The 144,179-nt window shown below is 42.1% G+C and overlaps 1 protein-coding gene across 1 annotated transcript; it reads left to right on the forward strand.

Annotated features, from left to right (window-relative positions):
• The first annotated feature begins 286 nt into the window (after nt 1–286).
• KCNK9 (potassium two pore domain channel subfamily K member 9) lies at nt 287–82,480 on the forward strand. The gene is made up of 2 exons (XM_054167384.1): nt 287–869; nt 81,639–82,480. The coding sequence occupies exons 1-2, from the start codon at nt 287–289 to the stop codon at nt 82,478–82,480; spliced, it is 1,425 nt and encodes a 474-aa protein (XP_054023359.1).
• Nucleotides 82,481–144,179: the final 61,699 nt, after the last annotated feature.

Raw genomic sequence — 144,179 nt, forward strand, 5'->3', positions numbered from 1 at the left:
TCCCCGCGGATGGACGCGCTGTCGCGACCCGGCCCGCCCCGGCCCCGCCGCGCCGCCTGAAGAAACTTGGGACGGCGGTGTTCTCCGCCTCCCCGCCGCGCCCCGACTGGGCTGCGGGGTACCCTTCCCCGTGCCGCCGTACCAACTTCTCGCAGGCACCCGCCCGCCTCAGGACTCCGTCCCGGGGCCGCCGGCCCCTCGGCGGGGCGCCGCCCAGTGCCCCCTTCACCCGGCGGGTACCCCCGGCCCCTGGCCTCGGTGCTGGGGACGAGAGGGGGTGCCCTGGATGGCCCTGCGCACTGGGACGGCTTGGTTTGGGCAGGTCCTGCGCAGAGTTTCCCGGCTCCAAGGCACCTGGTCTCGGCGCTCCAGCAGCCTCCTGTGTCTCTCCTCCTCCCAGGAGCCCGAGCAGGCGGGCGGAGAGCGGCCGCCGCCGCAGCACAAGCTGCCCCGGAGCAGCGGTGGCGGCGGCGGGAGCCGCCAGCCCTCCCGGCAGCTGCCCCTTTGCTGCGTCTGCTGCGGCCTGTCGGATCCCCGGGCGGCCAGGGGGGGACATGGTCCCCTCACTCGTCCCTTGCTGGCGGCCATGAAGAGGCAGAACGTGCGGACCCTGTCCCTCATCATTTGCACGTTCACCTACCTGCTGGTCGGGGCTGCCGTCTTTGATGCCCTAGAGTCCGACAACGAGATGCGAGAGGAGGAGAAACTCAAAGCCGAGGAGATCCGGCTCAAGGGAAAGTACAACATCACCAGTGAGGACTACCGGCAGCTGGAGTTGGTGATCATGCAGTCCGAGCCTCACCGGGCTGGCGTCCAGTGGAAATTTGCCGGTTCCTTCTACTTTGCCATCACAGTCATCACGACTATCGGTGAGTGTCTCGCCTTGAGGAGGCCCTCGGGGGCATGAACTCCCCCTGGTTGAGAAAAAGGGAGAGGGGCAGGGGACCGATGGCATGCGAGGGGTTAAATGCTGGATGAGTTTTTTAGCTTCTCTCCCGTGTTACGCAATTCATTGCTTTTCATGGGCACTTGTTGGACTTGTCGGTGCCCTGCACCCCTTCCCCTGGCGATGGAGCTTGTATACCCTGTGTGAGACTAGAGAGGAGTGGGGATGATCAGGTGGGGAGATTGGTGCTGACCAGGTCGCTACCATCCAGCCGTGGCTTGGGTGGCTAGGAGGAGGAAAGAGACACAGGGACATTCTTCTGGGGTTTCCCTCAGGAAGGAGGAGGCCCTGTTGCTACACTCCTCCTTGCGCCTTTGCTTGAGAGACCCAGGGAAAACTTAGGCAAAAGGTGGTTGCATGAGGGTGAAAAAAATGAAGGCATGGGAACTGGATCAGCTGGGAGAGCCCTTGATGTAGCCAAGCATAGCCCTGCTTTTGCAAACTTTTAGTGTCAGCATGGGCTGTGGTATGGGTCCACACAGCTGTGGTCCCACTGCTGGGCTTCTCTTTGGCATTCCCTGTGTGTTCCTGAAGTTTTATTGCAGCTGGAGTGTCTGATGTGCCAGCAGGTCACAGTCTGTGTCTCCTCTTTGTGGGCACATGGCCCGACTGGCAGAACGATGCCTGCTGTCATGTCCATGCTGCCCAGCTTCCCAGACATGCCATTGCCCAGGATGGTTGAGGGACAGTCAGTGGACACAGCCACAGGCTGTCATTTTGTACTTCTCTGCTTCCCTCAGCTAAAGCGGAGTGCTGAGTGTAAAGTTTGCTTCTCTCTGTAAAAATAAATACCATGGTAAGTGGAGGCTGCGGAGTGCACACAGAACTGTGCTACAACTCTGGCTTTGGCTTGATGAGCATATTTGTTCTTCCTGGTTTTGTGTTCATTAAGGTGGATTTACTGAGGCAACTGATAATAGTCTTCTAGATGTTCCCCCCTAACATATGGGGAGATCTGAAAATACCTCTCCAGCTCAGAGGCTGTTTGATAGTGAGCAGGACATGAAAGACTGGTTCACTTAGCACAAAAGGACTTGATCTTTTTACTTGTTGCAACAAATTTGCACACTGGAACCTAAAGATGATGACAGTTTTCAGCAGATTGTGCTGTCTGCTGCTCTCTGAGCAGTGTCTACTCAGTTTGGGTTTGTACTTTACGTGAGGTACTAAAACATTTCCTTTGAAAGACAGTCTGAGAGTAGAAAACCGGTTTGCCCTTGCAAAGATAACATTTTTAAGGGGTCCTTTTCTCTTCTTAGATATATTTATATGAAATACATATATTACTAGGCCAAAGAATATAAAGTAGCATGTAACTTTGGCTGTTGACTTGGATTTTCTATTGTTCATTACTGTTTCAGAACTCTCCTTCCTCCTTTGGTCACTGATTCTTTCTCAATCTGTCTCTTGTCCCTTATTGTGCTCAGTGAATATTGGACTGCTGTGCCCCTCTGGATTACAGCAGGCTTCCATGCATACACTGGTGCTCTCACAGTGCCCCATCCTCCTGCCTGAGAGGTGGTTGCAGTACTTTCTGTGTTCTTAAGCTCAGTTGGTGACAGGTAGAAAGGGCTGGGTTTAGAGTATTTTGCTGTTTTTATTGTATTTTACCTGGGAACAAGCACAGCTTGCTTGGGAAGCTTTATCATTTTCTCCTGCAAAGATCTGGGATTTGTTTGGAAGCTTGCAGCACCTCAGTGTACAGAGGAGAGTGTTCATTGCTGTAGACAGATTCTTTGGCATGTCAGAATTGTTTAAAGTGTGTATAGCAACGGGAAACCACTGGGAGGAAGAATGATCATAAAGAATGGTGCAGAAAGACAGTAATTCTGTATTGATTGTTCTTTTGGGGAACTCTGCTCTGGGAGGATATGTGATCCATCTTCAAAAGTTTAGTAATAGTTACTATCTGTATCTTGCCTAGCACACTTCTATTTTGTGTATCTTAACTACTAAAGTAGCTCTGAGCTGTTATCTGATCTACTGGTAGTCTCTAGAAGTGAGTGTGGAAGGCTTTACTTTAATTTCTTATTGATGCTAAAATAATTTGGTTCATAGAGGGAAAGAAATTGCTTTTTAAGTTCTCAGGAAAAGAAGATAAGATTTCTTCTTTGTGTTTCGTGCACATCTGACCGTGTATACGCTCTCACAAACATTTCCTTCAGCCCCTGAAACTGGACACACTTCAAGAAGCATATGGAGTGGGGTACACAGTAGTGAACGTGCTTTAAGTCAGTAGATGCCAATACAAAAGTGCATCAAACTAACCAGCACAGGATAGTTTTTAAAAGAGGGTGAATTGTCTAGTCTAGAGGTGCATCTGTCTCCACAAAACTTCTCTCCAGAGAACTGCGATAGTTATCGGTGGACCACCAAGTCCAGCAATATGTGTGCAAGAGCAGACCAATTCCTGTCGAACTTAATTGTTCTCCTCGATACTGCTGTGCTAGCAACATGTTTGAGGCCATTACCTCTCCACGGGCTTGATTTAAGCTCCCGGGGCTTTAATTCAATCGCAGCCGTGCGTCGCTGGCCATGAACGCGCCGGCGGGCGGGAGCCCCGTGTTCGAGCCGGGTCCTCGGGGTCGGGAAGCGCGCGGCAGGCGGGGCCGGGCCGGGCCGGGCCTTGGTGCTGAAGGGACAGCTCCAGCCGGCGCCGCCGCGACCGTGGCCTCCTTGCCCGGGTAGTAATCACAAAGCCGTTAGGTTTGGAGAAGACCTCTAGAGTCATTAAGTCCAACCTTGTGGCTTTCCGGGAAAACACAGCATGAAAGACTTGTTGGGTTGGGAGGATGAGGGACTAGAATCCTCCTGTGCGAGGTGACAGTGCTGAGCTTTGGTCAACTCTCCCTTTTCTCCTAATTACAGAATAACAGAATCACAGTATGTTAGGGGTTGGAAGGGACCTCTAGAGATAATCTAGCCAAGCCTCCTGCCAAACCTAGGGCAGGCTGTACAGGAACACATCCAGGTGGGTTTTGAATGTCTTCAGAGAAGAAGACTCTACAGCCTCTCTGGGCACCCAGTTGCAGTGCACCATCACCCTCACCATAAATAATTGTCTCCTTGTGTTAAGGTGGCACCTCCTGTGTTCTAGCTTGTACTCATTTTCCCTTGTCCTATCACTGTACACCACTGAAAAGAGACTATCACCTTCATCTGGACACCCACCCTTCAAATATTTACAGATGTTGATAAGATCCCCACTCAGCCTTCTCAAGACTAAACAGTCCCAGGTCTCTTAGTCTTTCTTCATAGGAGGGGTGTTCAATTTATGACATTTGGCTTTTATTTAGAAGGTGGTAGGGGGTTGTTGCTCACTTGTCAGTCTGAGTCCTGAACAAAGAAGTGAATGGTGAGCACTTAAATGGAAATAGGTTTTTATCACATGGGACACAACATTATTTCTGCTCCCCATGTGCACTTTTTTTTTTTTTTTTTTAAACCCAAGAACAAGAAATCAACTACAAGTACTACGGCATTCAGTGAGTCTGCTCTTAAAATCCACTAGCAAAAGAATACCCAGCTTTCATAAAGTTTTGGTCATGTTTGAATTCTATGAAAGTTTTTAAGCTTTCACAAAGAAGTAATAAGCTGTTCTTGGTCCTCACCAGTTGCTTAGTTTATTTCAGGATTATTCTCACTTCAGATCTAGCTAGTATAATTACTTACACATTTCCAGTTATACAGCCACAGTGATAACAGAGAGTGATATAATCAAGTTCTCATACAGGTACTTGTCTGAGATACACTGTAGAATATGCCACAGAGTTCACCAAAAGGCTGGATATGATGAATGAAAGAACTTTTCAAAATAAAAGCTAATTCTTAGGATTCCTACTAAGTTTTAATGGCCTTTTCTACAGGTTTAGAAGAGCGAGCAAACTGCTTCTATATAAGTAGGTGTCAACGCTGTCAAAATGTGTAATTGGTGCAGATATCGCTCCATCATTTAGGCCTTAAAGGGTGATAGTTATACTTGATTTAACACCACCAAGCTCTAGTAAACACTGAATATTTCTGGAGGCTTGTGCAGAATGTAAAGAACTGAAAGCTGTTTATGTCACCCTAAAATGAACTGAAACAACAAACAGATTGAGGATTTTTTAAAATTTATTTATTTTCCCTGAGAAGTGACTGCAAGGGGAGCAAAATTAAGACAGTGTGTACTGTGATTTGCTAGTCACTTTTCCCAGCTTTTAGGCCTTGGTTTTCAGTTACAAACCTACTGCAATCAGTATCCTGATGTTCGTAGTCAGAATGTTTTTTAAGAGTGTGGAGCAATACCTGTAATGGTGAATGGAACATCCACCTATCCTGATTCTTTTGGCAGCTGTTTAGCTACTGAGTAGCTAAACACTTGGGAACTGTCTACATCCAGATGAGGAGATTGCATACTTCTGGCAGATGGTGGCCTGACAGGGAGTTTGAATCTGCATTAATGAACTAAGCAAACACACGTTTAAATCCACTCCAGGGTAGTAGTTAAGTCTCCATATCTTTTTTCTGCATCACTTTACTCTTCTGTGAAGTGGGTATAAAAACACTAGTAGTGTTGTACTGTCTCTAATTTGGCTTAGAAGACGACGTAAATGTATTAATGTGTGAATTATTTTGTCAGTATTGCTCTGATGTTTTGAGTACTCTTGGGTTTTGGCGGATAGTAGCATTTAAAGTTGGCCTATTGAAAAGCTTTGAGTAGGGATTCATGGTGGATGAACAATTTTCAATGGAAAGAAAGAAAAGAAAGGAACAAAACATGAAATGAAAAGGGAAAGGTAGAGAATAAAGACACCAATACTTTGGTCAGTTAAGTTTTGCATTCATGACTTGCCAGGACCATGAAGGTCGTATCTCATATGAAAAACCAAAGAAGCACAGGAGTACATTAAAGCTACACTATTATTATCAAACCCAGATGAAAGTAGAAAGCAAAATTTTCTGGTGATGAATGTTTGTAGATGTACTGAAGTAATTAATCAATTCATTCACACTATCTGAAGCTCTGCTGGAGAATACTGGATGATCAGGACTTGAATATCTGTTGATCCTATCTCCCAGGTAAGGAGGACATCAGCTTCAACAAGCCACATGAAGATGAACTGGGTGTAGGATTTTGTTCCCCTGCATAACTAAAATATTCTGTGGGCTCTTTTCATACTATATTCTTTGTCTCATGGAGATTAAAACAAACCCCAAACCATGAAGTATCCAGAATAGTGTCCTGCTAACACTGAGAGGATTTTGTGGGTGCTTTACTATGTGTTTGTAGAAACAGCCTTTATGATCTTGAAAACTGGTTTTGCAGTGATAACCTCACATTCTTGCCAGAGGCACATTAGCAAAGGCTTTTTAAAAATCACTGATAAGCAGGGCAAAAATACAGCTCAGACTGATGCTGAACTGCAACTTCCTACTGTACATCTTGCTGGCAGTGCAAATGCAATATCCAATAAGAGTCTGAAAAGATTTTTGGAGAAGCCTTGGGAAACCTCTAGGCACTCTTCTGAGTTATGGTGTCAGCAGATTTATTTAATGTAACCAGGCTTGAGAAATTGGTATCTTGTAGTGTCTTAGGATTTGGTGCTCTTTCATTCCCTCCTAACTATTCATAATTCTTTTAACTGAACCAAGTGAGAATTAGGTTAGGCATGGTTGCGTGCTGGAAGAGGTTGCCTAAGGAGGCTGTGTAATCTCCATTATTGGAGTATTTTAAAAGGAGTTTAGACAAAAATGTCAGCAATGTATGAGTTACAGTTGCTTTTGCCTTTGTGGAGGCACTTCATCTCATGAAGTCTTTATCAGTTCTATGTTCTATGATGTTCCAAATCTTCCTTCTTTCCTGTCTTGAATTCTAATAGTTCCTGTAGTAACTTGTTTTCCTTAAGAAAGAAAACCAAAGATCTTTGAAATTCCATTTTCTCTGCTATATGGTCTTTGATTATTTTCCTACACAGTAAATCCATTTGTGTACCTTTGCAAGCGTCAGCATAGAAATACCTATGTTTACTCACTGATGAGGCTACAAATTAGAGATGTTGGGAATGAAGTTAGGTGAAGAAGAAAATGATGCTGCTGATACAAGGATGGCAAGCAGAAATTTACAGGGCAGAACTGGGAGAGAGAGGAGTTGTTCTATACTAAGAGTAAGGGAAGAAGTTTAGCTGTTAGCTATGGGCTTATGCCTGCTTCAACTCAAAACAAGTAAAATCCCTTTGCTTTCTCTGGGAACAGGATCTAAATATGGAGAGCTTGCCTTTTGGACACTTTGGGATTTGGGACAGATGTTGCTGGTCTGGCATAAAGCAAGGACCAAAATACTGTGCTCTCCCCTTCAAGGCAGTCTTGAGCTGAGGTGCTTATTTCATTCAGTGCTGGAGCATATTCTTTCACAGATGCTGAAGGCCATACTCATGGCTTTGAGCTGGAGTTACACAGCACTTTATATTCAGAATGCTGTACTGACATTAGGTGATTCATCTTCACAACACCTCTGTGTAAAAATTATCTTCAATTTAGAGACAAGAGAGTAAAATGACTTTCTGAAGATTCAGATTGGAAACTGTTTGAAATTGCCAACCAGCTTGCTTTTGCCTTTCAGACTACATGACATTAGTTCAGAGCCAGATTAAACAATGAAGATGAACCAAAGGCAAAGATCCACAATGAATTCATGTGGTATTAGCAAACTCTGTAGCTTAGCTTTTCTGACATCAAATAATAGCGGAAACTGGAGCTTTGTCACACGATGGAGCATATGTGGTTTTGGGTAATTACCTCTGTTATTGCTGCATCTTCTGTCAAAGACCCTTTAGGTTTCTGTGGATTTTACTGAAGATCCTTGACTGCATCCGGATAAAGGGTGCATGAAGTAACCCTTTTCTTGTAACAGGTGCTAGGAAGGACACTTGCTGGTGATGCAGAACTGATCAGTAAGGGTCACTGCTGCTTCTGAGTTGAATGAAGAGGTTATGGTGGACTTGCAGCAGATGTTGGCTGTGTGTAGCAGTTCTATTTGTCTCTTTTTGGCTTATGGGTATTTTCGAGTGAAGTCCATGGACTACTTCCGAAATTTCACGTATATAGAATGCTGTGATGCAAATGATTTTGTATTCATTAGTTTCTCTGGATTATGGTCCATAGAATCTACTGACTTCAAGTTAAAATGTATGGATAAAATCCTTCCCCCAGGTTACCTATACCCTACCAGATGTCTATGACTTCATTAGCCTCAACTAATCAAAGATATTGTCAGTAGTTCACCTATGTCACTTCCTTTGATTAAAGTGAGAGGGTCTATGGATTAGTAAATGGTAGGCTAAAAAAGACCCCAGAAATTAAGATTTGATCCAAAGTCTGACATAAATACTGGACAGAATATTTCTAGTAAGGGTAGTTTTGGATCAGACCATTATTTGACATGAATTCTACAATGCAAAGAGCTATATTCTATAGCAGACCACCTCCTGCAAAATAGCTGTAATAGCAGTTTTCAGATTTTTTTTTTTTTTTTTAATAATGAAGCAAGCAGAGTTTGTGGAATGAAAGATATGTTGACTTTGGCATTTATACTGATTTTTTTTTTTTTAATTGAAAATGAAAAGCTCAACTACATGCTTACTGAATTCCTTAAACTTGGAGCAAGAGAAATCTCAGGGAGGAATGCTGCTTCTTTTTATTCTATTTATTTGTTTTGGTGGTGTTGTTTTCTAAAATTTTGTCTTCTTTCATTGCTGCCAGACAGTTAACAGTCTCTTCTGATCTAGCCTCTTCTGATTCAACCTCTTCTGATCCACCGAGATGCCTTTTTTTCTCAAGTGTAATGAACACGTCTTTTTGTTGTTTCAAGGGAAAAATCTCCTAAATTTCTTATTATTGTTTTTCTTTTTTGTGGAGTTAAGGGACCTTTTTAAAAAAAAATCTATCCAATTGCCACAAGAGGCTTATGGAGTCAACAGTTGGTTAAAGGGTTCATTATCCTTTTTGACTGCTTTTATTATGGAGATGATTAGGGCATGTCAGTGAAAGACATATTTCTATTAAGCACTCATGTATTTGTTACTTATTAGCATGATTAGCAGGAAATAGACTATATGACAATTCCCTGCACCAGCAAGAAAGAACTTAAGAGAAAAGCATGCATGTAGTGGGGTTAAAAGGTGTCTGATGGGAAGCTGATTGTCTCCTTTCTCTCCCATCACAGAAGAGGATAGCTCCCTTTGCTAGCTGTGTGAGCCTTCTCAGAAAGGGAAATTTCACAGAGCTTTAGGGCACAGATTGATGAATGAAACTGCAGCAGCCCTCTCTAATTGTATAGTGCAGGAGATTAGCTGTGAGGAAATGTTCGTAGACTCCTAATTTAGGGATATTCTTGACATACTGAAGGGAAGGTAGAAATAAAAGAGATCTACTCCCAAGGTAGTTGGCACTGTCAGCAATTTCTGATGTGTGCTACCATTAACTCATTACAGAGGTGTTTTGGGTGCAAAAGGAATATTTTATTTCTTTCATGCCTTTTTTTTTTTAAAGTCCTCTAGAAAGGATGTCCTCCTCCCATGTTTAAATCATCACAGACCATTGCTATGGGAACTGTATCAGAAATTAACTGTTGTAACAAACCTGTGACCATCTAGAGTTCTGAGTTGTCACTTTTCTGTATTTCATACCCATCTGGAACTTAACAGAACCGGACACGTTTGAAGAAGGTGTTAATATCCTTGTTTCAAAGGTCTAGGCCTCCATTACTTGAATGAATGTATAGTTACTGTTTGCTGTTAGTAGTTTGGACTGTATGGTGAAACTTAGTGAAAATAGTGTTATTGGCAGCAGTCATTCTTAAAAATCTGCTTTTTTGGAACTTAGGTTAACTTTTTTCTGGAAACTAAGATCCTGCAATGAAATGAACTCCAGCAGGAGGAAGGATGAGGAGACCTGACTGTAGGCTCTGCGTGTAGGCTGTGTCATGTAAGATACTGCATCTGAAGTGTTTTAAAACCTTGTGAAATAAAGATGATTGAACTCAACATTACAGTCTTGCATCAGAGAAACACGTCATACTTGCAAGGATGACTTAAAGTCTCAGTGCACCTCAGTCCACCTTCTGACCTTTCAGAATTTTTTGGGGTTCCAGAGTTTCAGAAGATTTCCTTACCAGGTAAAGTCTTATTTTCTGTGAGGACTAGAATAAATAGGATGTCTTTTCAACAATATTCAGGATCATTCATACTCTAGAAAGCTAGGTTGCCCTAGACTGGCAAGAAGGTAAAAAGCATATTTTGGGATGTAGAAGTCTGAGGACCAGCATTTGGGGAGTGAGAGTCATTTGAAGGGGATCTACCTACCATCAATCTGCCACATCCTTAATAAAAGTCCCTGATTTACTATTTGTTTGTTCTTGGACACTAAATATGAGTTAACATCTGCAGTCTTTTTTTTCATTATTACTTAAATGTGTTAGAAATGAGACAAAGTGTTTTCTATGCAACCAGTAGTTAAAACAGCAACACTGGATCTATGTCATTAAAAGCACCTGGAAATCCTAGTGATTTGACCTGGATTCTTAGTTGATGTTTCAACCGATAGATTAAGAATCTTCTCAAACTCTCTCCTTCAAAGTTTCTCCCCTCCTTTGCTGTGTCAGGTGAGAATGAACATCCTGAGAAGAGGAAGGAGATGAGATAGCTGTTCAGTCTGTATTGATGCTCTATCAGCTTTTACATTCTCTTCTGGTATTTTTATCTGACACACAAATGATCATCCAGTCTTTTGGCAGCAAAGACTGAAGCTTATGATTTGCTCTTAAAACACATTCTGCCTGGTAGTAAAAGGCCTGTTATTTAAAGGGCACTTTTCAAAACAATTAGGACTTTATTAGCAATATGTTTACCTTAATGAGTGCACTTTGCCAGTCAGAGGAAACAGCATAAGCTGATACCTACTGGCATAGGCCAACAGAGGCAAATCAGCAGTGTTAAAAGCCAGTTCATTTATGTACTGAACGTCTAAAAAACTTATTTTAATGCTTGAGAAGCACCAGGTATGATTCAGAATTACTTTGGTTTTGTTTTCTTCACAAATATCCCTCCACAGTTATTTTTTTCTTTTAAAACATTTGTACCATTTGTCATAGCTTAATCTGTATGGGTTGCATGCAGTTTGACTTGTTGAACTGGCAACAAAGATATTTTTTCATAAAATCTCAGTCTTACTTCATTGCTGTTGTTGTGTGATGTTTAAAGGTCTACAAATGATTTTCCTTCTCAAGAAGGGCTACAGTAAAGGCTGGTGGTACTGAAGATGTGGATGCATGAGATACTTGGCTTTGAGTATATAGAGATAGGTACCACAAAAGAAGTTGCTGGCTCTTGAGCATATATGTACCTGATTTGGATTATCAGTTGAAAGCTGACTGCAGATTGAGTGATGAGCAGTTAAAAAATATTTCTGTGATCTCTTTGAAAAGAATCCAGCCTGGGGAGGTTTTCGGATCTGATCAAAACCAGGTCTGTTCCTGAAGAACTTGAGTGTGGTATGGTGAATAAGAAAATCTGTTAAACAACAGCAAGCAAGCATTAGAGTGGCCACAGAGAAAAAAAATCTTTTAGCAATGATACTAATGCAACACTGAAATACATTGCCTGGGGAGGGTGTGGGCTCTTCTTTACTAGATCTTGAAGAACAGGGTAGACAAGCATCTGTCAGAATGACCTATGCATGCCATCCTGCCTTGCGGCAAGGTATGGCCTAGCCTTCTCTTGCCTTATTTTTAATGGTTCTGTACACACACAAGCTGTTTGAAGTTTGTCTTGGATCTTGCTTGGGATCTGTGTAAGTTTATCTTGTCTTTTTTTGCTGAAGGTTCTTACTTCCCTGAGGGATCATCAGTGCATCCTACAATTTTGTCTTCAGCTGAATATGTGGATAAGAATCAAACCTCCTCTCTAAGCAGCAACTGTTCACTGTCAACAGTGGCACCAGTTTTTTATGACTGCTGTTTGAACAGTTCTACCAGTGGCTGTTGCAGGGAAAAACAAACATGCTGCGTATCTTTAAAAAAGGGACAGGAGAGAACATGGGGAGTTAATGCTCAGTCAACCTAAATTTGATACTCAGAAAGATATTTGACCAAGCTGTTCACCAATTGGCGTGAAAGTACCTAGGGGATAACAAGGGACAGGCTGGAACAAACACAATTTTTTCCTGAGTAACTTATGTTGGACTTCTCTGGGGTTTTGCCTTTTTTTCTTTTTTTCCCCAATAGCTAGCTTATAGTGGGGGGGCAGTAGATCATGACATTTATTGTATGTGTGGCAATTGTAATGGCACTGAGTTCTCATAATTACAGTAGAAAAACACAGACTGGGTTGACTTGCCACAGGTGGGTGCAAGGTCTGGACATGCACACACTGTGAACTAGAGGTTATACTGTGGCTGGACTTACCACAGGTGTGAAAAGCACGTACACTGTGCAGGTGGTTGTAAACGGGGCAGACAACATAAACCCAGTTGCTCCCAGCTAAATCTACCACCAGATAATTTCACAGTAGGATTAAAAAAGGGCAAAATGTTGTTCATTACTTTCTGTCAAATTGGATGCACATAACATGTACAGTCATACAGGAATCTGTCTTCTGGTAGGTACTATTCAATTTCCCCATTAATAGCTTAGCTGATAGAACAGAGAGTACATATATTAATTGTGAGAGAGGTGGCTAGCACCTTAGATGGCAGGAACAGAACGCAGTGATTTTGATAAATTTGATAAATAGTCTGAAATCAATGTGATGAAATTCAATAAAGACAAGTGGAAAGTATTGCATGGCAGAAGGAAACGTCAAATTCACACATAGAAAAATGATATCAACTGAGTAGATGGAAGTACTGTAACACCATGCTGATAAAATGGATTGCAGTCTAAATATGAGCCTGTGGTGTGAGATGTTCAAAACAGGCAAGTGTTGGATGTAAGTCACAGAAAGTAGCTGTTCTGTTTTGTTGGTATTGGTAAGCTTGAAAACTGTGTGCAATTTTAGGTGCAGAGTCTTTTGAGAAAGAAAGAGAAAAATCAAATTGTCAAGAGAAAAACTTGTTCTGTATTCATCATGAAGTGGACAGAGATTGTTTAGTTTGGACAAGAAATATGTGAAGTGAGGAATAATAACAATCTTCAAATACATGAAAGATTGCTATAAAGAGGACAGTGATAAGTTTTTTTCTACATATATACCCAAGGTTTACTCTTCAAGAGGGCAGATGTAGATTCATTGTCAGCTGTGAAAACAGCTGTGATAGGATCTGTATGAAACCTCCAAAGTGGCAGTAGTAAGATATTTATCTGAATGAGCTGTTAAACAGTTGCCCATCACACATGGGCTTGGTATACTTCAGCCTTCCTCAGACCTACCTCAGACCTGCTGGTGTCCCTCCAAGCCATGTGTTCCTAGGAGTGGGTGGCTGATAGCTGCTATAGGGGAGTTGATTGATGAGTTGAGTAACCCCTAAGTGCCAGACTGAGGATCTAAGCATCCTGAAACAGGTCAGATAATTTACTGAGGTTTCTTCCAGCCTTCAGCTTCTGGGATTAGACAGTCTATGGATATTTCTGAGTACGGTGCTAAATGTACAGCAGCACTTGCTATCTGACAGTGGACTTCATTATGGTCAAGGCTGAACTTGCCTCCAAAGCAGATGTTCTGCTAGAACAGGAATCCACATGCATCTTGCAGCCTCCACCCCTTTTGGATTTTGGGTTACAAGTTCTGTCATGCTGACACAAAGAGGTTTCTCCTCATTCTCTAAATCCCATGCATACAGACCAGCAATTTCCATAACACAGACAATTATCCGATCTGTTATCTTGGCAGACACCGATGGCTTTCTACTCTGGAAGATAGAAATGTATCCCATAATACACCTGTGCAATATATGGCAATGGTGATTTTGTTGCTAACCCCTGCAGCAATCAGTTTATGCCCTCAAGCATGGGATTTGATTATCCTTGTCATTATCTTAGCTACAAATGTTATTAGCAGCCATAAAATTGTCCATTAAAGTGAGAGGAATTACTTGCCTGCACCAAGGGAAGAACAGATAATTTACTACACAAATTTTAAGTCCAAATGCGCATTTTTTTCCCCCAGAAGAAACCATCAAGCCTTTCTAACACCTCCATGTTTGCATTTCAAAACCTGCTTCCCCCTCCCTGGGTTTCAAGTCTGGGTCTTTTACCATAACAGTGAGACAGATACATGCTGTTCTTGAGATAACGTTAGAGAGCATGACCATTTATTTCTTCATGTTCCATAGCTTGGATTAATTTTCCCCTAATTCCGGAAGTGCAAGTGCCAAAACTTTGGCTGGGTTCTGTAATTTCTAAACTTCAGAGTTGGTCCAGGTCTGCTTCATTTACACAGAAATAATTTTGGATGCCTTGGGTGACTTGGCTCCCATGGACTGACTATACATCAATGGTTGAGTATGAGATCAGGTGTTCTGCTCCTGGCAGGGTCTTTCTTACAGATTTTCTTGATACTGTAAGATGAGGTTTTTATGAGAAGAAGAGATGATGTATTACAGGGGCCCAGAAAAGGTGCTGTGTCTGAGTGGGTGAGATCCAGGGTAGTGTCTGAAAAATTTCTTTGTCTTCCTTGGGACTGGCTGATTCATTCTCTTCCCACCACCCTGTTAATTCCTGTTCATATATCAGTTCACCGTAAAGCTGCTTTTTTTTTCCCCTGTGGTATTGTGTTCCCACCCCGTTCCATAACAGAGAGTGGGAGACACCACCTACATCTTTCCCAACACAAAAATGGTGGATCCTGACAGACTGGGACACATTCTGATCACAGTTGGTCTGTGTAAAACCTGTGGAACTTGGTTGTTTGGGTGTATTTGTTAGCTTTAAACTGAGAGGAACGTGTGCAGAATCTGGTCTGGAGAGCCTGTATTTGAAGGAAGCACCCCCTCCTACTCGCACCACAAATTCACACACATACAGTGTAGCATCAATATTAGCTCCTGTAGCAAATGGAAAATGTGGCAGTAGCCTGAAAGGAACAGAAAATGTTCTCAAACAGGGCTTTAAAAAAGTAAACAAACATCATATAACCAACAAAATCAATACAATTCCACATTAGCCATTACAGATATCTCTGTCGTTCTCTCCATCATACTGTGCACATTTCAGTGCTGTGGAAAATGCATAATCCAGAGGATCTTATTTCAGAACTTGGACAGAAGATCTGACACAGATTCCTATTAAATAGCAGAAGTTGTTTCCCCCTTCCATTGCCCCAAAAAACATTAACTGAACCAAAGAAGTTGCAAAATGGTTATATATTTGTGGGTGTTGTAACCTTGCTAGAAACAACTGCTCAAAAGCAATTTTTTCGAGTCATGTGTGTTGACTTAAAAAATGACTTTGCAAGAACAATTGTTAAATTCAGAATGTTCAGGAAAGGACAGCCTTTCAGCTTTCTGCATCCTAAAAGCTCTATATTCCTCAACTGCTCTTCTGCTTGGAGGAAATCCTAGATGGAGGAATGTCCTTATGCTTTCTAGTTTATGCCTCATGGCCTTCTTCCTTTACTTTTCACATCTTCCAACACAATCAGTAATATCAGAACTACTCTTCAGGCTTCTCTTGAATTTGTTCAAGTCGAGCTGCTCTTGGCTGCTGAAGGAATTCCGTCTTCTCTTCCTTTGGGAACTTGATGTCCCTGTTGATCCAGGAGGCAAAGGACTGTAGACAAAGCAGTTGGTTGGCGATCTTTCCAACCAGAAGACCTGTCTCAGTGGAATCTGTGTTAGGTTTGAAAGGACAAAATGCTTCTGTGACCCAAGGCCATTATGTGGTTGCTAGTGTAATATACATAACACTGGGGGAACATCCTGTGTCTTTTGTATGGTGACTTCCATTCACAGTGTAGAACTCTTTGCCAAAGAGAAGTTGGCAAATTTTCCTGCACAGCAGAGTTGTAGAAACTTTGAGGGAAAGGAAGAAGCTGGAAATGTCCATTAGGACAAAATGGACCATTGCTGGCTTTTTTGGTGGTCTTCAGACTTCTAGTCATCAGAAAAGCTGTCCATAATCAATGACTCTGGCAGAGAGCTGCAAGACCTGTGCTACATTGTGTTTGCTTTTCTATTTGGAAAGGTAGAATTACCTGAAATCTAGCTAGATAGATGTAAATTTATTTTCTTTTGTATGTAAGCTTTTAATGTGACAGACTCCAGTCCTATTAGAAGTGTCCATAGGCTCTCTGGGTGGTCCCCAGCCTTTTGTCTTGCATGGGAGACAGAACATTTTTGTCTCTGGCTTCTCCTTCACATCCCAGCTGCAGTGCCTGATGTTGTAGATCTTGCTGCTCAGAGTGCCTGCAGCATGTATGAGACCTTGGTCCTGGGTTTGTCTCTTTAATGGTATTCTCTGAGCTTGTGTTCAGAGAAAGAGAAAAAGATCAAAGCCTGTGCAAGTGCATTGTGCTTGATTTTGCTTACACCAATATGAATCGATTGACTTCACTGAGTTATGAGGGATTTACAGCTAGGGGAGAACAGATTCTGACCTAATGGCTCCAAAAGAGGCTTTTCTTGGATGAACAATGTAATTAGAGCACTAGAACAGACAGATTTCATGACTCATCTGTGGGTCTGCAGTCTTTTCTGTAGTCCTAGTAGGGTGTTCACTAATGTCACACACTTTAATTTCACCCATGGGCTGATCTAAGATAGGACCAACCTTTGCTTTATTTACTGCAGAGCATCCTAGGAAAGGACTAGCAAGCTCTCAGGGCCACACACTGGGGCAGTGGAAAATTTCCACTTTCTCCCTTTATTGGAGTAGAGCAGAGGATTGAAAGAAAGAAGAGAAAGGAGACAGGGGCCAGTGAGAATGGATTGATGGCTGGATCCACTTACTAATTCCAAGTATGATTCTTAGCACGGGTAAAACGATGGTGCACATGGGCCAATATCAACCTGCTTTATGTATCCAAATGGAAAGCAGTACACAGATTCATAGAATGGTTTGGGTTGTATGGGACTTTGAAGGGTAGGAACACCCTTGACTAGACCAGATTACTCAAGGTCTCATCTAGCCTGGCCTTAAACAGCTCCAGGGAGGGGGCATTCATGACATCCTTGGGCAACCTGTTCCAGTGTCTCTCCACCCTTACTGGAAAGAATTTCTTCCTAATATCCATTGGAAATCTATCCTCCTCAAGCTTCAATCCATTCCCTCTTGTCCTATCACATGTATTTGGAAATCATCAGAGTTCCTTTTCAGAGATGATTTGAGGTGTGGGGATGAAAACTATGTTGTTAGAAGATACTAATTCTCTAATACTGCAGGGCACTGATTTGGGAAACTTGCTGAGAACAGTCCCTGAGTTTGGAGAAGAGGAGGTAATAATAGTAAGATGGACTGAGCATGGATTTGAAGTGACCAGAGGTGAACAGTCACCAGGCTCCATCAGACACAGAGGCCCAATGGAGAGGTAGCAGCACTCAGGTGAAGGTGGTGCAGTCATTGCTCCTGGTTCTCCTTTGGTCCCAGTGCAACAGGAAATGAAGTCAGAGGCCAGCTCTTGGAGTTTGGCTGGTGGTCTTACCCATAGGTAGGATTGTGTCAGGGCTGAGCAGGCAGAAGCCCCTACCTTGTTGCATATGTATTCCCACCTCATCTCTTGTTTCATCTGAGCTTGAGCTGTGAGTCTTCTTCAACCTCCCCAGGCTGTTGCAGTGTCAGGCAACACTGTCTTTGGTTTGGGCATTCAAAGTAACAAGGAGGCAGTGGTTTTAGGAAAAGGTAAGAAGGCAGTGATGCTATGGACTAGAGTTTTGCATGGGATGAGAGAGGTGCAGCAGAGACACCATATCTGGCATCATTGAGGGTTCTTCTGAAAAAAATGAGGGGCCATTGATATGGGGAACCCAATGGAGGTGCCTGCATACATGCAACTCTATCCTTTGTGCTTTTCTGCTATATTCTGAAGCTTTTGAGATCCTGGTGTGGTACTCAGCACAGACTGTAAGGCTCACCTGGGAAGAAGGTGAATTGCTATATACTGAATTGTGTGCCTCACCACTTGGCAGTGACAATAGCACAGCTATATCTGCAATTGGATTTGATGTTGATTTTCTTCTGATCTGTCACTCTGAAACTTGGAGCCAGTTATTATGATTGGTCCTGTCCTTGGATTCAAGCCCTTTTTGCACTGGGCTCTGTACCAGCGTGAAATTTCAGGGTAATTTCAGAAAAGTGTGTAGAAGACCATAGAACTAAAGCTCCATTTTGAAAAGTAGCTTTTGCACTTAGGAGGCAGGTTTCCAAGCCAAGTAGGCTTGTACATGCCAAGTGTGGTTTTGAAAATGGGTTGTTTGAGGTGTGAAGTCATTGAAGAATATGTGAAAAATACACCTTTCAGGACAGTTCGAAAAGAAGGGGTACAAGTGCCTGATAACTTTGAGTTCTCTGGTAATCCACCCCTTCAGCTGCCTGCCACATACACTTCTCTTGGAAGATTTTGCTCTCCTGTTACTTCTGATGGAGTAAGTCACCATGTACACCATGTAAAATAATAATGAAAGTTGCAGTAACTGATGGTCTGCTTGTACATGCAAGTTAAAACTCTTTTCTCTGTATGGTGATTCATGAGGTACCAACTCCTGTTGATATTCACAGGAACTTGAAAAATACCTGTAAAGCACAGGAGTAAGTCACTGCCTTGGAGAAATTTCTGTTGCTTTGAAAAAGACAGAAATCAGTGCAACAAGTAATAGGATGGAAGGGGAAAAAATAATGAAAATAATCACAGTTATGTCCTGGTAAGTGCTCTCAATTAGCAGTGTCACTCACTAGCTGAAGAATTTACCCCAAGAAAGACACTGGCTATGTGGATTCATTCAGGGACATGTTTGGTGTCCAAGATGATCTGAGGACAATGCCTGGAGACAGTTTTTGAAGAAGCCAAAAAATACTAGTCACAGCTGGCACAAATGGCATTGCAGATGGGGAAGTGGGTGATGAGAAATGGGAGGTAGGAAGGATGGATCTGGGCTCTGTGGTCATGAAAACCTTGGAGATGTGGGAAAATAGAGAAGTCAATAGAAAGAGAGAAAGGCAAAGTTCTTGACATGTTGTACTGCTCAGAAAAGAAGTGTTGACCTTGGTTTCCTCTGATGTTTTTTTAAGATAGATGAGGATATCTCACCTGAATGGGGTAGCCTGCAGGTATAGAACATTGAGGCTTATGGGAGTGCTGTTTAGAACAGTTAGGATTTGATTGACCTTTCCTGAGATGCCAGTGGTAATTGAATTTGGCTGAGGACATTCTTACTGCCTTGCATGGTTATGGGGAATTGGATGCAGGATGCACTGTCGTTTCTGAAAGAGTCTCCAGTTACATATTTTATTTTTAAAGCCTCCAGCAATAAGCACTACCATAGGTTCCAAGGCTACCTGCACTGCACAGCTGTCTGTGATAGGGTCTAATAGAACATAGAGGTTCACATAGGTCACAAAGCTGCAATGCAGGCAAGGTTGAAGCATCCCAGCACAGTACTGCTTGAACCTACAGGTTCTGTGAGTTCTCTGCACTAGGTTCAGCATCCTAACATTAGCCTCATTAATACAACTGTTTATAGTGGTCACCAATACTTTTCAGCAAACATTGAGGTTAAAACTCTGATGGGAAGGTTGTAAAACTATTCCCACTGTTCTGATTTGTGAAGGTATTTGGCTGTAGAAACAGTCATAGCTTACCAGGCTTAGATTATGTCCAAGTAGAAATGCTAGACCTGTGGCATTGAAGACAGGTCATTGATCAATAATATGCAATCCCAATTTTCCAAATCCATATTCTTCTTAATGATTTCAGCTGGATTTGCAGACATGTTCTAGCTTTGGGTGTCTTGAAAGGGACCTCTGAGGAGGGAAGCTGGTGTCACAAATGTGTGTCAGGTAACGTGGATGATTCTGTTTTCAGTCTGGGGGCAGGGCCATGTAAGCCTTCCTGGAGCTGTTCTCTAGGTTAAACCACACTCTGGGAGTACTAAATGTTGTTGTTATTACTTCTGTGACAAGAGAGCAGAATTACCTCAGGGAAGAAGGAACTGGCCAAATCCTCTCTGCTGGCTGCATTGCCCCAAAGAAGAATTTTGATTGTGAGCAGCACAACTTGAAGCTGCAGTGATGTTCCGCTGCTGTCATTATAGTGCCGAGGCAGACGTGCTGCTTCTGTGGTTTGTGTATTTTGAGCACGTTTCAGTAGTGCTCTGAGTTCACTTTTTTTTTTTCTCTTCCTCTACAGTGCCAGTCATTGCCTTTTCTTCATTTTAGTGATTAATTGCTCTAAAAACTCCTGCTCCTGGACTGCAGGAGTACAATTTCTGAGCTATATTTCACTTGAACTTGCAGTGCAAGTACAAGGGAACTTGGGGGAGTGCACACACCCACATATTGCTAGGTAGAGATGGTTGCCAAAAGGACACCAAGTAAAAGAACAGTTAGTTCTTAAACAAGGGTATAATCTAATAAGCCAAAAAAGAGAAAATTACATATTGGAATCTTTAGTGCCTTCCCCCTCCCCCTAGTTTAAAAATTTACAGTTAGTACAACCCCTGACTAAAGCAGTGATTCAAATATATATAGACATCTGTGCTTCTAAGAAAAGGAAATGTGTCTGTTTGGGGAGCTATGTGGAATGAGTTGGTGGATCTCAGTCCAACTTCGGGGAGGCAGGTTTTCACATCATTCAAAGCCACCCCCTCTCCCAGCCGCCCTCCAGGGCTTGTGCCAAGTTCTTCATCTCTTCCTTGTATGATCCCACCTGCCTTAGCACCTTCTGCAGAGATAGAATGTTTCGCGTTTTCAATTGTGGTCCTTCTGGGCTGGCACTGAGATGTGCTGCTTGCCTGTCAGCATTGCACATGGAGGGTAGGGTTGGCTATTTTCTTGCTCTCTTGTGTGTGGCTGATCTTTTGTATGTTGTTCCCCCAAACCCCCATGTATTACATCTCTACCTGTCCATGTGACTGGATTTGTTTGGTGTGTGGCATCATGTTTTCTGCGTGCTTTTCAGCAACTAGAACGCATGGTCTTGTTCTAGGACCATGATATATCTCCTGTCTTAGGGTGGACATGCTGACATGCACCTCTCCTGGATTCAGTGTGCCAAATGTATCAGGAGCATGTTGTCTGGGGTGAGGTAGGACAGGCCATCTTTACCCTTTTTATTCCTTCGCTTTGTTTTGTTACAGGCAAAAAGCTTTAGGACTTGCAACAAATTTAGCAGCTAAGAAACAGAAGGTTGTTTTGTGTTGCCTGGAGGTTACAATTTCCTCCTCAGCTCCTAGGTAGAAAATCCATGGCTTGCTGTTGCCCTCCTTCATCTGTTCTTAGCATGTCCATTGCCAGGACGCTCAATCTAGTCTTCTTTATGTGCTGCTTTCCCATACAAAGCTATCACTGTGCCTGGGTATATTTGGCTGTTTAATGATCCTCCCGTGCCCCTTGAAGAGCACAACAGTCCTTTCTGATGAAAGCAGCACTCTGCAGGTTGAGTGCTTTTTTACCTTGACTCAAAAAACTTAAAAGGAAATGTTAATTGCCTTAGTGGTGTTATGGCTAGAGAAAGCACACCGAGCAGACTAGCTCAGAAAGATGAGCCCTGGTGTTGATAAGGGAGAGCACAATCTATGCAAGTCTGTGAAAAGTCAGTAGTGCCCAGGGCAAATTCAAAAGTGAAATGGGAAATATCTCAGTTGTTTGCTTGCTTGTTGCTTTTGTCTGGAGATGACAGAGCTGACTGGCATCTCAGGGCTATGTTAACTTCTGCAGTACTTTGTCACCAGCTCTGGGCTTCTTTAGTGTGCTGCCTGTGCTACTTTTCTCTGTTATGGCAAATAATCTGCTTCAATGGAAATGCAAAGGGGAGAGGGAAAAGAGACTTTTTAGGGAATGCATTAAAGAAATCATAAAGGACATGGACAAGATGCATGCTTCTCTTCTTCTGGACTTGGAGATGCTGTGAATGGAACAGCACAATGAAATTCAATATTCTTTCAAGTGTGGGGGGATTGAGTAGTTCAGGAAAAGTTGGCACAGCTCTCTCTGAGTCTGGGTTAAGAACCAGGGCTTCCAAACATGAGGATGTTCCAGCTCCCATCTGCCATAAAGCCAACATGGCCTTGTAATTGCTGGTGTTTTGAGATGTAAATTATGTGGCTTCATGTCTCCTCTTCGGTTCTCAAGTGGCCTGACCTATCCTCTTCTGATGCCTCTGCTGTTTTGTTTGTTCCATTTAGTGTTTTAGCTCTTCCAGTTAGAACAGTTGCAATTTTGTGTGTGTGCAGAACCACCCCTCTCTTATCACCTCAACACCTAACACACATTAAGCATCCCTAGGATGAAAAGTAAGAGGTTTCTTGAAGCAGGAGGAGGTTGGGAATAAATACTTCCTACCTATAGCATTAAAAATGAGCCATGCTATAGAAAAGGATACAGTAAGACAGAATAGAAGGGAGGGAGACATAATGCTATAGTATGGTGATCAGATGAGAAGGAAGACTTCGACTCTGGTTTTTGTTTCCTGCACTGATTCTGGGTGTTTTATTATTTGAATTACAGTACTTCAACAGTCATGACAGCCACATCTCCCAAGCCGCTGAGACAAGGTTTTGAACTTCACTCCAACACATAAAGCATTGATCTGTCTGTGCTCTGGGTGACCAAGGAACTTAGTGCTACCCTTGATGTGACTGTGTTTGAGTTTCCTACAAGTGAAACGGGTGTAATAGTACTTCCCTCTTCCCCTATATGTGCAATGTACACTGAGAAAGAGCCCTTCCCTTGTCTCTTACTACATTTGTGCAGTGCATAATATATAGATACTTGGCTGGGGTTTCAAAAGCCAACTCACATCCAATGAACTGCTGTGTTATTGCAATTTCTGTATGCATCTCCTATTGTTCTCCAAATTTCTGAATTTTGTTTTATTTCTTTTACAAATTCATGCTCATTCTCCCAAAGAGGTTTTCATGGGCAGAAAGAATTAAGATAGACAGTCTGGTAGAAATCCAGACACCTAAGAAAAAGCAGCAGCCTAAATTACCATCTCACATTATTGCTGTACTGTGTTACTGCCTACACTACAAAGTAGAGCTGATTGGTACGAGGTAGAATTAGAAATGCCCCATTGCATGCTATGTGGTAATGGTGGTCTTCTACATGAGAGCATGGTGGAAGCACTCTTATATCAGAGAAATGCTTACTGTCTTACATGGCCACCAACTGGTGATAAATGGCATTTTTAAACAGTATTACTAACTCATACAACAAAATACCAAAAAAAGATAGTTTATAATCCGTTCATCTTAGTGCTAGCTGGTGGGTCGGGAATAAAACAGCATAAAAAATATCCTGCTTGACAAGTGGGAATGGAAAAAATCTATGGTTTGTAGAGTAGAATATAAATTGGCCTGAGCCAGTCTTGGGAAAAAAGGTAGCCTTATTCTCTGAAGACTTCTACACTGCCAAATCACCCACTACTTGTTTTTTCTTTAAATTCTAGCACTGATAGCCTCACTCCCTTTGCATTACTTTTTCTTCTTTCCTTTCCTTTTTTTTTTTTTTTTTTCTTCTTCTTCTTTTTCTGTATCTCAAGCCTCCTTCCCTTTGCTCTCTGATTTTTGGTACATGTTTTGTGTGATGCTGAAGGATTATACAGCAGGCAACTGCTATGTATCAGAACCATAGTTGCCAAAACTAGGTGCTAGCCTGAGATATTCAAAACATTCCCAGAAAGAACTTGGCTTCAGGCTTCACAGAAAGCTGCAAGTATTTAATCCTAGCACAGGTTAATGTTTTCCCTGACCTGTGCCTTTTTATTCACAAGTAATGAAGACCATGGTTGTGTGGTAACAGTGCTGTAGTGGAATGTGGCTGCTTGGGTTTAATGTCACAGTTGTATGGTGCTTGTGTGGGTTTTCCCTGGTTTTCAAACGGGTCTCTTTTTCTGGGATGGTCCTTCTTTGTACTTGTTGTTGCTCCAAAGAGAGCAAGTATCCAAGAGGTAGATGAACTAGTCTAGTAGTAAACATAGTGACTTGGGTAATATTCATGTTACTGCTTTGCTAATGGCTCATTAAGATGTGTAGAGAAGGGGAAGTCCAAGTGAAGAAAATACTGGTACTGGAAACTTGCTGGGTGGGATGTCAGGATTCAAGTCCTTCCTATGTCACTCACTCTAACGATGGTACTTTCAGCCTGAAACTTCACCCTGCTCCTAAAAAATCCTGAGCTGAATTGATAATTTAAATACAAAATACAGTAAACTTACTGTATATCCAGTACCTGTCCTCATTGCCATGAAGGAATCCAGCTGGGTGTCCTGTGTGTCTCCTAGAGAACAGCCCTCACTCTGGCACTGAAGTTGAGCACAATCACAGTGCAGTCAGTTCTGTTCCTAAAGTGAGTGCCCCTGCAGATGCAATGGGACCTTCAGATGTACATTCTGGGATCTGTATTGGTCATAAAATCTAAGCAGACAAAGAGGAAGAGAGGAGAGGGAATGTCTTGTTTAGTTCAAGTGATGAGGACAGGTCTGTCGTCACAAATTCGCTTGAGATATATGTTGTAGGCAGGAGATTGACTGTTCCTCACACTCTGGAAGAGTAGTTCATGCTGGAAAGCTGCAGAGAGTAATCTAAATATTTGTCACATTGTTCTGGCTGCTTAAGGAAGGCGTCGCTCGGCAACTTCTAAGCCAGGCAGCTGTGAAAGGAGCCTAAGACAACGGTATTATGTTTGAAAGCTGTGCATAAGGTCACAGGGGTTCTGGGCACTGAGGAAGGAAGCTGGCAGGTGAGGCCTGGTGGGCAGATGATGGCTCCCTCAGAACACATCCTGGGCTGTTGAAGTAGGAACTTCATTACAAAAAACTTCAGGGAGCCCAGTATTGTGCTTTGCCACTTTGAAGTCATCTAATACTTTTTCCAATATCCTGTGAGCAGGAATAATGTAACTGTAGTGCTTTTCCTTTTATTCCTGACATGCATCACAAAGACGAAAGCAATGATGTTGTGACTCAGCCAACCTGAATGAGCCTGACAGTTCATCTCTCTGATGAGTTGGGACTGGTTCATGATATGGAGTCATTCACTCTTTGTTGGTTTTCAAGCCTTCAGAAATGTCCCTGGTGAGGTGGGGATGAGGGCACTTAGCAAAAGCCAGTTCTTATCTAATTGACAAAAAAAAGCTGTAAGAAGCTCCTTGTTCCTGGTAGAAATATAACATTGACACAAGGAAGACAGAGTTGGAAAAATGCCTCATTCCAAAGTATGTTTATCCATGGTAAAGTGCTTCTATAAAAGGCATCTTGGGACTCCATATTTATTCCTCTTCAGTGAGTTCTAGACTGGGTTTGCTTGATTTTCAAGTCAAGAGTGTGTCTTTTTTTTTTTTTTTTTTCCCCCACTGCCAATTGCATAAACTCAGCTGGCTTCTGGAAATAAAACAGTGCTTTCTCCCTCATCACAGTCACCTCCACTAATATCCTGCACTTGGCTCATGGGAAACAGCTTTACTGGTGGCACACGAGATGGTTTAGCTACCAGTTTAGATACCCCACTGCAGTGACTCTAACTTCCTAAGAATTGTAAAATGATGGTCTCTCTAAACAAAATCAGAAGACCTAATTTGGGGACATGACACCTTGAGAATGATGGTAACTGTGGACTTACTACTTTGTTTTGTCCTGGTTCCCACACTCGTATTTAAAATTCGCTGTGGTGAAAAGCTGATTCACCTGTGCTTGTTTTGTGGTGGAGAAGAAGAAAAGCCCATATGTATTTCCCACTTGTACGTTGCAGGATCTGTAGGCTGTGTGTCTTGAAGGCTGATTGATGAGTGATTGACAAAGGGGAACATACAAAGGTGATATTAGATTTGCATTTGTATCTTTGGGATTTCGACTAGGTGTCTGGGCAAACTGGGGTCTTCAAACTGTTATGGGAAGGAGAATAATTTCTGTGAGTTGTTTCTTACACAGCTTGAAATCCATTTTGTGCTTCTGAGTGCTCTTACTCCCGATTTTGCTCCCAATTTTGGTTCAAAGTGAGCTCCTTACATAGAACCACAGAATGGTTTAGATTGAAAGAGACCTCTGTTGGTCATCTGCAGGCCTCTCCCCCAGGCAGACCCAGTCCTGAGTTAGTCCAGTGGCAATCCAAGACAGATTTTTAAGCATCTGGAAATTTGCACAGTTTCTTTGCCACTGTTTGGTGTTTGCTGTAAAGATTTTGATCCTAATGCTCAAGTTTCTTTTTCTGCAGTTTGTGACCATTGCCTCTCATGGTGCTGTTCACTTCTGGGTATACAGCTCTCTTCTCTTGACCTGCTAGTGATGCTCTTAATAATACAACCTGGTGGCCCTTGTTGCTGCTCCTGTTCAACTTCTTGCTGGTTAGGACCCTCAGATCTTTTTCTGCAAAGCTGCTCCCTCACCAGCCATGGTGGTTTTCAGGCCTGTCATGACTGTTCCTACTTGCACTTCCAGAGGATCATAGGGGCAAGAGCAAGGGACTGGGAATCCATCTAGAATATTAGCAGAAAGGAATAGAAACCTTCAGCAAGGGGTCTGTCATTCAAAGAACAGAGTAGAGCTGCTTCTTTTTATATCTTGAATGATCTTTTTCCTCCTTAGTATAGAGCTGCTAAAAAAATTGCACGGTATCGGTTGTAACAGTAGTGTTACAATTTGCAAACACACTACATCAAGCAGTTAGTGTGAAGCTGCACTCTGGAGCCTGCAGGTTCCTCCACTGATTTCCACTGAATCCTCGCAGATGTCAGATAGTTCTGAGTATTAAATAAGGTTTCTTTCCTTGGTGAACTGTTCCGCTGATGCACAGGCCCAGAGTTTGGAGTAAGCTCTTATTTTTTAGCCTGCATTTTCTATTTCATAAATTCCTTCAGTTCTTGCTAACTTTACTGCCTCAAGTAAAGTGTTCACAGTGCTCCAAATATTTACAGACTGGTATGAAAGCCTCACCATAGGTTAGATATAGTCAAACCATATAATTATTTGATTGTGTTAATCTCCCTTTGTTAGTCAGTTCTTTCCAACATTGAAATAATTGCTCTTGCCTTTCTTTGGATTTCCTTATCTTGTACAATTAGTTATCCTCCTTTTCTGGGTCAGGGAGTATTGTGGAGAGACAATCACAGACGAACCTTTCGCTACTCAATTTGTCACCAAAACATTCATGTCAATTATATTTTGTTAGTGATTTTAATTTTGCCTTCCCTGATGTGTGAGTGCAAGAGTGGTGCAACTGCATCAGCAAGCAGCATATTGAACTGGGTATGTCTGGAACCAAAAGCATCATCTATAACTTAGGCTGAAGTGGAGGACTAACGTACTGACCAGCTGCCTTCGTATTTCTCCCTGCCATTCAGAAACATGGCTTTTCCCAAGCTTAACTAACATCAAGGACCATAGCAGCTCAAAGCCCAGAATCAGACCAGCAAGGGGGATGGGGACAGGGGGCCACAGATTTACCTTCCCAGTCGAGTGAGAGGATGCTTAATGTATATTCCCTGTGGGTTTTTCTGAGCCAGAGGTGTTCAATGAGCTGTGTTTCATTGAGGCATATGAACAGACTGCTCTAGTCCTCAGTGATAATATTGATAGAGAAAACGGAGATGGGCACCAAATGACCAAGATCGATTTTGAGATGAATTAATTCAGAACTGTTCAAAATGCCTGAGACTCTGAGAGAACACACAGGAGCTGGTGGATAATGTGCCACCAGCTTTGGCATCAACACTGGTAGTTGTGGTGGTGCCTGGGATGCCTTGGCTCTGGGAATCAAGGCCTCACATTTGTGATCCCATACACAGGTAGCAACCCAAAGAGACACTGTTGTTGAGAGCAACATTGCAGGGCCTGATAGGAGTTTTCTCAGCCTTTGTTTTTCTATTTATATTCGAGCTAGCTGACAAAATGCTGTTAAGTCGGTACCGGTGTTTCCAAATTGAATTTCACGGGGAAGAGGATTCTTGTTCCTCAAACGAGAGACAAAGGGGAGAGAAAGCTCTTTCCCCTGCTCTCCTGGTTTCGCAGCACACACCGCGAGATGGAGATTGACTCGGGGGGGGGGGATGAACTGTGGTTCCCGAGCTCCCTCCAGAGGCATATTGGCTTCCCCGCTCCCTGCCTGCCTCCGTAGGGTTTCAAAGGCGCTTTCTCCCCTCCCCGCTTTTTCTTTTATTTCTTTCGGTAAGAATGCTGTAGGTAACAAAAGCATTTCTGCTCTTCAGCACGAGTGTGCCCCCCCTGCCATTTCCTTTCCCCGGGGTTGATTTATTTATTTTTTTTAATAGAAGAAGGCGTCCACCACTGCCTGGAATGCAAAAAATCCCACAACCCCAGGTACTCTGATAAATCAATTTTTAAGCCTGCTGTGGACTCTGGGATAGGGGAAAAAAAAAAAATGCAAAACCAAACCAGGAAAGGAAACCAAATTTTATTGTAAACAATTCTAACGGCTTTATTTTCAGTGTTAGTGGAGATTTCAGCTGGTCAAGAGAGTACAAACACTTCTCATCTAGGCTGGCTGTTCTAGCACAAGCCATCATTGGAGAGGGTATAAAAGGCAGGCAGAAGGGGCAATTGTGTGTAATTGGGTTGTTCCTATTGCACCATTTGGACATCATAATTGAATGTTCCTATTGATTCTGGACTCCTGGCCAAACCAAACTCCCACTTTTTGTTGAGTGTAGTCTCATGTCTCTAGGTAACACTTGTTTCTGGCTGAGATGTTAAGACTTCTGCAGGTTTGAGGGGTGTGCTTGATTAAGCTTTTCTTTTTTTTCAGAATTTGCAGGGGAATTTTAGACTGATTCCTCCTACCATCCCATTCCCCTTCCTTACTTCCCCAAAGAGTGGGTTATGGCGATAAAGAAAAATGACTGCAGTATGGGGACTGTTGTCAATCTAGTGAGTGGGTTCTGTGGAGGGAAGGGATTAAATGTGTGTTTTGTAGGGTGTCTCCAAATTACATGTGTTTCATAAAAGGGATTATAGGAGGAAATGCTAATGATTTATCAGTACGCATCTCCTAGGCCTGTGTTACTGTGTTTAGTTAGCATTATGGTGACATTTGCAGAGCCTCATTAGCCTCTCCAAGATGGAGGAGAGGACAGAAGTCTTTGCCTTGTCAGTAGGGCCTTGGCCAAGTCCTGGTGAGTCAGTGAATGAAAAACAAAGTGCAGATGGGAGGGTATGGAGATGCCAATTTATTTGTAGAGTTCCCATTTCAGAATGTTGGCTTTTGGAGTGTCCTTTGTCAGCTTCTATTTGTTTTGCTTGACGCTGTAGACACGGTCTTTCCCCTGTTCAAATTTATTAAGTTTTCAGGTGGGACGTGCACAGACTGACAGACTCTCTATTGAATTTCTCTTTGGCACCTGGACTGATTTTTACAATGGACTATGTACTTACCAAAGATGATTTTCTGGTATTTCCCTCTTCATTTTATGCAGTCTGACTGTATTTGTCCTGCTTGAGCACAGGCTTGAAGTCACTCACTCAATGTGATTGAAATCACTTAACTGCTTGTAATGGGCAAGAAGTAACATTTGAGGTGGCTTCTTCTTTTCCAGTGAAGAGTTTCTTCACTTAATAGAATATTTTTTATTCCAAATTTGAAGCAGACTGGAAACCAATGTAAGACCATTTGGGAAGTCTGAGGTCAAGCCATGAGCAACCCTCTCAGTGAAAATGTTCTCAGAATACTTACGTGTCCCATGTGGCAAGAACACATTTTGTGGTGGAGACTGCTCCATGCTGCGCATGACACCCAAAGTAAATCTCTAGGATGCTGTCAGAAAGTAAATTTTTAGGCATTATGTTTTTCTAACCAATGGAATTTAGGTAGGAAATTTTTGTCCCTTTATGGACTGAGTGCTAAAGACTAGAGCATGTTCTTTGGCAACTACATTTGATTCAGTTCAGCACCCGTGCAGAGTTGTGCTCTGAGGTCACTGCAGCTACTGGGCAGTAGAATAATTCTGGTGAGCATCAGAGAAACTTGTTACAATAAAACATCTACTGAGCAGACCTGACCTGAAGTTGGCTGGTCTAACATTTCATCTCAACAAACTCTCCCCCTTCGTTGTAATCATGAAGCTCAGTGGGGTTGGAATTGGAGAGCCTTTTTGTTCATCTTTAAAATATAATTTCAAAATTTTTGGTGAATGATAAAAAATTAACAAGCTTCCAGGCAGTGATGAGCACACCAAAAATAAAAGCTAGTGGCTAAGTCCTCTGCATGCCAAGAGTTGTAATGCTGTGTAGATTTAATATCTTCATTGATGATCTGGATGAGGGGATTGAGTCCATCATCAGTAAGTTTGTAGATGGCACCAGGCTGGGGGCAGGTGTTGATCTGTTAGAGGGTAGGAGAGCTCTGCAGAGGGACCTCGACAGGCTGGACAGATGGGCAGAGTCCGAGGGCATGAGATTTAACACATCTAAGCACCAGGTTCTACACATTGGCCGCAACAACCCCATGCAGAGCTACAGGCTGGGGTCAGAGTGGCTGGAGAGCGGCCAGGCAGAAAGGGACCTGGGGGTGCTGGTCGATAGTAGGCTGAACATGAGCCAGCAGTGTGCCCAGGTGGCCAAGAAGGCCAATGGCATCCTGGCCTGTATCAGGAATAGTGTGGCCAGCAGGAGCAGGGAAGTCATTGTGCCCCTGTACACAGCACTTGAGTCCTGTGTCCAGTTCTGGGCCCCTCAGTTTAGGAAAGATGACGGACGTGCTGGAACACGTCCATAGAAGGGCAACAAAGCTGATGAGGGGTTTGAAGCACAAGCCCTTTGAGGAGAGGCTGAGGGAGCTGGGGTTGCTTAGCCTAGAGAAGAGGAGGCTCAGGGGAGACCTTATTGCTATCTACAACTACCTGAAGGGAGGTTGTAGCCAGGTGGGGTTTGGTCTCTTTTCCCAGGTAACCAGCATCAGAACAAGAGGACAATCTCAAGCTGTGCCAGGGGAGGTTCAGGCTGGATGTTAGGAAGAAGTTCTTCATAGAAAGAGTGATTTGCCATTGGAATGGGCTGCCCAGGGAGGTGGTAGAGTCACCATCACTGGAAGTGTTTAGGAAGAGACTGGATGGGGTGCTTGGTGCCATGGTTTAGTTATTAGATGGTGTTGGATGGTAGATTGGACTCAATGATCTCAAAGGTCTTTTCCAACCTGGTTAATTCTATTCTATTCTATTCTATTAAAAGAACAATTAGATACCATGTAAAGTCTTTTCAGTATGTGTAGATCTCATTCATAATAAAGTATCACATTCATAAGATGCTGTTTATTGGCCAATATCTAGTTAAATTTAACCAATTTAGTGACTATGAAGCACCTACAAAATAAAAACCTCCATACCTCATAGAATGTGTCAGTAATTAAATGCAAATCATATTACATTCTAGTTTATAAATGTTGTATAAAATAGGATAAGCAAATACTGCTTTTATACTTTTCATTTTGAAGACTATTAAAAGAAAAAGTATAAGAAAGACAGACATAATACTTCTAACTCAAGGAGGCTGTAGTACCAAAAGGCAGGAGAAGACGTGTGCTGAAGTACTTCTTTTAAGTATTAGTTAAAAATGTGTTCAAGGTGACCAAAGAATTCCACAGGAATTATTCAGAATTAGGTCTCTGTTGAAATTTTGTTAAGGTAATGATTTTTTTTTTAACTTTCCAGACAATGTTTCAATAAAAGAGAGTGAAATTGAAGAACAACAATGACATTCACATTCTGATGGAATTGACTCAAATAATCAATTCCCTTGTCTGAATCATTCAACTTTTTATCAATAGATTAATTTTTCTCTTTTTTTCTGTTGATTTGACTATTCAGGAGTGCCACTGATTTATCATGATTGTAAGAGACCATTTTTAGTACCTTTATCAAAATGATGTTTGGTGGGAAGAGAAAATGTAATAGTGAATCCTAGCAAAGACAAAATTTTTTTGTGGGTTGGTTTTTTTGGTGTCTGTGTTTGTTTTTTCATTTTTTTCTCCTAAAGCAGGTGTAATAAAATGTCAGGTGAAAATGATGAAGTGCTTAAAATTGCAACAGTACTTGCTGTTTGGTCTTTCAATTATTATCTAACTTCAATTGTTATCTAACTTCAATTATTATCTAACTTCCACCCCAAGCCATTGGTACGAAAGTCACACGCATGGGATCTATAATCCTAGAAGTACCTGCACTGGCATAGAATAACAGAATTATAGAATAGAAATTGCAGAGTATGTCAGGTTGGTAGGGACCCATAATGACCATTGAGTCCAACTTCCTGCTCCTCACAGGACTACCTAGGACTAAATCATAGGGCTAAGAGCATTTTCCATGTGCCACTTCAACTCTGACAGGCATAGTGCTGTGACTACTTCTGTGGGGAGCCTATTTCAGTGACTGACCACCCTCTGAATGAACAACCATTTTTTCCTAATGTCCAGTCTGAACTTCCCCTGACATGGTTCATTCCATGTCGTTGTGTCCTGTCATTCATCACTAGAGAGTGTAGATCAACACTTCCCCCTCCAATGCCCTACTTGATGAAGTGAAGCTGAACATGCCAAGTGACCTCAATCACTTCTTGTATGTCTTGCCCTCATAGTCTTTCACCATCTTGGTCACCCTCGTCTGGACATCCTCTGTTAGTTTGATGTCCTTTTGTGGCACCCAGAACCACATGCTTGAGTTGAGGCTGGTACTCGAGGTGGGGCCACACCAGCGCTGCGAAGAGTGGGATAATCACCTTTCTTGACTGGCTCACCCCAGGACACAGTTGGCACTTTTGGCTGCCATGACGCACTGTAGACTTATTTTCAATGCCATCAACCCAAACCTGTAGATTTCTTTCTGTGGGTCTGTGTACAATCATTGCTTCTAACACAAATGTGTGACTAATTCACTGTTACCTTACAGTTTGTGTTTGTTGGTTCTATCTTCCTAGTTCAAGAAGCCTCTGAGGCCTTAGAGCTGCATCCCATGCATCCTCACTTAGGACTATAAAACTAATGAAGTGGCATTGGGACAGGTAGAGATCTTGTGTGCTTCAGGAAATCTGCCCATGGCTATAACAAGAGTATTCTGTACCTGCAGCAAAGATAAACTAGTGCTCTGTTGCGAGTAAAGCTGGAAGGAGAAGGATTCTCCTGGAAACCATGTGAAAAGTCAAAACTGCCAAAACTGATGTTATCCTGGCTTTATCTTTCCATCAAGAGACATTCAAAGAGATGGAGAAACATCCCTGAAAGGTCAGTTGCTGACCTGACCATCTAGTTCAGAGAGTAAATTTGGGGTAGAGGTCCTCTTATTTTTGTTCCTTTTCTCCTTTGTTTTGTTGGATCATTCTGAGCAATTGGTTTAAATTTACTGCCTCAGTTTCCTACACTGGCTAGAAAAATACCCATTGCCAGCCTTTCTGAGTCCTTAGTGAGAATTAACTAGCTAATTCTTATGGGTTGAGTTAGAACCTCCCAACCCCAGGGAGGAAATCCACCACACTCAGAATTTGGAGGTAAAAATGGAATTGTATTTACAAAAATGGAATAAACATGTTCAAAATGCATTTGCATATATACACAGTTTAATAGCTTGCACAAGTTCCCCTTGCACCCCTGTCCCCCTCTTAGGGACAGAGAGCCCCAAGAAAAGCTTGGCCTCCCCCTTCCCCTTGTACCTCTTACAGAAACCAAATAAAAAAGGCCCAGGTTCAGAAGGAAGATAGCACAGTCTAGATCCCACAAATGAAGCAGCAAGATCCAGCAGCCAGGAGCCAAGAAAGCCCAGAACAACTCTGCTTCGAGATACCAGGTTTTCAATACTCCAATGTAATGATTTTTAACCTATCTATTGTTATTCAGGCCAATTGAATTATTATAATATAAACTCTGAGGAGTCTACCCCTCTTGAATGGTCCAAAACCTTGGAAAATTCTGTATACAACTAAATTCTAGTTTCACTGTAACACTAATGTTGGTACAGTTCTGTGGGAGTGACAAAATGCCTTCAAAAGTGCTAATTGTTAACCCAAGTGTTGATATGCTCTTGTGCATAATAATTCCTTCTTTTTTTTTCCTGAAGGAATTGGCTAGTGACAAATTAGCTGATGCTGAGAACAATTCACTTCAAGGTCTTGCTTAGCTGGGTTTATCAGCCATTGAATTATTAGCTCGACACATTGTTGTGTACTACACAGTGAAGCCATCAAATATGCATCAGCAAAACCTCCATTAGCAGGACAGCATAGGTGTAATGCTGTAAGTTGCAGCCAAGCTAGTGTGCAAGAATGCCTCTCCTGTTCAGTGATTGCCAACCATTTCAATTGCATGTTAATGGAGTTTACTCCTTTTAAGCAGTTTTACCACCCTGCCTTCAGCTCTGGTTTCTCTGTTGGTGCTGCATGGCTATAAGCAGTGACAGAAGTTGTTCCAGCTTGAAGGTAGAATGAATTATCTTTTTAAGACAGGGCAGAACTTGGAGGTTGGGGCAGCTCCAAGCACCTCCATCATTTGCATGGGGTAGGAGTAGCAAGCTTGCTCTGTAGTGACTTCCTCTAAAACTTCATTCCTAATTGCAGTTTCCCTCAGCTTTCAGTTTGATGTTTCCTCTGCATACTGCAGTTTAGCTCCCGAGCAGAAAGACCTGTGCAGCTGGGCTTCTCAATACCAGCTTTTTCAGGCCAGGCTTTCTCCATCTCAGTCCTTTGGCTACTAGTACAGAAATGGGATAAAGCCCACTTCTGTTCCTCCTTGGTAATCTGAGACCAGGCATGGTCTCTTCTTTCAAGAACAGTTGCTGAAAAGATTTTAACAAAGCTGTCACAGCTATACTCCATGGGCAAATGGAGCAGTTCAGCTGCTTCAGGTTGTGAAAATTTAATTGAGCTCTGAGGGAAGACATGAAACTGAATTCAATCTTTTTGTGATGAAGATTCAAGTCTGCTATAAAGACACTCTTGTAATGCTTGCCTTGCCTGTGTGCTGGCTGTACTGACCCAGGACCAGCTCTGACCCAGTCCAGGCCAGCGACTGTGCTGAGAACAGGGCTGTTTGCCCTGCTGGAGTTCCCACAAGGAAATAAACTCTTGCATTCTATGTTCAGCATGTGCAAAAGACATTCAGAGCCACTGAGCTGCCATTTTTTAATTGCTGTTACTCTGTAGTTAGAGATGGTGAGATTAACATGCTCTCAGACCAAATGTCATAGCGATATTTTTCCTTATAATCCTGAAAGAAGAAACAGTGTATGTAGGAGAGAGGGGCCACATAGAATGTTTTGAGTTGGAAGGAAACTTTAAAGGTCATCTAGTCCAAACCTTCAGCAATAAGGAAGGACATCTTTAACTAGATCAGGTTGCTCAGAGCCCCATCCAAGCTGACTTTGAATTCTAGGGACTGGGCATCTACCACCTCTCTAGCAAACTGCTCCAGTGCCTCATCACTATCATTGTAAAAATGTTTTTCCTTATATCCAGCTTAACTTCTCCCTCTTTTAGTTTAAAACATCACCTCATGGCCTATTGCACCAGGCCCTGCTAAGAATCCCATCCCCATCTTTCTTATAGGCCCTGTTAAGTACTGAAAAACCTTCCTAGAGCCTTCTTTTCTCCAGACTGAATAACCCAAACTCTCTCAGCCTTTCTTCATAGTAGCCAGGATCTCCTGTTTATCTGTTACATAGAATAGTTAATCTGTTTTCCTTACTAATATAAGGATGACATGTATCCATTTTGGAGCAGACTGTGGAGATTTGTCATAGAACCTCATGGGGTTTACTTCTGAATAAATAAATACTCAAACTTTGGCATGCTTTGAATCCCATGCCAATCTTTCAGCCTTTTTGCTATCAAAGGTGTCTGGTTGGTCCACCCCTGTAAGGATTGTATTTGTATATCCTCAGTGACTAATCTTAATGCTGGTACTTGGAATCAGTTCCCATGCATTTTTGCACAATAAACGCCTCTCAAAATGGTATTTAATAATGCTTTCAGCTCTGTGTTGCAGTCAGGAGTAGGAGTCCATTGCTGGAACATGGATTTGGGGCAGTCTTCTGGAGATGGACTTTGCTGCTCTTCCTGTGACATCTTTAGGGATATATGCTTCCACAGAAGGAGATCTTTATGTAAAGTGTCATCAGCTGACTTAGGTTTGCCTGTGCTTTGTGAACAGGATAATTGAGGTTGTTCTGAAAAATAGTGTGTTTTTACTTAGGATCCAGTTTTCTTGTTTTTTGGGGGGATTGTCTTGATTTGTTTAATTTTACTTTTTAAAATAAGGAAAGAAATACTGGAAATGTCTTAAAAAAACTTCCAACTTTCTTGAGCACTTTGGCAAAACCAAAAGGATCAGATATCTGGGTAAGGATCAGGACTGCAGGATATTGGTGTGAATGAAACTTCTGGGAATTTGTGGGGTGCCACTTTTAGTTACTATAGAGAGAAGTTTTTTTTTTGCATTTACACAATCTTTCTGTGGGTTTAACAGGAATTCACAGAGGTCTCCTAGTATCAGATCTTTGATTAGCAAGTCTCCTGAAGTACTAATCTTTCTATTTCATTTCAGAAATCCTCCCTTGTTGTAACATGTCTGAAAACATTTTCATTCATATGTAACTAACCTGAGACCAACACAAAAGAGTTATTATAGAATTCAGCCTTGAACTACCTGGGTTGCAGGAAAGCACAGGCTGAGGCATGAATTACAGCGGAATAGATAAGAGGTGAGGTAGTATTGTTGGAGCTTTTAGTGTTCCTGGAAAGAGGAAAATATGAAATGGAAGGTGAGTGAAAATTAGAGACCTTTCAGATAAATTAATAAATGAGAGGTGCTGATGAGTGCAAGGTTTGTGAGTAGCTTCCCATCTTTTGTGAAAGAAAGTGAGAATTCTCTCTAAATTGGTGCCAGAAATCATGGAGATGATCTGTTTTGGTTACCAAGTTACTTACCAAGTTGTGGACAGAAAAAAGTGAAAACAAGTCATGGTGGCTATACCAAATTTTACCCAGTGGCTGCTGGATTTCATTGCACAGTTCTGGGTTGTAATTCTTTTGTATTTGTCTGACACAAGAAAATGAAAAGAGTCTAACCCAGACATAGCCTTTTCCATACCAAAGCAAATGTAGTGCAAAAATGAACAAGCTGGTACCAGTGACTGAAGCCCGTGGATATCTCACCCCTTCTGATGCTAAAACAACACTGGGAAGCGATTACCTCTCCAGTAGGAGATCTGGGATCCAGTTGTGCTATAATTCTTCCTAGTGATTTAGGCACTGCATCAAATAACACTGTGTTTGGCTTATTGCTGGAGATAGGCTCTTTGTGACCTTGGGGAGGTTAATCCTCATGTGTACTAGTGTGAAAACAGAATTCAGTCCATATGTTCAGCCTTGCATGTGGCTCTGGGAAGTGCCATGGATGGGTTCAATTTTAGAGTCATATCTCTGTCTCCTTGGGTAGATGGAAGCATGCCAGAACTGGAGACGAAAATGTTAGCTGATATTCATGAAAGCAAGGACATTCATGATTTTTTGTTCTCCCACCTGGAGAATCTGAGGACTTTTCTCTTCCATTCTGTTTTATTTAATGAGCAAAGAGCTTGAAAGATTGATTTTTATTTAAATGTCAGATGACAGAATTATAGCTTTACCAATGCTTTGGGTGCCCTTTTATTTAAAAGAAACATCTGCACAAGAATTGGTACCTGCAACAAAGCCAAGGTCTCAGACAGCAAAGCTAAAGTAGTAAATGCAAAGCAGAAATATGCCTGAATCTGCCTCAGAAGCTTCAACTTCTTTTCAAGCTGCAGGATAGGGGTGACAGATTTTCCTAACCCACCAGGTCAAATACAAAATTGTTCTGCAAAGCCTGTGATCTTTGGGTTGTATCATTGTCCCTGGGAGACGAAGGGATGGGAGAATTCAGGAATAGTTTACTGTGGGAGATGATGGTAGTTTCTCAAGGGTTTGTTGCTCGTTTGGCTCTGCTGGATATTCTGATGCATCTGGTCTCACAAGTCCTGGGTAGTCTCAGGTGTCCTGTGTCCAATTCTGGGCTCCCCAGTACCAGAGACATAATCTTTTCAGTGAACAGGACCAGAGGAGGGCTGCATCTAAGTATCAAGAAACAATATATTTTTTTCCCCTCTGAGGATAACCAAGCACAGAATGAGTTGCCCAGGGAGGTTGGGGGGTCTTCGTCCTTGGAGATACTCAGAAATTGTCCCAACATGGTCTTGAGCAAGACTGTAGGCAGTCCTCCAGGGTGAAGGATAAGAAGACTTCCAGAGGTTCTTTCCAACCTCAACCATTCTGTGATTATTTCTAAAACTAAGGGTTTAATTTACTGAAATCTGTGTCTCATGTTGCCTTGTTCCAGAAGTGTGAGTGGCTGTTGAACTATTCAGACTGTGTGCTACTCAGAAGCCAGGGCCTGACCTTACCTTTCTTGGATTAGTAGACTTCATCAAACCCCAGATCTTAGCTATTCCAGATAGGAAAGAGGGCATGTTTCACGTCTGGCAGCCCTTGCAAGGACAAACCTTGGCCATCATAGAGAAGGAATTACATCCATCTAACCACAACTGTATGACCATACCAATGTCTTTATTTGAGAAGTCTCTAGTAGAGAGTATCTCAGTTCCTAAAGTTCCGCTTGGAAACATAAAGCTAGCCCACATTACAGGACAAGGTTGTGCGGGCTGGTGTTGAGACACAGGTTCCATGAAGTGATGTTTCACTGTGCTTTTCACTGTGCTCTGGTAAATGGTCTTTGATGTAGATGGTTCCCTGTGGCAGAAGAAGCTGGCAGCACCTCAGATCTGGGTAGTGGCAGTGTCCTTATCTGAGGGGTGACACTGCAAACTCTCAATTTCCATCCCAAGTGAACTTTCTGGGAGCTTTGCAGTGTAACTGAAACAGCATCACAATGCATCTGATTCATCTGCTGAAATGCTATGCAACATTCTGATGGACCCATCGGGGGTGAAATAATATCGGCAAGTCCACTAATGTCTCCTGGATAGGTCTGAACTCCTGGCACCATGAAGTTTAGCAGAATAATAGGCAATGAAATTGATGGGAAAGAGGGAAATGGTAAAGACAAAAAATCCTTTCTAGATGAAGAAGTTAATACAGGCCAGGGGCAGTGAAGCATTGCTGCTGGAGGTACAGATAGGCCATGAAAAATTCCAAGTTAACATCTCCAACCCCATGTTATGTGGACCATAGTCCTTCAAGCCTGCCCTACCATTGCCAGGCAGTAGATGGTGAGCCTTTGCAGAAGAGTGAGATCAGGTGCTCATGGTCAGTCTGCTTTTCCTACGGCATTCTTCTAAGATCTGCTAATCTCTGAATCTTGCTCAGTGTCATCCTGAATATGGTTGATGTCTGATCCATTTCCTCTGAAAATGCAGAGCTGAGGCCTCACTGGAGGGTTGACAGGAAGGTGGGGGCTAACTGGTGTCTGTGCTGGACTTGCTGAGCTATGACCTTCACTGGGAACATGGGGAGTACATCTAATCCTTAAAGATCCTAAATATTTCCCATTCCACATCAGTCAGGGGTCTCTTTGGTATTCTCTCTCTTTGTTGATGCTTTTTCTTTACAAAATTACGGAGCTTGCTTTTTTTTATATGGAGGATGGGAAGACTCATCAGCTCTGCTCTGCTCATGCTAACCTGAAGTGTTCTAAAGTTATTCTGTGGATACAGATTTAATGCCTCCTGCTGTGTCTAAGCTCTGGATGATGTGACCTATTGAAGATAAGGAATCTCCCAACTTATCAGTCCCAAAGTGAAGAGACTATTTGGAGGACTCAAAATTAGCACAGCTGTGTCTACCTTCTAGTTCTGATTGTGACTTGCCATGAGGATTGTGTAAGCACTCTTCTCGCCCTCCTAAGCAGTTCACTGTCTCGCTGGTGTCAGAAGGTCTGATTGCCTAGTGTTTATAACATGTTAGAAATCCTTTAGGCTGAGTGCTGTTTCACTCTTCAACGACTCACCATCTTGTGTGAGCTTGTAACCCCAATGACAACAGTAGGTCACTATTATTTTATGTCAAATCTGATTTAAACTTGCACCATTTATCTGTGAGAGAAAAAACCAAATCCAACTGGTGCTTTGGGGTCCATCAGCTGGCAACTTAACCTTTGTCAGCAAGTCTCCAGCTGGTGTGCAAGGCAGTAGGCACTGGAGATTTTGGCCATGCTGCTTGGCAGAAGGGTAAATGGATGCAGAGGATGCAACCCAAGCCAGCTGGGGTCTTATTAGCGGTCTTCAGCCCCGATAGTGGTCAGGCAGTTGTTTGTCTGGTGAAAGATGGAGTATCTACTTGCAGGTTAAATCAAACAGATAGATGTGAGATGTCCAGCTGAAAAATCTCCTAACACATGCTGATTGAATATCTGCTAATAAAAGCACAGATTGCTTGGCTTCCACTGAACTGTGTGATCACAGACCTCAAAGATTTTACTGCTGGAAGTCAGTGGAAAACTCAGGTACATAAAATGGTAATAAATCAGAGCCTGAAAGGTTTTTGGATTTAGTGGTGCAGTAAACAGCACAGAAACAAGGCCAAGTATTTCCCCTTTTTCTGTATCTCTTTCTCTCCCCCTCCAGCTTTTGTGCTTTGCCATGAAGAAGCACAGAGGGAGGCTGCATGGCACCACTTTTCCTAACATGAAGTCTGCAACTGTTGTGACTTTTTTTTCCATGCTGTGGACATAAAATTTATAATGGCAGCAAATCAATGGCAGTAATATGCTCCCCAATTTATTGGTGAATTTATGTACCAAAATGAATGTGAAATATAGCATTCTTTCTCTTGACTTGTAGTTTTGTAGCAGGGCAGCCAGAAACTCTCCTCTTTCCATAGAGGTGAGGACCCCTCCTACTGGCTTCACTCATGTGGGGGTGGTCAGGCTTCTCATAAGGGCTTTGTGGGCTTTCCAGTGATGCATCATTTTCAAATTCATTTCCTGCTTGGGTTAATAAACAGTTGATTAATCTCCTTCATAGTTGCAGGCTAGTTGCAATGACTCTAAATACTGGACCGTCAAGGTGAAAGGGAGGCAATCATGAGCAATAAACAGACTGCAGAGGAGTTTAATTACTTGTTTGCATCAATCTTCACTCCAAAGCTGTATTCATAATGAATTGGAAAGGGTTTGGGTGGCAGGGTGAGAAAAGATGTGTGGGAGGGAATCCCTTTCCTTTTTTGAGTTTTAATTTCTGAGTACCATTGAACTATTCCCACAAGCAAAGCTCTGTGAGCCGGAATATTTCAGAGATAATGTCTCCCCTGTGAGTATATCACAGCAAAGCAACTAAAAGACTATCCTGACACTGGAGTTGCAGGTAGTCCAGCATCCTGTTTGGAGGGGTTTTCCTTATTGGCTTATGCTTTGCCAGTAGAATAATTAGAGGGAGGAAGGGCAACACAGAAATTGAAGGAGGGAGCCAAAATCAACATGACAGTGGAACTAAAGGGGATTGTAATGCTTCAGCATGGTGGTGCAGAAATGGACACATTTCTGTTGTGCCCCACTAAAGCTGACTGGGCACAGATTTTGCTCCAAGGAACTTGGTCCCAGAAGAGAAGCCCAGTTCATGGCACTTGGTTAAATCTAGGTGTCTCGAAAGCACTAAGCAGTTCGGTGTTACATGGGAGATGCATAGCTCTGCTGTTTAGCATTGAAATCAGCTAGAGAAACAGAATAATAACATAATTAGAGTAAGAGGTTTTGGGTTTCATGACTAAGCTCCTGGCTTCACTATGATTTTCTTAGTTCATGCTGTTAGCAAATATGCTGAGAACCCCAAAGGAAAGCATCTTCCAGTCTCCAAAGTCCAGTGGTGACAAATCAATTTATCACTGGTCAATGATTTTCTAGTTTAGTCTGTGGCTTTACTAATAAAGCAGTTACAAAAGATCATAGATGTGGGGAACCAGCTAGGAACCAACCACTAAGAGTGAATAGTCAAAGAAAATTATTTGCAAATGACTTAAGGTTTATTTGCCAAGTGCTTATAGACAATCAATACATTTAAAGTAAATCAAGATGGTTCCCAAACATTCTGCTAACCAAAATGAGTCTTTATTCATCATAAATATTATTTATGATGAATAATTTGACTAGGGAGAACTGGAGAGAAGCCAATGTATCCATCTATTTAATAGGCACTATGGGTGATCCAAAGAATTACAGACTCCTCTGTTAGTTCACTTGCTGAAAGGAGAACAGAAATTACTTTGAAAAACATGCACTAAAACACCAGGGTAAGTATAAACTGAAAGCAGAAAAACTTGTGGTGGGTTGAAATTAGCCCCGGCTAATTTGGAGAATTAACCCCCAAAACAAAATTGCCAAACTAACTCAGTTTGGGATGGAAGCAAATGAAGCTATATTTACAAGCAAATGAAACTCTGTAAATATGAAGTACAATGAATATGTACAAAATATAAAAAATATGTAATATATATATATACAATTTATAAACAACACAGAAACTTCTCAGACCCCCCCGGATGGCTCCAGGGGACCTGTTCACCTCCTCTCCCACTCCCTCCCTCCTTCCCATTACCTCACACAGTAGTCAGAATGGAGATACTCCCGGCAAGACCACAGGAAAGAAAGAGGAAAGTTGCAAGCAGAAGTGACAGAAGAAAAAGAGAGAATGAACTCTTTATGCCTCTGCTCTATATTCCTATCAGCAATCCAATGAATTATATAGACCTCATCATTATTTTCTTTTTACATCCAGCCGTAATTTATTTTACTTCTTTGCAGTCAGGGACTAGGCTAAAGTTCCCCCTTCAAACTGTAACAAACTCCATTGTTTTTTCAGGGTTAAAATAATGCTTTCACTCATATTGTCTCCAGTCAAGGTAGGAATGACTGCTTTTGCTGGCATTTCTGTATCTCCTAAGATCCTGAACAGAGATGGGCACTTTCATTTGGTACAGACAGAGAATAGCAAGTTGCCACCTAATCTTTGCTGATGTTTGAAGACTGCAGCACTTGAATACAAATAATGAGTTATGTCTCTAATGTTAATAACCCAGCAATTTCTCTTGGAAGATTAAGAACAGGGTGGATAAAGGAGCATTGGTAAATACAATTAATGTAGATTTTCAAGGAGTTTTTTTAAAAAGCACCTTACAAGAAGCTATTAATGGGATTTGGTGACTACAGCGGGAGGTGGAAGGCAGAGGCATAGCTTCAGCGATGGTGAAGAGAAGAGCTAAGAGTTCAATTCTCAGTATGAGATGAGGTTAATGACAAGGTCTGCCCAGAATCAGGTTTGTGAACACTAGCAAGAAATAAAAGCAGTTTAATGAATCACAGAATAATAGAATCATAGATTGGCTTGAGTTGGAGGGGACCTTGTGGAACATCTCCCTTATGAGGGAGCTGGGGCTCTTTAGCTGGCCATGTCAGTGATCCACAGATGACAGGTCACCAGGAGATGGGGCATTTTGAAGCTACACCTTTCAGTCCACGTGACTGTGCCTTTGGAAGGTTTCTAATGCAGCTAAAGGAACTAGGCAAGTAGCAGTGATTTTGTACCTGTTACAAAGCATCCTAAAAAACACCTTGGGTGGTGACTTTCATCATACCTATGGCTTTTGAACAACTCTGAAAAACAACTCTAAACTGCAGGAATTTAAGCAAAATCAGAAAGCCATGGAGGTAGTATTGAACCACCTTGCCCTGCACTTCTTAGCTATTTGGGAAAAAGCCATTTTGGCCAACTGAATAAGCCTAGAAGTAAATATGTGAGCATAGTCTGTCTTGGAGGCACTGTGCAGAGTCAGAGAAGGGATGCCAGGAGGCATCTGGTTTGAGATGTCTGCCTTGAAGTGCTTGGGTTCTAAGAGAGAATAGAACTGAGCCTGACCAGAGACATGTGGGCAGTCACACACGTGCAACACGTGCACATGGCCTCCCTGTCAGGCTTACAGTGCTTTTAACTAATATGGATCTTTCCTTCCTGCCCTTCTACTCTTTCATCCTGCCAGTCTAGATGAAAGTAAGCACAGAGCTGTGACAAGGAAAGACCAAGGGAGGACAATTTAATGGGTATCATTTGGGCTTGAAATTCAGAAGGGCAGTCAAGGAAAAACACAGATGCCTGTGGCTCTGCAGACGATATAGTAACTATATATTCAAAATGCCTGTGTGCACTAGTGTCCCAGCTACCCTGATGCACAGGGAGGCACAATTTCATGCAGTTTCCCACTGGTGTGCTCACAGGCACAAGTTCATGAGTGCTGTGGTTGTGACGTCTTGGTGCCATCTTAAGGAAGAATTAATAGTCTGTCACTTTCATTCATACTTTTCTTATAGAATGCTCAGACCACCTGACACAGAAATAAGAAGACGTGGAATGAACAACAGAAAACTTTTATCTGTTTCAGGACTGTTTCACCAGGAATTGAGAACTTGTCTCAATGTGCAGTGCCCAAGTGACAGAACTTCATTGCCAATGATGCAGAGCTTCCTGCTTCTGCCACATGGTTGCACTAATTACCCAGCATGAGCAGCTGATCCTGGGTTTTCCCTCAGTTTTCAAGACTTTCCCACAGACAGCAGTGAGCCCTCTACAAGGAGATGCAGCACTCGTTTTGAACGCTTGCTCTATGTCACTGTTGCATGAAGAGTATGTAGAGAGGGGAAATACGGCCTCATGTTACAGACCCAGAAAAGTGAGGTCGAGCTTCCCTGTATGCCCCTGCTTGAAGGTTAAGCATGTTTCATGAAGGTGTGAAGAGAAAGCCCCTCATCTGAGGAGATGATGATTCACATGGTCAGCATTCAAAATCAAGGGGTGTGTGGGAACTGAACTTTCAGACCAAGAGCTGAACAGGAAACTCACTGACCCCCTATGCTTTTCAGTGCTGGTTGGATGCTGATCTCAGTGCTTGGGTCACTGGTACTGGTAGCCTTTATAAATAAGTTTTAAGGAAGTGGCAGCTATCCTAGCAGTGTCCAGGTAGCCAAGAAGGCCAATGGCATCCTGGCCTGCATCAGAAATAGTGTAGCCAGCAGGAGCAGGGAAGTCATTGTGCCCCTGTACTCAGCACTGGTTAGATCACACCTTGAGTCCTGTGTCCAGTTCTGGGCTCCTCAGTTTAAGAAGGACACAACGAGGCTGGTGAGAGGCCTTGAGCACAAGCCCTATGAGGAGAGGTTGAGGGAGCTGGGGTTATTTAGCCTGGAGAAGAGGAGGCTCAGAGGAGACCTTATTACTCACTACAACTACCTGAAAGGAGGTTGTGGCCAGGTGGGGGTTGGTCTCTTCTCCCAGGCAACCAGTGGCAGAACAAGAGGACACAGTCTTAAGCTGTGCCAGGGAAAGTTTAGGCTCGATTTGAAGAGAAAGTTCTTCACAGAAAGAGTAACTGGCCTTTGGAATGTGCTGTCCAGGGAGGTGGTGGAGTCACCATCCCTGGAGATGTTCAAGAAGGATTGGATGTGGCACTTGGAGCCATGGTTTAGTTGTCATGAGGTGTTAGGTATTAGGTAATAGGTTGGACTTGATGATCTCTGAGGTCTTTTCCAACCTGGTTGATTCTGTGATAACAGTGTTTAAAGGTGAGGAGAAGGTAAGCAGCTTATGGTGAAGTCTCTTGGTGCCATTCACTTTATTTCTTTAACATATTTCTTTACGTATTCTTCTAAAAGCATAGCTGTTGGACAGATGATCTGTGGTATATGTGGCAGCATCAAAAGGGATTGACAAGGGCAGGCAGATACATGTATTTGGGGGCATGGGAATCTTTTAAACTGAATTTACCTCTGGAGATGTTGCCGTGTGACACTGTACCCTTCAGCATCAGTGTATCAGGATCATCATCCTCCTTCCCCCACAGCCTTTGGGGTAACTCAGACAATTTTGTAGGTGCTTGCTGCAGTTAAACACCAGCTGCTCCTTCTTTTCCCATTTTCTACTCAGAGTGTGTAGATCATGTAGTGTGTTCCGTTTGCTGCTACAAAGAGTGTATAGATCATGGGTCAGACCATTCCTGGTCAGTGCCTTGTTCTTCTCTCTGTCCTCTTGATGCTCTGTTCATCTCACCTGGGATTGCATTCCTTTGGGTTCATGTGAGTTCTTTGTCTGGGTCTTCTCTCTCCCTGTTCTTACCCTACCTGTGATGAAGAGGACCTTTAACTATGCAGAGTTAGAAGGATAATTTGACTGAAAATTATCCTTCTCCTGATTTGGATGTCATGCAAAACCTAAAGTGACCTTATAGGATGCAAGAGACAATTACATTCTTTTGTAGGAGTCAAGTAATGCGGGAGGCAAGCATTCCTATCCTGTTCTCTAACATTTGTTATGTACATGCTTTCTTAGAAACTGTTCTGCAAATATTACAGAGAGCTCCAATGTATTAAAATTAGGTTTAGATTAGCACCCTCCCACCTGGAAATTGAAGTGCTTTACTCACCATGAGTTGAGCTCTCCAGAGCTTGAAGACAACCATAAAGCTTCTGTGAACATCCTTAAATAGATGTTCTGCACATAAAAATGCTGCTCTTTTGAAATCAACTACCTAATTTCCAGAGCAAGTGATATGCCCATTGCTGTGTGTAGCTGTCTCCTTCCCTGGGTATGAATTGCCGGATTCTTCTGCTGGAGAGCATGGTCCAGGGCCTGGAGTGGTAGTTTTGGTATTACATACTTCTGTCTGGTTGACTTTTCCTTCTCCATTTAGTTCAAGTTCCAGGTGGGTAAGAAAGAGCAGAAATGACATACTGGGAAAACAAACAAACAAAAAACCCCAAGAGAAACAGTGTGTGGAAGATTTAAACAATATTAATCAGTGGTAGTAATTTGGAGATGTCTGGACAGGATGATGAAGTGGTAACATCACAATGCATCGGTGCTCTTGTAATCATTGGTGCTATCCTACTGACCTCCAACTCACCACAGAGGTATCATCTCCCCAGATGTGGAGTATATCAGTTATTATTAAGGACACTCTGAAATCTCAGCTATGTCTTCATCTGGATGTAGGGCAACATAACTCTATAACCTCAGAACTTTGAGGATTTGTTCCAGCTGAAATTTTAGTTTGTTGTCTGATTTGCGTAAAATGCTCCACACATCGTTTCAGGGTGGTGAGTACAGAGCTCTGCATCCAAGGGAAGTTTTAGAGGGAGCAGAAATAACAAAAAATTTACTCACCACACCTGGCATACTGCCAGGAGGCTGGGATTAAGCTGGTGAATGCTTATAAATAGCATGGCTGGCCCTGGTTGGAGATTTCCCCTTAATTCTTACAGCACAATTCCTCCAAAGCAGCCTGCTGAGCCCGGGAGTTAGTACTGCTTCCAAGGAAGAAAAGCCACCAATGAAGGGACTAGTTGCCTGGTGTCTCCTTCTTGTGCCTGATGTGTTGGGAGGCTAATTGCAGAAAGTTCCCAGCTTTGGGGGGGAAAGTGGAAAAGACAAATGGGGAAAGGATAATTGGATTTTGTTGTCAGCCTGAGGACGTGAATAGTTTTATGTGGAGAGTATTGCAAAATGGAGGTCTAACCCAATGGCCTTTGATATCAATAGGAAGCCTCTAACTGGCTTTGGTTTCTTTTTGTTCCAAGTGAGGGAAAGATCTTGGTAATAGGCTTTAACCAACAGAATGCATACTTATCCTGGGCTCTGGGAGATGCAGTTACCTGTCTAGACACATGGAGAGACAAAATTGTGATGTTTGCCTTTAGGGAAGTGGCTTTAAAAACAAAACAAACCAAAATCAAAGAGTGCATTCAGGGGAATTGGATGGAGGTGTCTGCAAAGGATGAGGTTTAAAGACTTGGTTTTGCCTGTTACAGTCCTGCCCAAACTTGAGTATGTATGTAATGTAATGCAAGGAGCAGAGAAACCAGTCTCAGTTCTGCAAGGAGGCGATGCGTATTGTGAGCCAAAAAGATAAAGGAGACTAAGCAAAAAAAAAACAGTAACTTCTTACTGCAGAGTCAAAAACCTGAGAAGATTTTTAGAGAGAAGGGAACTCAAGTTGGCAGTAAATTGAGGACAGATTGTCTTGGGAATCTTCAGTCTACCTGCCTGGCTGTGCACATATCAGCCATCTTATACATAGGATGTCCTCTAACTGCAGGAGAAAATCAGAATAGTCTGTGACACACACTGGGGCATGTCAAATGTATATATGTCTACCTGGTTACTATGGTAATGGGCATTATAGACATTCATATGCATTCCTTGACAACCTGTAATCCAGAGAGGAGAGAGTGATCTGAGACAGTCTTTGCCAGATAGGTAGCCTCCAAAGAACCTTCCAGTGAGTCCTTACTGGAGACCTTTGATTCATATATTAAATTTATATTCTTTAAGAGAATGAACTCTGGACACCCAGCTTCTGCAGCTAGGGTGGCACATGGCTAGACCTTGTCTCAGAAATGCACAGACACCTGTGTAAATACCCTGGAATTTGCATTTATTGAGGCTCACCATGTATTTAATCATACATCTTCCCTTAAATAGCTAAATACATTGTGTAGGTGATATATTAATATTCTAGAACAGCCAATGAACAGATTCATGGAAGCTCAGTCATGGAAGTTTGAAGGGACCTCTGAAGATCATCTAATGCCTTGCTCAAGCAGGGTCAGTGAGGATAGGGTTGCTGAGGAACACATCCAGCTGAAGATTCTGTCTGAGCAGCCTGTTGCAGTGTTGACCACTCTCATAGTAAATGAGTTCCTTATGTTTAAATGGCATTTTCTATATGTCAATTTGTGCCCATTGTCCTATCAGTGGGCACCACTGAGAGAAGTCTGGCTCCATCTTCTTAACATTCTCCTGTCAGATATTTATACACATGGAAAATATCCCCTGAGCCTTCTCTTCTCCAAGTCAAACAGTCCCAGGTTTTTCAGCCTCTTCTGTGACAGCTGCTTCCATTCCTTAATCCTCTTCATGGCCTTGCTCCAGTATGCCCATGTCTCTCATATTGGAGAGCCCCAGCACTTGGATGCCCTGGCTTCAAGTGTTCTCCTTTGGAGAATATCCACGTTGTTCATCAGAAAGTGATCGAGAGGCAGGATCTGGACCTGTGTGTCCCAACTCTCTATTCTGACAGTGAAGCAGCATTTTCTAGCCTGGCTCAGACATGGTTCCCTTCTCTGCCTTCTCTTCCTTGTAATGAAACCTGCTTGGACTGATTATCAGCAGTGGAGAAGTTGATGAGTCACTGTCTGGTAGAGCAGTGCAATTTTGTGTGGAGCACTGCACTGATCTGCCTACCCATCTCAGGCGAAGATTTATTTATGGTGCTCTCCAAAGTGATACTGTAATATCCTTTTCTAGCCCACATTCCCTCTGGTGCCTGCTCACTATGAGATTTATTGTATTTTTTTCCCCTCAATGTGTTAAATAAGATTATAGGCTATTGAGGTTGAAGGGACCAGGATATTGTTAGGATTTTTATCATCAAATTACTACTTTAAGCAAACTGGAAGTCTCTGATCAATCATGTAGAGCACAATATACTAGTCCTGGCCATGACATCCTCTCCTTTCAAAGCCCCAGAAAGATTCAGTGAGGATGCAGAGGTTACCTGAGGTAAAGGTGGAAAACGTATTGGTGTGAACAGCTGCTCCTGGTGCTGGCTCCTTCACTCTCAGGGAGAGTTCAGAGGCAATAGATTTGTCTCAGTGAAACATTTCTCCTGCTTGGTAAGTCGTGCTTCACTAATGCACTCATCTACCAGGAGGCTATTTTCAGTTTATGCCCATTCTAAAAATGAGAGCACATCTCTCTACTCCTCCCCAGCTTCTTTGCACTGCCCTGGGCATCTGATGCCTGCAGGGAGGTGTGGGTGCTTTACCATCTTCTTCAATGCAGTGTGAGAAAAGTGATCTGCTGAAGATGTCTATGCAAGGGAGAGCTGGTTAGCCACTGGTTTCTCCTTGTCTGTTACAGGCATGAAGGTGGTCAAATCAAATTGAATTTTGATATAAAATTAGAGTATGTTTAGAGGCAAATTCTGTGTGTTGCCTTGAAAGGGACCTGCGTTGCCCTTGGCACTACTAAATTTGGGTTGCTAAGCACAAGTGATAAAGTGGTACCTTCCCTGCTTCAGAAGAAATCCAAGAGCTCTTCCTGCAGCAGGCTGGTGGATGCATGTTGGTAATGTTCCTTTCACATCCTGAAGTACTAAATTTGCCTTATTTTGACTCGTGCCATCCTTGAATCAGTACACAGGGGCTTTCAGTCTAGTACCCCAAAAAGTTAATCTCAAGGGGCAGCAGTGAAATGATTAGTAAGAAGGGGTGGGGAGCACAGAGAGACAGAGATGAAATGGGATGATCCAAGAAAAATTGTTGCAGTTTGCTGCGGGGGAATGAGTCACTGGTGATGATGGTTAATGTAGATTGCAAGAAATGTGCATTTTTTTTTTTTCTGGGTGAAATTTTCAATGGAAAATATGGTTTAAATGTGGGCTAATGTCAAACAATGCAACAGGGACAATAAAGTGCATACCCGAAACCGAGCAGCTTTGCCACCCGGTGAAAGGATTGATGCCTTATTTATTGCAGCTTGTATGACAGGGGAAGAAATCAGGCCCACCAGGGGCCAGGGAAATTAAATGTTACTCTCCTCTCACAGTAGGTGCTGAAAGTAGTCTGTTACCTTCTGTTACCTCTTTTGATGAGCATGCAGAAAAGCAGCCTGTTGCATGGTGGATGAGGCCATCTTTTTAGAGTTGTAGCAGAGTAATTTTGAGGGAAGCAGCAAGATTTCTGGCTATGCGTTCCAGAGCATAAAATGTTTTCTGCATAGATCAAGAAAGATGACATCCCTGCAAGATAAATTACTGATTACCTCTTATGGAAGTGTTTTTACATGAAGAGAGCTTCTTTGAACCATCAGATAATGATGCTACTAGAAGCATGGTATTAAAGCAGAGCTGCCTTTTTTCGCCCGTTTTGTGCAAACTTTTGACTTACATGGGTTTCAGGAGAGGTCACTCAGTTTACACTCCTATGGGGCTTGACACTGTTTCCATGTCATGTAATTCTGTGCCATTATGTGAATACTGTGTCCTTAATTCCCTGTGGACATGTCTCAACATTTATTAAAATCCAAAAGCACATGTTGGGAATGTGCCAGCCAAGACTGATTTAGTCCTGTGCATAGTGTCCGGTAAGTGATACTGCTTCCCAAACCCCTCCTAGATCCTTAACCTTAGTCATTGTAAGGGTTCTGCACACACAGTTGGTACCCTTGATGACTGCTTTAGTTGGCCCACATTTTCTTCTGCTTTGAAAACAGTAGTAATTTCCTTGATTATCTGCCAACATCTGTTGGTATGTGCCAGTCCCAATTTAGGTGCCTTAATCTAAAGTATACTATACTCTAACATCTACCAAAGTCCAGGTCTAAAGGGACTTGGCACATGCCCATGCCTGTGGGGACCACTGATATACAAATGATTCATAGACGTGGAATACATGCCATGATCCTCTCTCTGTGGTTAATAATGACAGACTTTGGCAAGGTTGCCCTATGGCCATCTTAGATGCATTATGTGGTGCAGTTAAGTGCTAACAGGTACCTAAGCAGGTAGAGCTGGAGAGATGTGACTGATGCTTTTCCAGAGGAGGCACAGACTAAAAATCCATGTCTACCCTTTGGTAATACAGGGTTAAGTTTTTGGGGAACTGATTGCTTTTTATTGGAGAGACATTTCTTGTGCTATAAAGAATCTGTTAGTTAGTACCTGACAATGGAGTTCATTGCATTCAGCTTATAAAAATATTATTTATATATCAGCAAAGATTAAGGACTTGAGTCTGCTCCTGCTGTGACAGCTGTGAGGTTACCAAGTACACAGCATTACAAAGTGATTTGGTAAATCTGAATGAGATAAGCAGTCGTTGAGAACAGCCTGAAAACCAGCACAGTCAAGTCAATCTGAATGCAAGCTGAATGGATGGGACATATGGCTTTTTGCAAGAGACAGTCATATGGAGTCAGGACATAGGCAAAATGCAAGGCTACCCAGCTTAGGAGGCAGCTAGGCTGTGGCTGAGCAGGATAGCTTTGTGATTTAAATGCCGGTAGTGCTGTTGTTTCAGGGTTCTGCACTTAACTGTTGCAGGCTCACAAACTGCTTTGTTTGTTGTTGATGCTCTCCCCTGCACAGCCTTGCTTCTGCTTCAGAGCTGCTGAAGTACAGAGGTGTCCAGATGGGGAGTAAAATGTTTTGCTAAAGCATTTGAGCTTATTGTAAAACCAGCCAGGCCTTGCTTGAGAGAGGGATGCTGGTATCAAGGCTGGTTCCTACAGTAGCTATAGCTATATATGCATATATATTCATAAATATGTATTTACATAGCTATGTATGTATGTGTAGCTGTGTCATTCTTGCCTCTGCTGCTCTTTAGGAGGTGATAGGAGAGATAGGAGCATAGCTGTACCATCACCTTCTCCACGTGGATTTCTCCTGATGTCTTTGGCTGCCCACAGAATGATGAAGTGAGCTGCACTAAGGCCTCCAAAAGGCTAAAGCAAAAGCTGAGACTGTCAGCTTTCTAGGAGAAAGTATTGTAAAATAAGGAGTTGGTGGCCTCTTGAGTAGAGGAAACTGCTGACTGTGATCATCTAGCAGAATAGTGGCCCTTTTGAAATGCCCCTAATATGCGTCAGACCCGTATTGAGAAAACACTTCTCAGGAGGCAGTATTTGTCAGCAGGTGTATGCCAAAGCGTCTGAGTCAGTGTTCTGCATGTGGGAAGGTTCTGGGTTTCCCAAGGCAGCCCTAGTGGCCTGTAAAGCCCAGTGGTGCAGGAGCCAGCATTGTTCTTTGGAGGTGGCCAGTTTTCCTGCCATTGCTCATCAGTGCTATGGAGGGACTGAAACCTTTCATCCAATGACCTCAGGAAGCTCAGTCACTTGTGCTTGTCTCCTTCACACCGCAAGTTTTCTAAGAGCACAAAGTTTGCTGTGAAAAGGCAAAGGGAAATAGAGGGACAGATGGGAAAGAAAGAAGCAGGTGGGAGAAGATAAGTAGGGCAAATGCAGGATTTTTTTGGAACCAGTGGTGGCCAAATTGGCAAGCTAGAACATGCCAGGAGGAAACAGAGATCATGATCAGACATCAAACATCTCTGGTATCCCTTGCCAGTTGTTTCTCTCTGGAAAGACAAAGAAGGTAGGAGTGTAACTGACTTCATGTCATTCCAGGAGCCTGTGTCATCAGCCACAGCATGCCATAGGCTAATCTTCTGTACCCAGATCATGGTTTGGAACCCCAGCCTCAGACGGGCCAGAGAAGATCAGATGGCTGGGAGCCAATGTGTGAAGGGCTTGACAGGCTGTGATGACTATGCCCTGCGTGACCAGGAGGAGAAATGAGTATGACATGACTCTGCAGCCTAAACATAAGAAAATGAAAGAAGCACTGTCCCTAATTTGTCAGTAGGAGCTCTGGTGATATGAAGAATGGGAGGTGATACCCCGTGGCATAGCGACCATTAAGGAGGAGGAGCACATGTGCTCTGCAGCTGTGGGGCAGTCACTTCTTACCTGTCTCTCTTCCCACAGATGTACCAGAGAAGATCTGCAAAATAAGCCAAATTCTCTGTTTTACTCTAAAAGCCAGTGAAATAGTAATTTTGGCAAAGAACACGTTTTCTGGAAATCAGTTACCTAAAATTCATCCTTTGTCTGCATAAGGTCCTGCAGATTCCAGTGTAGTGTTTTTGTTGCCTGATGGATTTCTTGCATTGGGGATTGCTCTCTTATGACGGCCACTTTGAACAAATGTAGCAAGGAACACCCTTTAAAACCAAGTCAGGCAGCTTTTCCCCACGCACCTTTCAAGTGTGGGCAATGATTGTGCCACTTTGTTATATCCAGAAATAAGACTTGTGCTTAAGTGGATTATGTACTTTAGCTCAGTGGCTTCATATGGAGAGCAGAGACCACGAGCCAAGATTTCTGGATCCTGCATTGCCTGTTGGCAATGTCCTACAGCCTGTGACATGGCCACCTGGTTTATCATTTAGCAGAAAGCTGGGGCTTCTTTTGAATGCACCTTGCTAGGGGTCGGTCCTGGATCCTTCCCACAGTGCTGGATTTCTTCCCTGTTTATCCCTTTCCTGTTTACATACTTTAATTCTGCAGAATGCAACTTGAAAGATGCCGTGCAGATGAGTTTAGAGATTGCAGCTTGTGTGTGAATGCCCCTGGACTCTTGGCTTGACCTCCAGATAGCCGTAGGTGCTAGAGGATGAGCAGATGGCTTCATGCCATGATACAAAATGTGCAACACTTCCTGCAAGCATAAAGAAGAGACTGAAGGTTTTGTACCCAATTAAGCAAGGGGAGTCCCACAGTAATAGTTTCAGAAAGGGCAACTATTGCAACCTTGTTTTACTGCTAGGGGAAAAAAAAAAAGTGGATTACCAGGAAACACAAAAAGCAGCAGGAAGGCAATGCAAAATACTAGTGGAGGGTTAAATCTGGGGAGCTTTTCCATGAGATGAATAAAAAGGCTTGTGCTACCTGGCTACTAAAATTTAATGGATGAAAAAAATGAATAAAGAGGTGAATGATTTGGCTTCCTCAGAGGGCATAGCACTTAGCAGTAATGGGGGGAAATTACAGAAGGTTAAAATGCCATTTGAGTACAGTACAGATATGCAGTCAGATGGTTTAGTTTAGAGGATAACCTCCCATGGAGATATGTGGCGCTTAGTTGGCCTTTTTTAACTAGGTAAGTGCACAGAGGGGATAAGGGCAAATGGGCATTTGGAGAAAGAAATGGTGTGTGAGCAAGTCTGTTGATATATGAATGCATGTGAAGCTGTGTTGTGAGGAGCCATGGGTATTTTGCCCATAAATAATATGAACGTAAGATCTGGTAGAATCCAGTGGGATGGCTTCAGAGGTTACTATCCCAAGGAAGAGTCATGGTAAGAATGACAAATCAGCAGGGTTTATTTGGACATTTTTATTCCAATGTTTGCTGTTCAGAGATCCCACAGCCATTTTCACTTACCAATGGATAGACACCGCTATTCCCAATTTATTTAAGGCACTAAAGAGGCTTAGAAGGTCACAGCTCTCTGTAGTCACTTAGTTGGTTAGCAGCTGACCTGAAAAAAAAATAATTCTTATCATTTAGAGTTTTCAGTGAAGTGTACTGTCTCTGAAGTTCATATTGTTTTTTCCTACCCTTTCCAGTCAGTACTGGAGCCTGCTGTATCAAAGTGCTGCTGGGAAGTTGTCTCTTGGAGGTGGGGTGATCTCCAGCTGAACCACAAGAAAGATTATAGCTGTCCAATTTATATTACAACTTCTGATGGTTTTTTTTAATGCTTGTAAAACATATTTGAAACTGTAGATAGTTCTCCAGAATCAAAAGGAGGAATGTCCAAGGTCTTTTCAGCAACCATGTTGGCAACTTTATCCAGCAAACAACAGCTGTCATGGCTTCTTATAGTGCCTGTTGTTGTAGCCAGTGTGAAGGAGCTGCTACATTCTAAATTTACAGGAAGCCACAAAGTTCGTGTGTTCATTCATTTATTTTTCATCCATGCACTGAGCAGGAGGCAGCCAGCAGCTGTTGCACCAGTATCCAAGGTGAGAGGGAATGGCAGGGGTTACATCTAAGTCCCTTGTCCCATTAGAAGTGGAGCAGAATTTTCAGGTGAAGTCAGAGTCAGAGGCACCTGTAGTTGTTAAAGATTCAGTCCCTAGCTAAGATCTTGGTCTAGTGGAGCTCCAAAGAAATGTCCAGAGATCCACAACTCCTTTAAGTCTGCAAATCTCAAAAACAGTTGTGAATTTGTCCTGAGACAGAGAAGTCCAGTTGTGACAAGAGACTTTACATTTTCTTTTCTTTCCTCATTTGATTTCTGTTTTTTCCTAGCATCGCAACACAGTCATTTCCCCAGTCTCTTTAAAGCCCCAGGATCCAGTTCTGCTCATTCTTCATTCTGTATTTATTTAATATGAGCAAGCAGAAGCTGGTTGATGAAACATGCTACTGAACTGAATGAGGCCATCACAGGAGAAAATGGGTTTATTTTTCTCCTTATGACAATTTGGCTAAGTAGGCAATGATTCCTGCAGGATTTCACATTGAGGTCATGGAGTTACAGGCAGCTCTCCTTACACAGTTCCCCTCAAAGCCTCAGCCTTGGAACTAATGATGTGTCATGTTCATATGCTTTGACCTCTTGGTACTGATGATGTTATGAAGTGAGATGTATTTAGGACTTGGAACAAAGATGGACTTAATGTTCAAAGATTCCAGATCAGTAAAAAAAGCACCCAAGCACCACACCTCCAAACCTGAACAAAACCTTGGAGTCAGTCACTTCCTCTTGATATATGTGTCTTGTTGATTGATGACAATGAAAGAGGTGGCATATCTTTAACCTAAGGCCCATGTCTGAGCATAGTTGTCTCTGAATTAGTACCCGGAGAGGCAGTGCCTCCAAGTCCAGGAGCATACAAAGATGCTACTGTGGTGTTGGTACAAAGACAGACTTTGACATGGGCAGCCTGGATACTTGCTGCAGTGTGACAGTGGGTGGTTGGCATTATGACTAACAGATCAGGGGTTTAATCACCTACACAAGATTAGGTTAAAGAAAAGCTATGTAGTGTGAACACTTCCAGAACTGACCATGAAGACAATATATAACACACAGGGATATGTCCCTAGATCCATATGACTGTATCTGACACCCTTTGCTGCTTAAGATTTGTGTGAGCAAATATCTCAGGCATGCAAATAGAAAGGTCTCCTTCCCATCAGAGTTAGGATTTTTTTCTGAATTGGTTAACATCAAATGCCTGTGCTTCCTGATAAGCTTAAATAACTGCACTTGGGATCATCTTCATGGAAATTTCCATATGCCTGTTGCAGAGAAGCCAATAACCAGCTGTCAAGCAATGAACCTCAGCCCACACACCCAACCAGGAAGGCTGCTAAATGGGTGTGGAGGGAGTGATGACTCCACGTCTGACTTATGCCTCTGCATGAGTGGAATTGCAGGGTTGCATGAGAGGAATTGCAGGGTTGCATGACTGCTTGCACAGTGGGCTTGAGTTGCTGCAGTGGCTGTCCCAGTTGTGCAAGAAGCTCCCAAGAAGAGATACGAAAACTGTTGCTGCTGGACTGCCCATAAATTCAGCCCAATTAGGGATGAAGAAGATATCTTCTTCCTGTGGTCCCCATCCCTTTTTCATTGCAGAGGTGGAGTGAAAATGTGTGATCATAACTGCTGCGTTATTGTAGCTCTTCCTTAGTGCCCAGCAGTCTCTAAAGGTGGCCTTGCTTCCTCCAGTCCTGACAGCTCTCCCATAATTGATAGAAGAGTGAGCTTAGCTTTTGTCCCTTAGCAGCTCTGCAGCAATACTTTTATGGCAGCTTTGTTTTTTTCTTCCTTGAAAGGTTAATGCCTCCTATTTCCTTTGTGCTAGTGGTAGAGTAGTGGTAGTGTGAGTAGTAGAGATGCTGTGTTTGAGGTATTTAGAGTAGAAGTTTACAGTTATCTAATCTGCATCTTGAGAGATGTAATAGATGTCATCCAGGAATATGAAGAGTTGTTTTGTTGTTATTTTATTAAAAGTGTATTTTTTGGTAAAGGGGATCCTTAGCCAATAATCAAAAAGAGAAGCTGCAGATCATTAGGAAAACAATAAAGGATCAGACTAATGACTCTTAGGGCCTCATTTGCTCTTCAGTTAATTAAACAGACAACACAGATGCTGCTGCTGTTAATAATATCATTCAATTACTATGCTGCTAAGTATTATGGTCCCTAGGAAACCATTACCCAGTGCTGATTGAGAAGGGGAACTGTGAAGGGCTACTTAGGGGACAATAAACCATGTCTCTGTTGAAAAGGGGGCTGAAAGCAATGTTTGCAGGAGACACTAGGTGCTTGAACATGAGTAGGTGCAAGGTTGCTTGAGATAGTAAAGGAGCTGAAGGGCTAATCTGAAAAATTACTCTCTTACCCCGACAGTGCTAACAATGCTCAGAGAAGCTGGTTAGGGGTCAAGGGGAGACGTTTTTGTGAGGAAAGGAATGGGGTGGAAGGCTCTTTGCTTGTGGAAAAAAGAGAGTGTGCAGAAAGCATCCAGGAGATGGATGGTGAATAAAGGGAATTAGAACTGGAAATGAATGTATCTCAACACCCCAGAGTATACTGAGCATCTCTCCAAGGGAGACAGGGCATATCTTAAGAGCTTCATTGAGCAGTACAGCTAATAGATTCCCTTGTTTGGTATTTCCCCTCTCCTGTTTTGAGGATAAGTGTAAAATCCAGGGCTGGTGGTAGAAGACCTCATCTCAGCCTTTGCAACTTTATCAAACTCAGTCCACTGTGTATCCCTCATTTCACTTCCCCCCCCCCCCCCCCCCCCCCCCCCGTGTTTGCTTGTGTAAAATGAACTTTTATAGTATTTATCTGTACTGTGGCAGCAGCTACAGAGCTAGACCAGGGATGTAGGAGGTCTTGGCTGCTGTGATGCTCAGACTGGTGGGTAGCAACAGTCTGGGGTTAATGGTCTCTGTCCTTGGTACTTTCATCTGTTTTCTGGTCCCCAGGAAATGTCTTGGATGTAATAGCTTATCTAATGTGAAGAAATATGTTGGAAAATGCTTGCAAGTAGCTCCGTGTAAGAAAACTTTTCCTGCGTGGCTGTGCTGACAGTTGAGCACAATGCTGAGCTCAGGTTGCTTTTGTATTAGGCTACTTCTTTGCAGGCTCTTATGGTAAGGAGGTGTAACAGTGGCAGGGACTGCACTGCCCTGTAGTGACACCAAGCTCCATTACAACTAGTTTTGCTAGTTGCAGAGGGATTCTTTACTGGCCTCTCCTGTGCCAAGATCAGGTTTTCAGTTTGCATGTTAGAGGCTGAAAAGATGTATGTTTGTGCATGGATTTCTCTGTGATACAAAATTATCCCACACTGAAATAATAAGAAGAGAATTAAATTCACATCTGAAAGGTGCTCTGGAAAAAGTGATTGCTGTGATAAGACACTGAAACAGATTGCCTAGAGAGGTTAGGGATGCCCCATTCCTGGAAGTCTTCAAGGCCAGACTGGATGGGGCTTTGATCTAATAGAAGATGTCCCTGCCCGTGGCAATGGATTTGTAACTAGATGATCTTTAATGTCCCTTCCAACACAAACTATTCTATTCCATGGGGCTATTATTTGCTTTAAAATTCAATTTATAAAACACCCCTGTATGCTTTTTTACCCAACATGTGTTTGTTCATGCAGGTTCTCTTTTGTCACTGTCTGGTGCCATGGTTTAGTCATGAGGTCTGTGGTGACAGGTTGGACTTGATGATCTTTGAGGTCTCTTCCAACCTTAGTGATTCTGTGATTCTTAATACACTATGCCAAATAATGTCGAATGACTTGAATCCCACACTGTACCCCCACTGAATTAATGTCTGAGCACCTCAAATCCTGAAGGCAGAGACTGTTCTGGCCGACAGGACTTACAGTGTGACCTGGCAGATAGCATCTCTTTGCTCTTCTGCCATGAGCAAGGTATGGACTTGGGAACATGATGGGGATTGAGACCTGGGCATGCACCAGCATCTTGCCAGCTCTCAGGCTGGAAGGGGCCCTTAAAAGCCAAAGGCTAACTCAGATCTGGTGGTGTTGCCAGGGAGTGGACCTGCTACCTAGTCCTCAGACTGGGGTCATCTAGATGTTTTCAGCAGCTGGGGCTATGTGGCAGCTCTTTCTGGAGGAAGGAGATTTATTGTGAATGAAATCATCCTCTGATGTGCTCTGGTGTAAGCAAAGTGTCTTCTCATTTCTGTACAGTTTGTCTTTGCTGGCAATGACCTATCAAAGGCAGCTTCATATCTCCTTCACATCAGCTGGACAGGGATCAGCCTTGCAGGGCAGGGACACACCACCACCACACACTTGGGGTGTGTGAGAGGCAGGAAGGGGCTGGGATGGCATAGGTCAATGGGGCCGAGTCTGTGCTCTGTGTTTGGGCAGATGGAAGCTATTCCAGTACACCATATTCAGCTTTTTCCAGGCCCGCTTGAAAGGGTCTGGCAGCCTATACCCTGAAAGACGCTCACCTTCTGTGTTGCCCAGGGTAACTGGTGACTGTGCAAACTTTCCCAGTGCTCCCAGTTTATTTTGTGGTGACTGCTCCTTTATTGTGGATGTGTTCATAACTTGCTAGCTGGCAACAAAACTGGTGAAGGGGCTTAAGGAATGTCCTATGAGGAGCAGCTGAGGGCTTTGGGCTTGTCTAGTTTGGGGAGTCTGAGAGGTGACCTTATTGCTCTCTACAGCTTCCTGAGGAGGGTAAGCAGAGGGAGGTACCGATCTATTTTCCCTGATACCCAGTCATAGGATGAGTGCGAATAGTTCAGAGCTGTGTTAGTGGATGTTTAGGTGTCTGACTCAATCTAATGCTGCACATTAGAAAGCATTTCTTTAACTAGTGGGTGGTCAAACACTGGAACAGGCTTCCTGGAGAGAAGGTCAATTCCCCAAAGCCTGTCAGTGTTTGGCAGGCATTTGGACAATGCCTTTAAGAACAAGCTTTAAGGTGGTCAGCCCTGAAGTGGTCAGGCAGTTGAACTGGGTGATCATTGTAGGCTCCTTCCAACACTATGAGCCTCACTATGAGGAGTGCCATGTGTGGTTGCAGGGATGAAACCTCTCTCCAGAAAGGCTTTGGCATCTCTGCCAGTTCCTGGCCCCTGTCCTTTGTCTGCAGCCTGCTGAGATCTGTGGTTCTCTGTCCCTGCCTCAGACACTCCTTTCTCTGATGTTGCTTCCCTATTACTGTACAAAAGGCTTGTCTTGCTCAGAAGCTGCCACAGACATCTCTTCAACCGCAGTGATAAAACACAGCTATTAACTGTGGGCTAGTCTGCTCCCATCCCCCCAGCATTTTTTATGTAATCCTTCAGAATTCCTCATTTTCACATGGGATTCCCTGTGGAGCATATTAATTAATCTCACTGGAGTGCAACAAGAAACACACCTGCAGTTTTCCCACCCCCACCCCTTCCCCATATTTATTTATTCATTCATTTAGTTCTGATACAGGGGTATTTGGTTTCTGCATTTGAGGATGTGACATTGTTCAGGACTTGTTACCAGGTCTCTATCCTGGTTACTGGTCTCTATTTGGATGTTGCCTGATGTTATGTAAGTAAACTCTTTTCTGCTGAGAACCAAAGCAACATACTCTTCTAATGTATGGTTTGTCCTCATCCTATCTTTGTTCCCTGTCTGCTGTCTTTCCATACACATCCAAAGAACCCTCTTCTGTTTGTTTTAATGTTCATTAGGTAGTTCTCATCTTACTCCTACATATAGAAACTTAGCCCTTACAAGCCCTATGAAGAGAGGCTGAGGGAGCTGGGGTTGCTTAGCCTGGAGAAGAGGAGGCTCAGGGGAGACCTTATTGCTCTCTGCAGCTACTTGAAGGGAGGTTGTAGACAGGTGGGGGCTGGTCTCTTCTCCCAGTCAACCAACACCAGAACAAGATGACACAGTCTCAAGATGCACCAGGGGAGGTTCAGAGGATGTTAGGGAGAAGTTCTACACAGAGAGAGTGATTACCCATTGGAATGGGCTGCCTGGGGAGATGGTGGAGTCGCCATCATTGGAGGTGTTTAGGAGGAGACTTGATAGGGTGCTTGGTTGCATGGTTTAGTTGATTAGGTGGTGTGGGATGATGGGTTGGATGCTATGATCTTGAAGGTCTCTTCCAACCTGGTTTATTCTGTTCTTTTGCATTCTATTAGCAGACATGGAGTTGTTGGTTTGCCCTTTTCCCACTCCTTATAGATGTCCCTGTCAGTTCTTCCCTTGCAAAAATTATTACTGTAATCTGCAATAAGTTGCAAGATCTATTGTGATAGGCAGTGTTGTAATCTAATCAGGGTATTCTTTGTGCATTTGTCATGGAAAAAAGTCGAGCTGCTTTTTTTATCATCTCTGTGTTCATCATAACAAATGGTTCAATTCCTAATCCCTGTAAGTTTTCACCATTGTGCTTTGGATATTAAGGACTTGGATACCTGCTTGTCCTTCTTTTAAACTTAAACAGTAGTGGTGAACACTCAATCAAACACTTTCCATAGCATCCTCATGGTTCATCTGAACCAAGTATAAAATAGAATTGCTCTTTTCTGGCTCTGATGCTATTTTGGGAGGATGGGAAAATCTATTGCCTGTTACATCCAGGAAGGATGGAACTCAGGTATCATTAGAAACAGTAATTCTCCACTTTGCATCTAGAAAATTGACACATTACCCATTGTTATTTATCTTTCTATTAATTTCCCAGGGATCTCTTGTCATGTCTGGATCCAGTGGCAGAGATCTGTAACAGCTTCCCAAAATATTATTTGTATTCAGATGGTTCCTGTTAGAACCATGGTCTCATTTTTCAAATCCTTATGAGCTGCCATGTAATTCACCTGCACTGCAGTTTTGTTGTTACAGTTTTTGTTTCCCTCTCAGATCATATCCCCCAGTACTGTGCACTGATGGTATCATGTTCCTGTTATCACAGAAGTACTGTTTTGCTTCTGGCACCACAAGTTTGTGTTCTTCTAAGCATTCTCATCTGTGTATCTGACCAAGTTTTCCTATATTTTTATTTCCTTCTTGCTTTCTCTTGCTCTCTCTCCTTTATTTGTATCCTCCTTTCTCTTTTTCACCTCTTCTCTAGGCTCATTTCTCCTCTTTTCCATACCCTTTCCAATTTCATTTTGCCTTTTCCCCCCCAGCTTTCTCCTTTTCCTCTCTTGCTGCAAAACAGCTTCCACATCCTTATAAATCCATTTATGCTTGTGTCCCTCCATGAGGTTAGCCTGCAAAGGATTTGCAGGGAACCATGCTATAGAGGCATGTAAGATGGGCTTAGTCTATAAAGTATGGAGCACACTCAAATACAGGGAATTGGGGTCTGCTAACGTCCCAGTACGTCAGTGAGAGTTAACAATCAGGGTCAATGCAGTTCAGGGCTTTTGTGTGCACGCTCTATTACTGAAAGCCCTGCACATAATGACATTTGTTATCTCTGCTGGCCCTCTTTAACTATTTTGCTTGTGTTCCCAAATCCAGATGATTTTTACATTGAACTGCCCACTCCAGGCTACAAGTGGAGGAGGGAGAGGATGGGTCCTGTCTTTGAAATGTAGGACATAGTGTAAGAGCTGAGAAATGAGCGAGAGTGGGACATGAGAAGAGGCTGGGCTATATGGAGGGTGGAGATGCAAAATAGGAGAAAGTTCAGAAGGTATGAAGGAAATCATGGTGGTCAGGATGGTGTAAGAAGGGCCATTCAGACACCCAAATAGTGCTGGGCAAGGTACACTGGCCAAGATGAGCTCCGGGTCTGCGCTGTATTGCATTTCTGCATGGAAGGGGGAGAAAGGGGACACAAAGCAAAGAGGAGGAGATATATGAAGTAAAAGGCATGAGAGGGGACTGAGAGTTATAAAAAGTACAGAGTGGGTGGCAGGTGGACGAAGACCACAAATGCATGCCTCTCTCATAGCAGGAAACCACTGTTCTCCCTATCCCTGAGTTTCACTCAGTCTCTGGGGGATGCTGGCACCACCTTGCCTATTGTGCCCTATGAATGCTGCCTGGCCAAAGCTTCAGCTCGCTCCCTGGAGCAGCACTGGCAGTGCTGGCAGCAGTAGAGGAAGAGGGTCAGCTGTTGGCAAGATGCTCTAGTTAAAAAACCCAAAACAACAACAACAAAATTATATACATAAGAAAAGGAAAATGAAGCAATGATGGTTGGGCAATTAAGCTAAAAGCATTTCAGAGTGTAATCCAGTTCTGCCTATCAATAATTTAGGAGTCCAAGATCATTCTAATTGATTGAACACCTTCCACAGTAGTCAGCCACTGATAAGACAAATGAATTGTCTTTTTTATTGTCAAATCTCCGTCTCACATTTGCACAGGCAAGATCCTGCAGGGCTTTTCATTTGAGGAGCTTAGATATTTTTTTCTCTTGATATAGATGAATTGAGGGCCAGTGTCTGTTTTTAAACAGCAGTAAATTAAGCTAGTCTGCTCCTTTGGCTGCAAGTGGGTGGAGAAACAGAGCTGTGCTGAGCAGAATTTACAAGTAAAACTTGTGTGGGTTGTCAGAAGTTGAACCCGGTTCCCAGAGGATGTGTTATCACTGTGTAATGATTTGAATGCAGAGGACACTTGACACTGACAGTCACCAAGGGACTACTGATGTTATCCTAAAGTCAGTGTCTCTTATCTCCCTTCCTCTTAAGGAGAACTACATTAGGATCCCTGTTTTCATAATGGTAATACTGATGTTTGCCTTTTGACATGGCACAGATACTTAAAGAGTGCTGGACAGATGTTAAACTTTTCCAATTTATGTGAACAAACCACATCACAGGTGGTGAGAGAAAAAGGAAAAAAAATGGTGAGTTGAAACAGTTCTGTGTTCTACAGCATTCTTCCAATATCGTGCCAAGAGCGATGTTTGGAGGGACCTCTGTGGTGACAAAGTAGGGCATGCTTGATTTTGTTTCCTTTCTCTGAGTTGGTGGGAGATTGTCCCAGGAGGTCTGAGCTTGTGGACACCATCTCTGGAGCACTGCCCATCACTAATCAAAAACTGATTTGGGGAAGAGGTGAGGCTTATGTTGCTACTGATGTATCTACAAGTGCCTATCTGCATGAGGAAAACATGTTTGCAAGCAAGGCCTCTTTAAGCCCAGATACTCACCAGTTATGCTAACACATCCTCTTTTATGCACAGAGGCTCTGGGAATGTTTTTTTTAGCCAACACAAATCAAAGTAGCTCCTTTGGGGCATTCTGAACTGAAGATCCACCCTGGGGTGAGGGAGCAGCTCTAATTATGATATGTGTGAATATGTTTAATTAGGAAAGACCACAGGCTGTGTGCGTGCTCTAGAGTCCCCACCAAGTTCACCTTTTTACTGGTGTGGTGCTAGTTGCTTTCTGAGCAAACCCAAAGCCTGGGCAGATCTGGTAGCAACTTTCCTCATTTGCTGTTACTGCCTGCACTTCCCTGCAGCTTGGCTGGGGAAGAAGGGAAAGTGCCTAAGTGGTTTCATTTTGCCTCTGAAACATTATAGAATGTGTTTGAATGCTTGATCTAACCAAGCAGTAGTTGTTTTACTTCCTCATCTAATAACTTCATGATGTCTGTCTCCTAGCTTTGCTCTGGCTCAACAGTGCATATGCCATTTAACTGCATTCTGTGAAAACTAAAGGCCAGTGGCTTTGCCAAGGATGGATAATTTTATAATGCACCATGCCAGGATGAGGCTGATGGTTTATAGTTGGGAATTCTGGTCATAGAACAACTCTTGTATAGGGTGGTTTTGTATTGTGCATCACCTAAGAATGATAGTTGGCCTGCCTAAGGAGGGAGGTGTTTCCTGTAGTCAAGAGAATGAAGAAAGGGCAGATGGGAATGAATGAAAGTGGGCAAGAGAGAGGAAGGAAACAGGACCCAAAAAAGGGGGATAAAAGCAAATTAAAACAGGTAGGGTGAAGGTACAAGAACAGCATGGGAGTGACATGTAGGTGGAGCAGGGGAGGAAGAGGAATGGCTATGGCTAACAAAAAGGGAAAGGGTATGGAAAAGAAATATGAAAAGCAAGTGATGGCAGAAAAAGACTAGTAACTAGTATATAGCAGAAGTCTGTCTGAGAGTCACAAAGAAGATAATATTTTTTCTTTTGAAGGATATTTTCTGCTTTTCTGTCTTTAGGCCATGTACCACCTCTCTACCTAGTAAGAAAAGCAACCCAGCAGATGTGCTGATGCTTACTAGAGTCTTCTTGTGGGACAGGTTCTCAAGCTGATAGCTGGTACTCTGCAGAGATAAATGAAAGAGTGCCAGGTTTATAATTCTGCTGCTGACAAACAGCCAGAAAGCCACGTCTCCAGGACTCTCAAAACAGCTTCTGCTTTGGTGTGAGCCAGTTACAACAGCTCCATCAAACTGCTGCTGATTTTGCAAAGCTAGTGAGACCCATCTGCAAATTAGGTAGCAAGTCTGGAGATAGAGTTGTTATTTCTGTTACTTACAAGCAAATAAGCGAGCAAATAAAAAGTAGCTATTGATCTATGTTTGGTTTATGTATTAAGTCTTTGGTAGCTGCACATTTCAGGGCTGGCTTCTGTGAGAAGACACTAGAATCTGCCTCCATGTTAGGCAGAGCTTTAAGATGGACCCACCACTGCCCAAAGCTGAAGTCATCAGTGATGATGGTGGTGGTGCCTCTGTGATACATTTAAGAAAGGGTAAAAAATGCCATCCATTCCAGCAGGATCTGTGACCCATGGGGGACCCACATTGGAGCAGTCTGTTCCTGAAGGACTGCTTCCTGTGGAAAGCTGGAGCAGTTCTTGAAGAATTGCAGCTTATGGAGAGAACCCATATTGGAGCAGTTTTTGAATATCTGTATCCTGGGGGAGGGATCCCATGCTAGAGCAGGGGAAAAGCATGAAGAGGAATGAGTGGCACAGATGAAGTGCTGTGGACTGACCACAATCCCTATTCCATATCCCCTGCTTCCAGTGGGGAGGGGAGGAGTAGGTAGAAGAGATGGGAATGAAGGAGTGAAATGAAGCCCAGGAAGAATGTCGGAGTGATGGGAAGGGAGTTTTAGGTTTTCGTTTGTTTCTTACTATCCTGCTCCATTATTAATGGGCAATAAATTACTTTCCCTGATGCTGACCCTGTTTTGCCCATGATGCTACCTGTTGCACAGCTTCCTTGTTCTTATTTTGAGCCACAAGTTTTTCTATCCTACTTTTCCCCCCAGCCTCTTGATGTGGGAGAACAACTTGGTGGCTATCCAAGGTCAACTCACCACATGACTATTTATATTGATTTCCAGAAATGTGCAGTTGAGGAAACTTGACTTCTATAAAGGTGTCCTAAGATCCGTATCAAGAGTTCAAAAGTGATCATGTGCCTGCAACTGCAGTCCCAAACTAAGGAGTGTTGACACTAGAACTGAGGGCATGCAATGGAGAGTCATTATGTCTTAAAGACAGGAACTCCAGTGAACCCTCAGCAGTGCTGCTTCTTACTTACATAAGCTTGGAAGCTTGCAAGTGTAGCTGAAACTGAGACCTAAATCACTGCAGGAATAATTCTAGAGGATGCTATCCAGGATTTTGTCCAAAGCAGTTTGAAATAACCCTCCTAGTGAATTTTCTTCTTGTTGAACAGATTAATACTTTTTTTCATTAAAGGGCCCTTTTTTAGGTGGATCTCAAACTCATAGTCTGATCTATGTTCTTCATGATTAGTCCCTGGAAAGTGCAGATGTTAATTCCCAGTGTCAGAGGAGAATTGTGAATAGGCAGAACCATCTTAATGTTATTCTGTCATTTATGTAACCCTTTCCACTGTGGGGTCTTGGGTCACAGTGGAGATTCTCAGGTATAAAAACCTGTGCAAATGATGGCTATGACTGCTCAGCAATGTCACAAAGTATTTTGTCAGTCTCATTTCCTGAGCTACCTTGTTCGGAGGAGTTGAGAGGTGAAATGAAATTAAAAATGTGTGGTTGTGATATTAAAATAATATAGTAGGACAGTTTTTTACCTAGCAATAGAGAAATGGTGATGGGTATAGGGTTTAAGAAGAAAACTTCCTCAGACATAGCTCCCCATTTCTTCTCACTCAGTTTGACTATTCGTGTTGGCTGGGAATAGAAAACTGAAGTGATAGATTACTCTGATTACACCTAGTCAGGTGAATTAAATGGTGTCTCACACTACTGCCTCCGGCAATCTTGCTGCTCAGCGTGCTTATTAGGGCTGATGTGGAAAAGGTAGATGTCTGTAAACAATAAAGAAATAAAAGAGGACGTGAAAGATCTCGGACTAGATTCAGGAAAAGATTTGCTAACAACTGGAAAAGTGTTCAGCAGATTAAACTGAGCTACATTTAGAATAACCAATTGGAATATGCCTGTCAGCTGCAAGACTCAGTAGCACACCCTGCTTTCCATGGGTCATTTGTGGAGAGATGCTTGCAGTATGTGGAAAATCTCTTTTTATAATCCAGCTGTTTAATGCTGGCTTAGCTCAAATGCTTGTCTCTAGTTAAACCCTTGTGGTGGTGGTGGTGGTGGTATTTTGTACATATTCATTTGCTTCTAACTGAGTTGGTCCGGCAAGGTTAATGTTGGGGAGGAAACTTCAACCCACCACAACCATGAATTCATGTGTACTTGAGTTGCAATGCCATGAGTTCATAGTCACCAAGAAAGAGTAGTCTATTTTCATCGGTGTGAGACAAAATAAGATCTCATGGATTGGAAGTACTGCCAACAAAGACAGGTAGGTTTGAGATGTGCTACTTCATTTCAAATGTTGTGTCAGTGCTGTATACAAGATTTGTCTAAAATGATACGAAGTACTATTCAAAGTCTGTACAAATGGAACATTGGATTTCTGTGTTTCTCTAGCTAAATTCAGGTTGTTGATGTACAAAAAAATTGAATTCAGTCTGGAAAGGTGCAAAATGACATGAAACTGTCTAATACAACAGGCTATCAGTGGCTGGTTTATTTGTCCTAGGAGAAAAAAAAATCACACTGGCGAGATATGGCTGATCCTTATTACACTAAGGGAAGACAATCTGGAAGGATTGCTGTCAGAGCTAAGGACTTTATTTTCATGAAAATAAAGAGATCATGAAGAAGTTTCAGGTGAAAACAGGAAGATTTTTTACTTTGAGAGCGCTGACTTTTGGAACAGCCTTACAACTTGATTAGTGGAGATGGAAGCCCTTTCTGAGGTGGATCTCCATCTTTCTAGGAAAGGGATTTTCCTTGCATGTGAAAGCAAGTTCTGAATTGACTATCCTTAGGCTCAAGTTCCTAAAACATCTTAGTTAGCTTTGACAGTTTCTGTGGCTAGAACAGCATCCCAAGAGAAACACCTCTGGGTTTGTTTTGGTGAGGAGAGGTACTGATGGTGTCTATGCTCCAGGCATATGCTTGCTTCCTTGACAGAAAAAATTACTATGAGATTAAAAAAAAAAAAGAAAAGATGAGGTGTGTTCATTTGAAAGTGTCAGCCCAGTGAGTTAGAGCAGTCTAGCTCCAGCGGTGTAATTACACTGATCCTGCAATTCCAGCAAATCTTTTATAGGCAACTCTGAACATTGCTTCAAAACTAACTTTCACATTTCAGATCAGCTCTTCTGTTTGAAAGTGCAAGGATAAATGTACCTCAAAGTTCCAACTGGCTCAACAGAAAACTGAACAGGACAGAGGTGTTTGGCATTAACTTTCTTGGGCTTGACTTCCAAAAATGCCTTCCCCCCCCCCCCCCCCCAATGAAATACATGTACCCCTTTGATGTAATCTATCTGTAAATCCAGTTGAATTACTGCTCAGTCTATATGTGATGTAACGGGGCGATCATGATGGACACCACTTACTTTGGCTGTTGGGTCACTGAAGCCAGGTTTCAGCTAAAAAAGCTACTGCAAAATTAGAGTGTCTGCAGGGAAAATAGCCTTGGCCAAAACTGCAGCCAGGCAGAGCCAGAAGATATATTTAGGAGCACTTTTTTTCAGTGTGTAACTGTTATAAAGAAATCTATGACTGCAAAGATCTACATGCAGGAAAATGTACTTTGATCTGGCTAATTCTGTATCATGGTCATGAAGGGCCAGAGAATGGGAGGCAAAGGAGAGGGAAGAGGAATTGGTGGTTCACCTGCCAAGACATAGACTACCCTGGGAGAAGTGGTGTGATACATTTAAGAAGGATCTTTGACGCATGGGGGATCCACATTGGAGCAGTCTGTTCCTGAAGGACTGCTTCCTGTGGAAAGCTGGAGCAGTTCTTGAAGAATTGCAGCTTATGGAGAGAACCCATATTGGAGCAGCTTTTGAGTATCTGTATCCTGGGGGAGGGATCCCATGCTAGAGCAGGGGAAAAGCATGAAGAGGAATAAGTGGCACAGATGAAGTGCTGTGGACTGACCACAATCCCTATTCCATATCCCCTGCTTTCAGTGGGGAGGGGAGGAGTAGGTAGAAGAGATGGGAATGAAGGAGTGAAGCCCAGGAAGAATGTCAGAGTGATGGGAAGGGGTGGTTTTGTGTCTGCATAACTTTGTCTAGATCACAGCCTGTACCACTTTATCTGTATTGGTAGAAGATGAATCTCCTAAGTGTTTTGCTGGCATGTTTTTCAAGCAGGGACTGAAATTGAGCACAGTGGGAATCAGAAGCCTTTCCTTTAGCTGTCCTTCTGAATGGGGGAAGCCCTGCTTTCTCAGACAGCAGAAAGGAGAATCTGCTCAAAATACCATGTGCCTATTAGTATTTTTCAAAAGTTTGAAAAGATCCTGGGTTTGGTGGGGCTTTGTGTGTGCGTGTGTGTTTTGGGTTTGGTTTGTTGGTTTTTTTTTTTCCTTCTCTGTGGGAACAATTTGCAGTAGATACAGCATGAAATAAAAACAGATGAGCAGATGAGGAAACTCCTGGCAGGTTGTCTAAGGCTCTTAGCTACACAGAGAGGAAAGTCATAGAGGCAAAATGCAATTACTTCAGTGAAAGCACAGCTGAACCATTTTACTGAATGTCCCACTGCATCTGTTTCACCAGACCAGCTCGGACAGCATTTGATGTCATACTGATTTGCAAGCAGCTCTGTGATCTGCAGTGGACAGTGACATCACAGGCTCAAAAGATGTGATACTACCTCATTAATTATTTGAGCCGCTACGCTGCAGGCTGGCCTTTGATAACATTTGTTTAGCAGGGCTTTTGGTGAGATTGAGCTTCTTAGACCCTGTCAGTGTCAGACTGGGAGCTGTCTCCAGCATCCAGCAGGTCTGAGAGCAGGATCCTGTTCACAAAGTCTCAGACATGATGAGTTTTTAGTTTGAAAAGAACTAACTATTTGAACAATCTGAAATAATAAATTTCTTGTGCTTCTTTTCTGTCATCACAGCATAGTAAAGGGAGAAGAAACCCATTCATTTTCAGCCTCTGGTTAAGATGTGAGCCCTTACACTCCTTTACAATGTATTTTCCCCTGATCTCCCAGAGTGCTGTTTGGATCATCATGCCAACTCTGCAGGTGGTTAGTCCTTCATCTTCCCCCATCATGGAGAGTTTCAGATCATTGCCAATAAACTTGAAGGCACCAAAATTTGATACAGAAAATGATTAATATCATTTTGCTGTTTATAGAGGGGAATGAAGAAAAATAATGCTTATTGCAATCACATATGTGCTGTTGAAGGAGTCCTTGGGATGTAAAGAAATGACAGCATCAGGAAATGTTTGCTGGGCAATCAAGACATGATGTTATAGTAATAACTAGTCAGACCTACATACTCAAAGAAAGTATTTTGCATTCCAGGGAACTGATAACCTTGCTACCATGGTCCTCCACCTATAAGGACTGTGTGCAACTCTAGAAAGATCCTGAAAGCTTCTGAAGAGCAAGATGGATCTCAAAGAACTGCAATGAAGTTACCAGATAAGCAGCTTCTTCGGAGAAACATTTAAAATCTGACTCTAGGTATATGTTGTAAAAAACCTATTGTCTTCCTTGCTGCAGCATTCTGCACCAAAGAGCTCAGTTTATAGCCTGTGTTGACTAAGGGATGAAGCTGTGACTATCTCCAAGAAGTGTAAAGGAATGGGTGAGGATGGAGAGAAATGGGTTGTGTTGGATTGAGAGCTATAAAAAAACTCTGTGATAAAAAAGCAACATAGAAAAATACAGGTTGTATACCAAGAAAACCTTCCTAACAGTTGGATCTGCTAGACAGGGGAATAATTTCCTGAGGGAAAGAGCAGAAACCCTGTTATTTCAATCATTTAAACAAAACTGGACAAAGCCCTGGAGAATGTGTTGTAGGGAACAATCATATGCTGGCCCCTGGGAATGGATAACAGGACCTGATAAGTCTTTTCCTAGTGGTTGCTACGATTCTCTTCAGATTGAGAACTTGTTCTGGGCATGATTTGTCTTGGGATTAGATGTGATGTGAGCCTCAGGTCAATCCTTTGACTGTTTCAGAGAACAAAATGGAGAGGCGGACGGGGAAGTCAGAAATAGCATGGGGAAATGTTGACTCAGAGGTGCTACAGGGCTTTGCAGTCACCTGACTGCATCTCAGTGCCAAAGAGATACAAAACACACTGGCTCAGATGCAGAAGTTCTGCAGTGAGGTATTGGTGTACAGGCTCCAGAAAACTTGATCATTTGGTATTACCACAGAGCTCCCAAGACGTATGAACTCCAAGAGTTGTGATCAACCTGCTTGTCCTTGGACCTTAGAGGTTTATTTTTCTTGCTGTTACAAGAGTCCAGCTTGTTGGCTGATCCATCTTGCTGTGTCCCCGTGATGCACATACACTCTTCTAGTGTTGTGCCTGTCTGATGATTTGTACCACTTGAGCTCTTCAGAAAGATGGCCAGGCTCAGCTGCAGTCCAGGGAGCTGTCATCTGCTGCCCAGCTGGAAATCCAAAACAGAGCTGCTGCTGGTTTTGGGAGGAATTGGGAAATGGTACACAAGAAACATGGCCCAAATCACTGCTGTTTTCAACGTTAGTCTTCTTTCAGAGCAGGAGAGCAACTTCTGCCCTCTTTCCAGAGTCTTTTTTGAAGCAGAGGAAGTTGCAGCAATGTGTAGACATAATGTCATGCCTGGACAATATTAACTGGTAAGTGTTGGCATCCTTGATTTCCTGGGGAGTGCACACTAGGTGGCAGTTACCTTGGATGCTCTTTTGTCTTATTCTAAAGACTTGACAGTGATTACAGACATCTCTTATCTAAGCAGTAAAAATAGTGGCTGTTCAACAAGAGGAGGTTTGACATGATCAGGTCTTGTGTACCATACAAATGATTAGAAAGATTGTCAGTGATTTCATGTGGCCATTTGAAAATGTCTACTGTCATTCACAGACCTTCTTTGGTAAAAACCTTTATAATATAAATTTTACGCAGAAAAAGTGGAAAAGGCTCATGTGCAGAGGGAAAAATAAAAAACAACAAACCCAGAAAGATTCAAACATTTTGTTTGTTTGTTTTATTTGATTAAAGCAGTGTTTCTCAAGTGCATCTTTTGCTAGAAACTTGTAGTTTCTTGAGCAGCTGCGGCAGTCAAGCCTTGATTTCTTGTGAACTCCACAAAGTCCTCCAGTTCTCTTGAGTCCTGATCTGTGTCAGCATTCCTGCAGGCAGATAGACATTCCATCACAGGTTCTCTCTTGTAAGATGTTGGAAACAACCTATTCCTGCAGTTCTCTCCCATGCCCTTACATCTCACCCCACTTTACAGGACCCCCAGATCCTCTTTTCTTTCCTGGAACTGGCCAGATAAAGAGCTGATCACACTGCGGCTGAGGCTTCACTATGTGTGTGTTGAATTTTTGGCCCTTTTATGTGTATTCACAGGTTGGCCAGATGGCAGGCCCAGCAGAACAGATTACTATTAAGTTCACATTACAACTTCTTCTAAGTGGTGGAAATTGGTCAGCAGCTTCAGAGCTTTTGGGGAAGAAAAACAGATGGGCAGAGGTACAGATATTGGTGACTTGTCCTTATCAAGAAACAAAAGTACACCAATTAGAAAAGAAAAATTCTTATGTCCTCGTTAAAACTTACAAAGGTATTCCTTCATGCATTAACCCAGGGGGTATCTGAAAGGGCCAATTGTTATGACCAGATCTGTGCTTTCTACATTAGGCAGAAGGAGTATCTCTCAAAACAGGAATGGGGTGCAAGTTCAGGAGAAATACAAGGTCTTTTCCAGGTGAAACAGAGAAGTCCCCAGGTCTCTACATCTCTGGGGAAGGTGGAAACTGCCTGGGCACACAGCTATGATGGGCATGTGACAAAATGATCATCACTTCCAACTGCTGTCTCATAATGAACTGGAAAAAATTGCTTCCCCCTGTCACAGGCAGGCATCTAACAGGGCAGATGAGAGATTGTACTTGTTGATTTTGGAATCCAGGTAGAGAAGGAGGAATAAATTTGAGAACCTCTGAAACATAGTTCTCCAATGTGTCCTGTGGAGGTGACCGTATTTGACTCATCATCTTAAAAAACCAAAGGAAGTCTCCTCTAGAGGGGCAACTTCTTGCAAGGAATACCTAACTGTATTGCATGTGATTTCCAGATGAAATAAGCCAAATATGAAGTACTCAGAATCAGAAATCACCACGGCAGTGCATGACTAGGTGACAAATTTGATGCATTTGTACCTCTGAAATTTTAATTGGTGTGAGAATCATGCCTTCCCAAGCTACATTCACAAGAGGACTACCCAAAAGGCTGTCACAGTTGATGCTCTCATCCATTATAGCTTTAAGAGTTCAGGACTATGTCCTTAAGCAGTTCCCCAAGCAGAGATGATGTCGTACTTTACCTATGGCTTTGTCTTCTAATGGGACATGGTTTAGCAAAATCTGGTAATGGTTGGGGAGGGAATTTATACCAACAGGCAGTTTGGGCAATGCCAAGCATTTTCCATGTTGATGCTCACTGCAGTTGGTGTGGCTGAAAGAAAAGCTGTAGGTAAAAGATTACTGTCAGTTATGCTGTGGAGTGGGAGGTTCAGTTTTGGTAAGGCAGGAGGCAATGTGTGATGGCTGCAGACTAGGCCAATGGAGGGAGTGAGGAAATGTGGCAGAGGGAAGCTGGCACTCTGTTGACTGAGCAGTAGTTATCAGTCTTACCTGTCATTTTCGATGAGCCCTTCAGCTCTGCTGCCGGGCTGTCACACAATGAGTTTCCTGCCAAGCAGTAGATCCAGTGTGCCTGGTGAGCTTACAGAAATGGCTGCACCAGGGGGTAATTTCTGAGGCTACAGTTGTCTGCGCAGACTCCAGATGTGCATAGGTCAGGGCTGGCTTCCTGCCTGCAAGATCAGCTTTGTCTGTGCCTTCACCTGCTGGCCATCAGATTACAGAGAAAATCCATTTCTTCTCCTCCTTATTTCCTTGCTGGCCACTGCCTGTGCATATATTTGTGCCTGCCTAGCTGGCCAGAGCTGCTTTCGAAGATGCTTTCCATTAACATCTTCAAAGTTTGGTTCCAAGATTAAGAACAGGCATCTGTGCTCACGGTGGAGAAAACAAAATGAGGGAGGCCTGCTGTGCCCCTCCTGCCCAGAATAGGAGGTCTTCTTGATACAATGCAAAGTGATGAGTGCAATTTGCAAGGTGTCATGGCCTTACCTGTGCAGTTAGGACATGGGAGCAGTTGCAACAGAACTGGGGTTGGCTGTCCTGATCTTGTTGAGGGAATTCAGGTTTGAAGTTGCACCTGGGGCTTAGCACATCCTTCTCTTACACAATGTCCACATCTTCACAACACAGGGTGATATAGCCCCATATTGGTGTGTGTTCCTGTAGGGAGCCATGTGCTACACTTTGACCTGATATTACAGACCATCTTTTGTGCATGGAAGGGGAAGTTGTGCAAGGTAACAGAGTTTATTGAGTTAATGTACTACAATGAAATGACTAACAAAGGAATGGAAGAAAAGGGAGTCCTGGTGATGTTTGGGGAAGAAGGCAGCAGGATTGAGGGAGAGCCCATCCATTTGGGAGCAGGAAGAGAGAGTGGATAGCAGTGTTCATGTGCCAGGTGGCTGCTGGAGTTACACAGCAGCTTTCATCCAGGTACAGCAGCACCCATCATGTGCTCTCAGTTTCCTTACAGGACAATGCCTTTGTCCTGCTAAATGAGTTACTACCAGTAAGTTGGATGGAGTATCTCCCTGATCCCTACTGAAAACTCTTTCATCTGCACCACGAAGGCTGCATTGTTTCTTCTCCCTGCTGCTAGCATGAGCAGCAAATGCAGCAGAAAGCCCGCCTGTTTTCTGTGGCAGTTGTTCTGACGTAGATGAGCCTCTGAAGTGATGTGTGTGACATCAGGAAGATTCTTTGATCTGAATTATGCTTGCCCATCTGAGTAACAGGTGCTGTTACCCTCATTTCATTATCTCATGACCAGGACTGCTGCCAGCATGAGTAAGAAAGGTTTGAGTCACAGAGATGGAATAGTTCATTTTTTTCCAGCGGCTTTGTCAGAGATGACCAGGCCCAAAAGTCCATCACAGAAATGAATGATGTGTAGATGAATGAGGCAAGAAACCTACTCCTGAGAGAAATAAAGCATCCCTCATGAATAACTCAGTGTTGCTTCAAGAGTCAAGACGTCTCAAACATCAAATGTGAAAGTGAATGAGGCTGTTCTGAGGCTGCTACAGACTGGCCTGCTCACACCCTATAAATAACTTACCATTGCCACATTTCATTTTTTTCTTTCAATGTTGCCCATGTATTTGGCCTGATACCAGTGCACATTTCAAGACAAACCTCTCCCAAACGGTGACAGAGCTCGCTGTAGAAAAATACCCTTTGCTTCGCACCACTCAGGCTCCATCTATGCTACTAAGTAGAGCAGGACCTGTGTTTTGTAAGACCTGGAGGTCAGCAGAGGTGGTGCGTAGAATAACAGCTAAACACATGCACTGCTTAGCTGCAGTGGTCCCTGGTCAGTTAACCTCCATGGATGGACCAGGAATAGACAGTGCCTGGGACAGTGCTTTTTGGTCCAGGGTAAAGCCGTAATAGGAACCCTGCTAATGATTTTAGAACAATAATAGATTGGTGGTGGAATCCATTCCTTGTCTCCGTTTAGTCTGCTTTGTACTGTTGGAGGTGATCACTAACTAGAGGAAACATAACATACTCAGGACTTTTTTCCCCATAATGTTCTATTTTTCTTATGGATTTACTTATTCTAGGAAATCTGCATCATTGCAATAGCATGACATTGTTTATTGAGAACCCTTTTGCCCCAGAAGCAAAGCGGTATTTAAGAGAATGTGTTGGAGGACAAAACAGATGTTATGGACCCGTCTATACTATGCAGGTGAGTGTGGTGCAGAGATCACTGAAGTAGATCTAAGCAAGCTGGTCTGTACACATAACAGTGCCAGAGATACTTGCTTAGGCCCTGAATCCAGATGTGGCATTTTTGTTGATAAAATGTCTATAAAATCATGAGTGACAAAGAAGGACATAGTGAATGATTGTTCCTAGTGTCTTCTGTAGGGGAGGTGGGGACATCAGATGATAGTAATGGGAGAGAAGGAAAGGAGCGATAGTGGCTTTTTTAAAGAACACCTTGTTGATCTGTGGACCACCTTGCCAGGTGCTGAAAGTTTATACACATTCAAGGGGCAGTTATGGAAAAGAAATCCATTGTGTGTTACTGAAATCAGTGAAACCATTTCTGGCTTAGGAAATTGCTGTGCTCCAAATGATGAAGCTTGGTACACAAATGCTTGGGGGACCTGTCACACATCATTGTACCATTCCTGTACTCTTCTGCAGCCATCTGCTTCTGGTCACTGTTGGATTCTGGATAGCTGTGCACTGTGTTCCACTGCACTCTATGGTTATGGGCTGGTACCCCACCACAATATCCCTTTAGAAATAAAAGCTATTTGGGTTGTCCTCATGCATGGACCTCAAGTAGATTGTAATGAGGAGTTTCCCTCTGTGTCTCACCTGAAAAGCACTATGGAAAACCAAGTTTGAAGGAGGCTGAGTGGATTTTCCCCAGACTTATAGCTACACTCTGGCAAACAAGAAAACAGTATTCTTTTCTGGAATTATGTGCAGATACACATGATCTTCAAGAGTTTTCCACTGGAGAACAAGCAAGACCTGAAAAAATCAAAGTCAGGGAGGACCTCAACAGAGTAATCTGACGCCAACCCTTATGGTCTGACCTTTTGCCTCTCTTGCCGACACCTTCCCACATTTCTACTTGATGTCTGCAGCTGCAGAAGACAGCTTTTGTGGTGCATCAGTGCTCTGCAGTCTAGAATTGGAGTAACTCTCTTGGACATGACATTTATTCATGCCGACATATTATTCTTGGTGCCAACCTAGATGAGTTCTGTCTTAAAAGTCTAAGCAGCTGGGATTATAAAAGAGAGTGCTAATGACATCACTTCCAGTCAAAGTGAAAGTTATTTAGACTGTCATTGATCATTCAAATTATATCTCACTAAACATCAGATGAACCTTCCTGTTGTGGTCACATTGCTATATTAGAGTAATACAGGTAGTATTTACCTAGGTATGCTCCAGTGTAAGGCATTTATACTTTTCTCACTGTTACTTCATTCTTATTAGGCTTGTTAGGGGATGCATTTGCTACACCTAAATTTAAGACCTTCTATTTGATCTTTTTTTCTTCATCACAGAAGAATGAGAAATGCCAATGTTATGTTTAACCTCTCTATTTGTCTTTAAGGCTTGCATTTCTCAAGGTGCCATCTCTTTATACTCCAGTAAAGGGCTATAGCATTCATGAAGGCAAAGTTAGACTACATTTTGGTAGTTGAAATCTGCAACCACAACAGTTGCTTCTGCTTCTGCTGTTATTTGACACAAGTAAAACCCAAGAAGTTGGAGACTGATCCTGTGTACCGCATTTCCTGGAGTTAATGATCCTTTGTGCCCCTCTTCCTCTGGCAATCACTGACAACCTCCTTTTACCCAGAGGCAGCCTCTGATGTTAAGATGACAGAGGTTTAAATTTGACATTTACTGAATTTCAGAGAACTTGAGTTTGCTTTTCATGCATTGGTCTGTGTATTGCTGGATAGATTCTGTAATGCTAAAGTAATGGAGAGTTAAGTTTTTCTCTGGTGTATTTTGAAACCCCTCATTTCATAATGTTGAAGGCACTGACTGATATGCCTGTTCCTTAAAGCCGTGTTGTACTGGAGAAATATGAGTCTGATCCCCTACACATGAATCTATTTGTAAAGTCTTATTCCAGCTTCATGAATAAAGTCCTTTATCCCAGCTTCATTGTGAAATATATTTACCTAATATTGTGGAAAGTGAGTATGACATGGGGTAGAATAGAAATCAAAATTTCTGGATAGTCTGTCTACCTATGTGAATTTCAGAGAAAATATAGCCTGCTGGTGTCTGTGCTTTCCTATCTGTAAAACAGGGACGTGGATATATTCCTGTCTTATAGGAGAGTTGTGAGTCCCAAGTGATTACAAAGTATGTGACCAATCTTAGATATTCAATTGTGAGATAGTGTGTAAGCATACAGTATTAGTGTTTTATAATCTTCCTAAACTCTCTCTGTGGGTATCTTTAGTGAGAGGGATATAGTGATACCAAAAGAAGTCTTTTTTCACCCCAACCATTTTCTTTAGAGCCCAAAGTGAAAGCTGTTTCACCAACTGCCATCTCTGCAACCATCTGGAAAATCACATTTTCTGAAGATTTCCTTCTCTTTATCAGCTGTAACTAAAGCTATAAAACAGGAAGATGTCCCTGGTTTAATTAACACCCCTCTAGTTCAAAAGCTGATCTTAGTAATGAGAGGCAATTATAGCCTTTATTGAGAGACAGTCAGGTGGAACAAACCCAGCATCAATCTATTGAAGACACTTCCCTTTCCAGGTAATTTAGAAACTGCTTTTTATGATGAACAGGCTACCTGGTCCAATACAATGAGTGAATCTCCTTGTTTTGTTACCTGAAAAGAAGTTCCTATTTGAGTTATATGCTTCTTTTGTAATTTGTTTTTTACATCCTGTCCATCTGCCAGTAACTAGGAACAGAGATAAAGAAAAAAATACTGCTTCTTGGAGGGCATTCTTGTTGGTTTTCTCATTTTATTTCTCTTGTCTATTGTTGATTTTAATTTTGAATGTTTCCTGGTGTTCATACTTCAGTTCTAGCAAAACTGCAGACTGTGGTGTGCCCACATCCTGAGGGCTGTGAGTTGTGGTTTCTGCACCTCAAAACTGATGTAGCAGGGCTAGCAAAGGTGCAGAAAAGGGAATGTGGTTTTCAGCTGTGGTTCCAGTTCAGACAAGAGAAAACTGAGAACAGAGATAAAGCTGAGTTTAGATGAAGTCCTGAAGGTGGTAGATAAGATAGGTGTAGAACTTCAATACTAGAGCTAAGAGGCACTAGCTGAAACAAGGCAATCTGCTCGAAATCATGAAGTACTGTTTTACACAGCAGGTAATGAACTTCTGGAACCTTTTACCATGGGAGACTGAGAAAGTGGACAGTGTCAACACTTTCACAAAAAGGATCAGACAAATTCAGAGCATCAGGTCCATGACTTGAGTCTAAAGGTGATGGGCAGGGCTGAGGCAGTATCAGAGGAATGGTCTGCAGAAAATGGCCATGTTGTGCTCTGCCTTGAGTATCTCAGGTGCTGTCTGGCCTCCAGCTTCTGATCTGTAAGAGTGTGGGTCTGCTGTATGCCTTCTTTGTTAGCCAGCCCTCAATGGATGTCCTGAGATATCAGGGGTCTCAAATGATGCTAGATACATCTTCATCTTGCCATAAGGCAGACTTGGAATGGTTAGTTAAATCATTCCCTACTGCCTGTTTTCATTAAATCTTTGTTGACTATAATGGGAGCTGGGTCACTTAGCACACATGTAGATACCAACCTTTAGATAGATTAATCTTGAACTGAGTTCCATCCCAAGATTTCTGTAATAATGACTGCAGAGAAATAGGTGTCTCCTGAGAATAACTCATTGACCTGGTTTAGCCACTCAGGCATAGATGAGAGGAGCAGGACTTTTGAAGAGCATGTTTCTATTCATTGATTTTAAGGGGAATTTAGATAGCAGTACCCACATGGTCAGTGCACACCATGGCTAGGTGAGTGCCAGATATCCCATTTTGGTACTGCCACTTAGAACCTCAGCTGTAAGAAATATAAGTTTTTAAAGCAGTGTGATGTGAAGAAATGAAATGATAATTTCAAAACAGCCTCTCCCCTGCTTATGGTTTGATTTAGAGCAAAGACTTAACCATGATTTTACCATGTGTAAACGATGCTGTGAATCATGCTACATCCACTGTCCTGCATTACTATCATTCTGAGGAAATTGCTTTTGCCAGACTAGCTGAAAAAGCTGTAAAACTATAAAGCAAGCTGGTAAGTTCTATATTCGTCAATAATTAAAGGTGCAACAGGTATTAAGTCCCTGAAGTCCTATGGTGTTCAAGCAGTGAGTGGCTTTCGTGGGATGTCTTAGGACAGCATATTGTTCAGTATGGAAGAGTTTGAAAAGGAGTTTCTTTGGTTGGTGGGTCAGTAGATGTTGTTAACACCATGCTGCCAGCAGTCACAGAATTTGGATTCCATCAGTGTACTCTGGTTTTGGGACAGAGCAACACCAACTCTTCTCAAAAATACTGTGGAAAAGTTTCCACTATTACATGTGCTAGAGGATGAAGTTGAAATTTCATTAGAGAACAAAAATTGCATAATCTCATTTAGGAGACTGCACAAGTCTCTCAACTTTCCCACTCTGATGTGTACAACTTTGTTCTGTGTCATATTTGCTACAAATATAGGATGTGGAGGTTGAAAGACTGTGACTGCAGCGTTCCTGTAGCTTTGGATCTGGCTGCATCAGAGTCTGTGGTTTACATGAAGCGGGAGCTGTGGTCATCACCTGCCTTTCTGACTGTCTTCTTTTGTTCCCAGGTTATGGACATGCTGCCCCAGGGACGGATGCAGGGAAGGCCTTTTGCATGTTCTATGCGGTTCTGGGGATCCCACTGACACTCGTCATGTTCCAGAGCTTGGGCGAGCGCATGAACACCTTCGTCAAGTACCTCTTGAAACGCATCAAAAAGTGTTGTGGGATGAGGAGCACTGAGGTCTCCATGGAAAACATGGTCACTGTGGGTTTCTTCTCCTGCATGGGAACACTCTGCATCGGAGCAGCAGCCTTTTCCCAGTATGAGGAATGGAGCTTTTTCCATGCTTACTATTACTGCTTTATAACATTGACTACGATAGGGTTTGGAGACTATGTGGCCCTGCAGACCAAAGGGGCCCTTCAAAAGAAGCCTCTCTATGTGGCTTTTAGCTTTATGTACATTCTAGTGGGGTTGACAGTCATTGGGGCATTTCTAAATCTGGTTGTTCTCAGGTTCTTAACCATGAACAGCGAGGACGAGAGGCGGGATGCAGAGGAACGGGCGTCCCTGGCAGGGAACCGCAACAGCATGATTATCCACATTCAAGAGGACTCCCAGCATGGTCGGCCACGGTACAAGGCTGAAGTGACAGACCTTCAGTCAGTTTGTTCCTGCATGTGTTACAGGTCCCATGAGTACACCAGCCGGGTGGTGTCCCACCAAAATTCGTTCAGCTCAAAGCTGAACCCCCAGTACTTTCACTCCATCTCTTACAAGATAGAGGAGATCTCACCAAGCACATTAAAAAACAGCCTTTTCCCGTCTCCTGTCAGCTCCATATCACCTGGGTTGCACAGCTTTACAGATAACCACAGGCTGATGAGAAGGCGAAAGTCTATTTAAAGGGATTTGTCTTCATTTGCTTTCCTTGTTTTCCCCAGTTCTTATCTGTTGTTTCGGGTTTTTGTTCTTTGGGTGAGACGGAGCGAGGCCAAAGGGAGCAGAGAAAGCCAATCCTCCTCTGAGACTCAGCTCTTGAGCATGAAGCATGGATTATTACTGTTCCAGCAAAGTATGCCTTACATTATTCCCCTCGGTGGATGTCAGAGGATTCAAGGTGACGTGGAGTGGGTACCAAATCCAAAGTTGCACACACAGCTGGGAGCCTTCATGTGCCACTGGCACTCCAGACCTAATAAACTATTTTCCTCATGAGCAGGTTGCAGTGCGTGTGTGTGTGCTTGCGTGCGTGCGTGTTGGGTGTGTGCGCGTGCAATTCCACATCCAGTGCCATGTGACAGAAATTAAAGCACCAGGTATTATTTTCTTTTTTTTTTTTTCCCTTGAAGCAATTGTGTTCCAGCCTGCTTTTAACTTTTAGATTGCTTCCAAAAGGAATGGGGAGTGTGGGAGGGAGCCAATTTGTTTTATTTTTTGCCAAGATAAGCATGCGCCATAAGCGGTCAATATACCAGGTGTGTCATGATCAATTTTTTAATGCTAGATTTTAGAGTGTATCAACATTTTTAAAAGGCAGGAAAAGATGGAGCATTTTAGCTTGCCAGTTCAACATGAAAAAATAAAATAAAGCATGCACTTTGTAAAACTGGTATGCATAATAAAAACACAAGAAAAACTAGCAATGGAATTAATAATCAAAAGCAAATAATCCCTATTCTTTTAACTGTATTTAAGTTGATCACTTTCAAATGTTCCAACAATTTTCAAGTCAAATTTTTAAGAGAAATTGAGAGAATTGTTGAAACTAAAGAGTGTATTTTGTTATTTTAATTTTATTTATAAAATTATTATTATTATTATTATTATTATTATTATTATTATTATTATTATTATTATTATTATTATTATTATTATTATTATTATTATTATTTTGTGCAGCAATTACCTGCATGAATAGGAGTCATATTGTTTTGAATGCTTGGATTAGGATGGGTATAAATAGGTGGATGTATACTTTTTTTTTTCTTATATGACAGTGACAGGGCATTCCTTGTTTTAAATACAAAAGATGATTGTCTCTAAATGCTTTTGATTTGTAAATAATGGAAAGCCTTTGTTGGTCTCAGGAAGAATTCAAGGGACAGTATCTTGTGTTTGGCTCACTGGGAACTTGTGAGATTAGCTGTGATACTGCTTTTTTGCCAAGTGGAAAGGCAAAAGGCAGTTAGCAGTCATGGGCAAAAGCAGTTTTACTCCAGTGTTTGGAGGGTAACACTGGAAGTGATTGCTCTGGCAAGTTCCAGTGGAGAATGTTGACACCTATGTTGTAGAGTTGTTCCTTGGAGAATTTCCATCTCTCAGTTGTTCATCTGGACCAAACAGACTTTACAGAACTGATTAGAGGCCTAATCCAGCTCCCTTTTAAGACAATAGGAATTTGCAGTGATTACATGGGATGTAGTGCTCTGGGAGATTTGTCTTTGATTTGACAGGGGTAGGACTGGGAGTTGTATAAACCTGCACCTTTGTCTCTACCTTTTAATTGCCTTCCATGTTAATTCACCATACAAACCCCATTGTTTTTTGGCATTAATCACCTCCTGCAGATTCTATCATATAGTGCTGTCAGTGTAAGAGCAATAATCCTTTTTTGTTAAATTTTTTCATAAAACTAGATGGTGTGGTTTTGTACAAGCCCCATCTCTGAGCTCTGTGTGCTGATGGGTGTTGGTATCCTTCAAAGAGGCATCTTTAAAGAGCATTAATAGGGAGAAACAAGGAGTGTCATTTCTCCTCTGTTCTCTTTTCCCTGGCTTAAAATTAGTAGCTGTGTCAAATATGTTCATGTTCTCCTAATTTCCGTCTCTGTATTTCAACAAATAAATGAAAGGCAACTATCTATGAGTTTGACTCCCCTATGCAGCTTCCATTGGGACTGTAAATTGCTATGGCATGAAAACCTCCATTAAGATTAGTGAAGAAATTACTTAGGATTCTTAATGAGGATGGACTTTTTCTGCCTAACATGTGGGGATAGCATCCTTCAGCACAGTAGGAGAGTATGCTGGGTACATTAATGTTGTCCTGCTGATACCATGGCCGAAGGCAAATGCTGATGGCAGATGTAAGCATACATAGAAAAGCAGTTTCAGTATGTGTTGAACAACCTCAAGTGACTGCCACCTAGATGCTGGTTTCCAGAAGGGTGGCCCACAGGGTTCACAGTGCTGTCAAAATTTGCTTTTGTAGTTTTTGCTGGTGGTATTCTGGAAATGCAAATAAATATAGGCTTCTGTCCCTGCAAAGGAGATAAGGCAAAGAATGCCTGGAATATATGTATCTGTATCACATACAACTGATAGGTGTATTTGGCATGAGAGAATCAGGATGATTTTGGGATTTTGCAGAGCTCAAGTGAAACTCTTTCTGCCTAGCAAAGAACTTTTGTAACAGGATTTTTAGCCAAAAATGTGAAAAGTTTTGTGAGAAAAGCTTGCACCACATGACATACTAGTTAGCCTTTTCATTTTCTTTCCTTTAAGAGGAAAATTCTAATTCTGCTGCATATTAAAATAATGGTTAAATGTCCTGTAAATCATGTCAAACTCCAGAAGCTGTGACACACTTTAGCTGATTTATTACTACATCTTCCCTCTGGAACCGTAAATGAAGAGTAAATTTTAATACATGGGGTTTTTGACCAGGGGATCTGCTTACCTTGGCATGACATGGGTTATCTGCCACTTAAGAGTCTTTGCATTAAAACTCGGTGGCTTTATAAAAGCTCTGCTTTAGCTTAGTTGAAGTTTATAGATGTGGTTGAAGAAATCTATGTATATTGTTATGCAGGAGCCAGGGTAGATGTCTGTAGTAATACTTCTAAGTCTAAAAGCTGTGATGAGTGTGTATGTGAGAGTTTTGCTAAAATGTGTCTGCACTCCTTAGGATTTGCAAATATATTTTTTTCATTTTCTGCCTCAAAAAATCTTAAGAACTTGCAATTCTGTCCAGTCAGTGTTTTTTATGTATGAGAATTCAGAGTGGCAAGACATCTCATTTGCCTAGCAAGCGTGCACACATTCAGACGTTTGCATGAGCTCTTGCAGGACTTTGCTTTGCCAGCAGGCACAAATGCAAGAACTCTGGAGTGTATGCATCAGTACACCAGGCAAAAGTATGTTCAAAATGCCTCTCTCTTCCATTGCTTTTTTTGGTTCTTGACTGATGAGTGAATAATGACTTGGGCTGTCTGGAACTGGAACAGACAGTATTGTGAAAGGGAGGCTTTTGTGCAAAGTTAATCCCAGCTTTTCAGTTACACATGAAAAATCTGTTAGTGGAAGGTGAGATGATTTTTGTCTGCTCTATCTCTTCTTTTATTGCAAATACCAGTTTTCTTCCCACAGCACTGCTTTTCATAGAAAATGTTTCTCTGGTAGTTTTATTTCACTTAAGACATTTCTTTCAGAGAAACCTCTCTTGATTGGTGCTTGCTCTTTTGAAATTCAGCTTAGATGCAGGTAGTAGTAGTGCAGTTTATGAGAAGACTTCCTAATATCCCAAATACCTAACCTATGTTTCTGTAGCACACAGACGTCTGCACTCTTGTGATGCACTCTTGCTCCCCAGAGTCTTATTTCCTCCACCCTTCCCTATTATTAAGCATTAGAAATAATAATAATAAATCAGATTAGTCTATTTATGTCACACTAATGTGCTCTTCATCAAAACAACACAAATTTAGCTCCCTGCTGTCGACTTTGATTATATAACAACCCGATTATCCTATCATATTTCATATTATCATCAAAGGGAAAAATCAGTTTGATCAGTGAAGCACCAAAATAGCTTTAACTGAGCATGCTGTGATATGGAAGCTAAAGAGGAAACTTAATAGAACAATGCAAGCACAAGCCTCTGCTTGGTCTTCATTGCTGCATAAGGAAGATCCTGACTGATCTAACTGGGCCTGCTTTGCCAGAACTTTGTACATATATATGCTCTTACAGGGATGACTGTAGTGGGACAGGTGTAGAAGGGGTGTTTGACTTGAAGGGGACAAGACAGCTTCTTGGTTGCTAATGAATGGGTAAGATGCACAGTGACCTTAGTCAGTAGACTTCTGTTTGGACTTCTCTGTAGCAGCTCATTAGGACAAGGTCAACAACATTATTAAAAAGAAAAAAAAAGGAAAGAAGCCAAGTTAATCTCCTGTATTGTAGGCTGTCTGTAGGTTGTCTCATTAGTTTCCTAGTGCTTCAATCAAAGAAATTCCAGGGCAGTAATCAAGATTATTGTGAATAAAATCCAAACAAGGTAATTCCTTGTTTTCTTTAACAGGTTTGAAAGCTTTTGTTATGAACCCAAAGCATCATTTGTTGCTGAAAGCTAAAAAAAAAAAAGAGCAGTCAGTGGAATCAAGATGGAGAATGAAAGTGTTCAAAACCAATTTGCTGTTTGCAGACCAGAGGACAGGGGCTTGGGTGGAAACAGTTTTCAGCTGATGTTTATGTTCTCATTTATTTTCATGTAATATTCCTGTTAATATTAGGATCTAATTAAGACAGTCATTTAAAATTTTTATGAGGAAGCCAGATCAGAGAGATGTGTTGGAGTGTGTCCACTACGCTAATGTTATGGACTTTTTAATGCACATTTCAACAGGACACTATCATTGTCTGGAATATTGCACAAATTACAATGAGAATCACACCACTGCTACTTTCATTAACCAGAGATGCATAACACCCACAGAACTGAAAAAAGAAATACTGGCTTTCTCACCAGCCTGCAGGTCATCTAACTTTGGTATCCAACTTTATTGTATGAGAAGGATTAGCCATCACAGCAGTACATCAACACTGAAAAAAAAATGGAATGACATTGGACACAGGAAAACTGATTATAGATGGAGGGTGCTCTGAGACTCTTATGCTAGCTAATCTGAGATGATAAGATGAATGAAAACCATGAAAATGAGTGGTACGTTTGCCAAAATGCAGGTTTTGGTTATTTGAGATGTGGATCATGAACATAGCAAAGGAACTTGCACTGCTCCAAAAGTCAGGAGGAGGGCAAAAAAGAAGTAGGAAAGAAAATAATTCTTCTCAGCAGCAGGAGTAGTTGTGTTATTTCCACTTGAAATCATGGTGAGGTGGTACTGAAGACTGAGTTTGATCTGGATAGAATAAGCCTAGGAGACTGACTGCCCTCTGCACATCAAGGTCCATACCACAGTGCTTTACTGATTACTGCTGATACGGAGATTCGTGGAGTTCCTGCAGCAGGTTTTTGCTGCTGTCTTCATTGAAGCCAGGATTTTATTCAGTTGGCCCATCCTGAGCATTGCTATCACTAACATAATATGTTAGTGATCCTATTTCCTTCACTGATGCTTCCAAGAGCAAGAGCTCAGTAGGACGTTACCAAACTCTTTCCTTCTCTGAAGCCTGGTGTGACAGAACCTTCTTCTGAAGCCACTGGACACTTTCCTAAAGCTAAACCTGTTCAGACTGGTCTTAAATCTTTCATTTAATTGGAAATTGTAATTTTTTTTCTTTTCCACAAAGAGGCTTCTCCAAAACCTCTGACTGATTCTCAGTCATACTGTCCTTTGCACAAATTTCCAGGTCATGTACATATACACACCAGTATTCCTTTGGGGAAAAGTGCAACATAAAGCTTCAAATTGAAGAGCTTTCAGCATTTGTGTCCCAGTTACACTGGGAGTTACACAAAATCTCTAGGTGGATGTTACAGCTTCTGAGCTGACTCTTGATGGACCATTTTCTGAAGCTGAAGTTTATATTGCTGTCAATTGGTAAGCTACAGAGAAATCAAAATACTGTAAGGGTAATTTTTTCTTACAGATTTCCAACATGGTATCTAAGCAGTGACTCCTGGCTTATACTCCTTTACTGAAATTGGCATATAAGCCTTTTTCTCTATACTACTAGATGCTGTATCCCAAACCTAATGAGGAGCAGAAAGGCCTAAAGACAACAGTCAACCTGTATAATGTATGCAACTGTATTTTGGTTTATGGAATCCAGTCATCCAAATCTGCTTGCTAATTTTAGGCTGGAGCTACTATCCCTGGAGCCTTCAGCTTTCATTTATCTCTCCTTCTGTGAATGTTGTAATTAATAAATATCCCAAAGCTCTCCCTCACCTTGCTTTCTGACAATGTATTGTCTGCCATACATTAACACCCACAACAGATTGTGAGGGTGAAAGGGCAAAAGAAAGAGTAATGCTGCAATTTAATTGTTAATTAATATTCAGATCCAAGCTGTGTTGTCTTTTAGTTCACTTTGAGAAATGAAGAGCAACTAGCAGCATGATAACATTTATCATAGCTGGCTAATTCACAAGTGGAGCTAGCAAACACAATTGAAACTATGCTCTATAATGCATCTTCCTCATGCATGAGTTCAGATACCACTAGCCTGGCTTTGATTCATTGTTTATCTGGTCTGTGGAACAGCTTGCAGTAATTGCTGTATCCAGAGCATTATACTTGAGGCTAGAAGAGATCCATTTCACAGACAGCGGCCCTTCGGCTTTCTCCATATGCCCTCCCCCCTTGCTTACCCAGACATTAACTCACCAGTTTGCCACGTCATAAATGTATGTTCAGACCCAAGATCACCACATTCTGTACTTGCCCCCCTCATCTATTTATGAAAAGCATTATGCTACAGAACTGCACCCTGGGGAAGGAAATGTTCCACTCTACTTACTACTGACAAAAGAAATCTACAGATTGATTAAAAACCGTAAGTGGGGACCAAATAGAAATGCAAAGTGCATAAACCTGCATGGGTGAGATGTACTTCTTCCCTGACTGGGATGCAATGCATTGGCCTGTAAGGAGAGTTTGGGGCTGTGTTTGTTTGGGAGAAGGCCACCAAGAGAATATGAAGCACAAATGACATAAGCAGTCAGAGACACGGTGGTTAGGCTCATTTTTTGTAGAACATTGGCAAGGTCTGTGGCATGGTTCCAAATTAAGGGAGAGCCATGGGTCTTCTGGGTTTGGTCTATTTGCTAGTCTTCCACTAGCAGACTTCCAAGCAGAAGTGACAGGAGGTCTAGGAAGGATGGGGCCATAGCTGGTTCATGGTGGAGTGGATTTATCAGTGGTGAGACCACATTACTGATGTTGGTGTCAGGCAGGTAGCAGGAAAAATGGTACCTTCTAGAGCATCTTCCCTCTGCTGTTCCTTGGAAGAGAACAGTTATGTCATCCCTCCTGTTACCTGCAGAAAATCTATAGTGTGGCTAGGAAAGATCTGCATTGTGGTATCCTTGCCTATCTCTGATAGCATGTCCCCAGAGCTGTGCCCTAGAAATGCTAAGCTACTCCAGCTGTGTTCAGGAGGTCATAATATTGACTGTTTGGACAGTGTCTACATGTCAAAACATAATAAAACCTGACCTTTAGAGAAATAACATTAATTCATTATTGCTGGCTCTCCCTACAGCATGAAGATGCAGCTCCTAAATCATAATTATTGTTAAAAGGCTAATTAATCTGATAGCAGTATTTAATTAGAGTAGCTGAAGTAGAGTGTTTACATTATTTTGGCCTCCCAGAGTCTGAAATCACAGGTCTACAAAGTTATTTCCCAAAGGCCTGTTTGGTAATGTCACAGTTGACATGGGGGTCATGTCACAGCTCTCCTATTGACAAGCATCATCTTGGCATGTTGACTGAACCTGGTCATGGGAATATCTGGGGTAAGGATTTTAGCTCAGATCCAATGTATGCAGTAAAGCTCTTAATTCCTACTGAGCTAAATAGTGCTAATGTCTAAATGTCTTTGTGGATATAGGCTCTGGGCTTGATATTGTCTTGCCTGTAAAAAACAATGTTGTATCTTAGATGGGATGATGCAGTTGGATGAGCAAGGGGCTGTTTCAGGATACCTATTTGGTTCTGGTACCCATTTGGCGTGATGGCCAAAGTATTTCAGCTGTACTGTTTGAGATAGATTATCCTTCTAGGCAGAGGGGTTGCTGGATACAGATCCTAACAGGTCTGGACCACTTGGAGAATGGAGCAGATACAGTTGAGTTTCTGTATCATAATCTGGGTTGATGAAGACACTGCTGATGTGGCTTGTTCTTGTCTGAAACCCAACCTGAGCAAGGTTGAAAAATGGCAGAGCTAAAGATTGGATTTCTTCCAGGTTCCTGGGTGAGGATATAGGAGGGCAGGGCTGATTTCTAACTTGCACATTGGACAAGAGCTCAGGGCAACATTCTCCTCAGGAACCCTGAAAGGGAACTTTGGAGACTGAGCCTTCTGATAGCTCCACACCCATTTAGTCTAGTGTTTCTTTTTAAGTACCTAGCACAATTCTCTGTTCCCTCTAATTTGAAGCTCTTCTGAGAGCTCCTTCTAAATGGCAATGTGGGTGAATTAAGAGTAGTAGGCACATTTCATTATCTTCTTTGTGCCAGTCATCCAGATGGATTTGTGGAGCAGCTCACAGCTATCTATCATGGCCACCAGAACCTGGCCAAACTCTTCTGGTTGCTTTGGCAGCTGCCTTTTTTGCCAAAAGACTTGCCAAGTGCAACACAGGAGCAAAGATGTTTATGTGAGATCATTCTGGCTGTGCACAGTTATTTGTTGTTGGGGCCTTCTTTAAATCTTCGCTATACATTCATTTTCTTCAGTATCTAAGCCACAGTTGCTCTGTGGTGACTTACATTTCCATGTGACTTCTCTTTTCTTTGAAGAATGTCTCGGTCACACACTATATCCAGCAAAGATGGATGCCATATCACTTCTCTTAAGCATACCTTTTTGGTTCCCAGCATGGACAGATACTGCAGTCAGAGGCAGCACTAGGAAATTCTTCTTTATTCGTACTGTGCCCTTCTTATTTGCCTGGGAAGATAAGTGCAGCAGTGTGGTCACCACTGACCAGCAGAACTGGTATGTTCAATGCAATTTAGTGATCTTCTTATGCCGCTTTACCTCCTTTTAAACTGCTCGGCTGCATTTACATTGTGGCAGATACTGTATAACTCGTTGCTGCAGGAATATTATTCAGATACCAGAAGACAAATATGCATAACAAGAGGGATCCCAGTGTCCAGGTTACCCCAGATGTAAGGCTCTGTTAATCTAGCAGTTTGGTTTATTAAGTCTTTTCCTGGGTACGGCTCTGCGTACTGCTCTCTTGGAGTTTAACATTAACAGATTTGGTTGATCAACACAGAGTTTGAGTGGAAATACTGTTGGGTTGACCCTGTATGAAAAAAGTACTAGTACATGCTTCAGAAAGAGTGCTGCTTACTACCAGTCTTTCTAACAACTAGCTAATAAGCAGAAAATATGAGAGACTGGCTCATTCTTTAAAACACAAACTAATTTGTCTTTCTTTTATAGCATATACGTTTCCTATAATAATGCTATACAACCAATAATCCATCTGTTCCTTTTTTGCAAGGTCAGGAGTGAACTGTGGAAGAAAAAAACGTTTTCTTTTTTACTCTTCCCTTGACTTGTTAAGATTTGTGTGGCTGTTTGTTGCCAATGAGGAATATAGACTAAAGCTTTTGATCCTAGTGATGTGATGGCAAAGGAAATTATGTGGAGCTGGATAGGTCAAAGGGGAGTGGGGCGGGGGGGGGGCTTAAATGTTGTTTCCAGTAGGCCAAAAGAATGTGGATACTGTCTCTTCAAGGTGCAATTTCTTACTTCAACAAACTGTTCATCTATGAGAAACAGGGATAAAAGTGTTCAATTTGGGATGTAAGGAAATTCTTGGATTTCTTCCAAACACACATACATGTTGAAATTAAATTGTGATTCCTACTTTGGAGACTGAGCCTTCCTGCTCAGACAGAAGCGTGTGTGTATGTGTGTGTTTGTGAGTGTGTGCTGATGCTATGTCTCTTTTGGATCTCTTGACACTTTTTGGTGCATTTTTGTACTTCTTTGAATGTGCATATGCGGACTTACCGATGGTGTACTGGCGGCATTCTAAAGGCCCTCAACAACCTGAGATATAGCAAAACTCTCTAAATTTCTGCCCTGGTTGATACATTTTCTGTGCAGCACACAGAGCATTAGGAGCAAGGTCATCTAGAAAGAGGAGCTGCTTGGCTGTGGAGACTGCACAGGGAATTTACCTCCTGGAAGCTGTTTTTACTGCTCATTTGAGACCTCTAACTTCAACATACTTGTTGAGGTGGTCCCAGGAAAGGAGAAAGAGCAGGTCATAAGCACCAAGATGCAATTTGTTAAACCAGTGATAACTTGATTACAAAAAACCAAATTAAAGACTCTTGTGTTTTCCTTTCTTTTCCTGGCTTTCTCCATAATGGAAGAGGATGCCTTCACACATGGCCTTAGAATGCCGTACTGGAGTTAGAAAGCAGCAGCAGTCAAATGAAAATAAGATGTATTGCAGCTTACATAAAGAATGAAAACTGTATCACACAAATGTTTACAAGTCCAAGTAGACAGCGAATCCCTGTACAATATGTAATTTATGCAAGGGATTGCATCTTTCTTTTGTAATGAATGCACTAAGCAACCCTGTATATATTTTACAATGTCTTTACAGAGAGAAAAAAACAAACACCCAACGACAACCAACCAACCGAATCATTTACTGTAGTGTTGTAAAATAATGCACTTTTCTAATTTTTTCATTAAAAATCCTATGGCACGTTTTCAAATGTATATTGTTTCTTTTATATTGAATGTGGAAAATGTTAACTTCCTGTAAAATTGCACTACAGAAGTAAAATCCACTGATGGAACTTATTTTGTTAAAGCAACGCCCCTTGACAACCGACAGATGTTTATGATTATATGATATCTATGTGTGTGCATATATGTGTATATAGTGTATATGTAATGTGCATATATGTATATGCACACACACAGAGATCTTGTGATATGTGTATATAAAAATTATATAGGTCCAGATTTATATATGATTGTATTAATATAATATCTATAGATTGATAGATATATAGATATGTATATATATTCATACATACACACACGATGTACAAACCCAGAAAGGATTACTCATTAAATTTGAGGGGGTTGAGGGGGTGGGGGGAGAAAGATGTCATATACAGAAGATATTTTGCATTGCAATAAAAGCTTTTTTTGACAAAAGTACGTGCAGAGTGAAGTATGAACCTTCATCCGACACCAACCATGCCGTTCCTGGAAGACTAACGTGCAGAACAAGCAAAATGGAAGTGCTTAGGGGAGGCATCAGTGCACGGGGGACTGGAGTTAACTGTTGAGATTCCTCCCATCTCACCTCTGTGGAGCTGAAGGGCAAGATCTTAGTATGCCAAAGGGAACAGCATCACTTCTCCAGACTTGAGGAGATCAGTGGTTTGCTCACAAAATTATTAGTCTAGTGCTTCCTAGTAAAAGAAGGGAGGTGGATCTCAGTGCCAATTTTAGCTGGCAGGTGTTGCTGTGAGGCGCAAGCATGATTTCTTACTTGGAATGGAGCATTGGGCACCTTGGATCGTTGTTGCCATCCAGGTAAGTCACAAGTCAGGGCACATGACTTCATTTTGTCCATACAATGTGATTTCTACACGCTCATCAAAGAATTAAGTTTCCAGAGGTAATATTTCACATGAGAAATATCTTACCAATAGGAAGAATCCCCTCAGTTTTATTTCCCTCGTGATGCTGGGGCCAGAAGCTGCACAGTGACACAGAATGAGAGGTTTTATATTTCCTTCCACCAGGTTTGATGAAAGAAAATGTCTGTGTGAACAGTGAGAATAGTTAACCATTAGAATAAAAATCCTGATAGTAGCAAATTTGCCATGACATGCAGTGATATAAGAGACCAACTACCTTTTACGCTCCTGCAGAATGAAACCATTGCCTTAATGCAGAAAGTACTTGTTAGAAGTCACTGTTCTGTACTGCAATGAGAATGAGATTAGCTTATTTTCATAGCCTTTATCTGTTCTTGCTGTATATAAGTCTCTTACAAATGCATGAAGAGCCACTATATCCCATGTGCTGGGGAACACAGTGTCATGTACACCTTACATTTAGTCCCTGGGTTATGTTAAGAACAGAAAAATGCTTGCAAAAAATTAATTTTGTGATGGTGAAGATGGAGTTCCTGTGGCACAGAAACAAGAAAAACAGCTTAACAACAGGGATAAATATACCTGAGCATTCTCACCTCTGTTTTCTGTGCTTCATGAGATAACATCTGCCAGCAATGAAGCTCAACAATTTCTTTATTTTTGGAGTGGTATTTGCCAGCTTATTTTATCCATCTTATTTTACTTGCCATCTCAATTTATCCAGCATGCACAGACGAGCCAAAGTGTTGTTGAGCCCTGTCCACCCCTTTTGCAAGCATAAAAAGCTTTTAGAGTAATTAATTAAGAAATCAATATTATAGACTAGAAGGCCACATCTTAAAGGGCTCCAGGTAGTGCAGGAGAATGTAAAGACCCTGTATGCTGAACATCTTAACGAGCACAGGAAGGTTACACTTCAGAGGATGGGGTGAAAACATAGGAGAAAATCTCCCAATGTCTCATCTAATGCTGAATGAAAGTCATAGATGCCTGATGGTTCAGGCTTTGGCTGCTGCCATGTGCCTGGGTACCGTCTCAGAGGACAAAAGAAATTAAACATCCTGAAGCAAAATGCAAGAGGCTGCTCAGTACACATCAGCTGTATGGTTGACAGCAAACAAAATACTTCAGTCACTGAGAATGGGTTTGTGTCTGTAATCATGCTGTGACCAAGCCTCTGTATCTTCCTCACCCAAGGCAATGTCTTTAGTTCAGCTTTTCTGTTGTAAAAACAGAGTGGACAAATGAGGGGAATTTTACTGGAAGTGTACAAAATAATGAGCAAGCACAGAAAAGGTAAATGAGGTCTGCCCTGTTGTGCTTCCTCACTCTCCCAGGATGAAGTGATGCCCAATTAAGCAGAAACCAAAACATTTAATGCTGAGAGGAGGAAATACTTATATTTCTGTTATTAGGGGGAAAACAAAAAAAAAAAAAAAGGAGGGGGGCAGAAAAGAAAGAGGCTTCTTTAGGGGGAAAAAACAGTGGTGTTTTTTGGTGGTTTTTTTAAGGGTGGGGTTTTTTTGGGGGGGGGGAGGGGAAAGGAAAAAAAAAAAAAAGAAAAGAAAAGAAGGGCATGTTTCTAAGATCTTCAGAGCCAGTAAAAAACTGTTGCTTCATTAAAAGGCAGAAAATAAAAGCTCAGGAAGCTCTGCAATCATTGTATCAGTCCAAGTTCAGCCACTGAATGAGGCATAAAAAACTGGTTGCTGGTCATATTCAGACTGTCCTTGGCTCCAGCATTTTACTGCTGAGGAATTTTGAGGAGAGGAAGAAAATGTTCCTATAGATGAACTCAATGTACTGTGCCACTTACATAGGGGTTATTAAAGGAAACTCTTGGCTTTAACACTTCATATGGATTCAGATGAGCTGCCCTGTTCTAATGGTATGGTTATTCTAGGTCTGCCTGGAGTGGGAGTGTGTTGCTTGTTTTCTAAAAGGGTGGCAGTTCTAGAGAGAGAAACTACTGACCTATACCACCTCAGATTATATGGACTCCACCTGGACATTAATCTTTCCCTTCTAACTCCTAGTCAAGGTTGAGAGGAAAAGAACTCAACAGACACATTGCTTCTACATACCTCATATACTAAGTCTTGTGTCACATCAAGTTTCACAGTGGAAGTTCAAGTCATGAATCAACTTGATATTTCCAAAGAGAGCAACCCACAGCCATGCCATTAGACTTAGGGTTGAATAACAGGAGAACATATGGTATGTCTTGATCACAGTGCATTTCAGACCTGAGCTATTTCCACATTGCACCTGCCTGCTGAAGAGGACCTGTGAAAAAGGAGTCTCTAGATTGCTACTGTTTTAGGGCAGAAAGAGCTCTCAGTGTGTCAAACCATAGCATAATCTGGTGTCCTTCCCAAGACAACAGACAGAAACTGACTTTTCAAGTGAGGAAGAGCAGCTTACACCATCCACTGGTGTCCTGTACATCAAGACCAGTAGCTTTATCTTGCATTTCACTGTTGCAGTGCCTGGTGAGTATCATCAGATGCATTTTGAATAGTAGGATGCAGAGGCAAATTGCATGATGCTGACACATCTGTGGAGTTTTGGGGCAGAAGTTTGTTGTGTTGTACACAGAAGAGGAAAAGAGGCCAACTTGCACTGTGGGTAACTTTGTAACTGAAGCTATGAGTTAAACTTCTTAATGGTGCTAAGATTTAGTGCTATTTGTTGTGCTTTTCATTATTTCTACTTCGTAAAATGTAAGAGATTGAGTGCAAAGAGGGAGTTGCTAAGACATGCAATCACCCTCCTCCTCTAAGATTCTTTGGGAATGTTGTTCCTGTTTCTGTCTTTGAAGAAGAGACTTGAAATAACTTTCCCAAGAAGCAAAACAAAACAAGGAGCAGAGATGGAGCGAGAGGGCGACCTCCCTCCGTTTTAGACTCATGTTGCTGTTGCAAAGCACTGCAGTAAAAGTGATCCCAGCTTGTATTTCTGTGTTAGTCTGCAGGTCCCAACACTGTGTTCTGACTATTATGATATGGACTCTGCATTTCTGAATAGATCTGCTAACAGCTCAATGAATTTATATTTCTGTAAGCAGGAGGAATATCTGGACCAGTGGGTTAAATTGATCTGTATTTTTGTGCAAGAGCCTGACAGTATGAACCAAGCTGTTGGGCTGTAAGTGTAAAAGCCAACATCACTTAGCTGAATATAAATGTGGTGAAAAAGAAAGGAGAAAGCAGAGCAGCAATTAATAGAATCTGAATTATTTAACTAGTCAGATTGTATAAGAGAGCTTACCTCAATTTTTCATCAATGCACTAAGCAGTTTAATCTAGGCATTGCCTACACTAAGACTGGACTTTGCTTATTTAAGTCAACCCAGCAAATTGATGTGTTATAATACTTTGCCAGTTCTACTTGTATGGATCTCCTGCCCAGGCTACTCACACTGAGCAGGTAAACCTCAGCACTGTTCACATCACTGACATCCTGATTCTGTCCTTGGATCTGACTTCATGCTCATGCTGCACTCATCCTTCTAATGCTGATACATTATTTTTTTCCTTCCCGAACTATCTTTGGATAGTTCATACCTTTTCCATGCATGTTGTAAATTTGCCTGTTCAGTAGACATGGTCACCAAGGAAGAGCCCTCCTGCAACTGTAAAATGTGTAGATAGTAGATGTGGACACCAATAGCTTCTGGCTCATTAGTACAAGAGCAAGTATCTGTGGGCAGTAATTGCTGTATGGCTAATATTATAGGAAACATCCAAACCATCGATATCTGTGTGAAGGTGAGTGCCCAGCTGCTAAATCACTTTGAATTAATCACCCAGTGCTGTTACAGGCAATGATTAGCACCTGCTCTCCCTAGGGAGCTGGATGGAGAGAGAGAGAAGGCTAGAACACAAATCATGCTATGTTTGTTGTCCTGCAAACTTTCTCCACCTCCTTGCAACACCTTGTAGGCCAATGCACCTTTGCAAGATGTGGTGTTGTCAGGATTCACAAATGAAAACAAGTCAGCCAAGTCTGGCAGATCCACTGAGAAGAGCCACAGGTGACTAGTTGCTGTTTTAGTACAAGGAAGAGCTCTAGGAGCCTACTTGGTAAGTGAAATCTCAAACACAGTTTGTGGTGATTGTAGTTGGGTAATGATTTTGGCCTGCCTTTGATTACTTAAATCCATGCCACGTGGATATCAGGAGCAAAGGTCTCAGCATTGAGTAGCCATCTGTTTTCCTGTAGCAAATGAGTTTTAGAATTTGCCATTACTTCCTTATGTTCCTTGAGATAATCTGGTAGGGTCCAGGGCTGAGGGCATTGTTAAGCATCACCTTTTGTTTCTCTGAGCCTTTAAGTGGAATGGCTGAAGGAGTGGCCTGGAGGTGTTCCTGAGCTCTTTGGACTTCACGCAATGAGAGAGCAAGCACAAAAGTTCACATCCGTCATGAAGTTAGAGTCTCAACAAGCTGTTGTGTATCAGGTGAGGTGTAAGACCTGTCCATAGGTCTCTCCTCAGCCCGTGGCCACACTGTGTGTAGTTTTCCAATTAGTTGTGATGGAGTGTGTATTTCCATGCTTTTCCACTCCAGTTAAATCTCTGTAGGAAACTGGTATACTCCTATACCAAATCAAATACCCTTACACAGGAAATACAGCCCAAACCCAGTTCTGGTCAGGATCACAAATACACTTTTCATTTCAACTGCTATGAGCTCTTAACAAATCTGGGATTCCCAAAGACAGGTAACAAGCCCATCAGTCAGAGGAATCAGCAGAATTAAGAGGCAGCAGAACAGGAGGCGCTGATCTTCCCTCTCTGGTAAGTGGCCAGAGAACACAAGGAAACAGAATGAAACTGCGTCAGGGAAAGATCAGATTGGATGTTAAGAAAAGGTTCTTCGCTGAGAAGGTGGTCAGTTGCTGGAACAGACTTGCCAAGAAGGTGGTCACAGCACCAATCCTGAGCATCTGTATCGTGCTCTGATATGGTTTAGTTTTAGGTAGCTCTGTGAGTGCAGGGAATTAGACTTGATGATCCTTAAGGGTCCCATCAGAGTTGAGATATTCTACGGTTCTCAGGTTGTTTCAAATACACAACACTCCAAAGTAAACCCAGACAGGTTGGAAGAAATGCCTCCTATTCTTACTTTGATTTTATATTCATGATTACATGTTCTTTTGTGCTTAGTGACAAGCAAAACTAGGGCCATGAGCTTGGCATTGCACATGAACAACACTGAGGGAAATTGATCCCCTGGAGTGTTTATAATCTAATACACACCATTCTCCGAGGAGTGTTACCATTAATTAATGGGAAAAAATACCCTACTATATACTGCTACTCCAGTACCTCAGTAGCTGTAAGCAGGTAAGTCTGCAGCGGCTGCTGTGTCAGAGGTGAAGTGAACACCACCTCAGGGCCATTTAGAGCTGAAGATCTATCGTTCAAAATCTACTCCAACTAGGAAGGCAGGAGTAAAGGAAGCAACACAGGGATGAAAAGGATGGTAGAGCAATTGTCCAGAAAAGGTGAAGAGTCAGCACCTGTATTGTGTGTCCATGCCAGGGTAGCAGGGCAGCTTCTGTGGTACAGCTGAGCCCCTCAGCCAAGCTAGGGGCACCGTGGGAAAAAACAGATTTCAGAAAGGGCTAAAGGGAGAACAGGCAGTGGAAGAGGAAGCAGCAGCAGCAGCAGGACCTTGTGGCTGGAGGAGCATCAGGGCAGAAGATGCTGCAGGCTAGGAGCAGGCATCCCCTGAAGCCCTGGAGAAACCCTGCTAGAGCAGAGACCCACCCTGCAGCCCACAGGGGGCCCCAGGCCACAGCAGGGGGATATTTTGGCCATGATGGTAACCAGTAAGTGATCTTCCTGTCTTTATCTTGAGTCATGAGGCTCCTCATCCTATTGTTAACCCTACTTTGTCAAGGAATGAGAGAGTAGCTGGGTGGGAGTTTGTCCCTTAGCCAAGCTTAGCCTTCTGTTGAAGAGGAAAAAGCTGTAAACAATTTGGTATGAATTTAGCACTGGCTTAACTTGGAGCAGGAGGTTGGACTGGACTCCTGAGATGCCTGCCAGCCTGAAGAAGATTGTGATGGAGTAGACACCTAGAACCAAGACACATTCCATAGATATAGCAGCAGTGACACAATATCTACTAAAACAGAGTGTCTCAATATGAACAACATTTCTCTAGGGACAATAGATCTGTAACACCAAATGGATACAGTGGAAGACTTGACCTGATGTTCATACATTAGTAGGCAGTTTAAATGAACTTAATCTAAGACCTCTTAAAATTTACCTCCTGCAAAGCATAGTCTCTTGTGGTGTTTTTATAGCACCCTGCCCTTCTTATGTAATGATCACACATTTATTCCCATCTTCCACTGGACCCAAACATGCAGTTTTACTGCCTCCAAGGGAAAGCTGTGTGCAGGCTTTGGTAGGTAGACATTAATCATTCAGGACGGCAAAGTGACGGATGGCTGAGTGAACAGGGCACAGTGTGCTTGCATTCTCAAGAAGGCTGTGATAAGCAGGAGCCAGGGTTGTAAGGACATGGTTATTAGTGTAGCTGCCTGATTACCAGAGAAACGGCAACAGAAAACACCATCTGGTTGCAGCTGCTACCTGAACACCTCTTGCCTGTAACAGCTTAGGGTAAGGTGAAGTCATGCAGGAGATGGATGGCCCTGCAATGTCTGCAGCCCCGTGAGTTGCCTGCAAAGCAGTGTTATGTGCTGAGCAGAGTGCAAGTCAGAAACAGCTGGGTTGTTCTCTCTGCTTCTTGAGGAAAAGCCTCCTCTTGCCAGCCTAGCTCTGTGGAAGTTCATAGAGACATAAGCTCTTTGACCACTGATGTGGGAAAGGGCTGTGGAAATCAGGTGCAAAGAAACAACTGCATTTATCAATATTGCCATATCTTGTCTGTCCCTTAGGAAACTGACAGAGGCTGGTGGGCCTGGACTATCTCCTCAAGTCAGGGGGAATTTCCCTGTGTACCACAACACTGACACTAGTGTAAAGAGCAATAGCCCACCTCAGAGAGACAGGTTGTGACTGGTAATTTTCTGTGTTGTAAAAGCAGCACTCAAAATGAGGCCAAAAATTTTCATAGCAGAAATCTCAACACTCTGAGAATGACCAAAGATGTAAAAAGGAATTAGTCTCCTTCCATCCACCTCTTAAGATGGACTTAGGACTCTGCTGTGGCATTTAACTTGAAGAGAGACGTTACATACCTCAGCAGGCAGTGGGGAGTAAAGGTTGTAGCTGCTTATCTCCATTGACTTTATCAGAAACTGTGCTCTGGTGCCCCTTATTAGAAAGCAGTCCAAATAAATCACAGTCACATCAGCTGGGAGATGTGCTGCTGCCTCTGCAAAGAGGACTCTTCTCCTGTTCAGTGATGCTTGAATCAATAGATCCACAGAGGAAGCGACGAGGGAAAAAAATGATACTAGTGTATTTTTGAAGGCTATCCTACACACACCTATCGTATACATATTTCATGAATATGAATTCTATGAATATATATAAAACCCCCAAACCTTTCCCAAAATATAACTGGAAGGCTATGTGACATACAGCCAAGCTTCTCTTGCAGCAGCTGATTTCAAGGCTCTACTTTTCTCCACTGCCTGTTGCCTTCCATTTTGGTTCAGTCTCACAAATTCTTTATTTGTGCCATCCCTGGCTGAAAGAAAAGGATATTTCTCATCTATCTAATGTCTGGATAGGAAGCTGCATGAACTCACACACCACCTCTAAAGATGCTTCTGAGAGGATAAGTCATGGCAGTGATTTAGAGATTCAGAGGAAAGAAAAGAAACATTTGCATTCAAATTTCAATAAGCAGATGGTACATGGATTGTTTTATATGACAGTAAATTTTGAAGTCTCTACTGAAAAATAAGAAAAGCGAGTGTCTTCACTTTTATTTCAAACTTTCCCTGTTTCCATGGCAATATCCCAGTGAGGTACCAAGAGTAGATGCTGGGATATGAGGTATTAAATAGTTCTTTTTCTCTGTATCATGAAAGACAGTGCTGAGATCCATATGTAAAGAAAAGCAAGTCAGCAAATGACATAAAGACATTGAATTATTACACTGAGTGTGAGAAAACTTCACTGCTCTCTGAATCCACAGAAGGATAATCAGATTTGTCCCTTTATTTTAGCTCAGCGCAACTAAACTGATCTTCAGTAGAACAGTACCAGCACTAAAAATATGGGACCATTCCTTACATTATATGGGTGATTATGGAGAAGATGGAGCCAGACTCCAGCTGGTGCTGTGCAGTCAAAAGAGATGAGCAGCAACAGACACAAGCTCCAGCAAGCGAAATTCCCATTAGGTACCAGGGTAAAATGAATCACAATGAGAATGGTCAAACCCTGGAAGAGGTTGCCCCAGTACTATCCTTGAAACAGTAAAAGCCTGACTGGAAGAGCTCTTCAGCAGCTTGCTCTGACATTGAGGATGGCTCTACTGTATTCAGAGATTAGATGATCAAGTTCTGCTTCCAACATAAATTATTTTGTTCCTTTAAGATTCCCTGTCACAGGCACTTCAAGAAGCCTCCTTTTTGCTATGGCACTGTGTTCAGCCTAGTCTGTGTTTAAGGCAACTGAAATGATGTTACTTCTGTTGCATCTTTTTGCAGAGGATTCTACAATTTCATAATTTTGCCTATAGTGAATGGGTAAGGCAAATCTCCCCACTGCTCCTCTCCTGGTTGTTGTATTGCCCTTGGCTGACACACTACTCTACACTTGATTGAGCTCTGTATTTATTATTTATTTCATTAACTGGAGCCCTTTGATACCGCAACAGCCAGACAATGAGATGCCTCTTCAGATTAGCATCATTAGCCAATTGCAATGATAGAGCAGAATCATGTGATCATCAGCTGCTGTAACAACTCTAAGCTGGCTACCAAAAAGAAGAGTAGCTGAGTTTTGTAAATCAAAGACTGTCGTGATACAGGGCTCAGGAAATCTGATATATTTCTATCTGATTGTTTTTGTTCTTACTGTGATGAATTTATGACTTCCATATTTTTATTATTCAGTCTTACTTTATTGATATATTTATTACTGATTGATTATAGGCTGAATATGCTTCTCTAACAGAGTACAGTTTTTAAAATGAATGTGCAAAATACCACTTCTCCAAACACAGGAGATACCATTGTCTTTGCTCAGATCACAACCTCTTTGAAATCAGTGCAACACCACATCTTGCCATGTTTCTCTCGGGGTCATACAGTGACTCTTGCTTCACCTTCTTTCCCAGCCCTTCCATTTGCCATCCTGTCACTGCTTCTGTTAACAGAGGTCCTGTGCAGTGCCTCTCCCATCAGTTCCTTATGAAAAAGACACTGGTTTGTGCTTTGAACAGTGACTCTGGTCACTGAGCATGTTTGCTTCTTTAGTTAATCCTGGAAGAAAGCTGGTTGTGATGATTGCCACCTTCCCAGTGATTCTGAGGGTTGACACAGAAGGCTGTGAATTCTTTCTGTTGGAAAGAGATCCTAAACCAAACAATGGCATTGATTATAGTGAACAGTTTAACTATAATCTGGGCCTGCTTTTCCAGAGAAGAGGACTCTAGATAGGCTCTCATGTCCTATTAGCCTTTTAACACACTACAGGAAGGACTAAAGGATCCCCGTGGGTCTAATACTCAGAGAGTGCAAAACAGATTCTTGTCCTACAGAATACCCCATCAGAAAAGTGAGATGGAAAGCCGCTTGTCACAGCCTAATCTCCTAAGAACAATGCCTTCTTCTGTAGTGCAAGTGAAACCACAGCTTGTGAAGCCAGCAGTGAAATTTGGAATGTTGGAGTTCTGTGTAGCATTTGGCTGAGACCTCTGTAGCTGTGGAGAAGAAATTCAGAAAGAGCACAAGTTTTGTTCCAAATCTTTGTAGGTTCAACTGACATCTGTTGGGATCCAATCAGATCCTGAGGCCTGGTGTGTTTTAGCAAAAAGCAGGACTGAAAGTGTGTGGCTAGACAGGTCCTGTTTGAACACTGACTACCTTCCAGGAGTACACCAAACACCAACTGTTCAGTAACTATTTAGGAAAAGAAATGCTTTCAACAGGCACTTTCTTCTGTAGCAACAGATGGCTTGAAGCTGCTGTAAGTAAGAATTCCTAATGAGGTCCTCCTAGTGGAGCTCCTGCAAAAGGGCAGAGGAGGAAAAGAAATGTGCTCTACATTCACAAAAGTACTCACCTGCACTCACGCTGCCCTCTGATCAGCTTTAAGGGAGAAGCAAAATCTCAGTGCTTCCTTGCAGAGATTAACTTCAGTCAGCAAAGTCAGGTCAATGAGGCAAACACAAACCCAAGCAAACAGCTTGAAAAAAAGACAGGAGCTGTGAGGTGGCTTTGTTTTCAAGGTTCGTTGTTAGCAAATTTTTGTGGCATGTGGAGAGCTGAGATGGAGCTTTCATATTTGTGAAAGCAATGACGTGTGAGTGGAATGCTGTGCAGAGAGCGTGAGGCAGAGACCTCTTTGCCATCTCTGCTGCAAACTCTCAGAAAATCAATACCAATAATAACAACACACAAGGAGGCAGAAATAAAGTGAATGTACTAGGCCTGTGATATGTAAATATGGTCTTTTCAGTGAGCAGTGGAGGATAATGAGATATGACAGGGAGAGCAACTCTCAGATCCAGAACTAATAAGGAATTCCTGAAGTTACTTTCTGTGGTATCTAATTTTCATTCTTCTAGTTCTAAAAGTAGAACTGAGATGTCCTACATCAGATTTCTGTGTGTCCTGTATTATGTACACAATACAAAATTGATTGGTGTATTTGAGAGACCAGAGTATTGTACTGCCTTCAGAGGTACTTCAACAGGCTGAAGAAATGGGTTGACAGAGCTTCATGAAGTTCAGCAAAGGAAATTCCAAGTCCTACCTCTGGGGAGAAATAAGCCCATGCACCAGCAAAGGCTGGGAAGCAAGGAGCTGGAAAGCAGCTTTGCAGAAGAGGATATAGAGGTCAGGAAGTTGTGCGTGAGCCGGCAATATGCCTTTGCAGCAAAAATAGGCCAGCTGCCTCCTGGGCTGTATAAAACAGAGTGTTTCCAGAAAACTCAGGGAGGTGATCTTTTACCTCCACCCAGCACTGGTGAGACCCATCAAGAGGGCTGTGTCCAGTGTTGGGCTCCTTAACACAAGAGAGATATGGGCATACTGGAGTGAGTCCAGTGAATGCCCACAAAGTTCAGATATTGGAGCATCTAACTTACGAAGACAGACTGAGACATGGGACTATTCAGCCTCAAGAAAAAGAAGGTTCTGAGGAATCTTGTCCATGGGCGTAAATATCTGATGGGGTGAAGTAAAGAAGATGGAGCCATCTTGCAGTATCTGAGATGTCCTCATTGGTGCTCAGGGAAGTCACAGAAATTTAAATAGAGGAAATCCCATTAAAAAATAAGAGAAAACATTTATTTTGGAAGGAGGGAGACTGGAAGGGAGAGGGTGGGAAGGGAGAAGAGGATAGACTTTGGAACACATCATCCAGAGAGTTTATGAAGTCTCTGTCCTTGGAGGTACTATCCAGGTCTGAGTCTCTCTTCAGACGCATTTTTTCCTAATGGCATTCTCATATTTGCCACAAAGAACCTCACCAGCTGGACTGCCGTGTGTTTCAGGGGTAGGCTGGAACTAGCATGGATTTCTGACGATGTTTCTCTCAAAAGAATTTATGGATCACTTAATCACAAGCTACTTAACAGTAAAATATAGTCTTAATCAAAATCCAATAGTAGGCCACACACATCAGTACCATCTATTTAGCTGGATAAAATGTGGTTGTCAGTTTACATGGCTGTGTGGAATCTGAAGATGAATAATGAGGCTTCACTCTGGCATTTGACTACAGCCAGTGCAGGAAAGAAGTTAATTTTATTTTACGGTAACTCAATAATTTCTCCCATCACCATAGGAATATTCATTAAGTACCTTTACTGACCATCTGGACAATCAGAAATTGCAGTAGGCTATTCTTTGGAACGCTAGCAGGGCCAAGCCATGGTATGGGGATAGGATGCTGCAACAGTCTTCTTGACTGAGTTGGAAATCTCTGGATCTGAAGAAATTGCCAACTTAAATGATAAAAGAGCCAAGGACTCTATACATGGGTTGCCTTTTGTGAGGCAGCCAGATGGTGAATGGGTTGTGTGAGTCCTTGAATAAGAAGGCTGAGAAGCAACTTTCAGCTTATTAGCTGAATCACAGAGTGTGAAAGAAACTTTGAAACCTGCTAGACTAGAAAGTAGCATATTTATAGCAACGTTTCTGTGAACTGTATTCTCTATTCCTACACTATGTACTCTATCTTGTATTACTACTACTTGCTCTTACCTTAGCCAGCTTGAAATTCAGCGATTTAGAAATAATGGGCTAATATCAAGTCTTGCCATTGTTTTGGCATGCCAGCCCTTGTAACAAAGTTCTGGAGATGCTGCAACAGTGCTCAATTCCCAGAAAATCCCAAGACAATAGCAGCGTACACCCCCTTACACCCCACAGGATGCCTGGAAGCATGATACTTGGGAGCAAGGAGAATCTTCTCATGGCCACTGGTAAGCCAGAAGGTTTTTGATGTGCAGTAGAGCCAGTAGCTTTTTACTGAGACCACTGAGTTTGCAAGGGCTCTAAGGATCTACAGAGACACAGGAAACAGGCTGATACCAGGAACAGGCTCATTCCACTAACACTTTGTCCTGAGAAGGTGGTCCTCTCCCTGGAAGAATTTCTTGGCTCAGATGCCAGCTGCTTGGGTTACAAGTGTATCCCATGAATAGTCTGGGTTGGGGGAGGCTAGAGCTCATTTATTGCAGTTTGCTTGAGGAGCAGCATCAGTGAGCACAGCTCCTGACACAAAGACTGTCCTGCCTTTTTTTTTAATTTTTAATTTTCATAATGTAGTTTTGTAACAGATATTGTTACCAGTGAAACAAAAGCAGCTGAGCTCGTTGGCCTGATTGTGGAGATACATGCTGTCAGGTTTCAGACATTTCCCTGAGTGTCTCAGTTCTTGTCTTGATGTCAAGGTTAAGAAGGCTAGTGATAGTGTGAGAAACAGTTGCATCCTTAATCGATCAAAGCTTGTTCAGTGAGAAGCAGATCAGTGTAATGCAGAGGATTAGTCCTCTCAAAGGTCTACACCACTGCAGAATGATAAAACCAATTCTCATGGTCCTCAGGGAATGTGCAGCTATCTACACCTGTAGTGAGTCTCTGCCAGACAACTTAATATCTCAATATCTCCCAGGGAAACACAGCACCTGGAGAAGAATTAAGAACTTGATGGGGCACCATCCCATCCCTCCTTACCCAGGGAACGGTGGGTGAGATTCAGCACTCAAGGTGTGGGGCTGGAGCATGCCTGTAGGGTGTTAGACAAGTAAGGTTATGTATGAGAGCCCAGAGAGCATTCCCTTACTGGGAGATCTGTCTGCCACAGATGGGACCAGCTCAGCGCCAGTGCAGCTGAGGGGGATCCTTCCAGTGGTGAGACATTGTCAGGGGTATCCTTGGTGGACTGCTGAGATGGAGGGAGAAGGGAAAAGAGAAAAGAGAGAGGAGCCCTTCATGTAGCCTCTGGCACAGCAGGATCCTGGTTATTCAAACACACACCTGAGCTTGAAATCCAAGTGCTGTTTCCTAAAGGTTAACATCCAGTGAAATTTCTGGTGGCTGTCATAAGTCAGACACACAAGTGTACAATCTCTAGCCAAAGTAGAAACGGGTGCAGTATAACGCAATGACAATAAGAAGGGTAGAAGGAGCAATGAGAATGAGCTGGGTAGGAAGATACAGCTGGATGGCCAAAGGAGACTGGCATCAAACTAGGAGTTGAGGGCACCTTGTGAGGGAAAAGGAAGCAATATTTATCACTGCAAAGTTTTTATCTTGAGCCTTTTTTTAGTGTGTGGTATCAATCAACACTTATCTGTGCCCTGTAGCAAGATGGTTCCCGCTCTTCTCCACACTCCTCAGGCCAGATGCTTTCAAAGTCACCTCTTTCCCCACTGACTTGCTGATGAGTGGAGAAGGGTAATCAGCATATCACACAGAGTGTTTGTCAATGTTTTAAATCAAAGTCTATCTTGTGGCCATATCTTGATATGGGTGGCATTTGAGGGTGAGGGATTACAATGTTTCAGCACAGCAGTATGTTATAATGCCACAGGAGAGTGAATAATTACTTGGAGTGCTGTGCCAGTGCATTACTGTTTTCTTCTGCCAAGTGATCACCACTCAGGGCTGGAGTATGAACTTTATAAACAGGAACTGAGAACTGATATGAAAGTAGGAGTGACCTGGTTACTGCAGAGAATTAGTAATTTTGGTTTGGTTTTCTTTTTGAGATTTGTTCCCTTAAAAGCAGTCATGATGTTTAAAATCAAGATGAGCCAGTGCTTTGCAGAAGAATGGAAAATAAAGAGAAAAAATAAATGAGTTGAAAACTCAGAAGTTAGAAGGAGTAAATCTCTCCTCTGCAAGCATCCCCTGAAAGCACATCCTGGGCTTTTGGTTTTAAATGTCTATACTATGCCAAAGGCAAAAGTCAAAGCCAGATCTTCTTGAGCTTGGGCAAAAGTTTTGCTCCCTCATACTGAATCCACCACTCCTGAGTGAAGGGTCTACACGAATCCTAAATACTAGCTGCAGATTCAATGGAAAGAGGCATACCTTGATGACATGAAACTTCCAATTCTCCAGTTCTAGATCTGGCATTATTTTTGTATGTCTCTACAGGGTCTAAGAGCTGTCTAAGGGCCCATTGCTTCAACTTACCTACTCCCATGCACATGGCAGAGGAGATTCAACAGTCTGTTCCCTGGGGTTGGGTCTGGTGCTTTGAATGTCATATTTGACAGTATTGGATTCTAGCAGTTCTCAGTTTCCATGCCTTGTGTGCCAAGAAGGTTTGGAGAGATGCAATAGGCTTACAGTAACATCCCTGCCTAGGGCTGACAGCACGCAACAGAACATTTCCAACTGAGTAGGTGTTTGAGTTATTAGACACTTATTTTATTTTTCCTAAGGTCTCCCTTCCCTTCGGTGGAAGTTATTTTTTCACTTGCCCTCTTAGTCAGATGTTCAAATGGATGCAAAGTGGCTAACACAGACAGCAATGTCCAAGTCTGCTGCAGGTATTAATGGATATTTGAAGCACTAATGCAAGTGAATGGTGAGTATCCTCTAGCATGTAATCAGCTGATAGCCTCACTTCTACAGAAACTCGCAGACAGATCACCAGCTGATCCAAAATTGATTGGGAAGGAAGGAAAAAAAACACCTACATATGCAAACATAGATTCTACTTTGTTTTAGGATTTCCTGAAGCTTACAGTGAGATCTGAATGAAAAAACATTATTTCTGAAAATCATAATCTCAGCAGTTAAAAAGAAATATAGGAAGGCAATGTAATCTCCCTACACCTGGGAGGGAGAAGGTAAAGCATAACTCACAGACAATAGACAAAGGAGGGGAAAAAAATATCGGAAAAGCTTTCATCAAAGAAAATTGAATTTAGTGGATGAATTTGCCCCATAAATCTAGGAGTAAAAATAGCCAAGGCTGGCTGATAGTGGTCTGAAAAATGAGTTCAGTTAGAACAGGCACAGCTGTGATGGATAGGGAAGCTGCTTCTTATCAGGTCAGGCCAGTAATGGAAAGGCAATGGGATAATCATCAAATAATTCTTTTTACTACCTATCAGTTTCAAGTAAGTGGTTGCCTTACAGAACCAGTTAACTGGTGACAGTAAATCTGAGCAGAGCCAGTACACGCCAGATGAGGACCTCCTTGTGCTCCTCCCTCACTCATTTGCCTGCATATTGCTGTTGTTGCCCAGGTTAGTTCTAAGTGCTACTGTCATCTGATAGTGTCATGTCATACCTTTGGGAAATGTGCTAGTGATGCCACACTATTTTCAAGCAGGCATGCATCACTGGCAAGGCTCCCTCCTCACACTGAACTGGTTTCTCCAGTGTGACTAAGCTGAGATGCTTTCAGAGATTTTTTTTCAGCTAAGAGTAAAGCTGAAGTCATGACCATGGCTTCTAAGAATAATGCTCTTGTTACTACTGTTATTGTTACTACTACTACTATTACTAATACAGGTGATATAACATATCAAGTAGGGTATTAGCACTGCTATTATTAGTAAAAGCAATAAGGAATAAATAACAATAGTAATAGAAATAGTAACAACAACAGGGGCCGTCTTTGCTGTTTAATAACTTTTTCATTGGCTTACTGCTGTAGTGCTAATACAATAACTGTTAGTAAAAGGGAAATGTTCACTACTTTGTGCATGCCCTTCTCTTAACACACACACATACACACACCCCACAACCCTACTCACCATTTGATTAGTAGTCATGTTGTCTTTGTAGTTTTCATCAATAAATTCTCATCTTCACAGGTCCATCTCTTCCCAAAGCTTTGCAGTTTTCCTTCCAGTGTACTACGCTATTAGGTGAAGCTTCAACCAACTCATGACTTTAGTCATGTGACTTAAAGGAAAATATGGTTGCAGTTTCCTACATGCCACATCACACTGCACATCTGTCAAATAGGCTGTGGGAGTCTTTCAAGGAATGCTGGCCCTGTTATTCAGAAAGCCAAGAGCTTTCGTTCCCTTCAGTGGCAGCCTGACTTAATAATTAATACTTAGCACTGTGTAAACATATGTTAATGAATCCTCATGCTACCCCAAGGCTGAGGATTAGTGCTCCACTTACATGAAAGGGGAGAATGGGCCTCAGCAAGGCACGCTGTGTCTTCTTCAGTTACACAGAATCACCAAGGTTGGACGAGACCTCAAAGATCATCAAGTCCAACCTGTCACCACAGACCTCATGACTAAACCATGGCACCAAGTGCCACATTCAATCCCCTCTTGAACACCTCCAGGAATGGTGACTCCACCACCTCCCTGGGCAGCACATTCCAATGGCTAATGACTCTCTCCGTGAAGAACTTTCTCCTCACCTTGAGCCTAAACTTCCCCTGGTGCAGCTTGAGACTGTGTCCTCTTGTTCCAGTGCTAGTTGCCTGGGAGAAGAGACCAACTCCCTCCTGGCTACAACCACCCTTCAGGTAGTTGTAGAGAGCAATAAGGTCTCCCTTTAGCCTCCTCTTCTCCAGGCTAAACAATCCCAGCTCCCTCAGCCTCTCCTCATAGGGCTTGTGCTCGAGGCTTCTCACCAGCCTCGTTGCCCTTCTCTGGATATGTTCAAGTGTCTCAATGTCCAGGAAACTGTGATGTCCAAGACTGTGATGTCCCTGAAGAAGAAATAGGCTTTAGGAAAGAGACTGAAGCAGGAGGAGGTTTTTTTCAGGGACAGTAGGAAGAAAAACTGAGAACAGCGGGTTTGTGCTTCTGGACCCTGACCTTGCTGGTGTGGCAGAGAGCCACGACAACCAGCCATTCTAGACATAGGCAGGAATTCATGCTGCCAGGAGTGGGGAAGGCTAAGAAAAGTTCAACTTCCATGTCTAAATTATTCTTAAGGGACCATAACTTTCATGGCAGATCCTCCTTGACCTGCTTGAAAGATTGATGTCATAGACTGAGATACATAGTGATTAATCAGGCTTGTCACTCTTGTCTCATAAATCAAGAGAAATGGTGGATCCTTGAAAAATTCAATAGTGAAGTGCAAGTGCCAGAGTGAAACACAATATAAAATTCAGGTCAAGGAGAAACAACCCAGGCTCAAATACAGAAAAAAATCCAGTTGGATAATAATCCCTTGAACATTTCCTCTTAGGAGTACAAGAGACCACCTGGAGTCTCACTCTCCACAGATTAACTATGTGGAGTTTAGAAAGACACAGATGAGGCCAATGACTTGTTCCTCTTTTCTGCCTTCTCTCACCCACCACAAGCCTCTAAACATTAATTGGTGTTCCTGTACCATAAGTCTTTCAAAGTGCAGATATCATACACAGAATTCAGACAAGAAACCTGGTATCAGACACCTTGTCCATAGTCTTGCTTTGGGCTAGCTGTGTGAAATGCATATCAGCTGAAGTTGATGGAAAAATACTGAGGTTTTTTTGAGTATGTCTCTGGAGGAGACAGGTTCCTAAAGTATGTAGGTTAGGTGAGGCCTGATCAGTGGTTTCCACTATGTTAATGATACCTAAGCAATGGCTTGAGGTCCCTGCATGGATAGGAGAAAAAAATGGGTGTCAGTGGTTTATTCAGTTCACTAAAAGCTCTGGCAAAGCCAATAGATAGAGGCAAATCTTCAACATCTTTCCATACTCAGCTGGATGCAAAACTGAAGTGCATTTGTGAGTCTGTGCCCTTTCATCCTTTTTATAATGGCTTCAAAGGCTTAAACACTAGAGCCCAAACTCTATTATCAGGCTGTGGATGACTTTAACCTCTTGTAGGTCAATGCAAAGCTTGGCAGGGAAGGGACACCAGGGGAAGAGGAGGCCTCTTCTTCAAAGCATGTTAATCCTACTAGAGAATTGCTTCTGAGCCCACTGCTGAATGTCATCATCCTCTGCCCGCCTCAGCATTCTGGTGAGGAGTAACTTGATGGCTTAGACTTCTCCTGTGACTCGGGCTTCTCCCAAATGATTGCAGTGATGACGCAACAATAGCAACTCATCTCTGACTCACTCCACTGACATGTCTCAGAGAAGCAGAGTCAGGAAGGAGACCTCCATTTCCTTCATTTAAATTCCAGATTTCCCATGAAGCTGGCAAAGCTTGCGTGAGTCTGTCTGCATGCTGTACTGCAGAAACCTTCACACTCCCTTCCTCTGGGAAGTCGCCTGTGGCATTCAGCACCCCACTGAGTCAGAGCTGGCAGCTCTTCTACTTATTTGTTTTACTGGGCTTAGACAAATGCATTACATGGGAAAATGGTACATGCAAATACGTTCAAAGGATGGTCATTGGCACAGAAGTGATCGCCATAGCTTTTCACAGAACACAAGGGAAAATAGGACTTAACAATAGTTGTGTTAATAACATACAGGTGTGCCAAAGCACCACACGCAACCAGAAACAGCTGTATGTTGTGCAGTCTTCTCCAGTTCTCCAGGGCAATTGCCTTGGGATGTCTGACAAATCACCTTTGTCTCAAGCTGAATTATAAAAGGTCTCTTTGTGCATATATTTCTATGATGTTCCAAACACTCTTCTTCCTTGTTCACAGAACTACCAAGCAGTGGAGCCTCCTGGAATCCTTATCTTGGTGTCTGACACAGGTCTGCCCTGAACATGTTGTGCCTTTGCAAATTATAATCCGATTTGAAAGTGATACTTATCTAAAGTGGGCTAAATGACTTACATTTCATAACCCTGGACTTCAATAAAAGTCTAGGCATCAGACAGACAATATCTCTCTGTCCAGAATGTACTGTTATAATCTATCAAGGGCCCTTTGCAAGGAGAAGGGATTGGAATTTTTTGTGTGTAGCACAGACATCATTGCTTGCATGATCCCTTAGCTTTCAAGTCATTACACCACTGACTGCTCCATTTCTCAAGCAACTTCTACAGCTTCGTTTCTGTGCCTGATCCCAGGAGTTTTATTTCCCTGGTTCACAGAGCATCACAGCAGCAGCCTTTGACATCAAGCCATTGGTGACATTGGTGTCTCAGCATTCAAAGCATTATCCAGCTCAGGTGTCTCTGCAAATAAACTTCAGGCAAGGGTTTTTTTGGTTGTTTGGTTTGTTTGTGGTTTTTTGTTTGTTTGTGGGTTTTGTGTGTTGGTTTTTTTTTTAATAGAAAGGAAAATGTTACATTCATGATGACTAGAGGCTTCTCTGTTACATTTTTCCCCCCAATAATTACTGAAAAAATGGTGTTCTCATCCGTTAATTGGAGTCATGCAGATCTCTGTACACACGCTTTTGTCAGTACAGCGGACAAGCATTTGGAAGATGATCTCTGTGTGCTGGTGCCCTGACGCTCTGCACTAGCTCTTGCTGTCACCAGGTGGTAATGATACAAACCCTGGGAGGGAAAATGTTGCTCGTGGGGTGTTGCCTGTAACTGGGCCTTGCTGATGTACAAGCTCCTGTGATAAAAAAGATAGATTGAGCCTGTTAAGAATCTGGAAGGGCAACAGATGAATTGTGGCTAAATCTGTCTGCACAGCCACACCCTAGTCATAGCCATGACCATTGTCACAGGTTGCAGTTATGAAAAGAATTAGCTCCAGGGAAAGGAAATGCAAAAACTATATTGTGAAAAGAAAGTTACATCTAGCATTGGAAGTCAACAGCAAATATGTTTGGCTATAAGGACCCTTCAAATACAAAGCAGAAGGAGAACAATATAAGGCAGGAGAAAACAGATGAAGAGTGATGGAAGTGGATCTGGAAATGTGGATTGAATCTATGCCTTGCTGCATCCAGGCTCCCTTGATGTGAGAACTGGCTTGGCAGGAGATCAGGGTCTCATTGCATTATTGAGTGCAGTCACCTGTGGACACTGCTGAGTCTCAGTGAGTGCCTAGGCTTCATATAGACACTGGATTAGCTTAGAAGTACATTACAATATTTTGCTATAAAGCAATACCCTTCTCCAGAGCTGAACAACCTTGAATAAACTTCGTCTGCTTTCGAGTCTTTTCTTTTGCAATCTGAAAAGAGGACAAGCATTTCTAGTTCTGAATTGACACTGTCCAGACACATAATGGAAACAACATCCTCTGGTTGTGGCACAGAAGAACCTGAGACTGAAGCAGCTCTCAAAAGAGCTGCAGTGAAGATGAGAGGAACAGAAAAAGGGTGTGGGGTTTTTTGCCTCAAGTGGCTCCTGAAATTAATTTGTCTTCCTTTACTTTGGGCTCCAATGCCTTAAAACATGGGAATGATGTATTCTGATTGTGAAACTCCTTTTATCCATGTCTCCCACCACTGTATGAATCCCTGCAGAGATGGCTTCTTCACCTGCTGCAGATCTCACTTCTATTTTCTAGTGTTACTGCCATGCATGACATCACACTTCAAAATGGCTGTTGGGGAAAGTCTTGTCCAATAACTAGGCAAGAGTGAGATGAAATCCTACATTTTATTTAGTTTAATTTTTATGGCAAAGAGATCTGAGTCCTCCAAGGATGTTTGCTTGACATCATTAAATTTGACTTTTGGACATAAGCTATCTGGAAATTTACTCATGGTCTGAAGGCAAAATGAAATGCCATTACTGAAAATCCAGTGTAGGCAGTCTCTAGAGATGGGAAATTTTGAGATTTGGAGATTCTGTTTAAACCATTAAATTACAGGACAGCTGTATTATTCATGAGTGGCTCTTATACTCCTGGTTTGTTTATGCCACAGACTTGTACAGAAATATTATGAGTTAGAGACATAGAAAACATTTTATGGTCTGCACATCCCACTGTAAATCCAGGTTGCTTTAGTTACCATCTGGCTAACTAAACAGGTAAGAAGAGAGAGAGAGAAAGAGAAAGATTAATACTAATATATATTTTTAAAACCTCAAAAGATCTTGTGAACTGTAATGTTGTGACATGACAGAAGGCTTCAAGACCTGCACAATGCAAGAGCACTATGAAGGCAAGGATTTGGACTGCAAGCTCTCTGACAAGATAGTGAACGCAGTCGCGGGTCTTTTTATTAAGAAAATAATGAATTTGCATATTGCCTAATCAATAGTTTCAGCAAAGGTAAGACTTTGTCCCTTCTTGAATACTTAGTGTACTTGGGTTTGAGACCTGTGTCTTACCTGGTAAGAAAATTTGCTTTAGTTTCTGATTGTGAGAGCAGGTGACATGGCACAAGTTATATGCATATAACTGAATCACCTTCCCAACCATCTCATGCATCCAAACTGCATATTGAGACCAGATTAGTCTATGCTAGCTCCTGACCCTAGTGGTGAGGCTGCACTGCCCTATGAGGCAGGCAACAGTCACTGCTCAAGTTAGTATGGACCAAAATCATGTAATGGAGTAATCTGATGACTAAATTGTAAAGACTGGATGCAGGGTTGTATGATCTGGCCCATGCTCTACTCTGATTTGAGGCACAGGAAGAAAAGACATCCTCCATGTATCTTCAAAAATGGTATGGGTACTTGAACAAAGCAGGCTGGAAGGGTGGCAATGGTATCTCTGTGAAGTTTTGTGACACAGTTGTTAGTCAAATAATAGTTGATGTTTTTCTTAGAACAAGTCTCAGCTGCCAGAATCAACAGCAAAGGCTTGATATTCTCAGCCTTCATTTGAAAAGACAAGAGAGCCAATTAAATCAAGTAATTCTAGCACACACTGTCATGAAGGAAAAAATGCATGAATGGAAGTCTCCCTTGGGGCAGAGAGGCCAGCATTTCATAAAAGCTGTTATTTTAAGCCAAACTTGTAATCTTCTGAGATCAGACACATTTCTTTGTGAGGACTACTGATAGCAGGTTAGAACTCTGACTCCTAATGATTTCTTCATTCAACTGCCCAGTGTATCCACAGTAAACTGGGCACAATGCACCCAAGGTGGAAGAAGTTTGGAAACAAAAATAGAACAGCTGCTTTCTCACTCCTCTCTAGTAGAATGTGGAAAAGAATTTCAAGGGCTAAAGTGAGAAAACTTGTGGGTTGAGGTAAAGACAGTTTAGTCAGTAAAGCAAAAGCTATGCATAAAAGCAAAACAACATGAATTTTTCCATTCCTGGAAAGCAGGGCTTCATCATGCATAATGGTTACTTGGGAAGACAAACACTATCCCTCTGAATGCCTATCCTCTGCTTCCTTCTCGACCAACCCTCTCCCCCTCCAGCCTCCCCCCCAGGCTGAGCATGATGTCCTACAGTAAGAAATATTCCACTGGTCAGCTGGGGTCAGCTGTGTCTCCTCCCAGCTTCTTGTGTGCCCTCAGCCTACTTGCTGGCAAGGCAGCATGAGAAGCAGAAGAGACCTTGATGTTCTTTAAGCGCTACTCGGTAATAGCTAAAATATCTCCGCGTTATCAGCAGTTTACATCAGAAATCCAAAACATATCACCATAAGAGCTACTATGAAGACAATCAACTCTATCCTAGCCAAAATCAGCAATGGATAAAAGAACTCAAAATTTATATGTGTAGATTAAAAAATGCCCCAGAAGTCTTTCTCTCCTGGCAATCATAGTAATGAGCTGTAATAGGTAAGAAAATCAGGAATGCTAAGTTGGTGTGCTTCTTGGAAGAAAGGTAGAAGAGGGACCCAGGCACACTCTTGCTCTTCCTGCAGTTAACTCTGGCTGCCTGGCAGTATAAGTTTTTCCCATAATGTAATTATCCTCTTTCATGAAACTTACACTCAGGCAAGCGTGTACTTCTTGAGATAATAAGACAAACCAGCCCTTTTGACAGCAGTGCATGCTGAAGGCAGTTATTTGGATTCACTCACAGTCAGAAGACTTGGGCATCAATTCTTACTCTTATTTCTGACACTGAAGATGTGGCTCCTCAGGGCTTCTTTTTACCCTTCTCGATCATGAATGAAATTGATGACTTATCTCTTTTATCTGTTGAGACTTTCCTAAAGAGATTATAAGATAAAAGGAGTTTTCAAAGTGTAATTAAGAAATATTTATTCTCACTGATCACTAAACTAGCTGGGATCAAATATTACACTGGAATACAGAGCTGAGTACAAAATAGTTCCCTGTACATCCTTCACAGCCCCAAGTCTCCTTTGCTGACTTTGTATCTGAAATATACCAGACAGGTGTATATTTTTCTAGCAGTGCTAAACATAGCTGAGTAATTCTTATAGTCTTTATAAACAGTTCAAGCAAACAGCTCCCCATCTGCACAACTACTGCACTTATAGCTACCACATCTTGAAAATGACTGGCTACCTTTAAGGGATCCTTTTCACAGCAACTGAGGCATGCCGAACAATAAATATAGCATGCTGCCATTTCTGATGGGCTGAGGAGCTCAGAATTGGTTTGTGTTAATTTACTCCTTGAGGTGGTTTGAATTTTGACAAAAACATGGTGTTTTGCTGTTGCTCTTTCAGTTTGCTGGATGAGCATTTCTTTAAATGCTTGCTGCCTCTGCTCAGCAATATAAAAGCAAGATTGCTTTTTATTGCTATTCTTTCCTAGCACAAGATTGTGTCTGGATCTCTCAGAGACTTAGCTAAGATTGTCAATCTGAGAACTTCATTTGTAATTTGCCAGGAAGCCTCAGGCCATATTTCTTGCAATACTCATCTGTCGACCAGGAGAAGCAGTAGATTCACCCTTCAGAGTATGAGATGCAGAGTGTGAGATGACAAAGGACCAGCATGCATTCCCCCATGCATGTTCTATGGGGGGGTTCTGATGCTGTGGTAAGTGGGCTTCATGCTTTCCCTTGCATCCCATTTGCAGTAGAACTAAGACAATAAGTTGCAAGGCAATGGTACAGCTCAGGAAATTGTATTTGCTGGCCTAGGGATTGTTCTGCCCCAAACTCATCCATTGCTTACTCCAGTTCTGTTCTCTTCTGTAGTCCTCAATTCTCCAGGCTCTCCGTAACATTTCCACTCACAGCCTGGTTCTTGTCCTAGATGGTGTTAGCCACTTTGCTTTCAATCCCCTAACTGTCCCTACCAGCCAAAAGAAGCAACTCCAGGAAAAATTTGGCCCTTTCTTCCAAAACCTGTGATGAAGAAACTAGAGAGACTGCAATATATTCTGCTGGAACTGCAGCTCATCAGGAGAGTGAACAGGGCACGACTAAGTAAGGCATGAAGGTGTAAAGAATAATCATAAAAACAGCAAAACAATTACTTTAAACCTTTGGAAGATTTACTTCACTAGATTTAATTTAAATTTCTTTAAATCTGGTCCTCTCCTTCACCTAATTCCTTCAAACAGCAGAAGCAATTTGGCTAAAATTTTCAAAGGACCCTGCCTTTTCCACAATCACAGCAAACATTTAAGGGGAAATGTTTAAGCCTTCCAATCTCCTAGCTTGCTGCTTCTAAATGAAAGTGTGTGAATAGGGAAACTTTTTGTTGATCTCAGTGGAAGCTCAGGACAAAGATAGAAGTCCGAGACAGAAACGTAAGCGGCAAAGAGGAGACATCAGTCAAAATGTGTCAGATCAGTGAACACACAGAGTCGTGCCTTGATGGCTCACTTTTGCTTGTTTTCCTCCAGCAAAAAAACCCTGCCTTTTTGGACTCTGCAGCTATAGCCCAAGTCTCACTGAAGATGGTGAGAGGGGGAAGGGAAAGTTCAGAGCAGAGCTGAAAAGCAAAGTGAAAATTCCACTCATGATTCATTTCTATGCTTGGAACTTGAAATTCAAAGTTCAAACTTCATTTAAAGGGATATGATTAAAGCTTGGGGAGTTTCCTTAAGGGATTTCTGCATACAGGGATGGATAAGGGTGCCGCCTCCCTTCTTAGGCTCTTTTGTAGATCATACTGAGCTCCTATCTCACATCTCAATATGCCTTTGTAAACCTTATATAATCTTGTATTCAACAAATTCCTTTGCTTGGTTATAAAGCAGGCAGTTATTTGCAGCAATACCCTACGAGAACAGCAGATACTTCCATGCAGCATTTCCCCAGAATAATTTTCTTTCTATAAACTGTCTTATCTTCCCTTGGAAAAAGCAGAGCACAAAGGCATTGCTGCTACTGAGCACTCCCCATAGTTGTGCTGTACTGGGGCCAGTATGCTATGAGCTGGCTCTTACTTTACCCAACGTAACTCCAGCTGGGTCTTCATTTACCAGCCACTGAAGCCTCTTACTATGACATCTTCCCATCGTGGCACTTCTCTTTCTCACTTCCCTCAAAAAATGGAGCACTGCAGCATTCAGCTGTTCTCCACTTTTGGCAAGTCTGAATTCAGAAATGATGTAGGTGTACCTTCCCCCCTATCCCCCCCCATCTTCATTGTTTGAAATGGCAGAATAATTTTTGCTGAAACTTTAAAGATCTGACTATATATATATGCTATAGACATATTTATAGCTCTCCCCATTTTGTGCCCTATTTTTAGATGCTGCTGCTGAGTACCATGAGCTACTGCATGTGAACAATGAATGCGTTATGGGTTGATATATATTGCTTTTCCCTTGTTTCTCATCTTCTATTGCAATTGTAAAGAGGAATGTGGCTTGAAATAAAGTAAATCTGAGTAACTCTCTTTATGATTGCTTGGAAGAGTCAATCCACTTTTCAGAAAACTTGTAATTGATTTTATATAAGAAAGTAACTCCAGCTAGAGGACTAAAAAGAGAGAAGTCAGTTTTATAAGAGTATTGTATTTGTCTGAAAAACTATAGAGCTGCCTGAGCCTCAGACACTGAAAACCCTACAAAACTCCAAGAAAAATATCAGAAAACAAGGCCAAAAAAGATCTTGAGAAGCCACATGCTTTTGAAAATAGCCAAAGTAGATGCTTTTTAAGCCTGATGATACTCAAGCATTAGATTACAAACAAAGGGCCTGGTGTATCTCGTGTTTTTGGAATGTGTAGAAGCCTTTGTCAGGAGCCCCTCTTAATGAACTTTCATGTGTTTTGATTTTTTTTGGCTCTTTTTGTTGTTCACCTTCATCAAAGCTTTTTCATATTTCACACCCATGAAACAGTTGTGACACTTACCTGGAGAGATAAGATGAAGCCTCTTTATTCTACTCTGTACGACTTTTAACTGGGATGGAGTTAATTTTCTTTGTATCCCTCGAGTTTTTTAGGAAAGCATGTTTGCCAGACCCCAAACAAATCTTTTAGCATTCCACTAAGCACTTTCTGTTTTTTCAACTTTTACTTGTGTGGACAAGAAAATTGCACACAGCACTACAGTAGTGGCTTCTCCAGTGCTCTGTGTAAAAAAGACGTAATTCTTCTCTCCTACTGCTATTTATGTTCTTCTGCTTATACATCTTATGCCTGAGAGAAAACAAAGAGACACTGATCACACCAATGTAATCTCTCAGTGAAGTTCTTAATGAGTGTTCCTTGCAAAGAAATAATGGAAAACATTGTATTTTCTTCTTTTAGTTTCCTCTGCAAAATGGCAAGAGGCATTGCTCTACACATTATCAGCAGTATAAATCTAATCCTGCTTAGAAACACTTGTTTTAGAGATAAGAACCACAGACCAAAATATAGAGAAACTTGAGGATAGCTCTGCAACCATTGCTTTACAACAAATGATAGCAGGGATTTATTTTTCTTTCTTTCTTTTTTTTTTTTTTTTCCCCATCTTAGGGAATTCATAGCTTGCTTTTTGTTTTTATGACAGATAAAAATATTTTTAATAACCCTGCAACAAGGAATTTGGTGTGTGATTCTTAAAACTAAAGCAAGACAAACAAAGCCTTCCCTGCTTCAGGAGCATTAATGATCAAAGACTGCATCTGAAATACCTCTGAAGCTACTGAGTACAATTCCATTCATTGGTGGCTCACTCTTTTCATATGAGTGTAAAAAAACAGCAACATTTAATGCACTCATATCCAGTCCCATTTTTACACTTCATTTCCTATTATTATTAAGTATTGTCAGACAAATAGATCTCTGCACTTTATGGTTCATTAGTACCTTTGCCAAAACACTCAACACAGTTACCAAGTGCTGAGGCAGACTCACTATTTGCACAAACATACACATGCATACATGCACACACTATTTAGACTGAATTATCATTCATAAATTAGTCTTAATTAAGCTGTTCATCAGTCTGAGATATTCACCATCATTGGAGGTGTTTAGGAGGAGACTTGATAGGGTGCTTGGTTGTATGGTTTAGTTGATTAGGTGGTGCTGGATGACAGGTTGGATGCAATGATCTCGAAGGTCTCTTCCAACCTGGTTTATTCTATTCTACAGCTTGGTTTTCACATGCTTTCCCCCCAGCTTCAAAATAACATCCTCTTATTTCTGAAACAATAAAATTTCAACATTGCTCATCTTGGTGTTAACTCCATAACCCTGTTGGCTCTTCCAGGCAGAGTTTCTCACCTTGCAAAAGGGGGCAGCAGTTATGGGACATGATCTAGTTGAGCAAAACTGGCTGGCAGGGAAATGAAGCAATCATGATCTGGCCAGCTTTACACTCCCAGAGGTTTTATACATGTGGTTCCACATCTACATCCTAGGCAGATCCTTGCACTTCCAGGGGTCTCTTTGAAAGGTAGCTTCTATCTTAAGGAGAAGGTTTAAGCTAGTATTGTGCTAAGACATTTAGATCCTGAAGAAGAGAGGAATTATTGTCTTCAGCCTCTCCTGTTTCCTAGCATTGGTTCTGTTGACTTTCATGTGTGGCTTTTATAGATCCTTTTTAGAAAAATCCTTCCACTCTCCTGGTCCCTGAGCACTTTTCCCAAGTGAAAAGTTTGTGCTATAAAAACACACACCAAAACAGGATTTGCTGCTTCCAGTGGCTGACTGAACCTTTGGAGGTCATGGCTGCCAGACATGGTCAATGCACAGGGTGGGGGGAGCCATTTCTTTTTCCTGTAGGTTGTCTCATGTAATTTAGTGTGGGCTGTTTGAATTCACTTCACAGTGCATATGTTTGTCTGCAAGTAGTCCAGGCTCCTGTGTCTAGAAATGGGTCTTTGGCACTGGCTTCTGCAGAGACAGTTGTACTCTTTCCCATGCTTTTCACTAGAATGTATCTGTTTGTGATGCTTTCAGCTGGACAGTCCCTTTATCCTCCTCTCCAGGTTCCCTAACAGACTACACTGTCAAATACTTTCTAAATTTTGCTTGTGACACAGAAAAGCAAGAGGCAAGAAAGCTCAGAAAAAACAACAACAACAAAACAACAACAACAACAAAACAACCAACCCCCCAACAACTTACAAGCAGCCAAAAAGAAGAAAAGACAAAACAAATCCTCCCACCAAGGTAGAAATCTCAAAGCGCATTTATTTCAGCTTCCAACTTATGCTGAGATTTTCCAGTTTGCTGACATTGAAAAGTACATCAAATCTTGGCTGAGATACAAGATCTAAAATTATTTGACTTTTTTTAAGGAAAAAAAAAAAGTCAGAATTTACATCTACAACTGCACAGGAGACAGATAAAAAAACCAGGCAGATGAAGCCTTCCTTTTCCAGGATGGGGAATTGATAAACACTGTGATAAAACTCAGAGAAGAGTTATTTCCTTCGAGTTTCAATTGTGTTTTGGTACTGAAAATCATCAAAGCTATTCTCCTGGTTGTCAGAACTACAAGGGAGGAAAGAGACATTGATAGGTTATTTACTTCAGTGTTACCTTTTATTCCCTTGAGATTTCAGCATCTACAGATGATGTCCAGCTTGTCTAACTATGATATTAAAGTGTCCTGCCAATCTATCACCTGTTTTTCAAACACAACTTCCAATAACTTAATGTCAAAATGTGTTAAATTTGCTTTTTCTCCACTGCTTTAGCAACATGCCATGCATCCAGTGCAACTGAACCCCAGCAGTACAGCAGGAACCCAACAGCGGATAAGCCAAATTAAGGGTCTGAGTCACAGCTGCTCTGGGGAGCAAGCTGAGCTGTTATGATTGATCCTTACTGCTTAGTTCAAGCAGTTCTGGTCCACATGCAGGAGGACTTGCTGCTCAGCGGGTGGCCACCTTGCCTCATTGCCATACCCATGTGGTGGGCTTCAGGGGAGTTAGCAAAAGGCAGCAGGATTAGTTTCTAGCTAAGAAGCAAACTAGCAGTTATTTGTGTTTGGTCTAGGCTCATATGACTTTAACCTGCTAAAATCATAAGAGCTCCGACTCTGACCTACCTACACAACAAGGAACCTGTAGAGTTTATCTCTCTACATGAGCCCACACTATGAAGAGGTGAAATTAAACTTGCCCCATAGGCACTTCTTCAAATATCCAGAGTTATGAATCTCCTGTAAGATCCATGAAATGCAAATTTCCTCTAATTATATAATTTTTCATTAATTTCTTGAGCTAGTATGATCCTTGTAATTGATTTTTCAGCTGAAACAGATTTATAATGCTCCTTAAACTTGAAATATCTTAGTCCGTGTTTATGACTTTTCTTCTCATGTGTAGTGCCCAGGCACTTGCACTGGAGCAGCAGTGCAGCCTCTGTGAGGAGAGCTGCAGCTCTCCCATGCTGGACACAGCCAGTTCCAGTCAGTCCCAGATGTTTCCAGTGGCTCCTCTTCAGGATACAGCTAAGCCCCAAAGCCAAGGTGGGGGCACCAGGGAAAATAGCAGGTTTCAGAAAGGGGTAAAGTGGGCACAGGTAGAGGAGGAAACCAAGCAGGCAGTAGCAGCAGAGTGACTCCAAGACTGAAGAAGCAGGAGGGCAGGACATGCTGCAGGTCCAGAGCAGGGATTCCCTGCAGCCCTGGAGAGAACCCACTGGAGCAGAGACCCACCCTGGCCACAGCAGGGGGACGTTTCACAGAATCATAGAACTGTTGAAGAGATTGGGATTGTCAAGCCTTTGAGATCACAAGGCTTGCGATCCCACCACTACTTCTAAGCCACTATCACTCAACCTTGTCCCTAAGTGCCATATCCACGTGTCTTTTAAATACCTCCAGGAATGGTGACTCCACCCGCTCCCTGGATAGCCCGGACATTCTTCAGCACCTCAATGTCTTTCTTGTAGCAAGGGGCCCAAAACTGAAAACAGAAAACAGAAATTTGAGATGTGGCCTTACTAGTGCCGAGTACTGGGGCACGATCACTTCCTTGCTCCTGCTGGCCACACTGTTCCTGATACAAGCCAGGATGCCATTGGCCGCCTTGGCCACCTGAACACACTGCTGGTTCATATTCAGCCAGCTGTTAATCAGCACTCACAGGTCCTTCTATGATGAGCAGCCCTCCAGCTGCTCTGCCCCAAGCATCTAGTGTTGCATGGGTTTATTGTGGCCCAAGTGCAGCACTCAGTGCTTGACCTTGTTGAATCTCATCCCATTAGCCTCAGCCCATCATCCAACCTGTCCAGATCTCTCTGCAGAGCTTTCCTGCACTCCAGCAGATTGACACAGCCACCAAACTTGGTGTTGTCTGCAGACTTACTGAGGGTACACTCTGATTCCCTAATCCAAATCATTACTAAAAAGGTTAAACAGAACTGGGCACAGTAGAAAGCCCCAGGGAACACCACCTGTAACAGGCTGCCAGTTGAATTTAACCCCACTCGCCACCACTCTTTGGGCCTGGCCATCCAGCCAGTTTTTCACCCAACAAAACAAGTGACTGTGGCAAACCATGAGCGCACATTTTCCTCAGGAGGATGTTGTGGGAGACTGTGTCAAAAGCCTTACTAAAATGTCCAGGTAGATAAGATCAATAGCCTCATCCACCAGGTGGGTCACCTTGTCATGAAAGGAGATCATACTGGTTAGGCAGGACTTGCTTTTCATAAAACCATGTTGGCTGGGCCAAATCATCTTCTTGTCCCATGTGTGATCCATGGTGACACTCAAGATGATCTGCTCCATGACTTTTTCTGGCACTGAGGTCAGGATGACAGGCCTGTAGTTTTCTACATCCTTCTTCTGGCCCTTTTTGCAGATGGGCATCACATTTGCTAACTTCCAGTCAACCAGGACCTCACAGGTTAGCCAGGACTGCTGAAAAATTATGGAGAATTACTTGGCTAGGACTTTCATCAGATTCTTCAGCACCTTTGCGTGGATCCCATCCAGTCCCATAGACTGTGGGTATCTAAATGGTGTAGCACTTTACTGACCATTTCCCGCATGAGGTGTGGCCATGGACAGCCCAGGCGGGAACAGGTTGTCCCTGAAGGGCTGCAGCCTGAGGAAGGGCCAGTGCTGGAGCAGGGAGGAGAGGCCCAGATGTGATGGGCTGACCACAACCCCCTTCCCCACCCCTGTGCCCCTTGCGGGAAGAGGAGTCAGGAGGGAAGGGGTGAGTGGGACTTGGGAAAGGTATGGGGGGAAGTAAGTTTTTTTTAGTATGTTTATTTATTTACTCTAAGTGGCAAGAAATTAAATTAATTTTCCTTGCTTTGAGCCTGTTTAACCCATGACAGTAATGAGTAAGAGATCTCGCTATCCTTAGCTTGAGTCACAAGAATTCTTATTTAATTTTCTCCCCCTGTGCTGTTGAAAGAGGGTGAGTGAGCAGCTAAGTCTGGCCCTTAGCCAAGGCTGGCCTGCCACATCATGACAAATGGATCATATAATTAAAAACACCTATTAATTTTCATTGTTTCCTAAAAGATATCTTTCCTTATGATTGCATGTGCAAAATTCCAGTAAAATTGCTCAATGTTGACTCTTCTGTTGGCAGCAAAACCCACTGTCTTCTCAGTGTCCTAAGATGTAATGACTGAAGACTTTTGCTGTCTAGGGTAAAGGCACCAGGAAAAGTGAAAGTTGGCTGGTAAAGCAGCTTCTGTAGAGCGACATTTAGAGTTCACAAGAAATGCTTAGCATCACAAATGTCCTTGAAAATGTGACTGACTGACAGTATTGCTGAGGACCTACTGGGAGCAGCACTGGAAAATATCATGACTTAGTTTCTCAAATATGGGCTGAGGTGACAGCCCCTGGGAAATACTAGAAGCCCTATATGTGATCTTCAGAGTGCCCTATCATGGCAATAGTCCCAATAAGAAAGCACATTCATCATTACTGTGGCTCTCTAAGTACTGGAATAGTTTAATTGCTGCGGTTATCTCTTTTCTTTCTGCTAAAGCAGTTTCTTTGCCTGACTGCACACACTTTAAAGATCAAGGGAACATATCTTTATATTGGCCATTTATCCAACTTGTTTTACCCTCCCAGCCAAAAAAAAAAAAAGGAAAAAGATCTGTGATAGTCACAGTTTCTCCTGAAACCTAGAAAACATTCAGGGCTTCTAGGACTGCGTGAAACTACCTTTCCTGTCCAGCCGTCCTGAATGCCACTGACACCTAGAAGGTCATTATACAGTTATTACTGGGTAACAGAACTCCAACAAAGTGGCAAAGAAGCATACATCTGCCACTTAGAATTTCCTCAGAACTCATGCTTCCACCTCCAGAAATAATGGTTTGAGCTTTTCCCAGTGCTCAGATAAAGAGAGGATTTTAGCATTACTAAATGCACAAATTCATAGCAATGAATATCAGTGGAAAAATCTCCATGACACTGACTTGAGTCTGATTTGAGAGGAGCCTGACCGGGGTTACATACTTTGTGGAAAGGGGATTGTATCTTTGGCATAGCAGTGCCAATAAATGACAATGATTAAGTGTTGAGCAATTTGCTTTAGTCCCTTAAAGGAATGACTGGACAATCTATTTAAAACCAAGATAAACAGAAAATTGGAGCAAACACTCTGGGAAGGCTCATGCATTGACAGTGGAGTGACTCTCTCATGTTGTCTGTCTAGAAATTTTCTGGTCTCATACTGCTAGTTCTTCCCTTGATTGCTTTCTGCACCAGCAAGGCTGAGAGCAGCTTGAGACATATAAACACTAAAGAAAATACAAAGAAATGAAATCTACAGTGTGATCTTCACTAGGGGCCTGTAGCAGGAAACAAAAAAGAGTGAAGCAGAGAACAAGGTAGAAGAGCATGAAGTCCAGGAAGCTCCCATGCAGTGGAGAAAAGTACAGGTAAAAGGCGGATAGTGCACATGAGCATATGATAGGAATGTATATGAAAGACAAACTATGGAAAAGAGGAAAACACTAAGAAGGTGCAGGATTAGTGAACATGGAGCTAAGCTTTTGTTATGGTTTAGCCTCATCTGTCAACTAAGCCCCACACAGCTCTCCCACTTTCTGGGATGGTAAAAAAGGAACAGAAGAGTAGAAGTGAGAAAACTCATGGGCTGAGATAAAGACAGTTTCATAGTCACGTATGCAGTAAAGCAAATAAAGGAATTAATTCACCACTTCCCATCAAAAGGCAAATGTTCAGCCATCTCCAGGAAAGCTGCACTCCATCTTATGTAGCAGTTACTTGGGAAGACAAACACCATCGCTCCAAACATCCCCCTCTTCCTTCTTTTTTTCCTCAGCTTTTTTGGCTGAATATAATATCATATAGTATGGAACATCTCTTTGGTCAATTGAGGTCAGCTGTCCCTGGTGTGTTCCCAGCCTACTCACTGGTGGGATGAGGTACAAAGTAGGAAAGACATTGGCTATGAAAGCACCTCTCAGAAACAACAAAAACATCAACACTTTCCAAGACAAATACAAACCACAGCCCCATACCTGATACTACGAAGAAAGTTAACTCTGTCCCAGCCAAAACCAGCACAGCTTTGTGTCATGAAACCTAAGACCTCTCACCACTTCAGTCATTATTTACTCTCATGTGAATTACTTGCTTTCTTTGGGTGTCTAATTCCCTTTCTGTCCCTTACCTACCAGCTTTACATGTAAGGCTTACTATAGCAAGACCCCCCTTCTGTAGCTCTGTGAGGACTGCCACGGCAGTCCTGATCGGTGACATAAATAGCAACGAAGAAGCACATCTGAAGAGAAGCCTACCTCTTAGAAGGATCTGGGATCCAAAACAAGCAGGAGGTGAGTGGGAGTGAAGAAGAGTGAGAGTGAAGAAGTGTGGGAGTGAAGAAGAACGGCTGATTGTACAGGGTCTCCACCTGGTTCAGTGCACCTGGTTCAGTGCACCAAAGATCCCTGATGAACTCATGGACCTGGAGTCACCTGGCACCTCCAAAGGCGACAGTAACCCTTTGCAGTAAGTCAAAATGGTTACATTCTCCAGAGTGCTTTCGGAAGGTCAGAAGGGAGATTATTTGCTTTTTACTTTCATGATGTTACTCTGCCATGGTGCTATCCAAGTAGCTGTCGCAACAACATGAGAAAGTCACTGGATAAGGAGTGGGGGGGAGTGGTGGTATTTACCTATGGAAAAGTCTAAGGATGATTAAATGTGATACACTTCTCTCCCATCTCTGCTTGTGCCCTCTATTCCCATGTCCTTCATGCTGAAACTTTGCTTTCCACCTGTACTTTGGCATGCTCTGGCTGCCTAGATCAAGTGGGTTTAGAAACCTCCTGAGATGGAAAAATAATAAACACATGAAAGAGGTTATTGAAAACATTACAGGCCATAATTTTAATAAATGTTGACTCCTGTCACTATGTTATCTAGTATTTATAGTTTTATATACTGCCAACAGATCTGTGTGTTTTGTCTTTTTGACTAACATTTCATGCAATCATAAATTAACTCATTTTTCAGCAACATCTGACATCAGCAGTTAAGCTGTCAGTATATAGAAGCACTAGGGTTGGCAAATCCTTGTCTCATAATGAAAACAAAGAGCTTAAAATGCATCCCAGACAGTGAGCTAAGTGTGCCTGGACTGAGTCTGCTATCACAGGCCACGCTGGTCACAGATCTGACAGACAGTGATTCTGCAGCTCATGCATCAGCCAGAATGACTCTCACAAATGTTAGGCTTATTAAACATCCTGCACAATTAAACTGGAGCAGCTCCTGGGGTTTTGATGAAGTCAAGGAACTTAAAGCCTTTTCTCTTTTTTTTTCCTGCATTATGTTGAGCTCCAAGTGTTGCTAGTTTGCATCTTAAGTTTTAGATAGAGTGCTAATAAAACCAGACTACAGACTGGTAGAAGAATAATTTATTTACTCCATGCTGGTATTTACCCACTTTCTAATTGAGTAGGACACTTTGGACAGATAGATCTGCTAGCACCTCTTTTGAGGAAATTGCAGAGGAAGCAGAACTACCCTGAGCCATATAGAAGCTCAGGAAGAGCTGTTTATAGCTATAATCTATATGAAGCATTCAATCTGAGCAAAGGCTCATGCTCAAATAAAATCAGTAGTTCAGTTTCATCAGCTGTTTTATTTCTCAGTGTTCTTGAAAAGAGGGCTCCTCCACAGAATCCCTTAAGGGGACATCCTGCCTGCAGAAGCCTGTTGAAGTGCAGTGCTGTTAAGATTCTCCTCAAAAAAGGGAAGCACCCCAGACCACAAAGTGGAAATGTGTCTTACCTGCACAATGATGGCAAACAAAATTACAGCAATGAGTGAATGGCTCTTTGAAAGAGCTGGAGCAGAAGGCAAGAGTGAGGAAAGGCACCCAGGCTACTACTAGCACTGAAACCATGCTTGGCAAACTTGAGTGATTTAGGTGTCTACAGATAAGTCCTTCCAGAAGTCTTGATATTAACAGGAATCACCCAAGATCAGACTCGACATTCTGAGACTAAAGGTGAGCAGGAATTTAATCCCAGTTCCAGATAGGCATCTCTTACAGGAAATGGCTGATTTTACTATCAGGAAGTAATGTACTGAGAGAGCCCAGACCACATTGCCTTGACATCAAACTGGCTATGTGTGCCAAATCCAAACTCTGCTCTTGGGAGACTGATTTTCCTACCCTGGGTGTGGCACTGCACCAGCACATCTTAGCCTGGAAACTGGTTCATACCAAGGTTAACTGTGAGCAGGACAAAGAAAATTCTCTTTAGTGGTGCATGTTGAGAGGGACTGTGTATTTCATCTGGATTGGCAAATCATCTAGGTAACATTTTAGGAGACATTGTGAAGGGATGTTGAAAAGTCTCCACTAATAATTCATTTAATGCATAAACATAAGTACTTAGCACCACCCTGGACTTTTTCACAGTATCACAAAGGTTGGAAGAGATCATTGAGTCCAACCTGTCACCACAGACCTCATGACTATACCATGGCACCAAGTGCCACGTCCAATCCCCTCTTGAACACCTCCAGGGATGGGGACTCCACCACCTCACTGGGCAGCACATTCCAATGACAAACAACTCTCTTGGCAAAGCACTTTCTCCTCACCTCGAGCCTAAACCTCCCCTGGCGCATCTCACCTGGCCTCTGTTTGGTCATGAATATTCCACAGGATCCATGTCATACCTGTGGATGTCTAACACATGGTAGGGCATTTCATGATGCTTGCAGAACTAAATAAAACCTTAAAGTTCATGGAAATACTATGAAAACCCTTCACTGTGCTTTGGAGCTTACTTTTAAATGACTAGGGGATTTGTGACCCAGGAGAATTCTTCACTGGAGGAGAGATTTCTATAGTTTTCTCTTATCTGTAGATTTCTGCTTGCATGGGGAAGAAGAAAGTGCTGACTTCCTACTCTGAAAGTTAATATGGAGCCAGGAACCAACCAGCAATAGCCCCTGTGGATACCTTTTGTGTTTTCCTGTCTGTGTGGGGACTGGTTGTGACAGTTTAATTAAAATTAGGCACTGCTCAGTTAAGTGTTAATTTCAAAAAAATAAGTGTTTATGCTTTGATAAGTGGCAGCCTTCAGGTTTGCTAGTGACAACAAAAGCAGTACCGTGACGATGTCTAGCATTTTTTGTTCAGTGCTCTTGCTTCAGCTGATGTCTACTCTCCTTCGTCACATCTTTTCCAACATTTTGGCTTTCCTCCCAGGCAGGAAATGTTTGATTTTGAATTTTTTTCCCCCTAAAAGAAACAGAATAGAACTATTTTTGTTGAGTTGCAGTGAAATACACAAGGAGATAAATAGCACCTGAATCAATAAAGGATGAGACCACAGGTCTTACTGTATAAAGATTTAAACACTGCTGCTTTCTCTGTTCTTCTAAAGTGAAAGTAAAAAAGTGACTCAAATAATTTGGAAATGGTTACAGACATATATTCGGATAAGGCCTTTGTTTGTTTATCAGTGTCTCCAGTGTGCTGTGTTCTTCCTGTCTTGTTCAATACAAAGTCTTTCAAGATCTCTTCTCTCAACTATTTGGTTGAAGAAAAGAGATGGAGTATTTAATACAGTATAATGCTCAAAGTGCCACTGACACTTATACAGCTGGAAATGAAAAACTTTGATTGCCCTCCCCCCTCCCTGGAAGTACATGAAAGCAACATGGACAGGCAATAATTTCCTCTAGCAGAGTTACTCTAAGAGCAGATTTAGCAGATCTTCACAGCTTTGGCTCCAGTGATTCTGGACCTTCATTGACTTTGAACCCAGATGAGAAACATTTTCACCACCTGACTTGAACTCTGAGCTTCTGCTGTTGAATACCCAAGAGACAGACAAGAGGGAAGCATCATAAAGACACTCCTGAGCACAATGTTTTGGCGCTACAGCAATATGAGAAAGGTTAGGCTGGCTTGTATAACTTTGTGCTCTGCCTGCTCCTTAACTATTTCTGAGTTTTAATAACTCATTTTAATAACACTGTGAATTTAAACCTGGAGACCCCACTGGAGACCCCAGACCACGCCAGGTATTAACCCAGTATCTTAACACAAATGATCAAGCTAAGTGTAAAAGTGCTAGCAACAAACAAGGACAAATCCTGGTTTAATCATTATTGTTTCCCCTTTACAATCTAGAAGGAGTGGGAGTATTTAAAAACAGAATTGGCTTTTACTCTTTCATACTGGTTTATTTTTACCACAGCTTTGTGATGGGTAGAGTTATGGGCCATTTAATTGCAGGGAAAAATAGAATTTAAAAAGACTAAGAGATTTGTCACGGTATCATACATGGGGGAAGAGCAAGCCCATTCTTCAGATTGTTGGACCTTTAGCATCAGAGAACACATAGAAAGTCAGAGATCTCCCAGAATGAATCTGAAAACACCAAAGCAGCTGGAAGTGACCACTGGACCAGGCCAGATCCAACTGTGCTGCAAATTCAGTAAGTCAGATGAGCAACTAGACTTGCACCATGGTCAGGAGTACAGATGATTTCTAAGGCAGTAATTTCCCCTTTCCACCCCGTAAATCTAACCCTGGTTGTTTAACTAGTTTCCTACATTTTGATATATCTGAGCAAAATGCTAGTCACATCTTTCCCTGGTGCTCTGTTAACTGTAAACATGAGGAGGTGTTAACTGCATTATCCCAGTGTCCTGCTTGTTTTGGAAATCCTTGCAAACCCAGCTGTCATAATCCCAGTCATTTCAATCAGTTATCCCTGAGTATGTGCTTAAATGCTTCCCTGAAATGGAATTGTTTCCTCAGCTGGGTTCAAGTGACTTATCTAAATGCAGACTGTGCTGGAATTTCATCACTTTGACAAGTGGTAAAAAGTTGGAGTAGTCTAGGGTGTTGTAGCCTTTACACACAAAAGAATGTAGCGATAATTAGAAATCAATTGCATAAGGAGATTTGAAAAGTCCATTGGCTGATTAGAGAACTGGTTACACCAAAATGAACATATAAAATTGGAATGGAATACTTGGTTCAACAAGTTCTATTCCTTACAATTAAAAACAAGTGTGTAACAAATGTGCAGTGTAGAAAAGTCTGTAAGATATTAAGCCCACTTGCCTTCACAGGACAATAAACTATTTTTAACATACTGTGGCATGAAAAAATCAAATGCCACCACTACAGTATAGCATACAAAGAGGACCAAGGCCCTTTCCAGGACTTTACTCAGAAGGACAAGCAAGCAGGGGACAGGCAAAATGCTACAGCCAAAGACAAAAATCTAGCTCCAACACTCTACACCACTGATCTACAGGGCACATGCCCTAACTCAAAGATGCAAATATGTCAGTGAGACTCACTCATGGCATATCTTTGGTTGGAAAACACCTTCGGAATAATTTAGGCCAACCCTCAACCCAACACTTCAAGGTCGCCATTACGCCATGTTCCGAAGCACCAGGTCCACACACTGTTTAAAAACCTCCAGGGATGGTGACTCCAACACTGCCCAGGGAAGACCATTCCAATGTTTGATAACCCTTTCAGTGAAGAAATATTTCCTAATATCCAGCCTCACCAGCAAAGAGACAACTGATCACCTATGCTTATATATAGCAATTTACAATGATTCAGAGAGGGGTAAAAATCTTCCTCTAAAATATCCCAAGAGGCAAACTATACCTAAGAAGGAAACAGGTCCCCCCTCATCCCTCCATACAGCCGGTAAAAACGCTGAAAAATGATGGTGATACTGTATTCAATGATCTAGGTTTTCTTGTCAAATCAATGGCATCACCTGAAAGCATCAATGTCTTTCAAAGGAAGCTGAAAGGAATGAAGTTGGCATCTAAAAAGAAATGAGGAGAGGAATGAGAGGTAGGGAAATCTACATTTGGTATGTAGGTCCAGATAATTTCCACTCCTGTTATTGAGTATACTGTGGACAGATGCTCCAAGAAATAGGGATGAAAAAAAGGAAGAAAAAAAAAAAGATAGCTACTCTGGCTTACAAGGAGATAAAACTGCTCCATGGTGTTGCAGAGGTGAAATTATAGCATGAACATTTGAAATGATCACATATATTATGTATGTTCACTCAAATGTATTTGCAAATGTACACAAAAGACAATCAAGACAGAAACAATCTCAGAAAGTTTCCATCAGTGAAGCATCTTCTGATTAGAGAGGCTTATAATGAAGTTAATGAGAATAACACTTTAATCACAGATATCTGCTGTTGTGGGAATATAATAGCCACGTTATTTAGGACAGATTTTTGCTCTGACAAATACAAATTTAGATCATAATGGTCAGATGTTTGGCTCCCAATTCTCAGCTGAGTCAATTAAAAGTAGAAAGAGTAGGAGCATTCTTTCCGGGAGATGAATGGATCCAAACTCTTTTGAAAGATAGATCTCTTTTGTTCACATCTCCACATACTGATTTAGGAACTTAACAGTGGCTACTGAATTTAAAGTAGGAGCCAAAAGATACTCTGTGAACACAGCTAATGAATTAAGCTTCCCAGTATGCTGTCAAGGTAACTAACAATCATTAGTTGAATTTTAGGAATGCAGAAAGCTAAGGTTAAATAATCTCTGAGGTATCCATCAATGTGCCTAGTTCAGGATACCTACCTTTTCATTTTCCAGAGGCTTATTCAGCATTCTGCTGACAGTAATTGCAAAAATTAAGCCAAAGGACAAACTATGGAAAAACACCAGAAGTATTTCCAATTTAGGTGTCAGAGGATTAAAAACTGGGTATCTGTGCTCCCTGCCCTGTCACCGTGCATGGTGAGCAAAAGCAAGTGTGTGGTGCCTAGGATCCCTGAAAACTGGATGGGTAAAGGTTACCACCTCTTGAGCAGACTGTCACACATAGCCTAGCATTAAACAGCCAACAGCTAGTGTTTGAGGAGAGTATGTTCTAATGTCTTCTGTAGAATGCATATATCTGAATCAAACATGTAGCTTAGATGCCTCCACCTCCTTGGGGTCCCTGGCTGAGAGGGAGGTTGCAATACAGGAGGTTTTTCCTCCCTTTGAAGGTGATCTTATGATGAATGCATTATGTAATTAACAGTCAGAACACCATTCAGAGCATTGTCCATGTTGCCCCTAGGCCTTCTTAATCTTCAAATATTTCATCACTGAAGAGAAGCCTTAATCATATTTTTCACTGCAGCTAGTTTACTGTTCAAAGATACAAGAGATGTTGGAAAAGAAGTTGAACAATTGGGTCCTGGTCCTACTTCTGTTTTAATCAAGGATTATCTAATGTGATATTCATAGAGCAGAGACTGAAGACAACTTCCCTCTTAAGACAGTTGAGACTTCCAAGCAGGAAGGCCAGCCAGTATGGAAGAAATTATATAGCCCAGATCTGTGGTTGGTATTGGTCCTACTTACATGTATTGGAGTTAAACCTGAAGCTGCAACATCTAGGTCTTGCATCAGAAATCTCTGCCAAAAAGAAATGCAATGAAGATGTTGAGCTGGTAAAAGAGAGTCACCTTGCAAGTGCAAACTTATTTTCTGATAACTATAAATACACATTCTGAATGTTATGTATGATATCCAGATTTCTAGGAGTGTGGCAGCAAAGAAAATTGAAGTTGTAATAGGAAAATCTGAGGGGAAATTGGAAAAAGTTTGAAGCATGCATGCTTACTGTTTTCCTCTTAAATGAGTCAGCAGCTGTCATTGACACAGCCCAGTACTCATTTGAATGATGTCCACAGAGCACAGTTCCAAAGAAGAACTGCTTAAAACTCTAACAAAAGAAAACACTGGAAGGAAACATTTTCCTGCTATTCATAAAGTTGATGGAAGATGTTGAAGTGCTTATTCCACAACTCACTCCAGTAACAGCTTTCTTCAGTAGTGATACCAATCTAATGCATAGGAAAGTTATCTTTTCAGGGCCTGCACGTCCCTGCTAAGGTTAACAATAGCCCTTTGGTAGCACAGACTGTCCTGAGGACAGCAAATTTCATCCCTGTCAGATTCCATTACTTACATTTTAAAAATGATCTTTTAATAGTGTGCATTACAGCTGCCTACCTCCTCCACACAGTAGCACAACAAGAAATGGAAGAACACTGAAAAAAATCTTCTTCCAGAAATATGCCACTTCTTGGATGAGAGAGGCAAGCAGTATGAAGAACTCAGTGGTCCTCCACAGCTGTCTGGTTTGGCTTTCATTGTTGAACTGACATCAAACCATAAAGCCCTTAATCTTGAAATTCAAGGTGAAGGGAGAACCGACACTAATTATTTGGTCAGTGAGTGCTTTCAGAATGAAGCTTGAGCTTAGATAACCTAGTTCAACAGACATTTATTTTCTCTACATTTCAAAAGAAAGTCATAGAAGAAATAAACTTTCCTAGCATGATGCAGTTGGAGTATTTGGAAAATACAAATGAGGATTTTGAGATGTGACTTTTTTCTTCAGCTGCAACATAGGTCTTTGTTAGCTTCTTGCTGGTTGGACTTATGCAGAATTTCTAATCAGACTGGAAGTATCTTGAAAGCAAATGTCAGTGACCTGTAATGGAAATTATAACCTTGCAAACAGATGTGCAATTAAATGCACAGCCATGTCAATTAGATTTTTAGCCACTACTGGAAAAAAACTCAGCTTTCTCTTTCTGAGTGGAGTTCCCTTTTGATTAAGTGCATATTTCAGGTCAACACATCTGAGTGAAGATGAAATTTCCATGATGAAAATATTGAAGTTTAGGTCTGTCTTGTGAGATGACCTCCTTGATGACAGCAGGCACATAACAGCGAACCATCACATATCCCAAAAGTTGGCCAAGAATGTACGGTGCTAGAGTTCTTGTTATTGCTTCTTTGAGGGCAATTTTTATGACACTGATAGCAATAATATAGCTTTAGGTCTATGATAACTGTATTTTTTCATATAATGGTATGAGAAATTTAAATCTATGTAAAATGTCTTAATTATTAGCTACATATTATTTTAACCTCCTATTTTTTTGTGCAAAGTGCAGGTCTTATTGAAAAAAGTCTTCCCTGACATTGGCTATGAAGGAGAGCATGTTGGAGGGATACTCCAGCTACACAATGCAAATCACTGAAGAGATTTAGAGGTATTCACAGATATCACTGTTGAAATAAATTTATTAATGCTGGAACTGAACTGATATGCACATGTATCCAGGCTGGGGTTTGTGAACAAAAAAAACCCAAACCCACAAAAACCTGTAGAGATGTGGAGACTGAATAACATGTCAGTTGAATGAGCAATGCTACCTGCCTGGAGTAAGCTTGTTAGAGCTGCCCATCAGCAGTCAGGTGGTGTTGTTTGTGGGCATCTGTGAAGAGGTGAGTCTTGAGAGAGGGATCTGAAGGAGACAGAAGTGGTGACTGCACACTTCAAGATAATGTTCTCTTTGGTAGCAAAATGTGACTTGGGAAGAGAAATAGATGTGACTTGATTGTTGGGTAGATGTGGATAGTACAAATACCTATGTCTTGATCATAGTGACAGTATCCATTTGAATTTTTTTCCATGACCTGGGGGTGTAGCTCTCTAAATTCCTCAGAACAAAAAGTCTTTTTAAACCTAGACAGTTTTTTAGGAAGTCAGCTAAGGTACACACCATCTGCTTTGCTGACAGGTCTGAGGAACCAGTAGCATCTATGTAGGTGGCAATCTGAGCCTGCAGAGATGGTAATGTCTACCTGTGTCTCAAAGATGATGTTACTGAAGGTCCCAGGAGGACAGCAAAAATTCCTTCTGATCTTACTTGTCCAGGCAAGTGACTCAAAAATCTCACCATGTCTGTAAACAGACATTTCTATCTGTATCAACATCACCAGAACCAAAATAAAACAGTTTGAAATAAGACTCATTTTGTCTCCTGAACAAAAAGGCTCCATAGACCGTTGTCAGTGACCCCTCCAGTTTTGACAGTATCTCCTGCTCTCATGCAATTATTCCCTTAAGTCAAATTTCTACCAAAATAGGTTAACTCCTTGCTTCTCCTTCATGAGCTGTACCAGATTTAAAATGCCTTGGTAATAAACATCTGAGCTTAACCTCAGCCTATGTATTGTGACCATACATTAGAAACTGTTGGATAATGCATTTTACAGCACAAAGCAACTTTGCAAGAAGCTAAAACCCAGATAAATAATGATTCTTTAGATGAATATGCCATAGATAGTTTGTTTATTAAACAACACGTGGCCACAAGTATTGCTCAAATGACTAGCGCATGATAGGCTGCACAGTGATACTGTACCATACCTCTCTGTGTGTTTAGATGCAGTTATAGCTTTAAACCACCTCTGAGAAGGGTCTGTGGAGGACAGTGACTGGCCTCTGCTATAAGGTACAGTAGTCTCCAGCCACTGCAGTCTACATCCAGTGTATGTAGGGCTGAAGACATTAATATATTTCAGCATCCTTCACTGGGAAGGATCTCTAGAGGGAACTCTTCTTTTCATTACTATCCTGGATTTTTCCTAATCTTAATTTCTCCCCACCTTTACTCCTTTCACAGCTTTTGGTGCAGTTGCTTTTGGCCACAAGACATCAGGATCTCACCAGAGAACCAAAATATTAATCCTAGCACTCATAATGTTTCTCAAAAAAGGGAGAGTATGGCCCTTGACAGTAATTCTTATTTTCTGTGAGAGCAGAGGTAACTGGCTGCTTTTGGTGAGGATCAGTCAAGTGTGTTTTCTCCACACCATAGCAGAAAGACATATCGTAGGAAGTGAACACATAATGATGGATATTAAAATATCATGCAGTGTCAGGAAGAGCTGAGCACTGGGAACAAAACCTGGGAGGTTACTCTCTTGTCTGAATACTGTCTCGCCAAGGAAGAGCAAGCAACAGTAGTTGGAAGGTGAGGTTCCAGGCAATTTAGTACTGTACAACACCTTCAAATCTATAACCCATTTCATAAAGAATGTACTAAAATGTAGACACGGCCCCAAAAGAATTACAGTGAAAATAGCCTACACACAACATTGCTGCTCTTGTCATTGTCTACAAATGATCTGGTCTTTTCACAGGAGGGCTGATTTAGATGCTCTGCATGTTCAGAGAGAGGAAAGTGACTGCCTGGGCTTGTCTTGGAAGCTGGCAAGTGTAGACCCCCAGTCATTTTTCTAGGGGGAAAAAAAAACAAACCAAAGCTGCTTTTAAGGCCGGTAAACATATTCTATTGATTCATCTTGATCCCATGCCTTTTGTGAAGGTGGAGAAGTGGAGCTTGAGAAGAGTTATTAAATTACCATAGTATCTTTCTGGCTTTGCACTTTCTGCAATGCAAGCAGGCTGGCCGTGCTCTTCACTGTCCTAAGAATTTCTGGATGATCTTATTGATATAATTAATTTCCAGTATGTACATTGGAAAAACTTAATTTAGAGGCATGTAAGCTTGCAGACAGTCCAAATAGACTGGTTGGTCTTATGCAAATAGGGATTCAGGTAGATGCAGTCTTGAATGGGAAATTGCTGTGGAACAAAGACCCTTAAAAAGATATTGTATTACTGACAGTCTTTCCTGAGCAAGGTCTAATGCAGTGCTCCAATTTTATGGTAATGGTGAATGCATATCAGTGTACAAGCGTGAGTCAGTTGTATGCAACAAGTAAGCCTATGGTCAAGGCAGCAAAATCCCTTGTGCTTTTTTGCAGTAATAGTATATGTGGCTATTGTATACTGATGAAATTCCAAGTTTTTCTTACCAGAAAACAAGCATGAGGAGCAGGAAATAGTTTCCACCCCTTCCTAGCATGCTTGTCCCTGGTATGACTCTCCCTAGGTGCTGGCATGTTTTCCTTGGTGCAGCATGCTCTGCATTGTTAAAAGGCTTCTTGTTTGACCTCATCATTGTGTTTTTATTTTACTTTGATTGTGGTGACTAAATATAACAATAAGTGATTTAAAGAGGAGACAGAAATAAGTGTTAGAGAAAACAAACAGCCTCCCCCCTGCCAAAATACTGAGTGGCATAGCAGTGAATGGTTGAAATAACCAGATTTAATTAGGGTTCCTTTCAGCACTGAAAATTCCATTTATGCACACTATTAAAATAATCTTCTGCATTAATACTAATTTACATCATCAAAATAGCACTTCATCTATTATTCATATGGCATTGTAATTTCTCCCGACTGAGAGGTTGAAGCGTGGTAAGACTCTTCTGCTAAATACTGCACAGATATTAAGGTATCAGTAATGGCTGAGGTTTTTTAATACCACATTAGGTATCCCACACAGTTTTCTCACTTCTCTGATTCTGTGTAATGAGCACTGAAAAGACCATAACAATTATTACACACCTTCTTTGCCTCCTATGGCAAAGGGTCTTCTTTTCACAGGCACTCCTGTAAGACCAGTCTCCCTTTGCCTGCTGCCCAGGTGCAGCCTTGTTCAAGGGAGGGTGTGCAGGAGCTGTGCAAGTAGAAGAGCAGCTCTTCAAAGAGAGCAAAGAAGTCTCCTTTGTTTTCAAGTTTAAAGGGTGATAGGGAGAGTTATGGAGTCTTGTCATGGAGATGCCAAACTCTTGCTCTCTCTACAAAAGCAAGTGACTGATGTTAGTTTGCAGCTTTTGCTCTCTGTGGCAGGTTCTCCAAGTCCACATATGTGTGTCTGTAGGATGTTGGTGTAGTTTCCTGTCCCCAGTGCATGTGTTGTGTTTTGTGTCTGATGGGGTTTTGGTACTGGGGAAGCAGAACTACTGGTGTGGGTCCTGTAAGAAGCTTTGAGAAGCAACTCCACTTCTAAGTTGGAGCCACCTCTGGCCAAATACAAGCATGGTTCTTTGTTGCTTACTATGTATGTTTAAATCATGACAGGCCATCATGACACGCAGCTACCTCATGCTTCTATCTTTTTGTCAAGCAGGTGCTACTGAACATCATGATGGCTTTTGATTTTGAGCCTGACTCACATTATGCTAAGACAGACCAAAATTGCCTTTAAACTACTCTGTCAGTATAGAAGTGTCTTTCAACAGTGTAGTTTGCGTCTACTTGAAATCATGGACTCTTGAAATGTTTACTGGGCAGATTCTTTCTTCATCTACATACTTCTGAAGTGAAAATAAAACCTTCTAAATCACAGGTTAAGGATAATGTTCCCTGATAAAGTATCTAAGGGCTGAAAAAGTAATAGGTAGAGCTATTTGAGCATTCACTGTGCTAGGCATCAGCTTGTATCTTCCGCTCCAGTGGACGGAAGGGCAGATGACCTAGCAGGTCTTTCATGTTCTGTGGTGGAGTGAGTCACTCTGCTCTGACTGATTAATACAAAGGAAGAAATAATTGTCTACAAAGACTGCTGCTAATCACTGAATAACAAGTTGGAGGGAATAAGGGAGGTAAGTGGGATGTAATTTTATTTTTGATAAAGAAAGAGGTCTAAATAAACGTTTCACGTGTCAGCTGAACATGAAAAAAGACCTCACATGGCATTTCTTGGCTTTGGGATTCATGTGGCCTTTCTGCTGCTTTTCTGTTTAGAGTCACTGTGGAAAGCACAGTATGGATCTGCAATGATTAAAGAGCAATAATCAGGTACACTTGGAAATCAATAACTAAGACAAAGGTATCCCAGACTCAAAAACCCTAAATATCAGAGAAAAAAAAAAAGAGACTATTTTTTTTCTCATAAGATGAAAGGTCTTGATTTATTGCCCTTGTAGTTTTATTAATCTCCATAGGGTTTTTTTCTTTTCTTTCTTTCTGGACTCAGGCTGATGTTTAGTAATTCCTGCTTGCCATATCCTTGTCTTTTTAGAATATATTAGGTTCTGTAGAGCAGATGTAGAGTGAAGTGTGACTAAGCCTGATAAGTTATCATGAAACTGCCCCTGGTAAGGATATTTCAATGAAGGCTTAATTGTGGAGGCACTCTAAACTTGTGCAAGCAGATTGAGTTTGAGATGAATAGAATAGAATAGAATAGACCAGACCAGATCAGGTTGGAAGAGACCTTCAAGATCATCGCATCCAACCTATCATCCAACACCACCTAATAACTAACCATGCAACCAAGCACCCTATCAAGTCTCCTCCTGAACACCTCCAGTGATGGTGACTCCACCTCCTCCTCGGGCAGCCCATTCCAATGGGCAATCACTCTCTCTGTGCAGAACTTCCTCCTAACCTGCAGCCTAAACCTCCCTGGTGCAGCTTGAGACTGTGTCCTCTTGTTCTGGTGCTGGTTGCCTGGGAGAAGAGACCAACTTCTGCCTGTCTACAACCTCCCTTAAGGTAGGTGTAGAGAGCAAAAAGGTCACCCCTGAGTCTCCTCTTCTCCAGGCTAAGCAACCCCAGCTCTCTCAGTCTCTCATCATAAGGCTTGTAACACTGTTGACTAACATACATTATGGATTTTTTGCTGCTGCATGTGATCATAATAACATAATGAAAGACCTCTGACAGAGTAAAAATTAAGTTTCAGAGTGGATTTATATGATTTAAATGAATGCATGAAAAAACCCTCCATATTTTAATGTACTCTACATTATCTCACACAGTGAGAGTTCTATGAACTTCATGAATTCCTTTTTAATTTAGTGATGCATAGTACCAGAATAAAAATTAAATCAAGGCCCTTGATATAGGACAATAAGATATTCTACACTGGTTTATTGATTAATCGGTCTTTATAGCCAAGACCTTACAAATCCAACATAAAAGATAAGCAGGTAAAAGATGCGTGAAATTAGTTTGTATAAACAACTGAATACGTGTAAGCAGAAGATATACAATGGCTTTTTGCTCAAGGTTTCAAAAGGTATTCACGGAAATCAGAAGTGGGTACTTGTGAAAGAGATCCAAATTAGGTGGTAAAGTTTGGTTAAGAAATTTGGTTTCACAGGGTTTGGAACTGTAATGTCTGGGCAGAAGGGAGCTGTTTTGGAAAAGCAGAACTGCCTTTAGCATATGTCAAAATCTGTGACCGGGGAAGCTTGAACAGACGGTTGAGCTTTCCCTAGCCCATTTTGAGAACTTTCATTGAGAAGCTGAAGGACAAAGACCTCACATTATACTCAAGAGTCTTCATGAAACTAACAACTCTTCCTTCCAGCCTTTCCAGAAGTTTCAGCACCAAGTTGCTAATGTAAAATATGCCCAGAGGGTGTATACTGGAAATAACAAAAATGGCAGAATTTGGAAGATGCTGTCTCATCAGATAGCCTGACCACAACAAGGACACCCAAGCCTTTTACTGAAGTGTTAAGCAGGAAAATGCTGTATGCTAACCCTCAACTCCAAGTTATGACTCTGAAAAGTGTTGCTATTTTCCTAATGCAGTAGTTTTTAAACCCAGAAGGAAGTGTAGTAATTACCCAGTGTGAAAAGCATAGGCCAAGCCATATGACATGCTTTAACTGTTTCCTTGTTCAAGCCCATTTTATCTCCTTGGGTTGTGATGTAACTTTCAGAAAAACATCCAATATTGATTTAAAAATTTCCAGTGATAGAAAAATCCATCATAGCTGTTGGTAACCTGTTCTGATGGTTAACTATCTTGCCTGTTGAAATGTCGTGGCTTATTTCTTTTCTGAGCTTGTATAGGCTAGGCTAGATCTTTCTGCATGATTGCCTGTGAGGTAGAGGAATGTTTAATTCACTTCAGTTCCATATGTCATAACTGGTGGACAGCTTAAGTTGCCCGTGTGATTTCCCTAAGATTTCAATACCCATCCTGAAGTGTAGTGACCAGAACTGGAAGGAATAATCCTACAGCTGTGATAACTTACCAAAGGGAAAGGCTGTACAATTTCTGTTCATGCACTAAGAAATTCTCAAATTTATATAGCCAGGAGTCATATTAGACCTTCTGACTGCATTATACTCAGAAGTGAGACCAGCACTGTTTAATAT

The sequence above is a fragment of the Dryobates pubescens genome, chromosome 14 (genome assembly GCF_014839835.1).
Source record: "Dryobates pubescens isolate bDryPub1 chromosome 14, bDryPub1.pri, whole genome shotgun sequence".
Lineage (NCBI taxonomy): Eukaryota > Metazoa > Chordata > Aves > Piciformes > Picidae > Dryobates > Dryobates pubescens.

What these genes read in the sequence shown, in the direction of transcription:
- KCNK9 (XM_054167384.1), top strand. Translation starts at nt 287, where the DNA reads ATGGCCCTGCGCACTGGGACGGCTTGGTTTGGGCAGGTCCTGCGCAGA. An exon ending in CACAGTCATCACGACTATCG is followed by an intron (nt 870 to 81,638) that starts GTGAGTGTCTCG and finishes TTTTGTTCCCAG; the next exon opens with GTTATGGACATGCTGCCCCA.